Source organism: Schistocerca americana, chromosome 2 (genome assembly GCF_021461395.2).
Source record: "Schistocerca americana isolate TAMUIC-IGC-003095 chromosome 2, iqSchAmer2.1, whole genome shotgun sequence".
NCBI lineage: Eukaryota > Metazoa > Arthropoda > Insecta > Orthoptera > Acrididae > Schistocerca > Schistocerca americana.
In genome coordinates this window covers 372,247,494-372,382,546 of record NC_060120.1, presented here as the reverse complement: position 1 = coordinate 372,382,546, position 135,053 = coordinate 372,247,494, and the positions used below count along the sequence as shown (strand labels likewise).

General features: G+C 43.1%; 1 long non-coding RNA gene across 1 annotated transcript; it reads left to right on the top strand.

The window, feature by feature from the left end:
* Window positions 1-15,000: 15,000 nt before the first annotated feature.
* On the top strand, window positions 15,001-95,055 carry LOC124596502. The gene is made up of 2 exons (XR_006978314.1): window positions 15,001-15,212; window positions 94,802-95,055. It is a non-coding gene; the product is annotated as an uncharacterized LOC124596502 (long non-coding RNA).
* Window positions 95,056-135,053: the final 39,998 nt, after the last annotated feature.

Here is a 135,053-nt window from a genome sequence, read left to right as displayed (position 1 = left end):
GACCCCTTTTCCTCTTGAACAAGTTGATGTATGAAATTAAAGTTTTTCTCACAGAATAAGGTCTATGTTCGCTTGGCGGTGTAAAGATTTTAAGTTCCTAACTTAACGCAATCAGTAGATAAGGGGGCAATTTATGTCTCACATTTTGCTACTCGAAAACTCACTCATCAAAACCTGTATGGTGCTTCCAATTGACCCAGAATCATGAAATTTGACAAGAAGTAAGGTTTCACAGTACAAGTAAAGGAAAAAATCTGCAACTATATCACACGAAAAATATCTCTTTGCCACTGGAACACACATTGCATTCATCATAAGAGACGAACATCACTGCATGCAAACATAAAATGTAATTTATAGTCACTTTTTAGTAGGCAAAAAAAAAATTTTATTAAGTCTTCTATACCTACGTCTGTAAACTGATGTTTCCTGCTCGCTTCTTTTTGTATGTCCGGGCTATTCGGCGGAACTAATGTAGAGATTCCGATACGGTCCTGGACTCCTGGGACCTATATCTTGTTGATATTTATATCGTAAACAGGCAAACATCGTTGAGATTTTAGATTCACTGGGTGTATGAACTATATTTACATACATGATTAAGTTTGCACGGAGCCTTCAGCGTGCGAGTCCTACCCGCGGTTGGGAAATTTTTGGTATTAACGCTATGTACTGCCACAAAGAAGCCTCTTGGACTCTTATTTAACACTGAAGGTTCCACAGATATTTTGAATCAGATTAGACACAAACTGCAAAGTAGACACCCTTGGCAAAGACAGAAAATGGCGTTTTCAGGATTTGACAACGCTTCCGGGACTTAATGAATGTTATTTACAATATAAGAGTGTCAATCCGAAATAGCAACGATATCTAGTCTAGACGGCAGAACAAAATCTAGCGATGTCTGCAAAACTTGCAACATCCTCAACTGCAATTTCATGTCAGGTTGTTATCGGTAGCTCACAGTCGTTGCCCGCATCTCGTGGTCGTGCGGTAGCGTTCTCGCTTCCCACGCCCGGGTTCCCGGGTTCGATTCCCGGCGGGGTCAGGGATTTTCTCTGCCTCGTGATGGCTGGGTGTTGTGTGCTGTCCTTAGGTTAGTTAGGTTTAAGTAGTTCTAAGTTCTAGGGGACTGATGACCATAGATGTTAAGTCCCATAGTGCTCAGAGCAATTTGAACCATTTTGAACTCACAGTCGTTGGCCTGTGCATCAGACGGTTGCCATCGCAGTACAGAAACGTGTCAATTTGTTACGAAGTTAGCAACACCCAAATCGGATCGTGAGCGAGTTCACACAGGATTCTCGCTTCGAAATGCAAAATTATTCGGTCGTATATTCATTTGGAGGTAAATTTGCAGCCGGTACAATTGTAAAAACATCGAGAAAACCAACTAATGTGGTAATGGTAAAAAAAGTAGCATGTTTGTTGTTGGGCTACAGAGTCCATAGCTTTGAGATTGACTATACCCGGCATATTCATTACGATAGACAGCAACTGCATTGATATTTTTAAAAAATTCCATTTATTCTTCAGTCTCAGTTACACATTTTTAAAATATATGACATGCATTGAACTCTCGGAATCACTTTCAAATCTACAATGAAGTAAAATTGCACTGAACTGTTTGTTTTTTACAATAAGTAGAAAAGAATTGTACATCAATGTACAATTTACCTATCAATCTCCTCCTCCACTCCCTTAACCCTCCCTCTACCCCTAGCTCCCAATACCCCCTCTGTTTCCATCAGATACCAATATAAACATGACGACCGCAGTTGCAAAGCACAATGCTCTGATATGAGATATATCACATTCTGACACAAACACGACGAGTTGTCGACGCAACTATATAGGTAACTACTACAGTTATGTACAATTCTTTTCTAGTTCTTATAAAATAGTAGAAAGTACATACTTACCTTTACTTTATTTTAAATCTGATTATGGTCTAGAGACATCGAAATGTGTCACGTATTTACAAAATGTGCAACTGGGACTGAAAGAAAAGGAGAGTTGCTTTGATATTCAACGTAGCAATACTGTTGTTTCCCAGAGATGCACAGATGGACACGGGAACCATATGTGCGACTTGTCATTTTTCTCTTCATAGACGATAGAGGATATGTACATCGAACTCTTTGATTGGATTAATTGCTCGCTCGTGTAGATGTGCACTGTACTGGCCTGCGGAGCTTCAAAGATGTGTTTTCGTAACGAAGATGTTCTGCTCATGGTGTAGTTGTTAGGTACTATATAGAGCATACGTATGTTTTTTTTTCTAAATTAGTTGTAACGAGCCAGTTTACAGGCGAAATATTGTTGTAAGACTTGTAAGCGAAATGCAGGTACTAATAGTAAGGAAATGGAAGAAATTGAAACTGATGAATCAGGGAAAATTTACGTACATATCATCAATACGACAATCACAGGGCTGATTTGATTGGGTCTAGACACAGCTCGGTAAATGGACATGTAGGTAGTGGTCATCAACTTAATCTTACCACACGACGGAATTGATGACACGTGTAGACGTGGGCAGCTGGTGTGACGTTGGCACGATGCGTTGATCTCGCTGTGAGCCTCTGGCCGTTGGTTGACAGCCGGCAGCCTTTGTCTCCATGTATTATGGCTTTGGGATGATGCTCAGAGTGGCTTAACCCATTCACTATCCCACACTTCCTCCCTAATCGCTTCCCAGGTAAAGCCTCTATCCCAGCAGCCGACGCAGTTCCATTGTACTGTTCAGAGTTATCACTTTCCATCTCGCAGCACACATGCGACGTCTATTATCTGCAATAACTATACCACAGAGATGATATCACTGTTATATTTGCAAGCTGAACTCATATGACGGGAACGCAGTCAGCTGCTTGGAGATTAAAACATTGGACAACAAGAAAAACCATCCAACTTGGAACGGACAGTGAGGTGTCGTAGACTTTGAAATGAATCCAGGGATCAGATTCGGTGTCTGAAAACTGAATAGAAATTTTCTATTCAATGATGCACGAAAATATTCTTAATGATTTCACTGTGTAACTTTCGAATCACCGCGGAATGAACACCCAAAGGTCTTAGCAAGCTCTTTTGAATCATCGTAGATTCTGAATGATCTCCGTTTGACTTCCGAAAAGAGGGCTTGGACTCGAATGTTGACTCACATTGATCCCTAGGTTACTCCTGGTTTTCTGTTTTGTTCTTTTCCCCGTAGTCTGTCTTTCAGGGAGCTGAATTTTCCGTCGTCTCACCATTGATGGGCTCCGTTTGCATTGGCACTCAGTGAGCGATCGACGCTAGGTAACCGCCATTGTTAATCTCCATTGCAGGATGCCAGCCTTTCTGACACTGCTTTTGAAACGTCACTGGGCGACGGACAGTTGTGCATCACGAGAGTTGGGAACTAGATTTCTAGCGGCTTACATGCCACATTTTCTTGAGAAAACCGCTCAAAATCCTTCAAGTGTTTTTTGCCATTTCTGAGTCCGCACGTTTAACAACTGGCCCGTCTGTTCCTAACGGGAAGGCCTATAAGCCCCTGCTCAAGTACCTCAGTTCCTCAGAAATCGGCAGAATCCCTCCGCTGTCAGTCAGCCTGAACGAAGCACAACACCGCACTTAAACAGCGCCTGTCCGTCTTCAGTGGCTTTCATGAGTCTCTCGCATTATCCAAACGTGGCCAACTAAAAATTTTTTGTCCAGAGCAGAGGGCTGCAAAGTACTATAGTACATTTGTTGAGAATTCCTACATGCTGGCCTTCTGTGGAGTACTAAACAGCACACGGCCTTAAATTTAGTAATAATGAACATATTACTGTATTTGCACCAAACTTGTCGCAAATATTTAATGATTACTTGTTGTCAATAGTCAGCAACCTGAAGAAAAATTTTATTGGTTTAGGACTCTTGAATGCCGGTGTTCTGAGACATCTAAATCACATGCAGCCAGAAGAGTAAAGATAAAATTAAATCAGTTGTTACATCATTTAAGAGTAAACACTCGCACCATACATTAGTTCTGTACCCACTCACCTGTGCACTGTGTCTTTCAGATGTAGTCAGTTTCCTACCAGAATTAACTATTCGTTAGTGAAACTACTTTATAAAAAAGATGAAAGAGAGAATGTAGACAGTTACTGGTGAGTTTCTTTATCTGTGTTTTCACTAGATTTTCAGAAAGAAATATATATGACATATTACGACATTTAATTTGGTATCAGAGTCAGTTTCGTTTCAGTGAAGGGGTTTCCACATAAAATGCCATTTATTCTTTTCTGTGTGAGCTTGTATATGGGCTAAACCATAGGCTGATGAAGTATGTATTTTCTTTGATTTAAGAAAAGCATTTGGTTGTGTGGACTACTGTATAAGTTGTGAAACTATGGCTTTAGGTCTCACGGAACCCGACAAACAAATAAATTAGTCTGTAATGGTACTCATGTTGCAATAGGTTCTTTTTAGCTACCCAAATTATAAGTCTTTCTCATTCGTCCATGGAATTGAAGGAAATGTCTAAAATGATATAGCAGCAGACTTAAAATTATCTTTGCCACCCGTTAGCTGTTTTAAGTTCTTGAGCAACTGATCAAAGATTTTTCTTGCTGTATATTAAAGTCCTGTCTAGGTCACTGACAGTATTAGTAACCAACCATACAGGTAAGTTTTATTCTAGTGTTACATCTGTGGACATGACCATCGTCCTAAAATTGTGACTGATTATTAATGACGAATTTCATTTACAAACACGCATATTGTGAATGAGTTTTAAAGTGTGTAACATCTGGAAGATGTGTCTACCGATGATCGTGGGTAAACAGCACACGTTATTCTCACCACTAGCCTTAGTACGCTCAATACTTTCCTTCGAAATGATAAGTTATACTAGAAGATTATGCTATAAAACATTAATTAGGGGCAATATGACGTGATGCGTGTCATTATTACAAACCTAGGTGGACAAACGATAACGACAATGGTCCCGATTCCTCGTTTTCTCATTCTCCTTGCGATGGGATACCAAGCAATGTTATGAGCGTTACATGACGAATTTAGAGGCCTACGACATAAGGATGTAGACAGTTTGGACATATGGAAGTTTGGTCGGGCCATGGAGGGTTGGGTTGGGTTGTTTGAGGGAAGAGACCAAACAGCGAGATCGGATTGGGGAAGGACGGGAAAGGAAGTCGGCCGTGTCCTTTCGAAGGAACCATCCCCGCATTTACCTGGAGCGATTTAGGGAAACCACGGAAAACCTAAATCAGGATGGCCGGACGCGGGATCGAACCGTCGTCCTCCCGAATGCGAGTCCAGTGTGTTAACCACTGTGCCACCTCACTCGGTCGGTCTATGGAGCGTGAACGGATACCACAGTGGTTACGGTGACCGTTTACGTTAAATGGGAAATTCGGGTTCGAGTCCCGGTGTGGTACAAATTTTCGTAATTCAGTATTGGGTACTAGATACGTACCTAATGCAGCTAATGCCAAGGAATTCGCAGTCAGCACATTAATTTCTAACCCAGAACTTTGGAGCTTTCTACCCTATTTACTGACGATGTCATTTAAAGTAGGCCTGTATGAGATCCAGCACTGATTCTCGTTCACGGCGAGAATTGAAAATTTGTTCCAGACAGCAACTATTTCCCGGATTTCCTACTTTACGCGAACAGTCACCTTAACGATTACACTGTTTCAGCATGCCTGCATCAAACCTCATGATAACTGATGTTTCGACCTATGATTTGCGAGAACTACTACGATAATGTCTCACACAGGGCATGTGGCAATAGTATCACTGGTGAAACGGGGTCAGTGGGCGACGGTGGCTTTAGTTGTCACACTAGATATACATGGAGTGAATTAATGCAGTCAAATGAAAGGAATGGATCAATATTCGTGAATAACATGTGGATGCATCAGCGAGAATGAAATTTTGGATCTGGTCAGGATGCGTGTTTAGACAGCCACATGGTTGAAATGAGTGATTGCGATAAACAGCTGGAACGATCCTCTTCTCCTACCTGGGAAATTTTGTGGCACAGCGCACAGTCACACCCATGCCAGACGAATCACGTGACGTGCCGCTCCTCACATTTGAGCCGAATTTTCCTAGGAGCAGGAATTTTGCGCTCTTAGCAGCAAATAATCCAGAGCTAATGACGCGTATCAAAAAGGAAACAGGTATTAGTGAACACAATATTGTCGTAGCGGGACTCAATTCCGAACTCACAAATCCTCCAAAGATAAGCGAAAAATATACCTATTCGAAAAAGCAGATAAAAATTCGCTTGACGCCTTCCAGAGAGACAATCTCCACTGCTTCCAAATTAACAATATAAGTGTAGACCAGATGTGACTTCAATTCAAAGAAAGAGTATCGACAGCAATTGAGATATTTATACAAATAAATTAATAAACGACGGAGCTGATCCCCCTTTGTACACAGAACGGGTCAGACCAATGTTGCAGGAACAGCGAAAAAAAGCTAGCTGTATTCAAACGAACAGAAAATCCCCAAGATTGGCGATCTTTTACAGCATCTCGAATTACAGAGCTAACTTCTATGCGAGGTTCTTATAGCAGTTTTCAAAACGAAACTTTGTCTCGAAACCTGGCAGAAAATCAAAAGAAATTCTGGTCGTATGTAAAGTATGCTGGCAGCAAGACACTATCGATGCCTTCTCATGTTATAGGCGACAGTGCGACTAAAGCAGAGTTACTAAACACAGTCTTCCGAAATTCCTTCACCAAAGAAGATGAAGTAAATATTCCGGAATTCACATCAAGAACACCTGTCAACATGAGTACGGTGACTTAGAATTACATATCCTCGGAGTACTGCAGCAACTTAAATCACTCATTAAAAGTAAGTCTTCCGGTTCGGCCTGTATTCCAACTACGTTCTTTTCAGAGTATTGTGATGGAGTAGCTCCATACTTAACCATCATATTCAACCGCTCACTCGACGAAAGATCCGTACCCAAAGACAGGAAAACTGCACAAGTCACAGCGATATTTAAGATAGGTAATAGGAGAAATCCTCTAAAATACAGGCCCGTATCCTTAACCTCGATATGCAGCAGGATTTTGAAACACATACTTTGTTAGAACATTATAAATTAGCTCGAAGAGAGCGGTCTATTGACACGCAGTCAATACGGATTCAGAAAACATTGCTCTTGTGAAACACATGTAGCTCTTTACTCACACGGTGTTGAGTGCTATCGACAAGGGATTTCGAACTGATCCTGTATTTCTAGATTTCCAGAAGAGTTTTCACGCTGTACCTCACAAGCGGCTTGTGATAAAATTGCGTGCTTGTGATACATTGTCTGAGTTATGCAACTGGATTCGTGAATTCCTGTCAGAGAAGTTACAGCTCATAGTAACTGATGGAAATTCGTCGAGTAAAACAGAACTGATTTCTGGCGTCCCCCAAGGTAGTGTACCTTATCTATATAAACGATTTAGGAGACAATCTGAGCAGCAGTCTTAGAAAAGATGGCTGCATGGTGCGAAAATTGGCAATTGGCCTCAAATAAAGAAAAGTGAGAGTTCATCCACGTGAGTGTTAAAAGTAATCCGTTAAAATTTGGTTACACGGTAAGTCAGTCAAATATGAAGACGTAAATTCAATTAAATACCTGGGAATTTCAATAATGAACAACTTAAATTGTAAAGAATACATAGAAAATGTTTTCGGGAAGGCGAATCAAATACTATTGGCAGAATACTTAGATGGTGAAACGGATCTACCAAAGAGACTGCCTACACTGCGCTTGACCGCCTCTTTGGGAGTACTGATCAGCTGTGTTGGATCCAAAGCAGATAGCACTAACGGAGTACATGGAGAAAGTTCAAAGAAGAGCAGCTCGTTTTGTTCTATTAACAAATAGGATAGAGAGTTTCACTAACATGATACAGGATTTGCGATGGACATCATCAAAACAAAGGCGTTTCTTGTTGCGGCGGGATCTTCTCACGAAATGTCAATCTCAACTTTCACCTCCTGATGCGAAAATATTTTGTTGATGTCAACCTACATTGGGTGAAACAATCATCATAATAAGATAAGAGAAATCAGAGTTCACACGCCAAGATATAGGTGTTCACTTTTTCTGCGCTCTGTTCGACAGGTAATTAATAGAGAATTATTGTGTAGGTTATTCGATGAACCTTCTGCCAGGCTCTTAAGTGTGATTTGCAGAGTATCCATGTAAATAGAGACTTAGCTGTAGTACGTAATGCACCCGGCGCAGCGCATCGGCTCCTCGATAATAACAAAATAGTGGTATTTTTTACAAACAGAGCGCAATTCGTAGTGCGCGTCAGGTGTGAGACCAACAAGATAAATGGGCCCTGGAAGGAACTTGTGACGTCACAATAGTCGACTTATCCGCCAAACTTCGCGAACGCTCGGTTTCGTACGGGACCTACCGGAAATCAGTATGTAAATGAAAAGGTACCCACAAAAGGTTTTAAATTAGTCGTGTGATATCCCGAGCTTGCATGCAATTCAACGCGAAGCCGAGAATTACTAAACTCGTATGAAAATAGTAACTGACTACCCGCCGGTGGCAGCTGTTGGCATTCTCAAGACCTGAAGTGTCACATGCTGTGACATACGCGCCATGGCTCGTCTTTCTCATGGGCCTCGCTCAGGCGTTACAGACCAACTGCTTCTGGTCGAGTCTAATGCGCTGTACGCTGCGGCCAGGTAAAGTTCGTTTGCCAATTAGCTACAAAGAGTAGTAAAAAGCTGCAGTTCCGTTTCAATACCGAAGAAGAGAAACTTCAATTGACGCAGTGTCGAATACATATCACTCTTTGTTTTTCTGCGCTTCACGTAACTCTAGAGCAAATAATCCTCTTCTTGAATGAAATTTTCTCTCCGCCGCAGAGTGTGCGCTGATTTGAAATTTCCGGGCAGATTAAAACTGTGCCGCGCGGGATTAGCCGAGCGGTCTGAGGCGCTGAAGTCATGGACTGTGCGGCTGGTCCCGGCGGAGGTTCGAGTCCTCCCTCGGGCATAGGTGTGTGTGTGTGTTTGTCCTTAGGATAATTTAGGTTAAGTAGTGTGTAAGCTTAGGGACTGATAACCTTAGCAGTTAAGTCCCATAAGATTTCACACACATTTGAACATTTTTTTACTGCATCTGTGTGTTGTGTTATACACCTTGTTTTCTCATTTTAAATTTACCGCCTTCCTTCATATTTTACTTCGTCAAAATTTTAGGATAAGTTAAGCACAGGTGTTGCCGCTAGTAATTCAAATGGTTCAAATGGCTCTGAGCATTATGGGACTTAACTTCTGAGTTCATCAGTCACCTAGAACTTAGAACTACTTAAACCTAACTAACCTAAGGACATCACACACATCCAAGCCCGAGGCAGGATTCGAACCTGCGACCGTAGCGGTCGCGCGGTTCCAGACTGTAGTGCCTAGAACCGCTCGGCCACTCCGGCCGGCCCCTAGTGATTCCATCTTATCAATGATTTATGTGCTTTACATTTATAAAGTTTTAGTATGTATGTATATCCAGTTTACGATTTCTCATTTTTAATCACTGCTGCGTCGCAGCACCACCTCTTGAGGTGATTCTGCATTAGGCTTCAGTACCGGCACACGACGCTGTGGCGCATTATGCTTACTACCTGAGCCCCCATCTTACTGTTACTCGGTCCTGTGAACGGGAACGCGTTATGCAGATCTTGGTGCCTCTCACGTCCACCTAGAAAAGGTAATGATTTTACTATTTTATATTTCTAGTTTTTACTGATTTGGACGAAGGCGAGTTGGCCTGATATATTCTACGATGCCCTTTGGCTACATTGACTAAAGGATTCTTAAGAAATACCAAATTAAGGACACTGTACTCGCATTCGGGAGGACGACGGTTCAATCCCGCGTCCGGTCATCCTGATTTAGGTTTTCCGTGATTTCCAGAAATCGCTCCAGGCAAATACCGGGATGGTTCCTTTGAAAGGGGACGGCCGTCTTCCTGACCCGTCCTTCCTTAATCCGATGAGACCGATGACCTCGCTGTCTGGTCTCCTCCCCCAAACTATCCAATCAAAATTAAGGTATTTGCTCTTTCAATAGGTGATCTGTTTATATTTTCAATAGCTGATCTGTTTATACATGCTTATAGGTTATCCAAGTCTGCACAACGCAATCGCGATTCTTAAATAGCTGTATTTGTTCTCTGTTTTCTATTTAGATAACCTGAAGATGCCTAAATAAAGCGAAACGCGTAGTTGAAAAATAAAAAACCTAAAATTGCAACCAAGACTGTTTTTAACCAATACTGATATAAAATCGCCCTTCCTATCGAGCACTTGCATGCTCACTAAACTGTAAAATTCCCTAAGAAAACCGGAAAATAATTAAACAGAATGCCACATGTGCACACGAACAGGCAGTTCAGACTCTTTTAGTCCTCCGTCTCCCCAACTTCGCCGCCTCCAAGGTGTTCCGTGAAACTCCTTAACATCAAGCTCTTTCAGCCAATCAGAACGCAGAGCTGAATGTAGGCATCTCCAATGGCTATGTTTTCATAAGAGTAACATCGCGCCTGTAACGTGCCGGGGTTTCCAGAATTTTTTCCAACAGGTGACGGAAATCAAGGGCCTTCGAGCGAAATTTTCTTCCCCTGGAGTCTACCTAGTATGCTCAGACCACTACTCGTTGAAGAGAATTAGGGACAGGCCAGACTATCATTTTGAAAATTATAACCAATGCTGATACATCTTTACTAACGGTCACAAGTCGTTAGTTAAACTTCTTTATTGTATCATGCACTTAGGGCGTAGCCTATCGTCAAATGATCTGCCAACACATTATTATACAATCATAAACACAAAGGTAATCCAGACCTCACCAAAATACAAAGTTGATGAAGAAATTTTAGAAGCAAAAGATGTCACATCTAATAATTCACAATGCTAAAATAGTAGTACTAAATGATAAACACCATCGTCAGTACAACACTAAAGGAAGTGGTGCTTCCGAAAGTAAGATTAAAATTGCACTCACCACACGGCGTGCAAGCTATTGCCCATGAAAAAAATTATTACATTCCATTGCTGCAAATACGCCGTAACTTTGAGCAAAGAAATGAAAGGTACTTACATGCAAAGGATCAGTTGTATAAAACAGATAAATAAGACAGGTATCACAATAACGGTTAAAGCGCTGTTTTATAGGCCACCCCCAGATGGCGGAGAAACCTATTTTTAAAACATAAAATATGAACATATTTTGTATAGAAAGCAATACAGAGTAATGAAGTGAAGAAAACAACATGAATTCCCGACAATGTAAAAGAACGTAGCCAAGTACTGTTTTCGCATATGGACAGGAATGCGCTTGAGCCTACTAACTGACGTAGCACACGCACTCAAATTTAATCAAAATGCCGTTAGGGACTAAGTGAAATAAAAACGACAGTATGTACAATAAAAATGCCAAATAAGAGAAGGAGTAGGCTGAACATTATATCAAAAATCTTACAATATTACAGAAAATATTGCAATAAAAAGAGAAAGTAGATGAATCTGCATTAATTACGACACAAGTAAGGGAGAGATGAAAGAGAGACTAAGGAATTAGTAAATCGTCAAAAATATTAAAAAACCAGTGCCTACCATTTGCTACTTGATCATCGATGACAACATCCGGATCAGACCGCCGATGCATATAAATTTCCAACTCCTCAAGAATGTCGAGGTCCCTATGCTTAGTTTCAACATGGAAGATATCTAAATCATGGTTAATGGAGGGCAACAGATGATCAATTTCTTTCAAATGACATCCAAGTGCAATACTATTTTTATAAGTGTGCTCCCTAAATTTTATTACAGAATCTCTCCCCGTCTAGCCAACATAGATGCCGACCATTGTTAGCCTGGGAAGAGCCTCTGTCCACCATGTACTGGAATCGGATCCTGACACCTACAACAGCGAACACAACGAGCACACAGGCGTCGCCAGGAAATGATATGCTGGGCATTCTGCGGAGGGAAACGGCAGGCGAGTCCTAGCCTGGCACAAAATTTCAGTTGTTTTGAAGTTTGTATCAATGCAGTTTCAGAATACCTGCTCGGTTCGCAGATATACCTTTTCACATCATTGTAGAAGGGGCGTTCAGCAAATAATGCAACACTTCTTTATGAAAGCAGCTTCATTTTGTTCAGGATTCAATACACCTTATTATTCCCCACTATTTTGATTACAAAACCATATTTTTCAATATAACCTTCGTTCACCGTAACGATCTTACCACTCACCTGGTCGATGTCGGGGCCAACGTCTTGTTCCATCAGTAACCTCTGCATCGTCCTCTTACTGCTTCAAGCGGAGTTGGTTGGTTAGTTAGGCCAAACTGATGGAAATCGAAAGCTGCGGGATCCGGGCTGTAGGTTGGGTGAGGACGAACAGTTTTGTGAGCCTCTCTCGGCTGTGCGGCTGTGAGGCCAGTTAAGCAGCGAGCTGTTTGATTGTGGTCCGTCGATCATCTAGAATGAGAGTGTCCGCACGTTCAAACATTGCACAAGTATCAGACGTGGGCGACCCGCCGGTACGGGGAAGATCGGACAGGTTTGTGCGATCCTATTGCGATGATGACAAACGCCTCACCAAATGATTCACCGTTCTTTTACTCGCAGCCAGGCTCGAACTCAACACCCTTCCAGACGCTATTTTGAATGCCACGTATGAGGCGGTCTGTGAATTCGAAAGTAGAGTTCTATGCACTGAATTGGCAGAAAATCCTAAGAAATTTTCGTCTTATGTCAAAGCGGTAGGTGGATCAAAACAGAATGAAGAGACACTCTGTGACCAAAATGGTACTGAAACAGAGGATGACAGACTAACGGCCGAAATACTAAATGTCTTTTTCCGAAGATGTTTGACAGAGGAAGACTGCACTGTAGTTTCTTCTGTAGACTGTCGCACAGATGACAAAATGGTAGATATCGAAATAGACGTCAGAGGGATAGAAAAACAATTAAAATCGTTCAAAAGAGGAAAGGCCGCTGGACCTGATGGGATACCAGATCGATTTTACACAGAGTACGCGAAGGAACTTGCCCCCCTTCTTGCAGCGGAGTACTATAGGTCTCTAGAAGAGCGTAGCGTACCAAAGGATTGGAAAAGGGCACAGGTCATCCCCGTTTCAAAGAAGGGACGTCGATCAGATGTGCAGAACTGTAGACCTATATCTCTAACGTCGATCTGTTGTAGAATTTTGAAATACGTATTATGTTCGAGCATAATGACTTTTCACGAGACTAGAAATCTTCTCTGTAGGAATCAGCATGGGCTTCGAAAAAGACGATCGTATGAAACCCAGCTCGCGCTATTCGTCCACAAGACTCAGAAGGCCACAGACACGTGTTGCCAGGTAGATGCCGTGCTTCTTGACTTCCGCAAGGCGTTTGATACAGTTTCCCACAGTTGTTTAATGAACAAAGTAAGAGCATATGGACTATCAGACCAATTGTGTGATTGGATTGAAGAGTTCCTAGATAAGAGAACGCAGCAAAGGGGAGAAGTCTTCCGAAGTAAGAGTGATTCCAGGTGCGCCGTAGGGGAGTGTCGTAGGATCGTTGCTATTAACAATATACATAAATGACCTTGTGGATAACATCGGAAGTTCACTGAGGCTTTTTGCGGATGATGCTGTAGTATATCGAGAGGTTGTAACAATGGAAAATTGTACTGAAATGCAGGAGGATCTGCAACGAATTGACGAAAGGTGCAGGGAATGGCAATTGAATCTCAATGTAGGCAAGTGTAATGTGCTGCGAAAAAACAGAAAGAAAGATCCTTTATCATTTAGCTACAGTATAGAATGTCAGCAACTGGAAGCAGTTAATTCCATGAATTATCTGGGAGTAGGCATTAGGAGTGATTTAAGTTGAATGACCATATAAAATTAATCGTCGGTAAAGCAGGTGCCAGATTGAGATTCACTGGAAGAATCCTAGGGAAATGCAGTCACAAAACAAAGGAGGTAGGTTACAGTACACTTGTTCGCCCACTGCTTGAATACTGCTCAGCAGTGTGGGATCCGTACCAGATAGGGTTGATAGAAGAGATAGAGAAGATCCAACGGAGAGCAGCGCGCTTCGTTACAGGATCATTTAGTAATAGCGAAAGCGGTACGGAAATGATAGATAAACTCCACTGGAAGACTCTACAAGAGAGACGCTCAGTAGCTCGGTACGGGCTTTTGTTGAAGTTTCAAGAACATACCTTCACCGAGGAGTCAAACAATATATTGGTCCCTGCTACGTATGTCTCACAAAGAGACCATGAGGATAAAATCAGAGAGATTAGAGCCCACACAGAGGCATACCGACAATCTTTCTTTCCACGAACAATACGAGACTGGAATAGAAGGGACAACCGATAGATGCACTCAAAGTAGCCTCCGCCATACACCGTGAGGTGGCTTGCGGAGTATGGATGTAGATGTAGATGTAGACGCCTGTCGGTATTTCATACGGCATAAAAGGTTAAAGCGAGATCGTCGATACGTTGCTGCGTAGTTGGTACGAGGAAGGCGAGGCGCAGGTCATCAGGATAGTTTCGGATGTGCTCCCAATTGAGTTAATCCTATATCAGTCTATGTATCTTAGCAATTCTGTGTATGTATCACTACGCTATTATTGTGGAGATCAACCCCTGGAACGTATATTTGGACGATAGGGATACTGTTGCGTAACCGATTACTCGACCTGATTGTCAGGAATGCGTGTAGCACTTTACACATCATCCATACCTACTTTAACTCCACGGAATGATGTGTTTTTTCAACCGAAATTGGCCGAAAAAAATGTGTTGCATTACTTATTGAACGCCCCTCGTATTTTTATTTATTTCACCCTGATTGATCCATTAAGTTTCAGAGGATTTCTGCTCACTGGATACTTGGTCGCCCGTAAGTCAGCTGGAGAGCAGAGTGTAGAGTGAGGCGCGCCGTGTGCGTGTTGCAGAGCCGTGCGAGCGCCAGCAGTGCCCGTGGGGCGCGGAGTGCGTGACGGTGGGCGGGCGCGCCGCCTGCCGCTGCCCCGAGCTGTGCCCGCGCGCCCACGAGGCCGGCCCCGTCTGCGGCACCGACGGCCGCACCTACCCCACCGAGTGCGACCTGCGCGCCGCCGCCTGCAGCCTGCGCGACGGCACCCGCCTCAGCCACCACGGGCCGTGCGGTCAGTCTGCACGCTCTCTCTGCACGCTCCTCATCCACTAATCACACTGCACCCTCTCGTAGACACCGCAGCCACTTTCGCGATACGTTCCACAGTCACCTACCGAAAATGACTTACTGATTGGAGTGTTCTGTGCACCACGACCAGATAATGGATATAATTGGAAGGAGAAACAGCATTGGTCGTATTCTTTTGTTTTATTAACCGCAAAATCAATTTTCGGTCGCTTAGTGACCATCCTCAGTGCTAGAAGTTAAAAATTCCACATAACGATCGGAGAGTATAAAACAGAAAATCACAAATACACCTGCGTATGAACATAACAGTTGGTAGGAACATACCCGTGGTATACAATTAAAATTGGTAGGCACTGGTATCAACAAGCTTAGAGCGATCACATAAACTGAGGCCGCTGTTTACATGCACATGTTCAGCAGACCTCGATGTGACAGGGCTTGGAACGCCCTCTATGTGACATGTGTCACGTGAAGACTTAATATTACTGGTTTTGCAAGATACTAACACAAAATGTACAAGAGTTATTTTGTGTTAATATCTTGCAAAACCAGTAATATTAAGTCTTCACGTGACACATTTCATATAGAGGGCATTCCAAGTCCTGTCACATCAAGGTCTGCTGAACATGTGCATGTAAACAGCGGCCTCAGTTTATGTGATCGCTCTAAGCTTGTTGATACCAGTGCCTACCAATTTTAACTGTATACCACAGGTATGTTCCTACCAACTGTTCATACGCAGGTGTATTTGTGATTTTCTGTTTTATACTCTCCGATCGTTATGAGGAATTTTTAACTTCTAGCACTGAGGATGGTCACAAAGCGACCGAAAATCGATTTTGCGGTTAATAAAACAAAAGAATACGACCAATGCTGTTTCTCCTTCCAATTATATCCGAAAATGACTTACGTATACCACTTCTCCTTATTTTGTGTTAATATCTTGCAAAACCAGTAATATTAAGTCTTCACGTGACACATGTCACACAGAGGGCGTTCCAAGCCCTGTCACATCGAGGTCTGCTGAACAGGTGCATGTAAACAGCGGCCTCAGTTTATGTGATCGCTCTAAGCTTGTTGATACCAGTGCCTACCAATTTTAATTGTATACCACAGGTATGTTCCTACCAACTGTTATGTTCATATGCAGGTGTATTTGTGATTTTCTGTTTTATACTCTTCGATCGTTATGTGAAATTTTTAACTTCTAGCACTGAGGATGGTCACTAAGCGACCGAAAATCGATTTTGCGGTTAATAAAACAAAATAACACGACCAATGCTGTTTCTCCTTCCAATTACATCCGAAAATGACTTACGTATACCACTTCTCCTGCTACGCCATTTTTTTTCTTTATTGAGTTTCGATTCCCCCCCCCGAAAGGGGCGGGCTGGCAGCAGCTTAGTATGCCGCTCTTCAGCCTACAGAATTTGTTTTAAAAAGATGAAGATAATAATAATAAAAACAGGCGATAAAATCGGAGACTTAAATGGGAACGTGGCGGAAAAATCGTGGAAACTTAAAATATAGAACATAGGGATGTTGATGCTAATAAAATATATATGAATCAGACAGGTAAAATAATAGACAGACAATTAAATAAACACGGCGACAGTCTGGTTTCTGTTCGCAAGAGACATAAAATTCACACCTGGCGACAGCATCACTTCTGTTCACAACACTTTGGAAAGACAAACAACACCGAACATTCACTTGAACACTGCACTAAAAAGTTGGAAAATATGACATACTACAGCCGAGGGCACATGGGGGGACCAGGACAGATGATGGGAAAATATAAAGGGTGGAAGGAGAGGAAAAACGAAAGGGGGAGGGGGGGAAGGAGCTGATGGAGGTTGAGGACTCATAAGAGGGGGGTGGGTTGCTGGGCAGGCGCGACAGGGAGTGGGGAAGGCAGAGGAGGGGAGTACAAAAGGACTCAGGGGGGGATAAGGGAGGTAGGGAGAAGTTAGGCGGGGAAAAAACAGGGTGGAAGGGGGGGGGGCAGAGGGAGCCCAGGGAAAGTACAGAGGAAAGGACGGGGGTGAGGATCAGAGTTGATAGGAGGGATAAATGGAGGGAGAGAGGGCATCATCTGGGAAGGGGAGTTGATGGAAGCCACCTTGGGAAAGGAGATGAAGGGTGTAGAGATGGAGGGTAGGGGGGACACAACAGTGAAGGTGTGGCAGGGAGCGGGGATGGGAGAGGAGAGGAGCAACCAGGGGGTGAGGGGGATCAAGGCAGCAGGAGGTGTAGAGGATGCGGATATGTTCGAGGAATAGGAGCAGATGGGGGAAAGGAATGATGTCTCATAGACGATCCACGTGGGGGATGGGAGGCGTATACAGAAGGTGAGGCGGAGTGCATGATGCTCGAGGAATTTGAGGGGGGGGGGGGTTTCCAGGCGGGACTGGCATAACAGAGGATGGGGCGGATTAAGGATTTGTAGGTGTGGAGGATGGTAGAGGGGTGCAACCCCATGTCCGGCCAGAGAGGAGTCTGAGGAGTCGGAGGCGGTTGTGGGCTTTGGATTGGATGGAGCAGAGACGAGGGATCCAGGTGAGGTGACGGTCAAAGGTGAGGCCAAGGTAGGTGAGGGTGGGGGAGAGGCGGTCACGACGGGCACAGACGGTAAGGGAGAAATCCAGGAGCCGGAAGGAGCCATTGGTATGACCTACGATGATTGCCTGGGTCTTGGAAGGATTGATTTTCAGGAGCCACTGGTTACACCATGCGGCAAAAAGGTCAAGGTGATTGTGGACTGCCACGCCATATGTTCGACTATCTTAAAAGTGTACGACGTTCTATCTGCTTACACAAGAGGACAATTTGCACAAGCTTGGACTTTGCCTGATCCGGTTAAATAAGGCCTGGGCAACCTTAAGCCGCCGGCATGCGGGCCTTGCTTTCGAACGCTATTGTTGAACTTGCCGTGTTCGCCGAGTTCAACGCTCAGAAATTATGCAAACAGTACGTGGGTTTCAACACCGTATATGAAATGCAGCGCGCTCCAGCGGCAGTTGTCGGCCGTAACTGGCTCGCAAACCACACTGTTTACGAAATGGACTGGCTTACAATTCCTACATTATCCCTATTAAATTGCACATTTCCAGCATTGTCCATATGCTAGTCGTTCTGTCTGTAGTATGCATAAATAAAAACTTCAGTAGCCAATAACATGTTACGTGGCAAAAGAGAAAGTAACAAGTTCTGCTAATAAGGACATCCACTTATAAAAGTTCCATTACAAATACAATGTTACAAATTTATAACAGTTCGCCACACAAGATAAAAGCTATTTCATCGGTCTCGCTCTTTAGGGAGACCCCAAGCGCGTTCTTATTTGATCACTGTTCCTATTCATTAGTTGAAGCTTTAGTACATGTGAAATACATTACCGTAAGTAGTGCAAACTGTCTTGCAATTAACGCCAATCGAACAATCTCACTCCTCAGACAGAGCGTACTTATATTTACGTAAAATCGAATATTATAGAATATGCTTCTATTAAACTAATAAGAAAGTATTAGTACCTATTAGAAAACGGAAAGGCGACTAAAAAAACATTTGGATCCAGTGAAACGCAAACCAACAGCGTATCATCCATTACCTTACAACCCTGCGTCTCTACTTATTACGCTACAATTATCGCGAATGACTTACGACCATATACTGCATATCAGCATTAATTGTAAATATCTTACTAACTGACGTATAATTATAAAAAAAATTTATCAAGAACATTGCGTTTTTGATGAATCCTCAATCTTATGTTGCGTTGAATCGACATACGTTCATGATACGCACTTACTATAATTCTTTAACCACCAATACGACGTTTCCAATCATTTTATTACAACAAATAGTACAACTAACAACGGGTTTTCGAGATACCTTAGTTCGCACGTCCTTACGGATGACATGTATATACAGGGTGGTCCATTGATCGTGACCGGGCCAAACACCTCACGAAATAAGCGTCAAAAGAAAAAACTACAAAGAACGAAAGTTGTCTAGCTTGAAGGGGGAAACGAGATGGCGCTATGGTTGGTCCGCTAGATGGCGCTGCCATAGGTCAAACGGATTTCAACTGCGTTGTTTAAAACAGGAACCCCCGTTTTTTATTACATATTCGTGTAGTATGTAAAGAAATATGGATGTCTTAGTTGGACCACGTTTTCGCTTTGTGATAGATGGCGCTGTAATAGTCACAAACATACGGCTCACAATTTTAGACGAGACGTTGGTAACAGGTAGGTTTTTTAAATTAAAATACAGAACGTAGGTACGTTTGAACATTTTATTTCGGTTGGTCCAATGTGATACATGTAGCCTACCTTTGTGAACTTATCATTTGTGAGAACGCATGCTGTTACCTGTAAATACCACATTAATGCAATAAATACTCAAAATTATCTCCGTCAGCCTCAATGCATTTGGCAATACGTGTAACGACATTCCTCTCAACAGCGAGTAGTTCGCCTTCCGTAATGTTCGCACATGCATTGACAATGCGTTGACGCATGTTGTCAGGAGTTGTCGGTGGATCACGATAGCAAATATCCTTCAACTTTCCCACAGAAAGAAATCCAGTATGACAGATCCGGTGAACGTGCGGGCCATGATGGTGCTTCGACGACCAATCCACCTGTCATGAAATATGCTTTTCAATACCGCTTCAACCGCACGCGAGCTATGTGCCGGACATCCATCATGTTGGAAGTACATCGCCATTCTGTCATGCAGTGAAACATCCTGTAGTAACATTGGTAGAACATTACGTAGGAAATCAGCATACTTTGCACAATTTAGATTGCCATCGAGAAAATTGGGGCCAATTATCCTTCCTCGTATAATGCCGCACCACACATTAACCCTCCAAGGTCGCTGATGTTCCACTTGTCGCAGCCATCGTGGATTTTCCGTTGCCCAATAGTGCATATATGCCGGTTCACGTTACCGCTGTTGGTGAATGACGCTTCGTCGCTAAATAGAACGCGTGCAAAAAATCTGTCATCGTTCCGCAATTTTTCTTTGCCCTGTGGCTGAACTGTACACGACGTTCAAAGTCGTCGTCATGCAATTTCTGGTGCATGGAAATATGGTACGGGTGCAATCGATGTTGATGTAGCATTCTCAACACCGACGTTTTTGAGATTCCCGATTCTCGCGCAGTTTGTCTGCTACTGGTGTGCGGATTAGCAGCGACAGCAGCTAAAACACCTACTTAGGCATCATCATTTGTTGCAGGTCGTGCTTGGCGTTTCACAATTGGCTGAACACTTCCTGTTTCCTTAAATAACGTAACTATCCGGCGAACGGTCCGGACACTTGGATGATGTAGTCCAGGATACCAAGCAGCAAACATAGCACACGCCCGTTGGGCATTTTATCACAAGAGCCATACATCAACACGATATCGACCTTTTCCGCAATTGGTAAACGGTCCATTTTAACACTGGTAATGTATCACGAAGCAAATACCGTCCGCACTGGCGGAATGTTACGTGATACCACGTACTTATACGTTTGTGACTATTACAGCGCCATCTATCACAAAGCGAAAAAAGTGGTCCAACTAAAACATTCATATTTCTTTACGTACTTCACGAATGTGTAATAAAAAATGGTGCTTCCTATTTTAAAAAATGCAGTTGATATCCGTTTGACCTACGGCAGCGCCATCTAGCGAGCCAACCATAGCGCCATCTGGTTTCCCCCTTCCAGCTAGACGAGTTTCGTTCTTTGTAGTTTTTTCGTTTGATGCTTATTTCGTGAGATATTTGGCCTGGTCACTAACAATGGACCACCCTGTGTATAAAATCTATCAAGTATGGGCTTCAACTGAAAGCCAACAAAGCCGATTCCGTCACAAAGGAGAGATGCCGTCATGTGATGTAGCTGGCGTTCTTCCATTTCATTGATCAACGTTCAGACGCACTTTCGCCGTACCTGAAATGCTAGATATTGTTCTTCATCTCCTGAAAGACTCATCAACGTGTGTATTCCACGCTATGACGACAGAAACTCGCCACGCTCAACAATGACATTTGGATGCCTTTAGAGAGCGTTCAATAAGTCAAAGAGTTTCTTTGATACTTACAGGTTTATTCCTTTAAGAAAAACGAGGGCTTGCTTAAAAGTAATGCCTCCGATTTTTTAATTCTGTTTTCAACATCGGTTGAGATATCACATGTTATGTATTTATTCGGCCTACTTTCCCAATTCAATGATGCAAGTTGCAACCCTCTGCCGCCAGAGGGACGCGAACTCTAGCGTGTAACATGGCGCTGTGTAACGTAACTAAACCGGTGCGTGAGAAACTCTAAAAAAACTGAAAACACTAATTCGTCCACACATAGAGCACCCCCTCCTTCAGCAATACAATGGCAGACCACACACGAATTCTGCGACATCTGCAGTAATCCGACGCCTTGGGTTCGCCATCATTCGTCATCCTCTGTACAGTCCGAACTTGATCCCATCCGATTTTCATCGGGTCCAAAATTTAATGAACACCTTCCAGGACTTCACTTTGATAGTGATGAAGCCTTGCAAACAGTGATGAGGTTGTGGCTCCGTCAACAAAGTCAAACGTTTTACAGCGACAGTATCAACAAACTGGTCTCTCGATGTGGGAAATGTGTTCGTCGCCAGGGTGACTAAGTTGAGAAATAAACATGTTGACATGAAGAACAAAGATGTAGATTCTTAATAAAGCTTTTTTTATTTAGAAATCGTCAAGAGTTTTCATATAAAAAATTCGGAGGCATTAATTTTCAGCGTGCCTCGTACAATTAGGTACTCGACATGGAACCAAAGTTATCGCTACTTTACTCAAAAGCAGTATCGTAAGAAAATTATAGTTCTCATAAAAGAATCGAATGATAAGTATCGATACCTTGAGCAATCTCTGACAAAAAGAGTAGAGTAGATAGTACAAAACTATTGAGGTTTTCGTGGTCACTTGCTACCGTATTGCCTATTGGCTTCTGTCTCACATTCTTCGGCCGACGATTGTTTGACGATTTTTCTGACGTTTCTTCAGAGTGAATGGCGGTCATTGCTTCACCCTGAATTGCCGGTGGCGGACTTTCTGTCTCTAGCAATGGCAGGTGAAGCTTCGACAGTGCCAGTCACTCAAGTTGGCTAAACGTTAAAAAAAATAATCGTCGAACAAGTGTCTGACGAAGAACCCGAGACAGAAACCAACAGTCAGTATGTCATTAGAGTAGATAATTTCTGTCGCCTCCAATCGCTTCACCTCCGTTTTCAAAAACTGTAATATAGAGATGATTTTCAGAATAGTTAACAAATGTTGAAACAAGCAACATTTCTGTTTTCAGTACGGATAACAATATAAAAAACTGGAACATTAAATCTGAAATTATAGAATAGATTATCAGGAAAACATGTGAATGGTACCCAAAAGCAAATAAATTAAGTCATACATAAACTGCCAACTCTTTCTCCGTACAGTCGCTCTAAATCTCTGTTTTATTCACTTGTTTCACTAATAATCGGTTACATGACTATGAGAACGTGCTGTCTTCCTTTGAAAATAAACTCTTCGCTGACGTCACAGCGGTTGTAGGGTACTAGTTGGTTAGTCTATACCACTGTAGTCGCTTGAGGCTGCTGAAATCCCGCATAGCGTTAGTACGGGTCTCGTTAACCCACTGATTCAATGTGTGAGTAACAGCTGTGAGATGCAGACCAATACAAGCAGCAGTGTTGTAGAGAGACAAACCTCTGACTCGATAGGCCACCATACTATTACTGTCAAATTCTGACATGTGCTGGGACTTCTCTGCTTCTCACGTGAGGGATTACACAGTTTTTTTTACAAACAAAAACATTCAAATGCTATTTTTCAGCGACTAATTCGCTGCGCAATTCTGAAAAGCTTGTGAGGTGAGGGCGTTGCAGGGTAGGTTGTGCTGAGAAGTAATCGATGAGAAAAAAATTCGACACGTTGCACCGTTTACGATTTAACTAACACTGAATTAGCCAATCAGGTCGTTGTGCGCGCAAATACAAGCAGCTTACCAAAGGCGGTGTTGCCAAACGTGTTTTGGTTTGGTTAGCTGAAACTGAAATAAAAAGAGAAAGTATCAGTCTCTTCTTTAGTCTGAGGGAACCAAATGAAGAACACGTTTGGCAACATCGTTTCTGGCAGGCTGCATGAATTTTCGCATGCAAAGATGTGACTGGCTCACTTCATTGCAAATTAAAGTGGAAACGGTGCAACGTATCGTACTTTTTAACAGTTATTTCTCAGCACAACCAATCCTTTAACACCCTTACAAGCTTTTCAGACTATTTGTTACCACCTTGTATAATCAAAATTTTGGTGTTCCTCATACCTCCGTTGTGGTAGTCACTTGCAAATCGAAATGCAAATATGGCGATTGTTGCACGCCGAATTCATGGTACGGTAATTTTAATCATCAACACAGTGTACATTAGTCTTTCCACCAGACGTAGAGTTGCAAGGGTTTCACCTGTGGTTACATGGTACGCGTGTCCTGCAGACAAAGTTCTGCTGCGGTACAGATAACAGGTGCATCGCGGCGTGGCAAAGAAATGGCGCGGCTATTGGAAATATACCACAAAGCCATGTAAGACACTACGATTCTTGGAGGTAAAAAGTTTGAATTTATACATATTCACCTTAACGTTCTGGCAGTATAGGCCCACGGACCAAATGCTATGACGCTTCCGGGTGTAATGAAATGGTGCCCAGTATTCGACCAAAACTACACAGTTTTTGGTGTCTTGACCCGCCACATAGTTCAGATCTTGCCCCATGTGATTTCTACCTTGTCTCCAAGCTGAAGTAACATCTGGGGGGGGGGGGGGGTGGAGGAATAAGAGATTTTCCAGTGATGGGTACGCTCAAACAGCGACATCGGTTCTCAAAAAGCTCCGACACTAATGAACGGATTTCTATGATCGAGAGGTTGAATCATTTGTATACCGTTCCGATCGTTCTTTACAGCGGCTCCATGACGAAGTTGAAAAATAGTCTCACGTATCTGTGTCTCTTTGAAGTGTAATGGAGCATTCATTAACGTTACTTGTCCTACCATAATAAAGCGTAAATTTGTTTTTGAAGTACCGTCGTAAATGTAAGTGGCAGAGATTGCGGTATCAGGTACGAACTTTGATGACATGACGGCGATGCTACAAAAATTTATACCAAATATGAACAATTAGGTATCTTTTAAAGTTAAGTTCCATGTAATCCAACACACTTCCTTCCACTGCTCAAGACATTTCGACGATTAATTTTCCGTGAGTCTACGAAGGACATCCGCCATTTATATCTTCCGGTAGATAGCAAGGATATGCCTGAAGTATGCAGCTCGTTTACCGACACTGATTTGATCGATTTTCACCAATTTTATAGCAGGCTACATATAGAGTTGAAGGTGGAACAGCAGTCGTGCATTGATCAAACTCGACAAATAGTTCTTTTGTAGCGCAAGGGGTTTCATTTCTTTCGTCCAGAAGCAGAAAACCGCATCATATTGAGCCGGTTTTCTACCCAAGACTCTTTGCTACTAAACTCGGGAAAGATCACTTTGGATGGCCAGACAGTTATTTTAACTATGCTTTTCCCAAATACGCAATCGATGTAGATCTAGCTCGAGAACTATTGGCTAGCCTTCCGTTCCACTACTACAAAAACTGTTCAGTCCATCGACGATGTGGTCTTCCATAACCCTCCTTTCTTTGGGTTGATGTTGGAGCGCCTAACATGTCATCCAGCAGCATGCTGGTATCATCTAAAGTGGTTCCACTTCATACCTCTACTTGTCGGCAAGACCCAATTCTTTCTTAATGTGACGTAATGAAATGTCGTGGAATGCGTTTGACGTTCAGCTATAAACAATTTATACAGTAATGCGATAACCTAATTATCCGTGTTGCGAGAAACTTGGCGAAAGGGTCATCTATTGTAGGGGCAACTATGAAAACACACCAGCGGAAAAAATACCAACACCAAGAACGAGTTGTGCGACATAAACGAAAGTTGGTAGGCGTGTTCCTACATCCGAAAGATTATGCCTATTCCAAGTTTCCAAGTTCGCCCAATGGCAAACGTGTTGCGCTAGTAGCGTCACTGTGAGGATGTAAAGCAGGTTTGCTTTAAATAAACGCTGTAACGTTCGTGAGCGTTGGTTACTTTTGACAATGGATGTGTTAAGTTGACGTCAGTCAAGAATCCCTTTAAGGCGACAATGACGCCTTTATCAACACCGTACTGAGTTTGAATAAGGTCGTGTAATAGGGCTACGATAAGCTGGATGTTCCTTCTGTAATACTACAGAAAGATGTGGCAGGAATGTAGACGCTCTCGTACATGATTGCCATCAGTGGTGGTCACGATAATGTACGGTCACAAGAAGACTGGGCTCCGGACGGCCACTTGGTACAACCGGGAGGGAAGACCATCGTATTCGGTGTGTGGCTCTGGCGCATCGTACTGTATCTGCAGCAATAATTTCAACAGCAATTGGTACCACAGTGACACAGCGAAGCGTTACCAAAAAAAAAAAAAAAAAAAAAAATGGTTCAAAAGGCTCTGAGCACTATGCGACTTAACTTCTGAGGTCATCAGTCGCCTAGAACTTAGAACTACTTAAACCTAACTAACCTAAGGACATCACACACATCCATGCCCGAGGCAGGATTCGAACCTGCGACCGTAGCGGCCACTCCGGCCGGCCTCCAGCCCGCAACCTGACATGCGACAGCTGTACATCACAAAGCATGCGGATTTGCATGCTTGCGTTCACCGTTATGGCGGTTACACCGGTTATTAATGTACCAGCACTTCACATTTGCAGTGACTTATCTCGCTCTTACATTAACCAGTGACCTTCATGTTCACTCATTCACTGGTCACACCGGACTTGAGAGTCCATTACCGCAGCAACGTATGTTCGCCATCTGTCCCTGTCTTGGGCTATTTCCTTCCATTCACCTTCAATACCTAGGCTCCTCAAATCAGCCTTCACATTGTCCTCCCTTCTACGCCTCGGTCTCCCCACAGGATGTTTTCCGTCTAAGAGTCCTACCAGTACTCTGTGCGCTGCCCTGCCCTCATCCTTTCGAGCTACGTGCCCCGCCCATCGCAGCCTACGTGATTTAATAATACTGATTATGTAAGGGCTTGAATAGAGTTCGTGAACCTCTTCGTTATGCAGTATTCGCCACTCTCTGCTAATGTCATCCCATTTTGCTCCGAAAATTTTCCTCAAAATTTTGTTTTCAAATACTCGAAACGGCTTTTCATTTTGCTCAGTGAGAGACCAAGTCTCACACCCATACAGCATAACTGGTGGAATAATAGTTTTGTATATTCTAATCTTTAAATTCCTAGACACTATCCGTGATGAAAGTAATCTATTCAGTGAGAAGTAGCACGCATTTCCCGCCCGTAATCTCTTCTTCAGTTCGGATTCAATATCATTTCTCGAAGTGATGTCCACGCCTAGATACTTAAATGTTTTCACTTTTTCAAACTGCATGTCTCCAACTCTTAACATTTCCTGATCTACTGCTGTTGGCATTCTAGTAGTAACCAGGTATTTAGTTTTGTCTTCACTTATTCTTAGACCTACATCTTCACTAGCCTTGATTAACGCATTCGCATTTGCTGTTACAGATTCTTTCCTATCGCTAATGATGTTTAGATCATCTGCATACCCTAATATTTCCATTTAACTCCACACCCTCTGAATTATCTGCTGCCATTCGTACAATATATTCTAGGGCTAAATTAAAAAGTAGCGGAGACAGGTCATCTCTCTGCTTAAGTCCGTTCTTTATTACAAATTCTTCTAACTCCAATTTCCCCACGCATACTCTACCTTTTGTGTTTCTAAAACTCGCTTCTATAAGTCTAACATACTTCTTTGGTATTCCAAGTTCCAAAATAATTCTGTATAATTTTGATTGCAATAATGAATCATTTGCTTTTGTAAAATCTATGAAAAGATTATGAACTGGTTTATTGTATTCCCATTTCTTTTCCAATATTTGACGAAGGGTGAATATTTGGTCTACAGTTTATCTGTTCCTCCGAAAGCCAGCTTGATAATCCCCCACAATTTCATCTGCATATGGTGTAAGCCTGCTTAGCAGAATATTCAAGAAAATTTTGGAACATGCTGGTAATAACGATATCCCTCTATAATTACTACAATCAATTTTGTCGCCCTTCTTAAAAATTGGGATCAGAATCGACTCCTGCCACTCTTCAGGTATCATCTGTGAGTTCCATACTTTGGTTATCACTTTGTGAACTACTTCCACCAATTTCTGTCCCACATTTTTAACTAATTCTGCAGTTATGTCATCTGATCCTGGTGCTTTACGGTTTTTCAATTTGTTGATTGCATCTCTTACTTTCTTTAACGTCGCCTCAGGTATCTGGGATTCTGCTGTATGTATTTCGTACGCCTGCTCATTTCCTGCTTCCTGGTGTACATTTAATAGGTGCTCCAAATACGCCCTCCATTTACTTAATATAGCACTGGGGTCTGTCAGTATTCCCCCGGCATCCCCTCGAAGTGCATTTGTCCTAGCCTTGAACCCCTTCCTGTACCCATTTACGTCTAGGTAAAGTTTCCTTCATGTTACCTAGGCAGATTTATTCCCCAATATTCATTACTCTACATTAATTAATTTTTGGTATTGTCATTTTTTTCCATTACTGAGTGTTAGTAGTCAGCATGCACCACTGGACTGACCCGCCTGAGAAGCTAAGGGCCTATCCTCAGTGCCGTGACGACGCTCAGCGCAAGTAGAGCCCCCTGCAGGTAGCAGCGCGGCTTTTCACGTTTGAAGTTTTCGCGGGCCAGCCTCGAGGTCTCTGACACACGTGACACAGGGCAGGCACAGGCTGGGGATGAGCTTTGTGGTAGCGCAGTGGACTGCCGGCGCACTTCAAAGCGCTTTGTCGCGCCCGGCCCTGCACAGCGCGGACAGGCCAGTCGCCGCCGGCTGCTTCAGACCACAGTTTAGCTCTGTAATGTAAACACGTGTGATAGTGCGGGCCCACGAAGAAAAACACGTTGTTTCAGCTGTGCCCAACAGCCATTGTTTTTTGACGTCTCTCCGTTTGTTCATGTGCGGCACCTGTCAGTAACAGAACAGTGGTTACAAAGGAAGCATGAAACACAATCCAGCCCACACTAACAACCACTTTTTTCCCATCACATGTTATTTATTGTTTTCATAAAATGTCATCTCCGTTGGAGCATAAGAGTTCAGAAGGAAACTTCTCTGTTACAGAAATAAACGAATGCATTCCTACCATGCAAACGTTTGTCACTGCTACTTTACAGATCATCCAACCATCGTATGATCTCCACTAACGCTCATGTAACCTCTGGCAACCGGTTCGACCATAACTGAAGTTTAACATTACTGCACAAATACTGAACAGGTCACATACTAAAACGACTTCAACTACGCGTTTTCAGGATAAGCCACATCAGGTATATGTGAAACAGAGGCTACATAATCATGTCATAAGAGCAACAGCAGTGACATGGCGCGTAGCAGAAGTTAGGAGTAAAAGACATATACCAGGTATAAATCACGCGTGTCCTTTGGAAGTCAGATCTGGAAGCTGGAGATATTGAATAAGAGTCCCTAACTGTTCTTTCCACCAAGCTGTCGTCTTCTAAAGTTGTGTCCCTAGCGCAGAAGACAGCTCGTCGGTCGACGGAGGCTGCTATGCCGTCATCTGGAACCTGTGATTGTGCTTTTTATGGGATGCCACTTGCCCAGATTAGTCTCCGTATGTACAGAGGGCAAGATCTGTAGTACTGGCAATGATAATAGGCGACACTTCTCATTACTGTATCCTGTTTCATTACATTTAAATAATCACACTTTCTACACCGTCTTTCACAACACTCTACATCACTTACTTAATTGTACGTTAACTTTTCTATCCACTTCCGATATGGAATACAACATGACCGTTCCTCCTGGACGACCGAAACATGAAACTTCCTGTCAGATTAAAACTGTGTGCCGGACCGAGACTCGAACTCGGGACCTTTGCCTTTCGCGGGCAAGTGCTCTACCATTCTGGACCGAAACATAGTTACACGTCCATCCCTCTACAACGACCGAAACAGACTGACCAGCGCAGCCGAAGTACTTCGTCTCCCACGCGCACCATAGCGATCCGAAGGTGTCCAAAGCATTTCAGTTGTAATATCGTTATACTTATGTTTCTCAAAAGTAGTGAAATTTAATAAACAAAAACGATAGACTCGTAAGGTAACCACAAGAGATATACTGAAAACTGAGTTAAATACAATGAAAAATATATCAATAATTAATAAGAGAATTTAGGCGTTTAGGCGAATGTGCAAACCAGTCAGAAGCAAGTTCAGTACAAATGGCGGGCTCTCCCACGGGAATGGTACATACTGTACCATCTGTCGCTTGTACCTCACTCCACTTCACTTGTATCAAGCTGCGTCGAGGCGAGCTTCTAGCAAAATAATATATGGTGGCCACAGCCAGGAATATCACACAGGCACATCAAGTTGTACAGATTAAATGAACTTATATGTTACATTTGTAACTATCAGAGGCAGACTGACGGTTCCACAGTGATAACAGCAAAGCGAAACAAAATTCTACCGGTAGGCGCCGGTAGTGTACACATAGTGGCTTTCCACAGCCTCAAGTGACAAACGAATCCTTATGTATTATAATTTTTAAAACACGTCAAGTCATATAACCAGAAAAATACAACAACAGTATAAAATATATACGCGCCAGTTTAAAAGCGCCAATACAGGAGACATAAAGATGTTGAGGTTATTTTACAAGAGCAAACTAAATCATATTTTTTTAAAAACACTGTAGAGGCATTTACTATGTTGGCGTTCCACTATGACGGAAGTTATGACTAATGATCCAGACTGCAACACAAGAAAATAAATATAAAATTACTGTTGGCTTATGAGCACCAATGTAGCAGACATGAAACCGGAGATGATTTTATTTTATATAAGTAAAATGATTTTTAAGTGTACAGATACGTATAGAATAATCATTTACATATGGCATTATAAAAAAGTGGGGCATGAACACTTAAAAAGTACATTTTAATGATTACATCTCTTCTGGTGCCCTAATACATGTACCGTATAGAGGTTAGCGAACGTAATATATAAAAATATCTAAAATGAAGTTGTACACCAGACACCCGAAAGAACATGAAATCATGGAATATGCAGAGTCATTCAAATTTAAAATACATTTGAACAAGAAGAAAACATAGGTAGCTGGATAGGGGCTGTGATGTACTAAAAGTTACGTAGTCATCAAGTCGTTAACAATATCAAAAAACCGTTGACAATTAGATTGCAACTGTTCATTCAGTATTGTAAGCGTGTTACATGATCCATGCATATACATATCAGTCTCTTCCAGAACACCCAGTTCCCGCCCTTTAGATCATATATGGAGGATATTTATTTCTCTGTCAATCTCAAGCATGGATTGCCGTTCTTTTTGTTGTGTAGCGCCACTAAGTGTACACTATCGCCGCCCAAAAGCAGAATTTTGTTTCGTGTTGCTGTTACCATTGTGGAACCGTCAGTCTGCGTCTGACACTTATGAATATAACATATAACTTCACTTCATGTGTACAGTGCTGTGTTTTCTTATTACGTGACTATTTATCCTCTGTTTCATAGATATCTGATGATGGGTTATATTAATGCATAATATTAAAGTCATTCAGTCACCAGTTGAAGAAGTTCTACCACGTGACCTGTTGAGCATTTGTGCAGTACTGTTCTGTTCCAACTAATAAGGTAGTCCCATGCTTCCTGTACGACTTCTTGCCCGCATTTCCACATAACTGAAGTGTCAGCGTTCCCACTTTTCCGATACTGATTTCAGGCTTCTTTTGAGGCGGGGGTGGGGAGGCAGCTCTATCGCATTCCGTTAGAAAACTGCTATCGCAGATTAAAGTTATAAATATTTTTGGCCTATTAACATAAAGGTTTTAAACTTACAAGCCGCAGCTTGCGTAAAATACCTGTCATTAAGTGGATAAAACCTACGTTTCAGCCACATTTGCTGTGGTCCTGCCCTAGATCTACTAATAGAGGAGCAGATTGCTGTGTTGGCAAAGACTCACTTATAATTATTAGTTATCTACTGGGCATAGGATTACTCACAATATTAAAAACTGTGTATCTCATTAGTTTCCTTGGATGGAAGGAGTAGGAAACTTAATGTGATTGTTTTCATGTCGTGGAAATGGTGATGGGTCTCACATTACCTGTTGCCCCACCCGATATGAGCGATGATTAGCAGTCATAGGTAAATAGCATGTTGATCACTGTAAACGCTATTTCCCTGATTCGGGATATTATGCGCACAACGACACTTTCTTCTCGGTAATATTGTCAGTATGATCTGCTGAATTTTGCCGGATAGTGTGGCAGAGCGGTTCTAGGCTCTTCAGTCTGGAAATCGCAAAAGCTCCCAGGAGCGTCTCGTGGAGTGGAGGAACGTCACTTTGTTAACGGGGACCTGTCCGTCGGTTAGGGACTTTTAAGGTTTTCTCCACTTGGGCCATTTAGAGAGGTGTCTACGGGTTATAATCGGTCTCTCTCTCTGTCTCTCTCTCTCTCTCTCTTTCTTTCTCTCTCCCGTATCTGCTTTACCTCTCACGTTTCTTTCTTTCTTTGTTCCCACCGCCCCTCTGTCTTTTATCCTTCTCTCTCTGTCTCACTCCCACCCTCCTCTCTGCCTCTTACAACTCACAGTTGCACTCCCAAACTTACACGTAAATAAGGTACAGTCTTTTCCTCATTGCTTTGTACCGCTTTTCTGTGTCTACATTTCGTTACATAAATAGAAGCAGCTTCGCAGATTTTCACAACGCATACAGTCGACAATAGTACACCACACGAACGGCGGGAAAGAGAGAGACTGTGTCCAATGAGATCTGAAGCAAACTTTGTAAGTTAAACATTTAACACGTTGACTGGCGAAAGCCGGCCGGGGTGGCCGAGCGGTTCTAGGCGCTACAGTCTGGAACCGCGCGGCCGCTACGGTCGCAGGTACGAATCCTGCGTCGAGCATAAATGTGTGTGATGTCCTCAGGTTAGTTAGGTTTAAGTAGTGCTAAGATCTAGGGGACTGATGACCTCAGATGTTAAGTCCCATAGTGCTCAGAGCCATTTGAACCATTTCCGCTGAATTTTGGTGACTGCCAACCAGGATAGGGCAAATCTATATATTTGTTTCCAACCATGTACTTATCGGACTTTATTTTCTCATTTGGATCAACCATGCCTAGCGTCAAAATTTTGGCATCTGGTTTTAAACACTCTTCATGTTTTTTGCCACGTGTGGAGTTTCCCATTGCTTCAGACTTCACACCACACACGATGGAAAAGTAGCTGGGATTCAAAAAATTCCGCGATTGACTCCTACAGTAATCGAATCCACAGCGATTCCATAAAATTATTGAGTCACTGGTTTTTTATCCAGTTCACACAATGGTTAATGGCTGATTGGCTTTTGGATTAAAACCAAGCATTACCCTCGCTTCCACTAATTACACGCTATGCCCTTCACCGCCTCCCAAACGGACTTCTCGCTGCAATTATTTATATCCTGCTGTTGTTCAAACGTGTGTGAAATGTTATGGGACGTAACTGCTAAGGTCATCAGTTCCTAAGCTTACACACTCATCATCATCAGTTATCTGCTATATTAGCAGGTCCTTTGCCTCTCCATTTTCTGCGATCCATTGCTTCTTTCTTAAGGCTGCTGTATGTTGTACCGTCCATCATGTCATCCAGTATCTGGAATCTCTTCCTTCCTCGCTTCCTTTTCCCTTCTACATAACCTTCTAAAACTGTTTTTATCAGTCCGTCATTCTTTCTTAATATATGCCCAATCCAATTTCTTTTTCTTCTCTTTATTACACACTACTTAACCTAAATTATCCTAAGGACAAACACACACACCCATGCCCGAGGGAGGACTCGAACCTCCGCCTGGACCATGCTGTTGTTGTTATATTCACTCCTAGGACTGGTTTGATGCAGCCACCGACGTTAGACTATACTGTACATGCCTCATTATCTCTACAATTTTAACCCTGCCACTTCCCTTCATTAGCGAACGAAAGATTCCTTGATGTCTCAAGGTGTGTCTGTCAACCGAACCCTTCTTTTAGTCAAATTTGGGGATAAAAATATGTTTACCCTAATTCGACTCAATATGTACTCATTAGTTATTCGATCTACCCATCTACTCCTCCGCAGTCTTCAGCAGCACCACATTTGGAAAGCTTCTGTTTTCTTATTATCTGTACTATTCTTCCTCAACGTTTCACTTTCGGACAAGACTACACTCCAAAAAATACTTTCAGAAACGATACGTTAACATTAAATCTCTGTTCTATGTTAGCTGATTTTCTTTTTTCCCCCAGAAATTCTTTCCTTGCTGTTGCCAGTTTCAATATAATATCCTTTCTACGTGGGCCATCATCAGCTATTTTGCTGCCAAAGATCGAAATACTTCTACTACTTTTAATGTCTCGTTTCCTAATCTAGTTCTATTTGCATCATTTGATTTAATTCGACAGCAATTCCATTACCCTTGATTTACTTTTTTATATTCATCCTGTAATCTTTTGCCATCCACTTCAAATTCTTTGTTGTTTCTAATATAATTACAATGTCATCGACAAACTTCCCTCTGAACTTTAACTCCCTTTCCAAAATTCTTATTAGTTTTCTGTGGTGCTTATGCAAACATACAGATTTAATTTTGGTCTCAAAAACTAGAAATGTTACACCTGAAGTTCTGGAAAATAACAGTCTACGTCAGCCCAGAAACTCCTGAAAGAAAACTCTAAAAATCACTGGGAATCTTCTCAAAGCCAACGCTATATAAGGTGAAATGCTTATCACAGCCAATTGACTCTAAATAATGAAAAGTGTTAAGTCATCCACACGAGTACTAAAAAGAATCCCTGTTCTGCGCTCATAGGTAGCACACCGCGCTTGGTTCACGCGGCGCTCGGGGACCACACCACAGTTACGACACCTGAAGATGGGCTTACAACAGTCCGAAACCGGTTGTGTGAAAATAAAGAAATTTACAACGTAAGCGGTATTTTCAACCTCTGTTAAAAAGAATCTGTCAAATTTTGATTACACAATAAATCACACAAATCTAAAGGCTGTAAATTCAACTAAATACTTAGGGATTACAGTTACGAATAACTTAAATTGTATTGATGAAATAGAAACAGTTGTGTGGAAAGTAAAACAGAAGGCTGCGATTTATTGGCAGAACACTTAGAAAATCCAACAGGTCTACTAAAGAGACTGCCTACACTACGCATGTCCGCCCTCTTGTGAAGTATTGCTGTGCAGTGTGGGATCCGAATCAGATAGGATTGTCGCAGGACAATATAAAAAGTACAAAGAAGGGCATCTCGTTTTATCGCGAGATAGGGGAGAGAGTGTCATGGATGTGATACACGGTTTGGGGTGGCAGTCTGTATCTACATATACGTCATTACTCTGCAATTTACAATTAAGTCCTTGACAGAGGGTTCACAGGACCATTTCAAGGTATTTCTCTACCGTTCCACTCTCGAACACGGCGCAGGAATAGCGAACACTTATATCTTTCCGTGCGAGGTCTGATTCTCTTATTTTATTATAATGATCTCTCCTCCCCAATACAGATGGGCGCCAACAAAATATTGTCACACTCTGAGAAGAAAGTTGGTGATTGAAATTTCATGAAAAAGTCTTGCCGCAGCGAAAAGTGCCTTTGTTTTCATGACTGACACCCCAATTCGTGTATCGTATCCGTGGAACTCTCTCCCTTATTCCGCGATAATACATAACGACTTGCTTATCTTTAAACTTTTTCGATGTGCTTCGTCAGTCCTATCGATGTGGGTTCCACCGCGCACAGCAATACTCCGGACGGAAGGCAGACAAGCGTAATGTAAACAGGGTCTGCATTTTGTATATATTCTGCCAGTAAATCACAGTCTTTGATTTGCTTTGTCCACAACAATATCTATGTGATAGTTTCAATTTAAGTTATTCGTCATTGTAATCCTTAGGTGTTTAGTTGAGTTTACAGGCTTTCAGTTTGTATAATTTATCGTGTAACCGAAATTTAGCGGGCTCCGTATAGTACTATTTGGGTGACTTCACACTTTTCGTTATGGAGAGTCATTACAACAATGGCGTTTTTCGTCGCGGACGGTCGCTCTCACTAAATTTCAATCACCAGCTTTCTCCTCGAAGTATGAAAATATTTTTTTTGGCTCCCACCTATATAGGGAGAACTGATGTTCATAATAAAATGAGATAAAGCAGAACTCGCACGGAAAGATGTAACTGTTTGTTTTTCCTGCGTGCTGGTCGTAAGTGGAACGGTAGAAAAGTAGCTTGAAAGTGGTTCGGTGAATCCTCTGCCAGGCACATAATTATGATCTCGCTCGGACGGAAATTCGCCGAACGCTTCCCTCGCTCTAGAGGTCAAATGTAACGTCTCAACTGCGATGGACTTCCGCAAAACAGTTTAAGTGCCTCAAAGCATTCCTCGAATCAAAATTTTAATCAGTTACGAGTAGCTCCTTAAATGCTCGGAAATGACCCGTTGAAGTTAGAGGGGGCTAAAGCAAAGTCTTTCAGTGTCTATTCGCAAACAAAACTAGCTGCTAGCGGCTCGCGGAAACGTTAACGAAAAAAAAGATACAACATTGTTTTGTGGCAGGAGAGGAAGTGGTGCAGCAGCGTTTTGTTGTAATAAATTGATAGCGATGGCATCCGAGAATATACGTACACGTAACCAATTCCACATTCGTTTCCGACGGGCATTATTTTTTTGTGCGAGGAATCGTGAAAAATAAACTGTCAGCCGATCCCTGAATATTCATTACCCATAACGGGCGGATTGGGGGGAAACAATTGTCTGCGGCCTCACTTGAGCTGACGGCGCGGTTTGTCGCAATTTATCGCCAGAGGTGGCCGCCAGCCACTGGCCGCTGGTGCTGCGCCCTGGTGGGCCTCTCGTAATGAAATGCTGCGGCACTTTATTAGCGGGCTCGCGGCTCCATTATCCCGCCGGCACAACGAGAGAGGACGCGCGAGCGCAATTGCATTCGGATTCTTTCTCTCTCTCTCTACTCTCTGTGTACTTCCGTGTGTTTGCAGAGCGCGATGTTTGCTTTATTGTCCAACAAATGTTTTTTGCTTGTTCCGAGTCGTAAACAAACTTTTTTTGAGAGCAATGAAATTCGGGAACTGCGTACTCTGCCTCCTCTCTCTCCGCGTTGGTCAGGTGCTTTGTGCACGCCTGTTTTAGCAGGGTATACATGGTGTTTCCTCACTACAATACTGCGGAACAAGATGTTTGCAATGGTGTTGGTACACGCGCCGTATTTGCCTATTGTCTGCAACTCGGCGTGTATAACGAAACCAAAGACGTAGAGTACATTTCGAGCGGTATATATTTTTAATAGCAGGCTGGTACCCACGTAGTTTGCTACATGCAGTGCTCTTGCATTGCCATGAAGACATTCCTTGTAAATAAATTCGTCTCTAGTAAGATACTTTGATCCGAAAGTACCTATCAGTAATGAATTTCTTTATTCTGTTCGTTGCCTAAGTTCAACCCTAAAACAAACAAACGACCGCTCAGCAGGACTCAGTGATTAGTCGTCGGACGCAGTGCAACAGCACAACGTTTTGTCACGCCACTTATGTAGCGATTACGCATTTCGTTCACATGCATGTCCAGATGTACAGACACCAATGATCATTGAAAACCGTCCGAAATCAGTTCGAAATAAATTCACGGATATCTTGGTACCATCTTTGTTATGCATAGATATACTACAAGTTGGTGAGACGTGAAAATTTGTTTACGTTGAATCCCGATCCAGCACAAATTTTCCTATGTCAGTAACAGTTCAAAAATGATTCAAATGGCTCTGAGGACTATGGGATTTAACATCTGTTCAAAAAAAATGGCTCTGAGCACTATGGGACTTAACATCTATGGTCATCAGTCCCCTAGAACTTAGAACTACTTAAACCTAACTAACCTAAGGACATCACACACATCCATGCCCGAGGCAGGATTCGAACCTGCGACCGTAGCGGTCGCGCGGCTCCGGACTGAGCGCCTAGAACCGCTAGACCACCGCGGCCGGCTTTAACATCTGTGGTCATCAGTCCCATAGAACTTAGAACTACTTAAACCTAACTAACCTAAGGACATCAAACACATCCATGCCCGAGGCAGAATTCGAACCTGCGGCCGTAGCGGTCGCGCGGTTCGAGACTGAAGCGCCTAGAACCGCTCGGCCACAAGGGCCGGCAATTACAGTTATTATACGGTATCTACACCTAATACATCTGATGACAAGATATTCGCAGCCCTCGAATTTATTTCTGACTATTTAGTTGTTGTTTTACCGTGAGTGTCACAGTGAGGTACACTAAAGCACTGAAATTCTTCACTGTTTTCGCCAGTCACCTTGTTAAATATTTAACTCACAAAATTTTGTTTCAGATCTCATTGGACACAGTCTCTCTCTCTCTTTCCCGCCATTCGTGTCGTGTACTATTGCCGACTGTAAGGGTTGTGAACATCTGTCAAATTGCTTCGATTTCTGTAGCGAAACGTACACACAGGAAAGAGGTAAAAAGCAGTGAGGAAAAGACTGTACCTTATTTACGTGGAAGTAAAAGCCCGTAGACACCTCTATAAATGCACCAAGTGGAGACAAGCTTAAACCGAGTCCACTTCACCTTCACCCGCCTCAACACCCTAGTTTAAGTCTCTTCCCTTCCCTCTCTTCCCCCCCCCCCCTCCTTCCCGTCATGGCGCGGCACGAGTCTCGCATCCTCTTCCAGAACATTCGCTCCTTCCGCTCCAACAAATACCTCCTCATGCACACCCTCTCCCACCACCAGGTCGACACCTTCCTCTTGAACGAAACCTTTCTCCAGCCCCACCATTCTATCCGCACCTCCCCCTATATCCTCCACCGCACTGACTCTCCTGGTCCTCGTGCGCAGGGTGGAGCCGCGATTGGCCACCTTAAGCATATCCCCGTCTGGCCACAACCTTTCCTCAATGACCCCACTGCACACCTTATCCTTAGTGTCTTCTTCCCCTCCCTCACCATTACCTGTGCTACCATCTATGTCCGCTCCACTGCTCCTCTTCCTTATGACTTCATCTCACACATTGACCACACCTTCTCCACCTATGTGATTGCTGCCGACCTCAACATCCATAGCCGCACTCCTGCTGCCCTTCGGCGGTGGCATCAGTTCCCCTCCACAATCCAAGGTGACCTTGCTCCCCTTCCCCAGCACACCCGACCCGAAAGTGACACCACCCCCGATGTTGTCATTGCCTCCGCCAACCTCCTTGGCCGTGTCGCTGTCGCCGTCCTTGACCCCACAGGTAGCGATCACCTCCCTGTCCTTCTCACCATAACGTCTGCTCACCGCCCCCCTCCGGCTCCGCACCCTGCACCCCCTCCCAAGGTGGTCCATGACTATAGCCGTGCCAACTGGGATGCCTACCGGGATTCCATCTCCACCCAGGTCGAAAGCCACCCTCTAACCTATCGCCATCCTGACGACATCCTCCACGCCTCGTCCTTCCTTCAGAAGGTAATTACTGACGCCGTGGAGGCCCATGTTCCTACTAAAACCATCCAACCACACCGTCCCACTCTCCCTCCTCGGGCTGTCCTCCTCCTCCGTGAATCCCGCCGCCTCTATCGCTCCTTCCTGCGCACTCGTGACAGGGATACACTCCAACGCCACTGGAAATTACAGCGACACGTACGGAACCTTATTACAGCAACGAAACGCTGCGACTGGCGCCAGACCTGCACGCATCTCAACGCCACCCTCCCTATCAACTCCTCCAAGTACTGGTCCGCCTTCCATCATCTTACTGGTTCCCTTTCCGCTCCCCACTACCCCCTTCTCCATAACGATCGCCCCCTTCCTGACAACAAGGCCAACCACTTCGCTTCCCACCTTTCCGAGGTCTTCTCCATCCCCGATGATCCCCACTTTGATTATTCTCTTTTCCCCACAGTCATGGAATGTGCCAATACCTCGGTCGCTCCACTTGCTCCTAGTCTCCAGTACTTGGGGCAGTTGCCCCCCTCCGACGTCAACACTCCCATCACAGCACAAGACATTAAACTTATTCTCCGGTCCAAACGCACCACGGCTCCTGGTCACGACTGTGTCACCTACCGTCACCTTCGCGAAAGCCCTTATTCCTTCCTGACTGTCCTCGCCCATCTCTATAATGTCGTCCTCTCTACTGGCTTCTACCCTGACCTGTGGAAGACCTCCTGCGTCCTCTTATTCCTCAAACCCAACAAACCCCCTTATGCCGCCTCTTCCTATCGTCCCATCTGCCTCACCTCTGTCTTCAATAAGGTCTTTGAATCCATCCTCTCCCACCGTATCCATTAGCACTTTGCTCAATACCACCTCCTCCCCCTTACCTAGTGTGGCTTCCGACCCTCCTTCTCTGCTGACGACCAACTCCTCAACCTTGTTCACCTTCTGTCCCTCCAGCTCAACTCCCGTCGCTCCGCCATTTTTGTTTCCCTTGACCTCCAAAATGCCTATGACCATGTATGGCATCCCGGTCTCCTCTTTAAACTCCAAACCTACGCCCTGCCTATCAATTTTGTCTGTCTGGTTGCTTCCTTCCTCTCGCACCGTCCTTCCTATGTCACCCTCCACAACACCAACTCCCGTATCTTTTATCCCACGGCTGGCGTCCCCCAGGGTTCTGTCCTCTCCCCTCTCCTTTATCTCTTGTATACAGCTGATATGCCCAAGCCACCCCCACCAGTCCACCTTCTCCAATATGCTGATGACACCGCCTTCCTGGCTCTCTATTCTACCCCTCAATGGTCTCAAAGTACCCACCAAACCCACCTTAACCAGTTCACCACTTGGTGTAACCAGTGGTTCCTCCGTCTCAACCCCTCCAAAACCCAGGCAATCATCATAGGCCGCACCACTCGCTCCTTTCGCCTCCATGATTTCTACCTCACCCATTATGGTTGTCCTATCCAACTCACCCCCACCCTGAAATACCTTGGCCTCACCCTTGACCGACACCTCACCTGGACCCCTCATCTCCTGACCATCCAGCAGAAAGCCCATTCCCGCCTCCGCCTGCTGAAACTCCTGTCTGGCTGGACATGGGGATTGCATCCTGCTACCATCCTCCACACCTACAAATCCCTCATCCATCCTATGTTATGCCAGCGTCGCCTGGATCTCCGTCCCCACCTGCTTTTACAAGGCCCTCCAAATCCTTGAACGCCATGCGCTCTGCCTTGCCTTCCGTATCCGCCTTCCTTCCCCCACACGGCTCCTTTATGAACTGATCCCCTTCCTCCACCTCCTCTTGTTCCTCCAACATCTCCGCATCCTTTACATTGTTTTCAGGCTTGATCCCCCCCACCCTCTGGTTTCCTCCTTCCTCTCCACCCCCCGCCCGTTGCCGCGCCTCTATCGCTGTATCCCTCCCTCTCTCCACCTCCACACCCTCCATCTCCTTCATCAGGGCAATTTCCAACACCTCCCCCTCCCGGATGACGAACTTCGCCATGACATCCACCCTTCCTTCCAACTATAACCTGGCCTTGTTCACCCCCCCCCCCCCTCCCCAGGGCCTCCTTTTCCTCTTTCCTCCTTCTCCCAGAGCGGATTTTCCTCCGTCCCCCCCTCCCCTGAGACCCTGCACCCCATACTTGCCTCTCTCCTTCCCACATCCCTCCCTACCTGGCCCTCTTCCGCGCGCCCCCCGCTCACCTCCCACATCTCTTCCCCTCCCTCCCTTCTTCAGGTCTCCCTCATCTCCTAGCGTCTGGCAGATCCTCTGTATTGATCATCATCAGTGTGCCACATCAGTGTTGTGTTTAGTGCTGTTTCTCCTGTGCGTCTAGAGGTGTGATTTTAATTGTGTACTGCCTTGAGGTTCGCCGTCAGTGTTACGTTATGTGCTATGCCATCCGTCGCTACCTTTATGCTCTTGTCGCACTGTGCCTTGTGTTCTTTTAACTGTCACAGTGTGTGGCTTTTTGTGTGTGCTACTTTTAAACAGTTTTTTATCTCCATTTTACAGTCACCTCGTTTTTTGTCTGTTGCCTTCCATGATGTTCCCCCTTTTATATATCTATGTTCGCCTTATTCTCTCCTTTGCTGTTTTTAAATGTCTTCTATTGTTTTGTTCTATGTCTTTCGGCTGAAGAGCAGAGCCTATGCTACTGCCAGCCCGCCCCGATGGGGAATTGAAATACAATAAAGAAAAAAAAAAAAAAAGCTTAAAAGTCCCTATCCGACGAACAGGTCGCCTTCAGTCCACGAGACGCTCCTGGCGATTTGATCCGCAATGTTGGCGCATCGTCTGATAATGAGAATAATACGTACTAAAGTTCCTCCTCTCGCCGTCCAACACTGGAGATGGGACGTTTTGTCCCTTCAGACTTGATGGTTATCGAGCGGCCATATTTGGCAACCACCGCCATGTAGGTGTATCCTAGAATATTTTACATACGTTTGGTATTTTCTCTTTAACTGGTGTTAAGCTATGGGTGATTTTATTTTATTTTAATCATTCTTGTAGGAAGTTAAATATTTAACCCTCGCTACAAACAGCACTACAATCTGTAACTAAAACAGAATGTGCAACACCCCTAACTCTTGACAATTTCAAGCCATTTTCGCAACCTGTTGCAGCTTTCTAAGAAACGTCCGTGATTTTCTTTGTTAGCTATTATAACATTTGATTTGCGCCCACTGTTTTCACTTCTGTAGTTTTCATTAATTTTTTTTCTCACATACGGCTTCCAGACATTCTTCTTCAGCTATTTTTGCTTACTAGTTTCATTGTCTATCGTATTCTGATTCACTTTCCCCTTTGCATTTTCTTCTTTCAATGCTGTTACGCATTTCGTGGTTTCCTGAGTTAGTTTTGTGAGAGACTAGATGTGTACTTTGTTGCCACTTTAACTACATTTTTTTTTGAATTTTTCATTAGTGGTTTGTTGATTCATTTACACTGTTTTCGAGCTGTACGTTCACCGATTTGTTTTTCTCTCGTACTCAATGTTTTTAATTTATACGAGGGTGAGTCAAATGAAAAGCTTAAATGTTTTTTTAAATATTATTTTTTGTGCAGAAGTGGTACAAAGCTGTATCACTTTTCAAATTAATCTCCCCCACGCTCAGTGCAAGTCCTCCAGCGCTTACAAAGTGCATAAATTCCTTTAGAAAAAAATTCTTTTGGTAGCCCGCGCAACCACTCATGTACCGCGTGGCGTACCTTTTCATCAGAACGGAACTTCTTTCCTCCCATTGCATCTTTCAGTGGTCCAAACATATGGAAATCACTTGGGGCAAGGTCTGGTGAGTATGGTGGATGAGGAAGACACTCAAAATGCAGGTCTGTGATTGTTGCGACTGTTGTACGGGCAGTGTGAGACCTTGCATTGTCATGTTGCAAAAGGACACCTGCTGACAGCAATACACGTCGCTTTGATTTGATTGCAGACCGCAAATGATGTTTAGGAGACCTGTGTACGATGCACTGGTGAGAGTGGTCCCTCTAGGCATGTAATGCTCCAAAATGACGCCTTTTTCGTCCCAAAAGAGAGTCAGCATAACCTTCCCTGTAGCCCACTTCTGAGGTTTTACTTTGAAGTTTCAATTTCTTTTCGATCGTAGTTTTTACTGCATTGCAAGTTATAGTAGCTGCATATAACAGCTCCTGGATGAAAAAATACTTTGTTTCATTTGCTTTCTTTGTTTTTTCTGAACATAATGTAATCAATCTGATAATGCCCTGTACACCCTAGTTTTATAAATGTATAACGTCACTGGTAAAACGTTACTGGTTACCACGCACCTTGAAACTTCCTTCAGCTGTTCCTCGCTTTGAATCACGCACTCTTTCAAATACATCTGGCTCCATGCCAGTTCGTAGGCTTTCCTGGCGTAAGACATCGTGAAAGTCTCCTCGAGTTTGCTACCGGATTGTAAAATGAACTTGATTCAATATTCCGGCGATCCAACTGTCCACTGTCTCTTCTTCTATGTAGAAGTCGCAGAAGTCTTTGTCCTCTCTCATTTCTAGTTCCTAAGCCTTACTTACCACCACCTTCTTACGTCTCCCACCACAGTATTCCAGATACCCGTAAGATTCTGTCTTCCACAGGTTACAGAACGTCCTCAAAATGTTCCTTTACTCCTTTTTGATTATCACTACGTTCAGATGTTGGAATATACATATTGTTAAACAGAAAAGTGGATGTATTGGTCAAAATTAGAAGAAAGGTTCCTATAATTTCCTAATCGGAAGAAAGCACACACCCTAATTAGAAGAAAGGTTGCTATAATTTTATGTTCAAAAAGCAATACTGTTGAAATATGGGCCAAGCTCCCCTTTCATTCTCACCGCTCTGTTACATAGAACAATGCTGCATCTGGTTACCACGCACCTTGAAACATCATTCGGCTGTTCCTCGCTTTGAATCACGCACTCTTTCAAATACATCTAGCTCCATGTCATTACGTAGGCTTTCCTGGCGTAAGATGTCGTGAAAGCCTCCTCGGGTTTGCTACCGGATTGTAAAATCAACTTGATTCAATATTTCGGCGATCCACCTGTCCACTGTCTTCAGGACAACGCTCCTGAATCCTGCTGAAAATTGATGCCAAGGCTGCAAATCGCCTTCCTATATAGGCCCCCGTACTGTACAAAGAGCATGCGTAGCGCGGCACAGTTGCTGCCCCTCAAGACTGAGCCCTTAGTAGAACACCGGCGGCAACGATACAACGCGCTCAAAGACTATTTTCAAACACTCGAAATGGCCGCAATGAAGAACGTTCTTTTTTGATGCGCGATGGTACAGGGTTCCACGTGTTGCTTAGAGGAAAGCCACTGTCTCAATTAAACTTATTGTCTGCCAACCTAATTTCAATTGCCTCTTTCTAAACATTATTTTAAAAAAAAAAAAAAAAAAAAAAAAAAGCAGAAGTGTTGGGAAGGACGAGAGTCACGTCAAATTTCATCCCACATCCCTCATTTAAGCAATGTTCCGGGTGTTGTAGCTTCGTATGACGGCGAGGTAAGACGCACCTGTCCTGTGAACTGTGCGAATCGAACGGCCGATGAAAGCCTTCCCACATTGACATGGAATTCGGTATATGTCAGACTTCCTAACACCAAATCATCTTTTGCAGAGCCGAGTAGTGCCCTACCTTGGAAGGTGGACGGAACACACTCTTAGTGTTAGAACTTATATACTTAAACGATAAGCATCAGGGATAAAGGCCACATATCTGTGCGCCCTCCTGAAGACGGTGGGCAGCTGCGTCGCCGAAATATTAAATTAAGTTGATTTTAGAATCCGGCAACAAACCCGAGGAGACTTTCCTACCTGGCTCCAGTCAGGTTGTGTCACATGTTTTTGTCGTACGCTCCTGGAATGTCTCCACATTGTGAATTGGTTAGGGATACATTAATGCCTTTAATCGTTTTAAATCCAACGGATTCAGGCCCGGTGAACGTGGAGGCTATGCTGCCGGACGTCCTAGATCGATCTATCTCGCACGAAACGTTATGGTGTAGTAATGTCACACGATCTGTGTATAATGGGGTGATGTCCCATCGCGCATAAACGACACCCGTTTTCTTTCTTCGAGGCGAATAATACCGGCAATTCGGCGTGCAATGATCCATATCAGTAGGACGGCCTATTTTACCGAGTGCTACACATGCCTCGTCACAAATAAAGTGGTCCATATCGCAACAGGTGTTGGTTTCATATGATTATAGGAAATTTTCCTCTAGTTTTGACCAATGCTGCCTCGCGTCGGAATATGTGACATTTTCTAACACGCTGTATACACGGATGACTGGTAAATCTACAAGTCCGGCTTCCAATTAATTAACTTTATCCTGTCACTTTACAGGAAATAACTTTTGATTCTTTATCCTTAGTCATATTTTGTTTGATGCTCGATCACATGGAAATTTTCGCTCCAGTAATCTCTTCCATTTTCCCCTTTAATTTCTCTCATTTATAATACATATTTTTGCAGCCTTGTCATCTCCCATTTTATATTATTTAATTTACCACAAACTACCAATGATCTAACATTCCATGATGCCACTTTTTTAAGCAGTTTCTTTGCTTTAATTTTATTCTTGCCTCGGTTACTGTTATTAAGCCCGGAGATCCGAATGGGGGACAATTTTACCTCTGGAAAATGTGGTCCCAGAATGATACATCATAGATACAAACGGTTTTTTTACTGTGGGATGATTTAGGAGGAAGCTTCTGCTTGCTTTCGACACCGCAATGAGATAGCCAGGACGATAGATGCCATTCTCACCTGTCTTGAATTTCCTCTGTATTGCTGTACCGACTTTGCTTCTACCTGGAGTCAATACCACAAGTGCTACAGCCCACTTGTAGACTAGTTTATTTAAGGTCCGCCCCGGGTACTATATAGGGTGTTCGGCAATTATCATTAAAAAATTTGTAGAACTTGTAAAAGCGTGCGAGTACATAATATTTTAGATTGGAACCCACGTCCAATAATTACCATTTCGGTGCCACAACCATCTGAAACCATTATGGTGCCTCGCGACGTAGCCGCGCGGTCTCAGGCGCATTGTCACGGATCGCGCCGCTCCACCCCGTCTGAGGTTCGAGTCCTCCCTCGGACATGGGTGTGTGTGTTGTACTTAGCGTAAGTTAGTTTAAGTTGGATTAAGTAGTGTGTAAGCTTAGGGACCGATGACCTCAGCAATTTGCTTCCATAAGATTTTACCACAAATTTCCAGATTCCATGTTGGTAACGCGACCACTTCTACAAGTAATTGATTAGGCGTGAACGAGTACATCACTTGTTTTCCAGTTCCATTCTTTATTAGCCAAAGAAATAGCTCATGAACTCGCTTGGGTTCTCTTCAACGTGATGCAGTTCGGCCTCTTCCAATTCCCGTGTGTGGCGGCTCCTTGGAGCACCACAATCACATCTGCTGACTTTGAAGATACCCTTTCTCGAAACTGTTGCGTAATTGTGGCGAAAAGGATATGCGATAAATCGGATGTTGCGGAGAACGATCTCGATAGAGGTGACGAGCAGCTCTTGCATTACTTTGAGCGTCACCATTCACAAGTATCATGTCAGTGTATCCTGCGAACGTATACTCAACCATGTTGCTCTAACACTCACAAACGTATAAGTACGTGGTATCAAGTAACATTCCGCCAGTGCGGACGGTATTTGCTTCGTGATGCATTACCCGTGTTAAAATGGACCGTTTACCAATTGCGGAAAAGGTCGATATCGTGTTGATGTATGACTATTGTGATCAAAATGCCCAACGGGCGTGTGCTATGTATGCTGCTCGGTATCCTGGACATCAGCCAAGTGTCCGGACCGTTCGCCGGATTTATTTGAGGTAACAGGAAGTGTTCAGCCACATGTGAAACGTAACCCACGACCTGCAACAAATGATGATGGCCAAGTAGGTGTTTTAGCTGCTGTAGCGGCTAATCCCTACATCAGTATCAGACAAACTGCGCGAGAATCGGGAATCTCAAAAACGTCGGTATTGAGAATGCTACATCGATTGCAAAAAAATGGTTCAAATGGCTCTGAGCACTATGGGAGTTAACTTCTGAGGTCATCAGTCCCCTAGAACGTAGAACTAATTAAACCTAACTAACCTAAGGACATCACACACATCCATGCCCGAGGCAGGATTCGAACCTGCGACCGTAGCGGTCGCGTGGTTCCAGACTGTAGCGCCTAGAACCGCTCGGCCACTCCGGCCGGCACATCGATTGCACCCGTAACATATTTCCATGCACCAGAAATTGCATGACGACGACTTTGAACGTCGTGTACAGGTCTGTCACTGGGCAAAAGAGAAATTACGGAACAATGACAGATTTTTTGCACGCGTTCTATTTAGCGAAGAAGCGTCATTCACCAACAGCAGTAACGTAAACCGGCATAATATGGACTATTGGACAACGGAAAATCCACGATGGCTGCGACAAGTGGAACATCAGTGACCTTGGCGTGTTAATGTATGGTGCGGCATTATGGGCGGAAGGATAATTGGCCCCCATTTTATCGATGGCAGTCAAAATGTGCAATGTATGCTGATTTCCTACGTAATGTTCTACCGATGTTACTACAAGATGTTTCACGTTCACCGGATCTGACGTCCCAGGATTTCTTTCTGTGGGGAAAGTTGAAGGATATTTGCTGTCGTGATCCACCGACAACGCCTGACAACATGCGTCAGCGCATTGTCAAGGCATGTGCGAACATTACGGAAGGCGAACTACTGGCTATTGAGAGGAATGTCGTTACACGTATTGCCAAAAGCATTGAGGTTGACAGACATCATTTTGAGCATTTATTGCATTAATGGGTATTTACCGGTAATCATGCTGTAACAGCATGCGTTCTCAGAAATGATAAGTTCACAAAGGTACATGCATCACACTGGAACAACCGAAATAAAATGTTCAAGCATACCTACGTTATGTATTTTAATTTAAAAAACCTACCTGTTACCAACTGTACCTCTAAAGTTGTGAGCCATATGTTTTTGACTATTACAGCGCCATCTATCACAAAGCGAAAAAAATGGTCCAAGTAAAACATTCATATTTCTTTACGTACTACACGAATATGCAATAAAAATGGGGTTCCTATTTTTAAAAAACGCAGTTGATATCCGTTTGACCTATGGCAGCGTCATCTAGCGGGCCAACCATGGCGCCAACTGGTTTCCCCCTTCAAGCTAGACGAGTTACGTTCTTTGTAGTTTTTTCGTTTGATGCTTATTTCTGAGATATTTGGCCCGGTCACTAACAAAAGGACCACCCTGGTTACAGTATACTCACTTCACTCTACGAGTCCTACAAGATTGTAACGGTACTTTTCGAACACCTTGTATTTTCTCGGTACCACTAACTCGCATCTAGGAGGCATTTTGTTATAGGACACCTGGTGGAATTTGAAGGTGGGGGGGGGGGGTTAGAGGAAAATAATAGTAAAATCCCACGCAGAAGCCACTATTGGGCCCTCAATTTATATCCTCTGATCCTTGTCTGGTGTAAATCTTCTTTATAAAGAAGTGTCGGCGTTGTTCCAGAGGGCTGTTTTACGTTCCTCACCCTGTGCACCTCAGGTATATGCTTGAAGATACTTTCAAAACTGAGTCAGCTGCTGACGTATTTCCTCGCTGGCGCACTAGACGTGTATGTATCGTGTACATAGTGTGTTCCCGCACCTCTAGGCGAGCTATTGAGTTAAGCAGTCCTCTGGAGGGCAAACTTGTGTGAGGCGACGGCAGAGACTTGGGCTAAGCCCGCGGTAACCTCCGCTGGGAGCGCCAGCGCCAACTCCGTAGCACCCGCCATCACCTGCGAGCGCTCCGGCTGTGTGCTTACCGCCGCGGCCGTCTCACAGACGAGAAAACTTCCCGTCTCAACTTCGGGCCTCTGCGGGTCCCACAGTGCACTTCCCTAAAGCTCCTCGGATACTTCAGTTACCTTCATATGATGACCACAAAACTCTCAAAGCAGACAGTTATTCTTTCGAGCTGATTGTTAACAGACCAAAGTACCCCCTCCCGCCGCTCAAACCTAGGACAGTAATGTACAACGTCACCCGCAAAAAAAGGCAAAACTACTCAATTCGTTTTTTATCACTGATTTCCACAATAATTGTTGTCTTCTTTGAGTAATACATTAGTGGCATAAGGCATTGTTGTTTGTTTGTTTCCTTTCTTCCATTTTTTGCTACAAACTTACATTCTAGGATATCGACTATATACGTATACACTTCCTCAGATTTTTCTAATCATCATTAGCCCAAGAAACGTTATACAGTGAGTGTCCACACATAACCACTTTACCAGCTGGTGAAAATGCAGAGATAACAAATAAGTATTTCTCAGAATATAATAAGTATTTCTCAGCGTATATACAAATGAGAATTACGCTACAACGGAGAAGTACATAATAAAAGGAGTGTAAATCAAGCACTGCTCGGATGTGAAAATCTGAGGTTTATTGCCCTCATTTCCAATTTCTATTGGTTCAAATGGCTCTGAGCACTATGGGACTCAACTGCTGTGGTTATCAGTCCCCTAGAACTTAGAACTACTTAAACGTAACTAACCTAAGGACATCACACACATCCATGCCCGAGGGAGGATTCGAACCTGCGACCGTAGCAGTCGCACGGTTCCGGACTGCGCGCCTAGAACCGCGAGACCACCGCGGCAATTTCTATTGGTGTCCTCTGGAGAAACGAACTGACAAAATAGTGCGTTACTTTCTACACAGGGTGCAAGAGTCGTCTAAAAGGTTTTCTTTATCCTGTCTAGTGTTCATTTTGACAACGTATCTTTGTTACCAAAGTATTAACCCCATTTATAAGTTTCGGATCGCCGTCTCCAAACTTCTGAACGACTGTAAGGAGGTGTACAGTGTAGTGTTCTAGCGCTTAGAAACTTTATTAAGTGGAAACGTCATACAAGACATCGACGGAATTGAGAAACGTGTTGCTGGGATCGTAGAAGCAGAGTATACAACAGAATAAAGTATACCAGATCTAAAGTTTTGTTGTTATTTCGAAACCCTGACACGAAGTTTAGACAACCGGTATTCCAGGAAGTCTATGTAACCCTTTACTGTATACACAGTGTACCTTATTTAGAGATGAGAACGCCAAAATAAGAAAGATTATGGTGCGTATTAATGCATACATATAGCAGTTTTTGTCTCTTTCCACAAGCGAATAGAACAGCACAGAACATAATAATGATATGAATTGTCCTCCACCATTTTCTGTACATTTGCCTGCAGGGTATATATGTAGATGTAAATACTGTAGCAAAATTACTTAATTTGCAACTTTATATTTCCAAATCAGTATATCCTACAGGTATGTCCGTTCTCAACTCCTGTTGATAGTACGGTAGCCTTATCACTTGTGATTTCCGTGCTTCTAAATGATGATCACCGTAATTAAATATAAAGTTATTAATGACTTCGAGAACTCGCAAGCTCAGATATTTAAACATAATTTTAAACATAACAATACCAGCTTCGCTCTTGGTACAAAACCTAATTCTTCTGAAGAGCACATCTTTTCCTTTGCCTCCTTTTGCGCACGAATTCAACAAAGGTTTTATAACAAATGCCCACTCTGAGATGGAGCCTAATGCCTTACCTACATCATACTTGCAGTAACGCTGAGTGGTAAGTGCGAGAGTAGATTCCTGTAAAAGGCAACGGAAGAGTACGTTGCAAATTAAAAATTTGCAAAAATCACATTGAGAGGAAATCACTGTAATAAATCTTCTATCGTATCTGCATATGCGCCGATACTCCAGTCGAAATATTTTCGTGGTCCTATTTTACGTCATGTCTTCGCCACCAAAACTATAGTTGTCAACAAACGAGGATTTCTATTCTGTCAAATGACATCACAGTCGTTACGGCCAGTATCTCCAGTCAGCGGTCGAGAGGTGTGTGGATAGTGCAAAGGGAAGTGCAAGTAAATCATCGGTTACATTCGGGTGAAGACTCTGGAACGAATGTGTGTTGCTGACGCTCGGTGCTGTCACGATACAAGCCACCAGTGCTATCTACAATGTCAGTTGTTGTTCTGTCGAGCTACTGCACGCAGTGCTTTTTGGATGACATGCAAACGAAGCGCTTGTAGGTGTCAGCCGTAGAGTAGCTCTCTCTCCGCAAGGAAACAAGACCACACTGTTACGTTCCGTGTCCAGATTTTCCTGCAATTGCTACTCCCGTCAATAAATGCCAGTCCTAAGAATCCCAAAATTGACACCGTGGTACACTCAGTTCCATAAAGTGCAATTTTTTCAGGTTATTGTCAACAGCATCGATATACTTGGATAAATGCATGATACACAATGCACTGTCTTATAACACATTTACTCACTACCGGTTTCGATCAGGAATCATCTTCACAGTGGAAATATTTCTATTGTGACAATTTCACATGTACTGTAAGACAGCACAGCGTTTATCATAAGCTTCTCCAGGTCCATAAAGTGCCTTTCTACCATTTTATGGCACGCAACACTTATGGGGCTCTCCTCGAATGACCAGCAGTGCTGCCAATGCTGCTGTTTCAGAATACATAAGGAATGTATTTTGCATTGTTGATGTTATGTATCACACAGAATTTACTGTTTTACTACGAAGGGTTGAGCTAAATAGAGTAGTCTGGAATATCTTACATAAAATTGTTGTACACGTGTTTCGCAGCCGATACGATATATTCTGTAGCCACTAATAAGAAATGTCCCTTAACTATAAATTGAAGGATAGTAAGGACAGACTGTGAAGTCCTTTAGATGTCGAGATCATAGCACTGTAGCAAGAGAACAGGACCTGGGGCGGGATGTGTCAGACGGCCGTTAGCTGGTGGAAGATATCACTATGGCATTTGCCTTCAGTGCTTTATGCGGACAACGGAAAATGTAAAAAAAAAAGTGGGGATTTGAAAACAGCCTTTTCCCTAATGCGTGTCCAACGTTGCTTTGTACAAGTAAGGATGAAAAAGGCTTCAAAACTAATCACAAGACCACTGAACACTATGCACAGTAAGATGGCGAGAGTTAAGGCCGTGCGGTATCGATTGATCTTCAGTCGTAAAGAATCCAAGCAACTCGCCGGGGCGAGCGAGAACAGTTCCATTAGCACGCGCGTTCGCGATAGGATCCATTGGAAGACCGTTCATCAGTATCGGCCATGGAACGCGATGTGGTGCAGGTTGCGCAGCATGAAGTTTCGTCACAGAAAGGATTCTTGCTGCTGTCTGCTCTCTTCACGAAATTGTAGAAACAAGATCATTGACTTCTCCTGGCCAGAATCCTGCACAATAATTTTTATTCCTTTTATGTATATTGTATTCTTTATGGTAAAATGTTTGAGCGGAGTGAAAACAACATTCCCTATAAATTTCAAAATGGATTTTTGTCCGAGTTCTCACAGCCAAACGAAGAGTGTGACATTAACAAATTGGCAGTGTGTCAAGTTAAAAAAAAAATGCTTGAAAGCGATCAGGGTACTTAAGAAAAAACGTTACTAGTCATCTGAGAGAAAATTGAAATATTTCAAGAACAGTTACTGTTAGCAACGTAAATGAAGTGCCAAAAAGCTTATCTCTTCAAGGCGTAGCTCTTTCGCAACTAAAAAATTACATTGCTGTGATAATTAAGTGTCAAAGCGGCTTCCTTCGAATCAAATACTAAATTTAGGACAATTCGAGAACAGAAGGCGCTATAGAGACCAATGCGGGGCCAAAACGTTAATCTCTTCAAGGCGTAGCTGCTACGGCAAAAATGTTGTTGAATTCGTGCGATATTTCATTTCTAAAATGGCTTCCTTCGAATCGAGTAATAAACTTGAGACTTTTCTAAAAGAGAAGATGCTAAGAAAGTAAATGATATGTCAATAACTCGTTTTTTGAACAAAAATATAAAAAAATGGAGAGAATATTTTATGAAATGTGTTGTCTAAAAAAAGTGAAACAGATTACAAACGTTTAACGCGCGTTTTAATGATGCTCGAAATGTTGCGCAATAAGTGAGGTGGGTCAAATGCTTTCTGTAATCTATGTTATTTCTTAGTTTTGGATAAAACTGTTCACACAAAATTTCATATATTCTTTTTTCGAACATTTTCTTGTCAACAAAGGGTATAACGTCACACAATACGTCTTAACACGTTTAGAACGCTTTTAAACGAAAAATTAGGATAATAAAACTTTGAAATATTTCCAGACTGAAAACAAAATGAGACTAATTATAATAATACATACTTACTGAGTTATACGCCGCAAGAATTTACTTCATTTTAGTAATGTTACCAACGAACAAGGAAAGTGTGGTGTTAGTCCTGTTAGTAGAAACAAGCTATGATGCGGGAATAACAACCATAGGCCCAAATAACGCACAATTTCAGCACCTCACGTGTACTTCAGCTCAATCCTCTCTTCTGGTACGATTTAGTGTGTACTTGACTAACTTCATAATGTAGCTGCTACGCCTCCTCTTCGAGTAAAGATTTAGTGACTCTCCGTAAGTGAACACTGCCACAGCCGTTTAAAAACAAAGCATTTGAAACGGTCGTTACAACAGTTTCAGTGTAATTACAACCAATGTACTTACCCGTTCTCCCGAACCCCTTTATCATCTCATTCATAAAAAAACAGCAACGGGGTCTCACATTTGTAAAATTGAGAGCGAACGCTGTAGTGCAAGAGCCACATGGATTTACTATTTCAAATGGCTTTCTATCTCCGACCATACATTTACAATAATGCAAAGCGCGTCGTTGAAATATAGCACTCAGCTGTGCCTGCACATAATTATTTCAGCAGTAGAAGCTACGCACAGATTTCGGCACCTCATTACGCAGCGATGCATGACATACACCGTGCTGAATCTGTATCGATATTGTGCTGCTTAATTAATTAATTGCTCATCGGGCCTTACGCCCCCTCACATCAGTTATTTATATGCCATTAACAGCCATTCCCTGCTGGGCCTAAATGAAACGGTGCGACCGGATTTCATTGCACCTCTTCGTGGCTGCAGGTTATATCACTGCCTTCTCGTACTAACTTAGGAATAGTATACGGACTTCTTCCAATCCTGGTGGACATCGAAACGGACAGTTAGCTGATTACCTGTTAAGAATAGACAGTTTGGTCTTAATAGGAAATGTGTTGCGTCTAGCTCGAAAACACACGCCGTCCTTCTTTTCATTCGCATTGGCACTATCATCAATAATTAATATTCAGTTTTAATTCCTAGTCTTTCTTTCACTGTTGTTTGAAATATGGGTTTCCATGGTAATTTATGAATCGGTTATATGGTTTCAGCCACTGTCAAAAACTTTTAATTACTTGCTCAGTGAGGCATGAGATATATATCACCGAATTGGTAATAATTCAGTGATTTCCTGCTGTTCGAAATTTATTCACCAAGTATGAAAATTCTGAAGAGAAATTTGAATATGTTATTCAGAGATAATGTTGGAGCATTGCAGTACAATGAATACAAACATCAAGTCACATTTCATCATTGTTAACATAAAAGAAATCACTTGTTTGGACACTGCATATATTCTCATATAATTCGTTCAAATGATACAGATACGTACTTGACGGGCAAGTTGAAGAAACAGGACAGACCCTGCCATAGTGTCACGGAATGTGCCACAAATATCTATGAAAATGAGGCAGGTTCTAAGTAACGACTAGTTAATTAGATATGAGGCTGCTGCACAACCCACATGTAGAAGCAGTTCACGGAAGCATGTCCGTAATATGAATAGTAACCGCAGATGGTTTTACAGATGATACAATTATGTGTAATGAGATTTTGAAGTGGTATAAACATTTAAAAGAAATTAACAGAAATGTATAACTGTACATAGCACAAAACGAGAAAATGTTGCACCCTATGACGACACCATTGATAATTGGAATGATACAAATACCTAGGGATAACAATTTTTGGGGCAAGAAAATGGGTCGTAACATCGACTTACTCGTAGATAAGGCACTTGATACACATTGGTCCATTGGTAAGATACTGGGAAAATGAAATATGTGTACACAATGGATAGCTTATACAGGGTGTCCTAGGAGAAATGGTTCATATTCAGGGATGTGACAGGAATGATCATCTGAAGCAAAATTTCTAGTAACACTTCAAGTTTTTTGCTTTCCTTATTTTGGGAGTAGTTGGTATGGACAAAACAAGAAAAAAATGCGTAGGAAAAATGGGCTCAAAAATGCATGCCTTAAGAGCTATGAGTACAGTAGTGAAAACGATCAAATTGAAAATTTTGTATAGACTTTCAGTTGGTAATTGGAAAACATTGTGTCTAGCTAAACCTCTCTCTAACACTCTAAAGGAAATGTTCTAAAATTCCGATTATAGATTCAGACCTAGAATAGGCTTTGCTACCATACTTTTGCACATGAACAGATCTTGCAAATTACTTTCTTTGTTGTGTGATTTTAATTAATCTTACTGTGTGTAAATTAGGTTGTATATGAAGAAGGGTTCACAAGAACGCAAGACTACATTGGACTTGTGGTATGATTTGAAGGGCTGCAGGCGACTATGAGTTTACACCCTGACAGCAGTCACTTTAATAATTAAGTCTTGCACTTGACTACCTGGCCCATGCATCTGCTGAACTGATTTTATCCTTTGACTGTGGTTGTTGTTGTTAACCTGCATTACAGGTTATCAAATTTATCATGATCTAAATTAACTTAAATGCTGACATAATATTAATGAAATGGTGGCCCTGTCATAATTCTGCAGATGATGCTGTCATTTACCGTCTTTTAAAGTCGTCAGATGACCAAAACGAATTGCAACACGATTTATATAAGATACCTGTATGGTGCGAAAAGTGGCAGTTGACCCTGAATAAACAAAGTGTGAAGTTATTCACATGAGTACTGAAAGAAATCCGCTAAATTTCGATTACGCGATAAGTCACACCAGTCTTAAGGCAGTATATTCAACTAAATACTGAGGGATTACAACTGCAAATAACTTAAATTGGAACGATCACATAGATAATGTCGTGGGTAGAGCAAACAAAAGACTGCGATTCTTTGGCTTAACACTTAGAAGGTGCAACAGGTCTACTAAAGAGACTGCTTACACCACGCTTGTCCGACCCATTCTGGAGTACTGCTGTGCGGTGTGGGATCCGTATCAGGTGGGACTGACGGATGACATCGAAAAGTTCAAAGAAGGGCAGCTCATTTTGATTTATCGTGAAATAAGGGAAATAGTGCCACAGACATGATATGTGAATTGGAGTGGCAATAATTACGACAAAGGCGTTTCTCGCTGCGACGGGATCTTCTCAAGAAATTTCAATCACATTTTCCTCCTCCGATTGTGGAAACATTCTGTTGGCACCCACAACATAGGGAGAAATGATCATCTCGATAACATAAGAGAAATCAGGGCTCACATAGAAAAATTTAAGTGCTCGTTTTTCTCGCGAGCCGTTCGAGAGTGGAACAGTAGAGACACAGCTTGAAGGTGTTTCATTGAACCCTGTGTCAGGCACTTTATTGTGAATAGCAGAGTAATCACGTAGATGTAGATGTAGTCTACGGTTGATGGGTGATTAATTTATTAACATGGAATTGATCTTTCATAAATGTTATGGCACAAGTTTATTGATTATAATAGGACAAACAATACATGCTGAGCGTGGTGACATAAATCATGAACTGTTGGCACCACAGACAGATGCAACAAAAAGTTAACACTCCACTGAGTGGCGATTGGATGGCAAAGACTAACGTTTGATTAAACTACACTACTCGACATTAAAATTGCTACACCACGAAGATGACGTGCTACAGACGCGAAATTTAACCGACAGGAAGAAGATGCTGTGATATGCAACTGATTAGCTTTTCAGAGCATTCAAACAAGGTTGGCGACGTTGGTGACACCTAAAACGTGCTGACAAGAGGAAAGTTTCCAACCGATTTCTCATACACAAACAGCAGTTGACCGGCGTTGCCTGGTGAAACGTTGTTGTGATGCCTCATGTTAGGAGGAGAAATGCGTATCATCACGTTTCCGACTTGTAGCCTATCGCGATTGCGGTTTATCGTAGTCGAGGTGACAGGCATCTTATCCGCATGGCTGTAACGGATCGTGCAGCCACGGCTCGATCCCAGAGTGAACAGATGGGGACGTTTGCAAGACAACAACCATCTGCACGAACATTTCGACGACGTTTGCACCAGCATGGACTATCAGCTCGGAGACCATGACTGCGGTTACCGTTGGCGCTGTATCACAGACAGGAGCGCCTGCGATGGTGTACTCAACGACGAATCTGGGTGCACGAATGGCAAATCGTCATTTTTTCGGATTAATCCAGGTTCTGATTACAGCATCATGATGGTCGCATCCGTGTTTGGTGACATCGCTGTGAACGCACATTGGAAGCGTGTATTCGTCATCGCCATACTGGCGTATCACCTGGCGTGATGGTATGGGGTGCCGTTGGTTACACATCTCGGTCACCTCTTGTTCGCATTGACGGCACATTGAACATTGTACGTTACATTTCAGATGTGTTACGACCCGTGGCTCTAACCTTCATTCGATCCCTGCGGAACCCTACATTTCAGCAGGATAATGCACGACCGCATGTTGCAGGCCCTGTACGGGCCTTTCTGGATACAGAAAATGTTCGACTGTTGTCCTGGCCAGCCATTCTCCAGATCTCTCACCAATTAAAAACGTCTGGTGAATGGTGGCCGAGCAACTGGCTCGTCACAATACGCCAGTCACTACTCTTGATGAACTGTGGTATCGTGTTGAAGCTGCACACGCCATCCAAGCTCTGTTTGATTCAATTCCCAGGCGTAACAAGGCCGTTATTACGGCCAGAGGTGGTTGTTCTGGGTACTGATTTCTCAGGATCTATGCACCAAAATTGCGTGGAAATGTAATCACATGTCAGTTCTAGTATAATATATTTGTCCAATGAATATCCGTTTATCATCTGCATTTCTTCTTGGTGTAGCAATTGTAAAGGCCTGGCTCAAAACATGGATAGTGGAGTTTGACATTATTCAACGCTGAGTACATATTAATGGATTTACTCTACACAGAATTTATAAAACTTTGGTGCAACTGAGAACAAGCGGCCGTGGTTCAAGCATCTGTAGAGCAGCGATGTGCGGTGCCTGTAATTCATTGTCTCGAGCACAACAAAAGATGCAAAGTCGCGGCTGGCGATCAGTTAGACGTATCACAATTGCTCTCTAATGGAGCCCTGAAGGTAGATTCCAGCGTTTGGCACTCCCGTCCACCAGTCGCACCATGGACCAATTTGACTTACCTAGCAGTGCGCACAAGGAAGTCAAACATCAAGGTGGAAGACCTGATGCAAATAAGATTGCCCTTATCAGAGCGAGTTGTCCTAGATGACTGATATCTGAACTGTCAGTACAACTAAGTCCTCAGCACAGGATCCCCAGTCAGGACCAATGCTAGTGTGAAGTTACACCCACGACGAATGTCCCGAGTGCATCCCACTCATAAGAAGAGTCAGAACCAGAATCTTCTCCTGAATGCTGTCTGAATCAGAAGCCCAAGTTTCTCCTCGCCTCATTTTTCATCACTACTCCACCGAATCAGTATGCAACCACCCCCCACAAGGGTTTCGTGCCAATCACAAGACTCCACAAGCTGCCTCTTTCCCCTCTAACTCGTCGGCTCTACGTATCAGCCAATTCTAATCAAAGTTAACAATATTCTTCTCTTTTCTGGAGGAGCAGCCAGTCCCTGACACACAAATTCCCGCGCAGAGAGGAGAAGGCAATGTATTCCTGACTTTCATTCTCCCGCGTCCACTTTAGGCAGCGCGATTAGAGTTTCTGTTTAGACCTAAAGTGAACAACACATTTATTACAGAGATCATTATTTTGACAGCCCAAATGTTACAGCACGTCTGGCCACGGGCCTCGGGTGCACTAAGAGAAGTGATTTTGTGTCCGAACATAGATCATTTCAGAGCCGCCCTAAATGTTGCATTCCATCCTAAACATGTTTCGAAGGTCTCTGGCTTCCAAAAAACTTTGCAGACAAGGTGTCAGCACAACCTGATGGCTCCCTTGATAGCGTCCGATCCACAGAGAACACGGAAACTCACGAATTTTTATGGCTGCCACCCTTGCTCACAAAGAGCATTTATCACTCTGTCAAAACGCTTTGGCTGGGTAACTAATTTTCTCTCGTGCACCTTTCCTTGGCGTGGCTAGAGGCGCCTAACAGATAGGTCTAGACAGACAGTGTTTCTGTCTCATCAACCGAAAGCATTGTCTGCACACTGGTGTGACCCAATCTTGGGACCAGCATTCTGTCCCTGGTAAGTGCTTTGAAATGTTCCTTTCCCCGAAGAGATGCACGTGGTTTCCAAGCCCCAAACTTCCACAGCAAGATTTGCTGTTAAATGATAAAACTACCTGCTTGTTCTCAATTCCAGAAAATACTATTCGAAGGAGAGCCTCCCATTAATGCTTGCCCAGGTTGATAACTTTCTGTTTCTCTCACAAAAATGATGCCTTGGGTGTAAAATCAACATTACAGGTAGCTTTGAATATGACAGATAGTGAGAGAGTGACCGAACGGTTCTAGGCCCTTCAGTCCGGAACCACGTGGCTGCTACGGTCACAGGTTCGAATCCTGCCTTGGGCGAGGATGTGTGTGATGTCCTTAGGTTAGTTAGGTTTAAGTAGTTCTAAGTCTAGGGGACTGATGACCTCAGATGTTAAGTCCCATAGTGCTTAGAGCCACTTTTTTGATTCATTCTCTCTCAAATGGCTGTATCATGACACAATGAATCAGGGTGACTAACTATTACTTAATGAAAACTGTGCCCTGTTAGAAAACGCATCTACTGAATTTATATGAAATTTTGTAAGTGAAAACTTCTCTGTTTTCTCTCTCAAAATATTTATTTATGCACTTTGGTTGTTTCTCACCTTGCACTGGATAACTTAGCTCTGCTCAGTCTACGCTACAAAATGATGAACTGAAAGAAACCACTGCGCAGAACTCTTCCTTCTTATTTTATTTTAATCTTTTTTCATAAATTAAACTTCTGTTCCTCTTTTTTTTCTTAAGTATAGTCTCTGTCCAGACAGTAGCGCAAGGCTTGACAGTGCACGTTTTGTCAGATCTACCTTACCCGTGGCGATAAGCTTCACGAAATATTTATAAATGAATAACAAAACATTTTGCAATTATACTGAATCCTTTTAATGAGGCAGAAAAGAAACTCAACTGACAAGAACTATAACTTCTTTCTTCTTGTCATACACCGTCAAGAATACGTTTCACACACACATACTTTCCAAATTACATCAATTTTACACTTTCATTTCCTCATCAAATATGTTGTAAGTTAATCTTGGTGAACACATGTCAGATACTCCTCCCTGAATACGAACACATGGATATTGTAAAACACACTGAAAACTTTACATCACAATTTTATTTTTGTTTTCCTAATGAAATATTTTGAACATACATTAGAGGGAGTGAGATAATTAGAAAACTAATCACATGTCTGATACTTCTCCCTGGATAGAACACGTAGGTATTATTAAACACAGTGAAATCTACACGTTACAATAACTACTAAACTTGGACTTGCAGCAAAATACTCAATGCAGTTACCTTTTTTCCAAATGAGCTGTCTCCCTGTAAAATTCTTTCTAGAAAATTATCCTTTATCCTTAGTCCTCAATTACATCTCAGATAACAAATTCTTCCTTTGTGCAGCACATCTGCCATCAAGATTCCTCACTCTGAGAGGACACAACAGTATCTATCTTTCTCCCTTTCTCCCTCCCTCCCTCCCTCCCTCTCTCTCTCTCTCTCTCTCTCTCTCTCTCTCTCTCTCTATCTCTCTCTGGCCAACAACTGCACATAACTGCAACTGCTTCGCTAGCCAGAGCTCTGCTCAATTGTATTGCGTCAGGTAGCCATCGAACACGTGTGACTCATGTATACAGGCATACAAAGATGCTCGTAATGAAAAACATTCCGAACAACTGTGATTTGCTCAGATATTTTCATTTTTTATGATTATTTCTTATAAAGTGAATACCTTGCAAAGTGTTCATGGCTCTTAATGTATGATCTAAGGCTCACGATTAATGGATATTTGTTTCTTGTTTTGGTCCATACTATCACCTCTCAAAACATATAAAATAAAGAGCTTTCAGCAGAAGAGATTTGCTCCACAGTATCGAGTATGAAGACGCGCTCATAGCCCGTAACGCATGCATTTCAGAGCCCACTTTTACTAGAACTTTTTGCTTCGAATGATCGTTCCTGTCGTATCGCAGAATGTATGCAGTCCCTCCTGGAACTGACTGTATATGACTCATACGGTCCTAACTATAATATTCCTCAAGTGTTTGGGACCAGCTCGAAGAAAGACGAAAAGGGAATGTTAAACGTTTACAAAGAAGGGCTGTACTAATGATTACAAGTTTTGTGAGTCACCAAAGAGCGTCACGGACGCCGGAAGACAAACATCAAGCCAGCCTGTGTGGTCGAGCGGTTCTAGGCGCTTCAGTCTGGAACCGCGCGACCGCTACGGTCGCAGGTTCGAATCCTGCCTCGGGCATGGATGTGTGTGATGTCGTTAGGTTAGTTAGGTTTAAGTAGTTCTAAGTCTAGGGGACTGATGACCTCAGCTGTTAAGTCCCATAGTGCTCAGAGCCATTTGACAAACATCAAGTATCCCGCGAAAACCCACTTACAAAGATTCAAGAACCATTATAGCTCGAGGAGTCTAAGTATATATCGCAACCACGTACTACTGGTTCGCATAGGCACTAAGAGGACAAGATTAGACAAACGAGGAGAACATAGCAAGTGCCATAACCCGATTTCCCGGAAACTTCTCTCAGTGAAAGAGGGGTCAAAATAAGCGAACATGTGTCTCGGCTTGTCCGTAAATTTTCGACCATTTTTGAGAAAACAAAGGCCAAAGTTTCCGAGTTAATCTGTGTGCCTTCCAGGGAGTAAGTAGTTCAGCCGAAGCGGTGCCACTGTGGTCAGCGTCGTGGAATCACATTCCTTACGCACTGTGTTTTAAACGCGACCGTCTTTTTTTTCGTTTGTCTTCCCATGTCCGTAGAAGTTTATTACACGAATCTTTTCCAGTGTATATTGAAATAACATTGTCGCTATTCATCAACAAACTGTACGGTGAATGAAATTAAAAAGAAACAGTATATCAATGGAAAAATTATTTGGAATTGTTTTCTGTGAAATTTCTGTTGTTTACCTTGATTCATAGTCAACTGCATGCGACACTTTTCGGAAAAGTGATACGCTCTCCGTCGTTTGCCATGAAGCTGTTGCCAACGCGTGAAATCTTCAGCAATTTTCTTTTCCGAGCGAATTCATACGACGAACTGTTGCTGTGGCAAACCTGCTTTCGCGCAGTGCTCGTATTGTTCGTAACTTCTACGTTTCTAATGTTTTTACGATCGGTATCATCCAAGGGTATGCATCAGATCTTCCTGAAGAATGAACATATGAATACTGTAAGAATTAAGAACTGATATGAGAATGAAATGTAAGAATATGAAAGCTTAAAATATGTAATCTCTGAAAACACCATAGTACATGTAACAAGTGTATGACGCTTACTTATCAACCTAGTTGTAATTTTACAATTGATATAACGCCATGATGTATCCTAACATGAGAAGAAACATTCGTGTGGTAATCTTGTAAGGACCTAGGTACACAAATGAAAAAATAAAATAAAATAAACAAAAACAATAAACGGGTTTGGAGCGCGTAAGGCTGAACTGAAATGTCGCCACTGTGCCACCAGTTGAACCGTGCTCATTAAGCACCAAAAACCATCAAAGTTACAGCAAAAACTTTGACTGTCGGTTTCTCAGAAACACAAGTATCTATAGATAAGCCGACTCACGTGTTCGCTTATTTTGACCCCCCTTCCACTGATCGAAGTTTTTGGGAAATCGTGGTATGGCACTTACCGTGTTCTCCTTGTACGTAGGACGCACACGGAGACATTTAAACTGTCATTCTTGACGGTCTCCTTACGTCAATGCAGTCTGAAAAACAATCTAATATGTGAAGCATTGAGCAATTCTGCACTCCTTACGTGAATGTAATCTGAAAAAAAAATCTAGTATGTGAAGCATTGAGCAATAACCCTCTGCCAGGGGCGGTTTTTAAAGAGAATGAACCTAGAAGTAGATGCAGATATATACGCACATGAAGATGCAGGTGTGTATGGTCATCGTTCATCTCGGAAATGTACGAGACGTGCACGAAGCCGACACTTCTCACCAACCGCTAATTGTATTCATACTGACCGATAGGAAGGAGCAATAGTTGCGAGAGACATATGGAACGCAGTAGTGTGTGTGTGCGTGTGTGTGTGTGTGTGTGTGTGTGTGTGTGTTGCGAGTGTGCGTGTCAAATTATGAAGTTCATGAGGATGATGCTAAACTCTGCCTGAGCAGTTTGTCTCACCTAAGAGGGCGTGCTGCAAAGTAATGCCTCTGATTTTTTATGTGAAAACTCTTAAAACTTTTTAAATAAAAAACGTTATTACCATCCACACCTTTATTCTTCATGTCTACATATTTATTTCTTAGCACAGCCACCCTGGCGACGTACATGTTTCTCCAACAGAGACACATTTCGTGATACCGTCACTGTAGAAGGTTTGACTATGTTGATAGATCCAAAAGCTCACCTCTGCTTGCACCGCTTCATCATTATCAGTGTGATGTCGTCAAAGGTGTTCTTTGACTTTCGGAAACAGATGAAAATCGTATGAGGTTAAGTCGGGAATGCATACAGGACGATCGATGACAGCGAAACCAATACGCCAGTTGGTTGCGGTTGTCGCAGCGCTCGCGTGTGGCCTAGTAACGTCACGCTGAAGGAGAGGGTGCTCCATGCGGCATCGAAGTCTTAGAATTCTAAACTCGATTACAGCACGCTATTTCTCTTTCACCGACATCGTTCCGTTACACACCACCACGTTACACACCACAATGCGGAACCTTGTAGCGGTGGAATTCAGCATATATTGAAAGCATCAAAGATAAAATTGTTCCAAATTAGTTATTCAACAAATCTGCGTATGACTGCATCTGCGAACTTGTTTCGTGCCCTCCTCCATTTTGCCAGTAATGAAAGATGTACTCGACTCAGCAATCAAGATTAAGAGAATAATTCCGTTTGTGCAATGGCATTAAGATGGTACTGACAAATTAACTTTTGGCCCCGATGTTTACTTAATGAAATTATATCTTGACTTGAATAATGCGAGTTGTGCAATGGCATCAAATTAGTTGTTTGAAATAACTTTGCTCTGATAACTTTAGTTATACCAAAATCGATTTCAAACCATGAACCGCACATATTGCATAGAGGCCTCATTTTCTTTGCGTTCTTTCATTTGTGGGTAACTTTACTTTCCTACTCATTGTCATATTCAATACAAGCAAAGGACGTGGATTATGATTCAGGCTGTTAGATTTAAACACAATGTTGTTCTCAATATATATATTGTTAAAATTTTAAGTCATACACAAAAACTACCATTTTCAACATTTTTTTAGCATGAATCACTCTTACAAAAAAATTTTACAAAACGCTTACTGCGTCAAACCTTGGACGTACAAATCCTAACTGTGAACATTATCTAACAAAATACATTTTGAAATCATTATATAGCTTCTCCCATTAACGTGCTAAAGTTTGCTCAGTGTAAACTGCACAGCGCGAATCCTACCTTAAAGCTGTCACCACACGTCTGCTTCCTCCAGGCACCTAGCTGCGACTCTTCTGTTTTTTACTGTGCGCGCCCGGCTCTCTTAACCATCAAAGATCCTCCTACTCGAAGATATTATACTCATTCCACCTTGTGGTTGGCAACTATCGACTTTATTTTCTGGATCTACCCTGATCAGACCTCAGCACATACATTTCAATATGTAGAAATGAAGAAAAATGGTGAAAATATTAATAACGTTTTACTTAAAACGCCTTAAGAGACTTCACACAAAAAATTCGGAGGAATTGCTTTTTAGCACGCCCTCATAACATAAAAGTTAGATTTTTCGTTTGAGAACAGTGAGTATTACTGATCTGTTCGACGAGAAACTAAATGCGCTGAAGTCTCCAAGAAAAAGCAGCATTTAGATTCCATCAGCGTACTGGTTACACAGAATTTCCGGTGTGTCGGGGGCGGCGGGTGAAGACGCACGGGCTGCCAGTGGAACGGGAGCAGGCAGCGCAAGGAGCCGTTTCCACGTGAGCTGGCGCCGCCAATTCCGTATTAGCAGAGCGTTGGCGGCGGTGGGGGCGGGCGGCGGAGTCGCGAATTATTCGTGACATGCGCTGCCTCAGGCTCGCTGAGACAGCCGCCGCCCCCACCTCCCCCCACCCCGCCTGCTGCCGCCAGCTAATCCCATAAGCGGCACGGCAAAACGGCCGTCGTTACACCAGGAGGCGAAGCGCCGCCTTATCTGCGCGTACCGCGGAATACCGTCTGCATTTTCCACTACAGCGCATCCCTTCACTCGTGGAAGGTATTCTGCTAGGTCTTACGCAGCCTGTGGGAAACACTCTTGCAATTCGCAACCGTAACCGAAGATCGTTATCTTAACTTCGTGAAAGGAAAATAAACAATTTAAAATTTGAAAAATATATAAATACGCCAACGGAAAAAAAATCACGACACTAAAAATTTGTTAACGTAGAGTAATAAAATTTCGCCAATATATTTGTCTAGGTAACATATTTACGTGACTAACATTGCAAAAGCACCGGACAACGGGAAATAACCACTGCAAATTTGAAATGCTAGTACATTAATAACCAGTGTGACATCCAGAATGTTGAATGACATCATCCAGACGTGCATGCATTATGTTGTACAGGTGCCGGATGTCAGTTCCATGCACCTCTAGAAATAAAAAAAATGCTAAAACTAATCTTTGAAGAAATCTGGAGAGCAAGAAAACCACAGGAGAGTGGAAGGTACCTTCGATACACCCACTATATAAGAAAGACAATATACAAGACGTAAACAGCCACAGAGGAATTTCTTTGCAACCAGTTGCATATAAAATATTCTCCAAGGTACTACTAAACAGAATACAAACAGCACTGGACAATCATTTATGTGAATATCAAGATGGTTTTAGGAAGGCAAATCATGTTCTGAGCAAATATTTAATCGGAAGTCAATCATTCGCCGTAGATTACTGAAGTCAAGAGATGTTCCTGTAATGTTTGTTAATTTCAGAAACGCCTTAGGTACTGTTAACCAAGAAACTGCGTAATTAATAATCTGAGAATTTGGTGTTAAGTCTAAATTAACAAATATAATTCGTGTAACACTTACACAGATAAAATCTGAAGTGAAAATCATGGAAGAAATTTCTCAGTCCTCTGAAATAAACTCAGGTGTATTGTAAGGCGAAGATTTATCCTACGTTGTTTTTTATTTGTGGTCTAGGGAACAGTAAGAATTTTCAATTAAAACCTGAATGAATAAGAGGCTTCACCAATAAGGTTGGGAAGAGAAAACAAAAAAATGGAATAAATTATCCTGCATTTACAGATGACGTTGCTATACTCTAAGAAAATGTGACATCTGCTGTAATACAAATTGATATTTTAAAAGAAATAGCCAACACGACCGGATTAAAATTCATTGAAATTTCTGAAAACAGTTATTGGCCAAAAAGAGAAGGTTAAAAAAATTAAATATCTTGGAGAGGTAATCCAAGGAATTCGTATACAAAAAGAAGCTCTAGTCGAAAGGATACAGGAAATTGGAGGACATATATATAAATAAAGACATTTACACTAAAAACGCCTGTCTAAAAGTGCAAAAATAAGCCACTATAGTACATTATTGAGGTCAGAATGTGTGTATGCAAGCGAAAGTTTTGCATTAAAATCGATAAATCGCAAATAATAGAAAGGCGAATCATCAGGATAATATTAAGCCCACGAATAACTAAGGGAGATTGAAAATGAAAAAGTAACGTGAAATTTGTTGAAGCATAGAAAACATATCGGAAGTAATGAGATGAAGAAAACTGGCATCTTTTGGACATTTATATCAAATTCTAGAGAGTAGATTTAGCAAAAATATCTTCGAACATTTGTGGGGTAAAAAGTCAACAAGAAGCTGATACCACGAAATAAAGAAGGAAGTAGCAAAAAATAATACAAACGCTGAAGAAGCAACTGACACAGATATACCGAGTGAAGAAGTATTTAATATGGACGGATTCCAAGACAGAAACGTGAAAGAAACTGGTCAGAACACAAAAGTAAAAATATAGTGAACAGATGAAATAAAATTAAAGAACAACGAATAAGGAACTGAATCTTGCGCGTGGTGCCTAGTTGGCTCATTTGCTAAGAATAAGAAGAAGAAAAAAATCAACATCAAACCAATACAGAAATTCATCTGCAGGCAGCCCCTGCCATTCCGTAGACGAATTTCTGGATGTGTTATACAATGCGCTCTCTCTCTCTCTCTCTCTCTCTCTCTCTGTGTGTGTGTGTGTGTGTGTGTGTGTGTGTGTGTGTAACTCCAGACGTAAAGATCGATTCCGGCCTCTTATTAAGGAATATGCCCTCCTCGGGCACTAATGCCCTTTTACACCTTGAGAAGTTCATAGGGGATATTGTCCCCCTCCCCTCTCACGGAGGTTTTCAATTCTTGCTCGGTTCGGGGAGGTGCTGTTGGTTGAGAAACACGGCTGCCATGAGCATCTCAGGCATGGGCTGTTGGATTTAGGCCCGGGGCGTACGCAGTCCATTCCATACTTTCAATATCTTCATTTTCCAATGTGTCCGACATCTCAGCGGTCGTTCATAAACAGAAATTCTGAAGCAACCGTACTCCTAAACAGACGGACATGATCCAGCATAATCTTCCTACAATATCGCTGTGCTACAACGGTACCCCAGGGCAAAGATATGCAACGCTGTTGGGCCATCATGCGTAATGCCTTCCGCACCACAAATCCTAGGCCATAACGATGACGTTCATGAACATTCTGTGATGTGTAATGTGTTCCCCTCCCTCATCACACCGACTGGTGCCAAGAATCACTTGCCACAGGGAAGCGGGATTTGTCGGAGAACATCACTGGGAACAACTGCTGATGACTCCAATCATCGTGCTCTCTACACCACCAACGAACTCTTTCTCTATGACGGCGTGACCGAAGTCGGATGCTTTCAGCAGGTTTCCGAGCGTACAAACCAGCCTGATATAATCGCCGTGAGATATTTCTGGTAGAGACACAAGTACCAATGACGTTTACAAGTTTTGTAGCCATCTGCCAAGGAGCGAAATGTCTGTTCCTTTTCGCACTAGGGCTAGTATCGTCCTCTTACGGTGTTGTGCTCCATCTACGAACACCGGCATGCTTTCGCATAGCATTCCCACTTTCAGCGGCCTTTTTTCCCAGCGAGATGACACTTTTTGGACACACGCATTACTGTGGTCGCAGTAGTGACACTTTGAGCGGCTTCCAGACGTCCAACTGCTCGTCCACGATCGTCGTACTAAACGGTTTCACAACGACCTTCGTCAAGCACCATTCTGCATGAACTATCGAATGCATACAGGACGATCGTGCACAGGCTTTGCTGCAGTTAATAAGTCCTATCATCTACATTTCCTTTTACTATCCTTGGTATGGTGTTCCGTATCAATTGTCAGTTGTTCCGCAGCAGTTGGCAATTGTTCCATAGCACTTGTCAAGCGATGTACACAGCCCTTACGGCCAAATTGAAACAGGTGATAGGGGATAACCGTTTATATTGACATAGGAAACCAATGGCCGGAAATGCATATTTGTTGTGTTATGGACGTACACAGCGTACACCACGTAACAACAACGTAGCTCACAGTAGTTGTCCAAAGTGACGACCGTTAGTCTCTCAATGCATACATGGCAATGGCACATGTAGTTCTGCCGACTCCTCACAAGATCCCGTGTGTCTGTTGTACGCTGGAACAGACAGAGAGTGATAAATAGCGTACACCCCGGACCACCAAACAGACGTGCTGTACACAACGTAGCTCATAGCACGTGTGTCAAGTGACGACCGCAAGCGTCGCCCCGGTGCCTTAAACTGTGCCATATGCGTACCACTGTCATTGCATCAGACAGCTTGTGAGGCGTCCATGGGGAGGTGCGTTGCTGAGTACAGAGCATGACACGTCGTCGAACATGGAACTTACTCGTCACGACAGTTGGCAGACACACATTTAAAGTACGGTGCGGCAGGACGTAGTGCGCCTAAAGCAGCATCAATTTACAATGAATGATTTCCCAACAGGCGACATCCTACTAGGTAGGAGCTTATCTCCACGAACACCAACCTACGAGAGACGGGGTCATTCACGCCAGACAGACTTGGCCAAGGATCTCACCAAAGACATGCCCCAATACCAGACTTTGAGGAGGCGGTGTTGCATCGAGTGGCCGACAATCCAACTTGCCCGTGAAACGCACACTTCGAAGAATACAGTGTTTAGGGCACTGGTCAAACGGTTATACAGCCCTATCATAAAGAACGTGAGGAAGCACTGGGAATAACAGAATTTGAGTCACGCTTTGACTTCTGTCAATGGATTGTCCACCGCAGTGTAGTGCCGAACTTCGTAAAGTTTGCACTATTCATGGTTGAGGTCTCATTTATCCGTGATGGTGTTTTCAACAACAGAAACAGCCATGTCTAGAATGAGGACAATCCCCACGCCACCAACATTTGTGGCCAACAGCAACGATTATCCACCAACGTATCGGCAGACATTATCCAAGATCTCCTAATAGGATAGGTTTTCCTGTGAGATATGCTGTCATAATCTGTACCCTTTTCTGTCATACAAAGGATGTGGTTTCAACTCTATGGTGCTACAGCCGACTTCGGTTATTACTGTCCACGAGCACCTGAACAACACGCACCGTCATCGTTGGTTTGGAAGAAGAGGTTCTGACCGATGACTAGCGTGATCGCCTGATCTCCCGTAGAATCGGATGATGACTCGCTTTCTAGATTCCAAGCTGCCTTTCTCCTGGTACAGTAGACACCAGGTATCTTTGAGAGCTGGCGTCGTTGCCATGCATGCATTGAGACTGGCAGTCGTCACTTTGGACAATTACTATGAGCTACAGTGTGTTTATGTGATGTCGCTGTGTATGTCTATAACGCAATAAATGTTGGTTCCCGACTCAGTGTTACCGGTTGAGTACTCGCTATCACCTGTTTCGATTTGACACAGAAGCTTTGAAATACCCTGTATTGTTCCATAACGTAGCATGTAAATTTGCATATATAAACTTTCGGGTTACTCTCGTAGCCGATGTCATGACAAGCGGCTAAAACACCATCATGTCTTTAAAAAATTGCTTTGAAAATGCGTTTGAGCATCCTGTTCCACGCCTGAGCTACACATTTGAAGAACTACACTCTTTTTACAACGTGAGGAGACTGGCTCGGACGTGGTCCCCAGACAGCGCTGCAGCCGGAGACGGCGGCAGGTGGCTCCCCTGTTCAGCTCACGTCGCCGTATAAACAGCGCCTGCGGCTGGCGCCTGCGTGCTTTACGGCGGAACACGCGCGTGGAACGACGCCAGCGGCGCCGCCTCAGAGCCGTGTGGGCCCCGCAAAAAGCGCCGCCTGCCGTTCGCCACGTGTCCACCCACCGTGCTTACGGCAACGCGTCTCTGTCCAGGGACTCTGGCAGGTTTACTGCCGATATAGCTCGCTGTTTCCCAGTGATGTGTGATTGTCTTATGCTTCCTTCCCCTAAAGTTGCTACTCTCTACAGCTTCAACAAGTACTTGGGGAATAAACTTTTTTTATGTCCCCGTCTATGATCAGAAAATGCACAAATACACAAACACAAATACAACTATTGGCTTGTCTACATCTTACAACAATAAAATAGGCCATAATGAAAAGTATTACTGGCATACATTTGGAAAACATGCGTCTAAAATATGACGAGGCATACCTCTTTTAAAACATATCCTAATATACTGAAATCGAGGTGGCATCGTCTATGGATAAACACAAAATCAGCTTAACATTATGGCATATACAGGGTGCTTCAAAAATGACCGGTATATCTGAAACGGCAATAAAAACTAAACGAGCAGCGATAGAAAATATACCGTTTGTTGCAATATGCTTGGGACAACAGTACATTTTCAGGCGGACAAACTTTCGAAATTACAGTAGTTACAATTTTCAACAACAGATGGCGCTGCAGTTTGGGAAACTCTATAGTACGATATTTTTCACATGTCCACCATGCGTAGCAATAATATGACGTAGTCTCTGAATGAAATTACCCGAAACCTTTGACAACGTGTCTGGCGGAATGGCTTCACATGCAGATGAGATGTACTGCTTCAGCTGTTCAATTGTTTCTGGATTCTGGCGGTACACCTGGTCTTTCAAGTGTCCCCACAGAAAGAAGTCACAGGGGTTCGTGTCTGTCTGGCGAATAGGGAGGCCAATCCACGCCGCCTCCTGTATGTTTCAGATAGCCCAAAGCAATCACACGATCATCGAAATATTCATTCAGGAAATTAAAGACGTCGGCCGTGCGATGTGGCCGGGCACCATCTTGCATAAACCACGAGTTGTTCGCAGTGTCGTCTAAGGCAGTTTGTACCGCCAAAAATTCACGAAGAATGTCCAGATAGCGTGATGCAGTAATCGTTTCGGATCTGAAAAATGGGCCAATGATTCCTTTGGAAGAAATGGCGGCCCAGACCAGTACTTTTTGAGGATGCAGGGACGATGGGACTGCAACATGGGGCTTTTCGGTTCCCCATACGCGCCAGTTCTGTTTATTGACGAAGCCGTCCAGGTAAAAATAAGCTTCGTCAGTAAACCAAATGCTGCCCACATGCATATCGCCGTCATCAATCCTGTGCACTATATCGTTAGCGAATGTCTCTCGTGCAGCAATGGTAGCGGCGCTGAGGGGTTGCCGCGTTTGAATTTTGTATAGATAGAGGTGTAAACTCTGGCGCATGAGACGATACGTGGACGTTGGCGTCATTTGGACCGCAGCTGCAACACGGCGAACGGAAACCCGAGGGCGCTGTTGGATCACCTGCTGCACTAGCTGCGCGTTGCCCTCTGTGGTTGCCGTACGCGGTCGCCCTACCTTTCCAGCACGTTCATCCGTCACGTTCCCAGTCCGTTGAAATTTTTCAAACAGATCCTTTATTGTATCGCTTTTCGGTCCTTTGGTTACATTAAACCTCCGTTGAAAACTTCGTCTTGTTGCAACAACACTGTGTTCTAGGCGGTGGAATTCCAACACCAGAAAAATCCTCTGTTCTAAGGAATAAACCATGTTGTCTACAGCACACTTGCACGTTGTGAACAGCACACGCTTACAGCAGAAAGATGACGTACAGAATGGCGCACCCACAGACTGCGTTGTCTTCTATATCTTTCACATCACATGCAGCGCCATCTGTTGTTGAAAATTATAACTACTGTAATTTCGAAAGTTTGTCCGCCTGAAAATGTACTGTTGTCCCAAGCATATTGCAACAAACGGTGTATTTCTATTGCTGCTCGTTTAGTTTTTATTGCCGTTTCAAATATACCGGTCATTTTTGAAACACCCTGTATTTAAAATATGGTATATACACTGAAGCGTCGATGAAACTGGTACAGGCATGCGAATTCAAATACAGAGATATGTAAACAGATAGAATACGGCGCTGCGGCCGGCAAAGCCTATATAACATACCACGTGTTTGGCACATATTTAGATCGGTTATTGCTGCTACATTGGCAGGTTCTCAAGATCTGAGTGAGTTTGAACGTCGTGTTATAGTCGACGCACGAGTGATGGGACACAGCATCTCCGAGGTAGTGATGAAGTGGGGATTTTCGCATACGAACATTTCACGAGTGTACCGTGAATATCAGGAATCCGGTAAAACACCAAATCTCCGACATCCGGCTGCGGCCGGAAAAAATATTCTGCAGGAACGGGACCAACGACGACTGAAGAGAATCGTTGAACGTGACAGAAATGCAACCCTTCCGCAGATTGCTGCAGATTTCAGTGCTGGGATATCAACAAGTGTCAGCGTGCGAACCATTCAACGAAACATCATCGATATGGGCTTTCGAAGCCGAACGCCCACTCCTGTACTCTTGATGAATGCACGACACAAAGCTTTACGCCTCGCCTCGTCCCGTAAACACCGACTTCAAACACTTGATGACTGGAAACATGTTGCCTGGTCGGACGAGTCTCGTTTCAAATTGTATCGAGCGGATGGACGTGTAGGGGTGTGGGAACAACCTTATTAATCCATGGACCGTGCACGTCAGCAGGGGACAGTTCAAGTGGTGGAGGCACTGCAATTGCTGTGCGACGTCTGCAAATATCCAAATGGCTCTGAGCAGTATGGGACTTAACATGTGAGGTCACCAGTCACCTAGACATAGAACTACTTCAACATAACTAACCTAAGTACAGCACACTCATCAATGCCCGAGGCAGGACTAGAACCTGCGACGGTAGCAGCAGCGCGGTTCCGGACTGAAGCGCCTAGAACCGCTCGGCCACAACGGCCGGCGGACGTTTGCAGTTGGAGTGATACGGGTTCCCTGACACGTCTAGGTACGACTGCAACGGGTGACACACACGTAAGCTTCCTGTCTGATCACCTGCATCCATTCACGGCCATTGTGCACTCCGACGGACAACTCCAGCAGTACAATCAGGCACCTCACACGTCCAGAATGGCTACAGTGTGCTCCTGAAAACTCTTCTGAGTTTAAACACTTCCCCAGCATGAACATTATTGATCATATGCCGGATGCCTTGCAACGTGCTGTTCAGAACAGTTCTCCAACCCCCCCCCCCCCCCCCCCAGTACTCTTATGGATTTATGGACAGCCCTGCTGCAGGAATTCCTTCGAGCACCACTTCAGATATTAATCGAGTCCGTGCCACGTCATCTTGCGGCACTTCTGCGTGGTCGCGGGGTCGCTGCACGATATTAGGCAAGTGTACCAGTTTCTTTGGCTCTTCAGTGTACTACGCCACAGTGTGGCCGGGGTCATTTTGTTAATAGCATCACTGTTCATACAAACCACTGTATGGTAGCCACAAACTGTCTGTAGCCACAAACTGTTTGTGTCGTAAGTTCGTTAGATGCTGCTGCTGAAATCCTACACATATTCGACAATTACATATTTGAACGATATGGAATAAAAAGAATAATGTAGTAGGGAAAGTCTGTAGTAGGCCTACCAGGAATATAAGGTGTCACAGTAATAAAATGTAATAAATTAAACACACAACTAAACTTAAATTTAGCTTACTAAAAAGGAAATGATTATGTGACAATAATTCTAATACGCTATTGTTCTAAGATGTAAATAATGCACTGGTTATATTTGTGTTTTCTCCCATGTTTTGCTGCAGATATGAAGATGGTCTTCGCTGACCCAAACGAGTAGTCTAAGGACCTAGTAATTTCGTGATCATAGGCGGGTATATAAACGATATTTACTATACACTTTATGGATATTTGTTCTATTCGGGACGATGCCTTTGCTGGTGACAGTGTTATTGGAGCTATTTCTTAATCTCTTATCACATGCTCCATCATCCCGTCAATTCTTTTTGTCAATGTTGCGAACTTGCTTCTCTCCTCACAGATTTTTCGTAGAAGGGCTACATTTTGTATATTGTCTGCTGCTGGTAGCATAGGATCTTAAGTTGACTATATCGAGATAACAGTACAATTTTATTACGTAAACAACTATTCAGAGTGTCGATCGGCAGTCTCAGAGGATGCATTACAATGTGGCAATGACTCTTGTCGCACTCAGTCAAATATCCGTGGCGTGTGTTGTACTCCAACTAATTCATGTAAGCACCAGCCTCCATAGCCGAGCCCCCTAACGCATACCTGTACCGTAGCGCTCTATGTGGAGGAAAGCCTTTCGAAACCTTATTCAGCGCCAATATTTGGTTGGCAAGAGAGTGAGCCACCGGGGCCGAATGTTCAAGATCGCTGGACTTGGCGCAGATGTCCTGGGTTTAGTTACAAACTCTTCTTAGTGTCTCAGCAAGTGAGGCTATGTGAGATGTTGATGGTGATTCAACAGCGGGACGGGGTCGTTAAGCTCGGCAGTCCAATTAGTGCTATTAGAAAGGAACAGGTTCTATACCGGCAGCTAGATTCACCCTTTTCCTTCTCTCATCATCACACAACACATACATGACATCACAGAATTGTTATGCTCACCTACACTCAACAAACAGGCATAGAGCACAATGCTCAAATACCAAATGGGCCAAGGCCCATAGTGTGCAGTGGGAGAAAACGCATTCCGATTTGCCGGCTGAACCTACCTCTTCGGTTTTCCCAGCAAACATTGCGTTGCAACTCATTCTTTCTTTCCAGGTAACTACACATATAACAGTATCGAGGACTGTCACACAGAGAACGTTACTCGCCATACATAATAAAGCCCGTGAAATACTAGAATTTAGAAATATTTCGTAATTTTGAAATAGAAAGCGCATTCATCCACTCATAGGAAGATATTAACTACGCAGGCATTCACTGTAAATAACCTCTGCCTCTGCTGGTACAGTTCATCGGTCTCAGCAAGAGAAACAAAACTGTGGGCAAACTGTACAATGTACAGGGCGACCCAAAAGTACGATAATATTTGAAAATGACCTAATTCACGGGGTAATGTATGTAGCGTGGTAAAACTTGACACACATGCCTTAAATAACATGAGGTTTTATTAAAACAAAAATCAGTGCACACACCGGCCAGCAATAAGTCAGTGACGGCGCCTGAAAATTGCGTATAAAATGAGCTGCAGCGAGAGAGCGAATCAGATGCACCAGCAATTGCAGCATTTTGACTTTAGAAGAGGCACTGTTTGTGAAGCTTTATTATCGGAATGGAGAATTCACTATTGCAGTTTTACGATCATATCGCCAGAAGAAGGGTATTCGAACGGGTAAATGTTCTGTGGCAAACATCGTAGTGAACAAAATCATCACGAAGTTCGAAGCCAGTGGTTGTTTTGACAATAGGCCCCATAGTGAGTAACCAGACACATGTGCTACTGCTGCTCTGACAGTTGTGACAAACGTCGTAGTGAACAAAATCATCACGAAGTTCGAAGCCAGTGGTTGTTTTGACAATAGGCCCCATAGTGAGCAACCAGACACATGTGTTACTGCTGCTCTGACAGTTCAGGAAGAAATGAACACTTCAGCGGGTTGATATCCTCTTGGTGAAGGCTTCGCTCGTGAAGTCGCACGTCGCACTGGCATACCACGTGTTACTGGTTGGAGAGCACTAAGGCGTACCCTTCAATGCTATCCGTACAAAAAAAGCCAACATGAACCGTTAGCCACCCATTTTGTGACGTGGAGAATATTTGCTGTGGGGGCACTTCAAAACATGAGGGAAGATGACGATTGGTTGTGTAACGTGTAGTGGACTGACGAAGCCCATTTCACACTCCGAGGGTCTGTCAACACCCAAAACTGCAGAACTTAAGCAACCGAAAATTCTAGGCAGTCGTCGATACATAAGTGCATAACGAGAAAGTCACGGTGTGCTGTGGCTTTACCATATCAATTGTGATCAGATCCTTTTTCTTCGAGGAAATACTGGGATGATGCTTTTCAATTGGTCAGCGTGAAGGGTGCGAGGTACACCAATATGCTAAAGAATCGCATCTTCCATATCCTGGCTGGTGAACGCTTGCTGGGAGATACGACTTTTAAGCAGGATGGCGCTACATCCCATATTGCTCCACACGTGAAAGATCTCTTGCGCACATCGTTTGATGAGGATCGCGTGTTGAGTCGCCATTTTGCCACGCTTGGCCTCCCAGTTCCCCAAACCCCAATACGTGTGATTACTGATTGTGACGTTACCTGAAGTCCCAAGTCTACTGCTATCGTCTTACCTCATTAAGGATGCTATAAGGTAACATCCGACGGCATTTTATCACCATACATGCCGATACGCTGTGCAACTGTCTCTCGATTATAGGTATTGTTGATGAATGACTGCCGGCAGGCTGATCATTTGTTATAAAGAAGATCGTCTTTGCTAACAATCAGTTGTCATGTGAAGTATTGCTTTTGTATCATATGAAGCGCCTTGTGTCGGTCATTTTGTGTCGTTTTTTGCTTTCAATAAAATCTCATACCATTTCAAATATATGTGTCAATATTGAGATCACTTGATGATGGCAACGAGGTATATTACCCAAATATTGTGCGAAGGAAAACTACAACAAATCAGTGAACCATCGCAGATGAAATTAGGCATCATTAATTGCGGTAAAATATGAGGTGACACTTGCTGACAGATGAAAACTGTCTTTCCTGCGCAGTGCTCTGTCCATGCAAAGGCAAGCTTCTGGGATAGATTTTCGATCTGGTAAAAATTTGTTATCTGTCAGCATGTATTATAATGTCCACTCAGCTGCTGGCTCATAAACGCAATTCCCAAACATTAAATCATAAATTTTTCAGCTTTATGTTCTGCAAGCTATCAGTTCCTGACGCGATAGTGGATTATAAAAACTTTATAGCTTCCGCATTTTCTCCTCTCATTTACTTAATGACACCAGATTCGATAACATCAATCATATTTACAACAATTTTTCTCAAGAACCGTGTAATTTCTTATGTGTTGTAGCTTAGCCCGAACGCGTAACGTTAAATTTTTAAAGTGAATCTTCAGTACAAACAAGAAAGTCTACTTTCCAGCTGCACCAGATATTTACATCTCATATGTTGATAGGTTTTGCTGTTCTGGCTCGTCGTTTATGCGACCACGAACATCGAAGACGTGGTCGGCGTAACAGACTAACAACCTACAACATTTGTGAAACGTAAGTAAACTTAAAATGAAAAAAATCGTAGCGGGTAGAATCCTGTTGTACATATTTCTTCTTCTTAAACCCCGGCTTTCACCAGGGTGCTCTTGCATTTACAGCCTCTTCTATGAGTCTAACGCTCGTCTTCTCCACTGCCACTCACTCGCAGCAGCTTGCAGAGTACAGAACATCACATTTTGTTTTTTGCGGTCATTGATGTGTACAAGAACTTCCTCTCGGAATGTTTTCTCCAACTGATGCCTTCCGTTCATTAATTTACACACTAATCCGTAAAAAGACTAGTATCATCACTTCACTTCTTTGTGGCAAGCTACTTTTCTTTATTTTGTTGCGCTACGCGTCCATAATAACGTGCTCCGAAAATTTGTTCATTTGGAAGTTAGGTGTTGCGAAGATACTGAGTATTTGCTACTAGAAAGATTACGTGGAGAAAGTGATGAGATTATTTTGCCTGATATTCTCAGAGAATCTGCAGTAATATACTGTAGAAACATTACAATTAAGACTCAGCTTTGTCATTGAGATTGTAATCACTCATTTTTGGGAATGCCTTTAACTTACCGTAGTTGTTGACGTGTGCAGTAGTCGGACTCGTGAGATAACACATGTACTTAACACCCGGGAATAGGTGAACAGCAGTCACCTGAGACGTCAGTCCGACAGACAATGCAGAAAGCTGCTAACTGCTTTGTTTAGAAACACTGCCTTATTGGCATGAATATAACGTGATGCGTTATTTTATACTTGTTAATCGTCGTAACATAGTGAATTTCATATGGTTTTTTCAGAGTACTTTAGTTTTAACGAATGTGTGTCTACCACACAACTTATTAATGGTGCGATAATGAAGCTTTTGTGAAAAAATTCCATTGTCACTGTGAGCAGAAACTACTACAACCCAAAAAATATGAGGGCGCGTATACACATCTCTGAAAGAAATATTCACAGAGACAAATGTTGACACGAGAAATCAGTTAGGCCTATACCGAAGAAAAGGTGAATATTTTCAGAATGTTGGTTAAGGCTTTACTACCTCATCAGTGGTGAGATGATTATGGATGGAACACAAGCTCGAACTGGGGAACGATCGGGTAGGAAACCTGCGGCGTTCTTTCCAAAGAAGTCACTCTGGGAATAGACTACTAAAAGCGCCGGTAAGCTAAATCTGGATGGACAGACGAAGATTTGAAACATTATTCCCAAATACGAGTTCACTTCTTAACAGTGCCACATGACTGTGAGCATGTTAACTGCAAAACTCGTGCATATTTTTCGCTCAGTCGTATTACGTGATAGAGAAAATTGTAAATATCAGTGATTTTGTATATACTGTACAGCAAGCCTCCATAGCTGAGAGATCACCGCTTTTCACTGCCACGCAGAGGATCTGGGTTCAATTTGCAGTAATACCAGGGATTTTCCGTTGGCAACAGTAATGTTAAGATGTCCACTCAGCTTCTTGATGCAAAGTGCGGAGCTGCTTGAAAGAGAAGTAGCAGCTCCAAATTCTGGAAAGCCGACAGTGAGCGAGAGAGCAGTTAGCTGCCCCATGACCCTCAATACCTTACCCAAACGACGCCATATAGGAGAGAATAACATGACAGCCATTCGAAATCATGCGATTCTCTGCGTCTGATCACAGGGTTTAGTTTACTTTAATATCTATATTTATACCTATAAAGTGGATTCTAAGCATATATCTATGTATGTATGTGGTCTCCTACCAAACCCCTGGCTTGATTTGAACCAAATTTTGAGCACAATCAGCAAAGTTCACGAGTATCATCTCTTTGGAGACCATAATATAGCCCCAACAGAAGCGAAGATATGGGTAAAAACTTTTTTTTCTCTCATGATATACAGGCTGCCCTGCGTGACATGAGTGTGGTGTGGGAATAATATCAGCCTGCCTTATCAACCTGCTTTGCAGAAAAGTTTATGCAACAGGGGAAAGAAACGGTTTCCAGGTCCCAACATCTGGGCTACCCTGTGGGACGAGTGTTGTGTTGGAGTAATATTCGAATGAATTATCGACCTGTTGTGCAGAGGCATAAAGTATATGGGTGCAAAGTTGAGCGAAAGGTGAGATGCATGAAGGAGGGGATGGACAGGAAAATGGGGCTAGGGGTGTCGATAAGGAGAGTGGGGGGGGGGGGGGTCAGAAGGTAATTAATAGGGGGAGAAGGCAGCAGGAGGGAACGGAGAGAGAGGGGAGCAGATGGAACAGACAGAGAAAGGGACTACAGAAAAGGGAAAGAAGGAGATGGACAGGCAGGGGCAGGAGAAGGAGATCAATAGCTTGAGGTTCGCAGAAGGAGATGGATGAGTTGGCAGGAGATGGGCAGAGTGACAGGGCAGGGGGAAGTGGACAAAAAGTGATGGGGAGAAGGTCATAGACAGGTAGAGGAGGGGACAACATGGATGGAGAGAAGAGGTGGAAAGGAGATGGACAAAAAAGAATGGAGGAGGAGTAGGAGGAGTAAATAGACAAATAACTGTGGAAAAGGAGATGGGCAGAGAGAGAGGAAGAAGGAGAGGGCACAGAGGGGGTGAGGAGGAAATGAACAGCGGGGCAGTAGGGTATGGACGGAAAGATGGGTGATAGACGTGATGGTGAGAGAGGGGGAGAAAGAAAGGGACAGAGGGAGAGGCAGAGATGCAGAAGAGAGTGGGAGGAGAAGATGTGTGTAATATGTGTGTCAACAAACACAACTGCAGACGAAGCTGCAGGAAAAGGCTTATAATATTCGCCGAATACGACGTAGTCATCTAACGTGTATATACAGAGTGCCGAAAGTATGACAGTAGCTGAAAAGTTTGTGGGTGCTTTTTACTAGGTGGGGTCGTGTCAGAGATACGAAGGTCAACTTTGTTTTTTCAATGGGATGCTATAGTTTGGTACTTATTTTCTGACAGCGGCTATCAGACGAATCCAATGATGTGTAACCGAAAGGTCAACGAAGGTCAGTAAAGGTCAAAAAGGTGGCATGAACGTCCATTTACAGAAGGTGTTCGAAGTGATGACCATTGGTATCAATTTAGAGCTGCAATCTTGTTGTCATGGATTGTGTGGTATTAATTATCACTTCAGCACTTATCTAAGTACACGCTCTGATAATTCTCTCTCGTATTTAGTGCAAATTGTAGATATTCGCCAAATACGGCGTATCAATCTAACGTACCATTGACATGTAAACACCAGTCAACGGTTTCGCAATGCAACACTAATAGGAACGGCAAGACTAGTATCTTCGAATCAAGCGAATGTGCATACTGTATTCCTCATTTACGGAGAATGCCAACGAAATTCAGTGAGAGCTAGAAACTTAAACGATGAAACATATCCTCAGCGTATGCACCCTGCACGACGTATATTTATGTATTTGTATGATAAATTGAGAACAACTGGATCTTTAGCGCATCGGAAACATATCCTGCAAAGGAAACTTACCCTCGAGAAAACGGAAATTGGTACTCTTGCCACTGTGGTTCGAGATCCTCGTGTTAGTTCGCGTCAGATCGCAAGGGAATCTGGCCTGAACCAGAGCAGTGTTGTTCATGTTCTGCATCTCCCTAAATATCATCTTTACCGTATCAGTCTCCACCAAGAATTAACTGGTACAGATTGTATGCGTGGCATTGAATTCTGCCAATGGGCTCAACTTCAGATTCAGAGGGATGAACATTTATTAATTTGGTTTTATTTGCTGATGAGGCTACATTCACGAACCATGGAAATGTTAATTTGTGCAACATGCATTATTGGGTAACTGAAAATCCATGTTGGCTGCAGAAAGTTGCACACCAATAACCTTGGTCGTTGAATGTATGCTGTGGGATTCCGGAGGACAGAATTATAGGCCCCTATTTCTTCTAAGTAAATCTTAATAGCAGGAAGTACACCATATTCCAGCAAGAAACATTAGGTCTGTTATTGGAAGAAATACCTTTAGGAACAAGGAACAGAATGTGGCATCAACATAACGGGTGTCCGGAACATTTTTCGCTGATGGCTAGAAATGAGTTGCAGAGACAATTCCCAGACTTGACGCCACTGGATTTTTTGTAGTGGGTTTCGTAAAAGATATTGTTCATAAAGCGTTCCGACTACACCTCAAGATATGCGAGAGAGAATTGTCAGAGCATGTGTTTCGATAATTGCCGATGTGGTAAAGAATATCACTCAACCCATGATAAGAAGATTGCAGCATTGCATTGCTTCCAATAGTCATCACTTCGAACACCTTCTGTAAACGGACGTTCGTGCTACATTTGAGACCTTCGTCGACCTTGAAAGACCTTACTGTTACACATTATTGGATTCACTTCGATAGCCTCTATCAGAAAATAAGCACAAAACTGTAGCATCCCATTTAAAAACACGAGGTTGGCCTTCATATCTCTGACACGACTTCACCTAGTAACAAAAAACCGTCATATTATGGCCCCCGTTGTCCCATGCAACTTTTGTCCCACAAACGTTTCAGCTCCTATCATACTTTCGGAGTTATTCTTGGTGGCAGTTGCTAGTGACACACAAACAGTACACCTCACAGGTATCATCGCTATGATGTTTACAACCCGCTATCTGTCATAGGAGAAGAGATACATGGATAAAACGGTTCTCATGCCTCTGACATGTAGGCTGGCCTGCACAGCACACATACACTCCAAGAGTGGTGTCAGCCTTCCATATCACACTGTTTTGTTTTACAGGGCAGCCTATACATCAGAGGCTAAAGATTATTATCAAACCCATGACATGTTGGCTAACTGGCATGACAGGTGTATTGCGAGTAGTATCAATCTGTTTTGTCAACCCATTTTACAGGGGCTAAAAGTGTGATGGTCATAGCTGGGTGAAGGTTGAATGTTGTGACGGACACAGGAGCAGGAAGGAATGGATATGGAGAGACGATGGGGTGGAGAACTCTTCTGAACAGCACGTTGCAAGGCTTCCCAGATATGTTCAATAATGTTCATGTCTGGGGAGTTTGGTGTCCCGCAGAAGTGTTTAAAATCAGAGGAGTGGGCCTGGAACAATTCTGTAGCAATTTCGGACGTGTGAGGTGTCGCATTACTCTGCTGGAATTGCCACGGAGTGCACAATGGACGTGAATGGATGCACGTGATCAGACAGGATGCATACGTATGTGTCATCTTCAGAGTCGTATCTAGGCTTATCAAGGGTCCAATATAACATGCACATGCCCCATACCATTACAGAGCCTCCACCAGCTTGAACAGTCCCCCGCTGACATGTAGGTTCCATAGATTCATAAGGTTGTCTCCATATCCGTACCGGTACACGTCCATCCACTCGATACAATTTCAGACGAGACTCGTCCGACCAGACAACGTGTTTCCAGTCATCAACACTCCACTTACGGTGTTGACGGGCCCAGGAGAGGCGTAAAATTGAATCAGTATCAACTAGTCTACTTCAAAATAGTCCTCCAGCGCAAACATACAGTGTTGCCAATCATGGGCAAGGCTTTGAATAGCACTGACATTTCCCTCAAAGTATGCCATCCGCCACCGAAATACCATGAGGGCATTCATCCTGTTTGCAAAGAGGCTCTGACCTAGTCGTTTCCCTTAGTCGTGAAACAAAGTCAAAGTAGCATGGACTGAGGTCTGGTGAGTAGGGTGCGTGAGAGAGGATTCATCTTGTAGCATGGTCAACGCCATGCTGAATGTTTCAGGCAGTGGTACCGAGCCATCCTCGCATGCGGTCAGAATCAGTCAGTTGATTTCGGTAATATGTGCCACGAGGTTACGAATATATTTACTGCAAATATGGTAATAACACACGTTCGCATGATATACTATAGTCGCCATGACTTACCACCCTCGTATGTTACTGTCATACGTGTGGTGTCCGTCCTGTCGGAAATGTCAGGAAGCATAGACACCCCAAGAAAAGACACCGCACATATAACAGTAATATCTAAATGCTTGAGTATGGTGGAGAGGAAGCGCGAGAAATTAGACACCACAAGTTGGAAATTTGGATTGCTTGTAAAGTGTGCTCGGACAGCAGAAGCAGTTAAGGCGACCACTCGTGTAAAATGTGAAATTTTCACTTGCCGCCATTGAATTATTTGAGTGTCCTTGTGCCTCTGAATCGGTATTTCTCTTTCTTCAGACTGAAGTATACAGCGACCCAATGTTTAAGAACTTGTAGAATCCAAAGCAGAAACTGATCGCATGATTTTTCTTTTTTTTTATAATCGGTTTGGATTTGTTAGATAGTCATCAGAAGCGTCCGTATTTTAATTAGCTATAGGCGTACGCTCTTGGACCGTTAGTAGCAAATCACAGTGTAATACACGACGTCTACTCTTGTAGCGTTTGCGATTGGAAATGGATGAACATCTCCTTGACACTGTGCGCTTACTAAAGGAACTCATGACGAAAAACAAAGCTCCTATTTTTGAATATCCCCAATATCCTGTATCAGTCCTACCTGATAAAGGTTTCTTTCCCTTACAGTTTTTACCCTTTAGAGCCCCTCTAGTACCGTGGAAGCTGTCTTAAGAGATGCCCTGTCATCCTGTCCCCTCTTTTTGTCAGTTTTTTTCCATATATGTCATTATAACCGATTCAGCGGAGCACCTCCTCGTTCCTTACTTTACTAGACCATCTAATTTTCAACATTATTCTGTAGCATCATATCTCAAATGCTTATATTCTCTTCTGTTCTGGTTTTTCCACAGTCCATGTCTCACTACCATAAAGCGCTGTGCTCCAACTTTGGGTTCCCAGAAATTTCTTACTCAGATTAAGACCTATGTTTAATACTAGTAGACTTCTCTTGGCCAGGTATGCCCTTTTTGCCAGTGCTAGTCTGCTTTTTATCCTCCTTTCTCTGCCCGTGATGGGCTATTTTACTGCTTAGCTAGAGTTATTTATTAACTTCATCTACTTCGTGATCACCAGTTAAGTTTCTCGGTGTTCTCATTTCTCCTACTTCTCATTACTTTCGTCTTTCTTCTATTTATTTTCAATACATATCATGCGTACATTGGACCGTTCATGCCATTCAACAGGTCCTGTAATTCCTCTCCACTTTTGCTGTGGATAGTTATGGCATCAGCATATCTTACCATTGATATCTTCTCGCCCTGAATTTTAATCCGACTCTTGAACCATTTTTTTTTATTTTCGTCATTGCTTCTTCGATGTACAGATTGAACAGTAGGGGAAAAAGACTACATCCCTGTCTAACATCCTTTTTAATTCATGCATTTCGTTCTTGCTCTTCCACTCCTATTGTTCGCATTTGGTTTTTGTACATATTGTATATTATCCGTATTTCCATATAGCTTACCCCTATTTCTCCGGATTTCGAACATCTTGCACCATTTGACATTTCCGAACGCTTTTTCCATGTCGACAAATCTTATGAACGTGTCTCTATTTTTCTTCAGTCTTGCTTCCAGTATCAACCGCAACGTCAGAACTGCCTCTCTGGCGTCTTTATTTTTTTCTCAAGCCAAGCTGATCGTCACCTAACGGATCCTCACTTTTCTTTTCCATTCATTTGTATATTATTCTTGACAACAGCTTGGATGCATGAGCTGTTACGCTCACAATTATCGTACTTTTCGACTCTTGCAATCTTCAGAATAGTGTGGCTAATGCTTTTTTTCGGAAAGTCTGATGGTATTTCGCCAATCTTATACAAGTATGATACTTCTTCAAAAAGTGTACGTTCGTGGATCGGAATCATATGGCACACTTGCAGGAGTATTGCGCCCAGCGCCACAGCCACTACGGTAAATGAATTGGGGGCTGGTGTGGAAAGTGGGTGATAAAGTGGCTGGTTGAGAGCTTGTCACCGGGTCGCGGCTGGATTGTAGCAGCGACAGGTTCCGGGACAGGCGGGTCGCCGCGGAAACCAATAAGCAGGGTGTGGCCGCCTCCACCCCCGCCGCCCCCGCCGCCCCTGCCCCTCCGCACGCCTTGGCGTATCGGCGTCGTATATGTGGTGGGGCCGGCGCGACCTGCAGGCGTCCGCGACGCTACGTGCCCAGAGTCGGCAAGCGCGGGGCGCAAGCGCCGGCCTAATCTACACGGCTGGCCGCCGCCTCGTCCCCCGGCCCAGACGGACCGCCGCGGCCCAACTGCGCCTCCGGAAACCTACAGCTGCCCCACTACTGCCGGGACATCGACATTGTCGTATAAAATTTTACACCGCCCCCATTCGTTTTATTTTGCTGTATTTCTTTTCATTCCGCTTCGTTTCCCGTCAGACAAGCCGTGCAGTACCGTGAATTTTATATCTCGAATTACAGCTCTTGATGTAAGTTATGAAAGTGAAGCACTCATTGTGAAATTCAATCTGAACTCCACGCTGCTTCAGTAAGTGTGTTTCTCCCTCAAGGCTTCGAAGTACACTATCTGGTCGGAAGTATCCCGACACCTGCTACTGCACATTAATACGGGGCTTGTCCAATCTTCGCCTTCACGACGTCTTCGACTCTGCGGGGATCACTTTCAGTGAGGTGTTTGAATGTCTGTGGAGAAATGCCTGACCTTTCGTTTTCAAGAGATGATATTGATGTCGGATGCTGGAGCAAATTTGACCTTCTGACGCATCCCAAAGGCGTCCCATTGGGTTCAGGTCGGGCCTCCGTGTACGCCATTCCATTTCAGCAATGCTATTGACCACAAACCACAGCCGACACATGCTTTATGATAGGATGCACAGTCAGGCTGATACAAACAGTTATCGTCTCCGAGCAGTTGTATTACCATATGCAGTACGCACTTCCGTGAAAGGTGTTCATATACTTCTGAATTTAGCGTTCCTTTAACTACAATAATGGGACGACAACCCAACCAAGAAAAATACCCTCCATACCGCAACACCATCCCTTCCATACTTCACTGTTGTCGCTACACACGAGTGCAGCTAACGTTCTACAGGCATTCGCTATTACACCGGCTTAGGCATCGCTTAGCACTGCTACAGAAATGCGTAGCTTATGAGAAACTGCTGACCACCGCAGTGCATTCATTTTAAGTCGCTGCGCACTCTCACTGTGCTACCTGCACTGCTCAAACTGACGAGTGATTCCTTCCGCTGACGTCATGTGACTTTTTTACAACCCATGTCAGCAATATTTGCGGTCCCTATGCCTCAGCACACGATGTCCACCTCGTCTTGCTTTTACAGTGATCGTTCGTTCGCTTTTGCGTTTCAGAATCAAATCGCCAACATTCTATTTGGACAGTTTAAGAAGGTTTGAAATGCACCTGTTGGAATTGTTTCTCAAGTGACTTCCGATGGCTATTACACGTTCGAAGTCACTCAGCTCTCAGGACCCACCCATTCTGCTGTTACTGCTTCCCTACTGACAACACAGGACACCTCCTTTCATACTTACGGGTCTGTCTCTGGTGGTCAATTCCTCATTACAAGGGAATGTCTCGATAATTTTGATTAGGCAGAATTGGTGACTCCCAGAAGACATCACGCTAATACCGCGTAACACCGCCTCTAGCATTGAAAATGCCTCCATTCGACCAGAGACAGCATCACAGACCAATGGAAAATAAGTTTCTCCAAGTATGCTATATCGATCTGAATCAAATCATTGATCGTTGCAGCCGCTAAAGCTACCAAATTGGGAAGCATCTATTCCAAATACACTCAAAACCGACGCACAACGAACAAGTTTGACGGAAATCGGTATATGTGATGTACAAGCACACAAACAAATTATCGCAATTTCAGAAAAGTCTATGATTTATTCAAGAGAATGACCTTCACAAATAAAGCGAGTCAATAAAGCTTTGGTCCACCTCTGGTTCTAACGGAAGCAGTTATTCAGCTGATAATTGACTGATACAGTTGTTGGATGCCTTCCTAAGTGATATTGTGCCAAATTATGTGCAATTGGCGCATTAGATTCTCAATATCTCAAGCTGGTTGGAGGGCTCTGCTCATGATGCTCCAAAAGTTCAAATATGGGGAGAGATCTGGCGACCTGGCCCAGGTAGGGTTTGGTAAGCACGAAGACAAACAGTGGAAAGTCTCGGCATCTCCAGGCGGGCTTTATCTTGGTGAAAAGTAAGCCCAGGATGGCTTGCCACGAAGGGCAAAAAACGGGAGCAGAATATCATCGACGTACCGCTGTGCTGTAAGGGTGCCGCGGATGACAACCAAAGTGGTCCTGCTATGAAATCAAATGTCATCCCAGACCATCACTCCTAGCTGCCGGTCCGTATGGAGAGTGGCCGTTGGGATGGTATCACACCACTGACCAGGGCGTCTCGAGGCATGTCTACGGCCTGGAATCTCATTCACTGGAGTAGAATTGTCTTCAGTGATGAGACCCGATTCGAAGTGAGCCCCAATTTGTGTGTGTGTGTGTGTGTTTGTGTGTGTGCATAATTCCAGACATTTTCTACAGGTTTAAGATCGGATGATTCAGCGGAACAGGGGAGCTCACACTCAATCAGAAAGAAATAGAAGAAAGGGAAACACCTGATGACGGAGAATGCTGAAATAATTGTCCTGCTTGAGTTTACCAAGTGAAGGTACGGATAAAACTCCGTTCTGAACCACGCCCTTCACACACTACGTCTTAAACACTGCATTGGGACGTCGGTGCGTTCGACGCTTTACATAATTTGAAAAGATGCAAAATCGAGACTCGACAGACAACACTATATGCTTCCAGTTAACGACTCTCCCCGGTTGTGTGGTATTTGGTCCATTTATGTGCCGCTTTAGCAATGCGCATTTTAAAGAAACACTACTCCAAACGTCCGTAGCGTGCAGTCCATTTCCCAGTATTCGCTCCGACGCTATTCGAGATGGACCTTCATTAAATACCAGCAACCGATCGTCACTGACAAGACGTTACACTCGTCTCCGGTACCAGTAGGCTAGTTTCGTTATACGACGATTATTCCTTCGAAGTGTTACTTGGCTGTGAGGGGTACATCTTTCCACATAGACACGTTGAATAGCCGCCGTTAATACGCCAGAAAATCTGACAACTTCATTCACGGTGTGGACAAGGGCACGTCCAGGCACGATAGCTCCTTTCTGCAGTCTGTCGTGTCACCACGTCGACCCATCTTACTCCGCTGTCGGCATCTACATATGCGTGATAACTCTGCTATTCACATTAATTGCCTGTCGGAAGGTTTATGGAACCAACTAATTCGTGTAATTAACTGAACCCACTGGCTCAAGTATCTCACTTCACTGCCATTGCCTACACTAGCGGTAGATGGTCACATAACCTTTTCTATTTACCGTGATCACACACCTTGGTCAGAAAGGTATTTAAAGCGAAACGATCATATCAAACGAATGACAGATAAGGCAAGTGCCAGACTGATATTGTCTTCAAGAAGCCTCAGGAAATGTAGCCACCCAAAAAGGAAGTGCACTACTGGCCATTAAAATTGCTACACCACGAAGATGACGTGCTCCAGACACGAAATTTAACCGACACGAAGAAGATGCTGTGATATGCAAATGATTGGCTTTTCAGACCATTCACACAAGGCTGGCGCCGGTGGCGACACCTACAACGTGCTGACATGAGGAAAGTTTCCAACCAATTTCTCATATACAAACAGCAGTTGACCGGCGTTGCCTGGTGAAACGTTGTTGTGATGCCTCGTGTAAGGAGGAGAAATGCGTACCATCACGTTTCAGACTTTGATAAAGGTCGAATTGTTGCCCATCGCGATTGCAGTTTATCGTATCGCGACATTGCTGCTCGCGTTGGTCGAGATCCAACGACTGTTAGCAGAATATGAAATCGATGGTTTCAGGAGGGTAATACGGAACGCCGTGCTGGATGCCAACGGCCTCGTAGCACTAGCAGTCGACAGGCATCTTATCCGCATGACTGTAACGGATCGTGCAGCCACGTCTCGATCCCTGAGTCAACAGATGGATACGTTTGCAAGACAACAGCCATCTGCACGAACAGTCCGACGACGTTTGCAGCGGCATGGACTATCAGCTCGGAGACCGTAGCTGCGGTTACCTTTGACGCTGCATCACAGACAGGAGCGCCTGCGATGGTGTACTCAACGACGAACCTGGGTGCACGAATGGTAAAACGTCAATTTTTTCGGATGAATCCCGGTTCTGTTTACAGCATCATGATGGTCGCATCCGTGTTTAGCCACATCGCGGTGAACGCACATTGGAAGCTTGTATTCGTCTTCGCCATACTGGCGTATCACCCGGCGTGATGGTATGGGGTGCCACTGGTTACACGTCTCGGTCACCTCTTGTACGCATTGACGTTACTTTGAACAGTGGACGTTACATTTGAGATGTGTTACGACCCGTGGCTCTACCCTTCATTGGAGGTCTTCTATGGGCCTTTCTGGATACAGAAAATGTTCGACTGCTGCCCTGGCCAGCACATTCTCCAGATCTCTCACCAAATGAAAACGTCTGGTCAATGGTGGCCGAGCAATTGGCTCGTCATAATACGCCAGTCACTATTCTTGATGAACTGTGGTATCGTGTTGAAGCTGCATAGGCAGATGTACCTGTATGCGCCATCCAAGCTCTGACTCAATGCCCAGGCGTATCAAGGCCGTTATTACGGCCAGGGGTGATTGTTCAGGGTACTGATTTCTCAGGATGTATGCACCCAAATTGCGTGAAAATGTTCTAGTGTAATATATTTGTCCAATGAATATCCTTTTATTATCTGCATTTCTTCATGGTGTAGCAATTTTAATGGCCACTAGAGTATAATCATATACAATGTACAACCTATACAATATTTCGTTCAGACAACTGTCATTTATCTTGAGTATGTTTTCATTGTTCTGAAATAGGCCATCTTGTGGAAGATAAGTTGTGACGTCAAGTTCCTGCCGTCTTACTGAACACATACATACAGTATTAATTTCCAAAGTGTATCACAGCTTTTTCCACACGCTGTCGGTGGGTACCCGCATTTCAGATGGATACATTAAGCACGGCAGACTACTTTTCAGAGTAGTGTTTCGCCATCTTGCTTTCTTCTTCCGTATCATCATGAGCCACACAAGCAAATCACTACACATTACTTACAATCATAATAGTAATAGGCGCGAAACATTTACACTGAAATACAATACTTACTCTTCATAAATAAACCATGTGGCCGAAATACTGATAACCTAACCCTTTAGCTGATTAAATATCTGGAGTAATTTCAAGCCAGAAATTCTATATAACATTTACATTTTATGTTACAACATGTAGGTATTTTTCTGTGGACTCAGAGTCTTTCACGTCTGTATGCCTGAACAAAACCCTCGCAATTTTGAAGCTGTGTCATTTGGAATGAATCCTCATGCTTTCGACGTCTGTATCCATCATCGCCATTAGAAAAACTAGTGACTGGTCATTTAGGCCGTTCTGTGGAAGACTCCAGATGCTGCTGCCTCTCCTATACAGGTTGTAACAGTGATAAGTGCAGACATTTCTATTGGTGAGTGAGGGCTGTGTGCTTAGTAACATCTCATCAGCATTTACATCATCTGCAGGCTAATAATTATAGGTATTAGCAGTAGTATGTTTTTAGGTTGGTTAGTCCCTCAAAGTACATGTGGCAAGAGCAAGTCATTAATGTCTATTTTGCCCTGCGCGGCGGACAGGTGTTGAAATGTTGGTGTGTGAACGCCAAACGGTTAGTCTATACTCACAGGCACTTACAGATTGCAGTTGTGTCCATGCACAAAAGATCAGGTGATAAAGTTTGTGGTGTGTTTGTGGGAATAGTGTGTGACAAAGAGAAAAACTATCAACTTACTGATGTGTGTACGTCACGTGTAAAACTATCTGCACTTATACAGGGTTATTACAAATGATTGAAGCGATTTCACAGCTCTACAATAACTTTATTAATTGAGATATTTTCACAATGCTTTGCACACACATACAAAAACTCAAAAAGTTTTTTTAGGCATTCACAAATGTTCGATATGTGCTCCTTTAGTGATTCGGCAGACATCAAGCCGATAATCAAGTTCCTCCCACACTCGGCGCAGCATGTCCCCATCAATGAGTTCGAAAGCATTGTTGGTGCGAGCTCGCAGTTCTGGCACTTTTCTTGGTAGAGGTGGTTTAAACACTGAATCTTTCACATCACTATGCGTGAAACTTGCCCGCACGTGTTCATCCGTTTCTTCGCTCACTGCAGGCCGACCAGTTGATTTCCCCTTACAGAGGCATCCAGAAGCTTTAAACTGCGCATACCATCGCCGAATGGAGTTAGCAGTTGGTGGATCTTTGTTGAACTTCGTCCTGAAGTGTCGTTGCACTGTTATGACAGACTGATGTGAGTGCATTTCAAGCACGACATACACTTTCTCGGCTCCCGTCGCCATTTTGTCTCACTGCGCTCTCGAGCGCTCTGGCGGCAGAAACCTGAAGTGCGGCTTCAGCGGAACAAAACTTTATGAGTTTTTCTACGTATCTGTAGTGTGTCGTGACCATATGTCAATGAATGGAGCTACAGTGAATTTATGAAATCGCTTCAATCATTTGTAATAGCCCTGTATTTGTTACTGTAGAAGCGAAACACTATATCAGCACTGCCAGTCCAGTTTTACTCGAAATGACAAGATTTGAAAGATAAGAAAATATTGTTCAGACGTTATTCTAATAGTTGAACAATACAGATAACATGATGCACTAAATTTTAAGTCCAGCTCGCTTTTTAGGACTGTATACTGGACTGGGACTCAACTCTGGAGTGTAACATTTTGTGGAAATCGCTCTAGACATAAGTCATCCCAGCCCCTCATTCCAGCTGCTGTCACTATCTCTCCCCAGCCCTACTCCATTTGTAATGAACCAAATGTCGACAATAAATCGAATAAATAATAAATTCTTATTTTTTCCCACATTTCAGGGGTATAAATCAGGTTTCAAAACTCAATTCGGCACACAGTTTAGGCCTGTTTTGGATGATTACTCCAGACTAAACTTCTTTACAAAGCACAAGTTTGACTCCAGCACATAAAAATTATATAAAATAACAAACTCAAATACGAAACCTCATTTCAGATACTCAGAGCCCGTTAAAAAACATCGCCAAAGATTCATTACCTACATGATGCGTTGTTCTAATGCTGCTTCAAGTCGATGGATTTCATCTTTAGCTTTATTTTTCCCCTTAGTGTTCTCACCTATGCATTGGCTCATCATAGCTCCACATAAACCTTTCGTCACCTAAAATAGGTGTGAAATATTTCCTGATCACCTGTTAGAATTCTTTTCCTAGTTTTCATGCCACAGCTACATTGTGAGGAGGTGATAGTGTGAAACCCCGTTTTGGTATAATTTAAAGTAAATCACATTTATTTCCATGCCCATATTACTATCAAAAAAAGTTTTAATGTTACCTTGTTTATGTAAGTACGTCTGTACTCGCAAGGTCTTTCATAAAATTCAAGGCTAATAATAGAATGATACCACTATCGGTAGAATTCCGTTCCTTTCGAGAATGAGTTGGCTTCATTTATGGTGACTGGATCAATTGTAATAACGTACACGATTTGTGTTACTCCTAGATTAAAAGTTTTTAATTTCACACAGTAGCTGACTAATTGTTCATTGTCTTGTTTCTTTTCTGTTTTTGAATGTGCTCCTTACGTTCTTCTATTGACGTCATGTTATAACCTTGCGGCTACTCTTTACTTCAGAATTGCTACGAGTCAGGAGGAAAGGTACGTGCTTTAAGGGGTGACAGTGCTAGTGATTCTGAACAAAAAACTTCATATGGACGTATGACCTATTCCGAATGGTTTCCGAGACAGAACACGTTTAATATCACTTTTGTACGTTTTCCTTGAATAACTCGAAAACCGCACCCTCCAGCGAAAACGTGTCGCAGTACAAAATTAAATTGTATTAAATTTTCTACACAAAAGGTCCTATTCATTTTTTTCTCTATAACTAATGGTTTGTGCGAAGAGAGCGAGAGAATATTGAAAAACTCCCTCGACGCGCATTCGCTGTAGCTTATGTAGTTTTTTTAGGCCCAAATTAAGGTTTACAATATACTACAGTAGTGTAGAGCAAGTCGAGACGAACAGTCTCATACGGGACACTTATGGTCTATCAAATCGAGCAACTACCTCAAAACGTAAGCTACAGCGCATGTGCGTCGAGCAAGTTTTTCAACATTCTCGCGCTCTCTTCGCACAAACCATAAGTTCTAGAGTAAAACTGAATAGCATCTTTTTTGTAGGAAATTTAATATAGTTTAATTTTGTACTGTGACACGTTTTCGCTGAAGGGTGCAGTTTTCGAGTTATTCAAGGAAAACTTACAAAAGTGATATTAAATGTGTTCTATCTCGGAAACCATTAGGAATAGGTCATACGTCCATATGAAGTTTTTTGTTCAGAATCATTAATACTATCATCCCTCAAAGCATGTACCTTCCCTCCTGACTCACCCTGTATATTCTCGCGTTGAAAAATTCCATCAATTCTGTTATGTAGAGTTTCATGGCAGAAGCAAACATTTATCTTATAAATTTAATATAAGCGAAACAGGTCTACTTCTATTCCAAAAGACCAGATTTTTGGAAATATATAATGTAGATTCAAGCAAACTACAGTGCAGCTTTCTGAATAAACGATTCATATTTGTGCTTGTTTTGTTAGAGCTATACAATTTTTTTTCCATTAAACGTTTACAGATCTTTCTTGGTTTCGATTTGCTTAATTTTGTTGTGTTAATTTTACATTCTTTTTGTTTATGTAATTTGCTTCAGATTTTTATGTTCTTTTGTTTTATTCTACCCACAGATGAGACAGAAGCATTTGCAGACGAAGCAGCAGATACTACTGTTGGCTAAGCAGCTGGTTTAGTTTATGAGAGTAGCAGGAAAGTAGCATTACATCTAGACGCGTGCCGCGGCGATGGTTCGGGAAAAGAACGACTTCGCAGCTGGCAGCCGGTTGACAGCCTGTTCTCTGGCGATAGCTTTCACTCTCTTCACAGAGTCTGTTATCTGTAGCTTAACATGTACAAGTAGTAAACAATATAATACAAGCAACAATGGCCTTGATTGCTTTTTCAGATTTCACCACACAACCATTACAGCTTAACTCGGTTTTTTCCGGAATAGCAAAATACTGAATATAGAGAATTTAATTTCCTTGTGACAGATACGCTACTAACAGAATTCTTGTTTTTCTTTTTTATTTACAGCTGCACCGTGCCAGAATTATTGTTTTTCTCTTTTATTTATAGCTACTCTGTTTACCTTAGCTGGTGTGCTGTAAAAACAAGTAAATGAAGTACCATCAAGTACAGTAAGTTCATTATATTCAACATCAGATCTCACTTTGAGTCTGGACTTAGAAGGCAATCAGACGTTTTTGCCAAAAATTACAACACTGAAGCCGTTATATCAATGTACTCTGCATATGGAGGCAGTGCAATACATATATATTTGAAGCAATATGTAAGTCTGCGGGCTTTCACGGCTGTTGTCAGTGAAGGTGAAAATCTAGATTGTTAGGCAGCATCACGTTCAATTTCTTCTTCACAGTCACCGGTTCGACCACTCTGCTGGAATCTTCGTCAGGATCTTCTGGCGTTCGTGGTTAGCTGAACACTCTCAAAGACCAGTTTCGAATTCTCTTACAAAGGAGAGTTTTCCTGCACTTAATTCTAAAGATGTGGAGTTATTGATGAAAGCCTTTCATTGACTGCTGATAGGCCACCATGAGTAGAGAGAAGGTGAAAGAGTGGTGGACTGTTCATCAGAATGCTATTGTGCTACCTTAGGCGTCAAGAAACCATGTGTGAAAGAAAATGCAACTGCATAACTTTGAAAGCATAGGTCTTTTCTCCTCATGAAGATGGAATATCGTCGACTGCTACACAGTTCACAGTTTGTGTGTGTGTGCGTGTGTGTGTGTGTGTGTGTGTGTGTGCGTTTGTGTATGTATGTGTGTGTGTGTCAGAAAGAGAGAGAGAGAGAGAGAGAGAGAGAGAGAGACGTTCTGTGCATTCCAGTGGTTTGCGCATGCTTCACGATCGAACGATTTTTAACAGCTTAATGACATGTGATGGGGGTATCACGACAGTGTTTCTTATGCAATCGTAATAAATAAAAGAGATCGATTTCATTACTTCTTACAAGACCTGCACCTTCCCAAACAGCAGAGAATGATGAGCAAGGGAAACCCAACCCCTGCAGACTGAATTTTGTATAAATAAAAAATATATCCTCTGCAGTGTAATTGAATTTCCTGTCATGAAATCCTTCGTCTCCAGCACAGGGCCATCAATTTTCAGGTAGGGAAAGGGGAGAGGAGGTTTGGGGGTTTACCAGAGGGGGAGAGGTTAATTAATTGATCAATTTAATGAAGTAGTCAATGAAACTGATAGAGTGGGAGGTGGCTATTCGAATGACTCAGGCCTGAAAGTGTATCTGTATCAATGAGGGGAAGGGGGGTTGGAGGTTTCCTGAGGTGTTGGAAGGAGGAGGGGGGGAGAAGTGGGGGGCAATAGATTAAGGACCTGTCAATCACAAGTAAGTATTATCCCCAGGGGGATGTCAATCAAAAGAGAACAACAGGTTTGTGTCCGAAAGTCACACTTGCTTCTGATGTAGGCAACCTGCACTAAAAAGGCTCATGCCCACATTGCCCTACTACTGGTATTTACATGAAATGGTGGAGATGTCGCACTTGGTGTACCCTGCTCAGAATTCATTACTGCGAGATATTTTGTTCACAATCAATATATTTCAAAAATAGTGTGGGTTGGCATGTGAGGATTGATGATGCAAAAATTTTAGACAGCAGAAAATAAGTATGACATGAAATAGCTTCCAATTAATATAGAATTGACTCTTCAAGCTTTCCCAGTGGATATGTTGTAAATAGTCTTCACGGGTTTACTGCCAGAAGACATTGTGACAATTCCACAATATTTCCTTGGAGCAACTGTCCGTCATCCTCAGGTGGTTGAACGTTGCAGGTGGCTACGTACAACTGGCAGTATCCGTAAGTCGACGCCCTGTATATAGAACACACGCACAAAGAAAATGCAGGCCCGGAAATCACGCATGTGCAATTCTTTGCAGATAGATGCCGCATAGTCAAACGCCCTCTGCCGAAAATCGCAGAACGGCCTCCTGCGAGTGCCCTGTATGCTGTGTTTACTCACAGTGCAGTCGGATTTTATTCACTAAATGAACTGGACCAATATTTATGAAGGGTCTGTTATCGAAAAATCTTGATTTTCTCGTCATGATTTAATTGCTGCCAATGCAGAGTTCCAGGTTGTGCTTAGTTGAAATCCCACATCCCTATTGATGAGATAATCAGCTGTATGAATATGTATTGCTTCCTTAATGACGAAATCCCAGAAACATGATGCCAGGGATAAAACTTCCATCTTTTCATAAATCATGCGATATTCTGTATTCAGACAGTGTTCTGGAATTGCCGATTTCTCCAGATGATGTAGACGTGTATGATGCTGATATTCAGAGTGACGTTCTTCTACTGCGCAACATGTCTGGCCTTACATGCCGCCCCACATTGACAAGGAATCTTACATACACCACGTTTCCTCAGGCCAAGATCATCCTTAACCTAACCCAACAGGTTCGTCAGCTTTGCAGGTGGTCAAAAGAGGCAGTTAATGTCATATCTTCCGAGGACGCTTCCCCTTCTTGACGACATGGCATTAAAATACGGCAAGAAGGCCAAAGTACTGGATGTCTACGCAGCTTCGTTCTGCTCAATGGTCTGAACCCGTTTGTGCCTGAATGCATTGCGCATCTGTCTCTCAGAATAACCTTTTTCTCTAAACACTGCCTTCAAATGTTGTATCTCCCCCGAGAGCCTTTCAGGATATCCTACCACATGCACTCAATGAACAAAAGTATTGAATGAGGGCCGCTCTATAATGTTCGGCGGAAGGCGTTTGAGTATGGCACCATCTATCTGCAAATCTTTGCGAATGCGTGATTTACACACCTGTGCATTCTTTGCGCGTGTGTTCTACATACAGGGCGTCGACGTGCAGATACTCTCAGTCGTACCTAAGCACCAACAAGGTTCAACCACCTGAAGATGTCGGACAGTTGCTACGAGGAAGTATTGTGGAATTTGCACAACCTCATCTGGCGGCAAACCCGTGAAGACTATTTACAATATAGAACTGTAAACACAAAAATAATAATACATAATTTTTTCAGCTTACATTTAAGTGTGCATAAATGTTTATGTTGGTTGTGGTGGCAACACTATCTATTATCTGAAATACAGAGTGTTTTAAACCTCAGGATGGATATTGGGGTAGGATATTTAATAACCGCTCTGTAACAAAGGGCAAGGTACAAGGTACCGTACCTGATTCTGGGGATTTCATGGTAACACTAAGGAAGGTGATAGAGGTTATACCCGATTCATTATATTGAATGTAACCTAATGAGACAGAGACCATCCTGCAACCAGATATTACCAGTGACATGTGGAATTTGTAATCAGTTTGGCTACCTAGAGAAGACTGCCAGAAATGTGTGTGGTTAGGCTGGTGTCACAAGAAGTAAATGAGTCTGCTGGATGTGAAGAGTGTGGATGCATAAGGGCTATGTTTTTCTCAGTGAGCCAGACACACTATGGATAGTGGTAAGGATAAAGGGGAGGTAAATATCTAGGAGGCTCTTCCTCACTTGGAAATGATTGTATGATCAAGACCATGATTGAGTTGAAATGGTATTAGAGCACCCCTGCATCTATTTCTAAGTAATTTTGTAATACCGAATCAAAATTTCCAATTTGCAATCGAAGTATATGTGATACTAATCATGAGCTACTACTATTTGTGCATTGCTGAGGAGGGTATTGGAAAGAACAGTGGGGCACAACAGACAATATGTATGATTTAGGGGACTGCAGGGCGGTGGAAGTCAGTAAAAAATCAAGGGTCGCGCAACGACTCCTGGGAGTCGTATCAGCTTTTATACAAGAACTTCTGGCAGGCATGAAAGCTGGAGAGGCAGTTGAAACGAATGGTTTTGATTCAGATTCAGGAAAGGATGGAGGCATGGAGAGGTGCACCAACGAAAGAAAAGAGGCTGAATTGAGTGGTACAAATGTGGCAACCACTAAGACAGATGAGAATAATGAACCGAACGTGCGTGAATTCATGGATTTTATGATTGGAAAAATAGAAAATACGTCTAAGGAACAGCAGTGCAGCAGAAGAGAAAAGAAGAAAAGTGGAAAGAACAAATAAGGAAATAGCTGAACTGGTGAAGAAAAGAGAGGAAGAAATTGTCGAATGAGAGAAGTGAAGAAAGGTAGAGGGGAAAACAAGGGTGTGGAAGCAGTAAGAACAGATAGGATAAATATTGACAAATCTACCAGTAATCAATCAAAAAGTAAATACAATCGAGGAGAAACGGGAGTTACAAGAGAAAAAGATGGATAAAGCGAAAAGGCAAGTAGGTACAGCAGAAGGCAAGATAGTCCAAGTTGCACAACAGATAGCAGTTGTGTAAAGCTACAGATGATTTATGTATTGAAAACCAACTGATGAATCAAGAAGAAAAACGGAATAAGTGTACAGCATCAATGAGCACTACTCCAGTTCCAGTCTGCAAAATGAAAGAGGTACAATTGACAATTGCTTTTACCATGTAAAGAGAAGCAGAAAGGCACTAACGAGAAGCAAAGGGAAAAAGTAGAAGAGTTGGCAGAATGATGCGACGGTATGGAAAGATGAGAGACAGATGCCACAAGAACGAGCAGTAGTGTGGAACTATTAACAGTACAGTCTAACCGTTTTGCATACATGTGTCCCACTTCAACACCTGATCTGCTACCCAGGGGAAAATAATTATTAATGGCTTGCTCTTGTCACACGTAGTTGGAGGTGCTAACGAAACTGAAAACATATGACTTTTTTATAGTTATTTAAATTTGATAACTGACTTTTATGTACTGTTCAGCGCTGATTTCAAAAATGCAACCCATTTTTTTCTATCGCATCAGGTTTTCTCACAAAGAAGGGAGTATTTTTGGGTTTAATAAGAAAATTTAAGCAATTCATCACATTTTCTCCAGTGTTATAAAATTTTATTTTAATTATAATAATTATATAATTACATTTCCAGTACACTTCCATTTCTCTTTAAGCTCATAAGTCCTTATAATGACGCCTTCGCTTTCTGTCGAAGCTTCTTTTATTGCTTTTCTGGCTGTGGACTCATTGAGGATCATCTCTTTTTATCATCCAGCAGTAGTCCGCTATCACGTTGACATTCCATTTTCCTTGATATCTTCTTTCCAATTCTTTGATGTTTTGGTGGAATCTTTCGCCGTGCTCTTCACTTACATTACCAAGGTTTGCAGGGATGTAGTCAAGATGTGAGTGGAGAAAATGAACTTTAATGCTAGTATTACAGCGCAGCTTCTTAAAGTTGTCGAGCATGGCTGCGACGATTGTTTTGTAGTTTGGATCTCTTTGTTTCCTACGAAACCGGTAACAACTAATTTAAAAGACGTCCATGCCGCCTTTTCTTTTGTTTCCATTTTGTCCACAAAGTTGGGATCTGTCACTAGTTTTCTAATGTCTGGTCTGACAAGGATTCCTGCCTGTAGCTTTGCCTCGGATAAACCACGAAACTGTCCACAAAGATATCTGAAATACTCCCCTCCATTTGGCAATGCCTTAACCAATTGTTTCATCAGCTCCAACTTAATGTGAAGTGATGGGATCCACAAGGCTTTTCCACTCAACATTTTTAATCCCTACCTGTAAAGTTTTTCTCAAGGGCCAAGTTTTTTTTTATGTAGTGTTGCTTTCTGTCTCTACTGTCTCATTCACAGAGAAAGCAAGGGAACTTTGTATAACCACTTTGTTGACCAAGCAGCATTGAAATCACTTTTAAATCACCACATAGTGTCCACTTGTGGTCTGAATAGCAGAGTTTGCTTAAAACCAGTTCAAGGTTTTACGTACATTCTTTTAAGTGAACCAAGTGTCCAACTGGTATAGAAGCATATTTTTAGCCATTGTGTAGAAGTAGTGCTTTAAGGCTTCATTTTGAAGAATCAATAAAAAGTCTCCACTCATCAGTAGCATATTCAATTTTGGAGCATGCCATGAGTCGAGGAACATCACTGCAAAACACCAGGTCACCTTCCTGAGAGAAGAAAGATACAAACTCCTTTTCCCTCGATCGATACCAAAAAAAAAAATATGTATCCGGAGCCAACATTTGTTTATCTTTCAATCGAGATCCTAAAACCTCTGCCAATTCTTTAGAAAGGCCTAGGTCGCTAACTATATCATTCAGTTAAGATTGTGAGAATGGAATGGGATCGGTTGTGCCAGGATCGTAGCACCGTCTGTCTTCTTCAATATCGCCTTGCTGAGTCAATGGCTCGTGATCATCTATATCATCCAAAGAATCTGGAGGAGAGGGTATTGGTACTTCAGTTCCATGAGGAACAGGGCGAATGGCTGACTGAATGTTAGGGTAAGAAATATCCTTTTTGTTTTTCAAATTGAAACCTCGTACATTGCAAGAACAAAAATAGCAATCATCACTATGATTTTTGGGCTCCCTCCAAACCATTAGTATTCCAAAACGTAAGAACTGCGTTTTACATTGAAACCATTGCCTCAGTTCTTCAACACACATTGAACAAACTCTGTATGGGCCCCAAGGCTAGTCTTGATCGCCTAACTTTATGCCAAAATAGGCGAAATATACTTTTTCAACAAAATCAGAAACGTTTCTTTGTTGCTTTTTAACGGTATAGTTACCAAAAATGTAGCAGAAGCAATCTGGTGAGTTTATACATCCTCTGGTAGCCATTGTCCATTTTCCATAAAACAACTTCACAACACAAGAAAATAGTCACTATTTTAAAACACTAGTAACAACAAGATGTGAATATCACAGAGTGAAGAGGTACTGTGAACTGAAGGACAATAGCATAAGCCCACTGATTGGTGATGGCAGGGGAAGGGGCAGCGTGATAGACACGCACTGACATAAAAAAACTGCTGGTTTCTCCTAATTACTCTTTATTTTACGTATATCTAGTATAAAAACGGCAAAATAACAGTTTATAGAGATCCTGAAAACCAAAATTCAAACTCACTAGAGTGCTGAAATATCGAAAAAAGCTAAAACTAGACAAGCAGTTTGCGAAATAACTGTACCTGATGGAATTTTTTCACTATTTTTCCTAAAATCAGCGTTGAAAACATTGTAAAAATCACTTAACAAAATTTAAAACAATTTTTACATCGCAGACCTGTGTTATATAAAATCATTTTGAGACCTTGAGGATCTATTTCTCTCTCTCTCTCTCTCTCTCTCTCTCTCTCTCGTCTCATGCAGAGTCCACAACTGTGCTTTCTGTGAAGTGAGAACGATATGCTTCACGTGTCGTGGTGACAAATAGCAAAGCGGTAGTTAATTATTCCAGTGGGAATTTGTATGGGCAAAGAAATTGTGCACGTCGCTCCAACCCATAGTGAGTATGCAATAGCCATTATTTCGACTAGGGAAAGATTAACGTTCTACAGAATGGAGGAAAGTTGCGACTGAGTGAATTCAGTCAAGGCCAGAGTAGGGAATTAGCGTTTCAGACCCAGCACAGAGACAATGCTGTGGCAGATGCCACTTGATAAAGTACCAGGCCACAGTAAATGTTCAGTCTAGATTTTGCTCACTCTAACTTGTGTATGCTTTGACCATTGAATGTCAAAAGCTAGGATACTAACCTACCCTCACATTGAGTACATGAGAGTTTTTCATTGGTCCAAAAAGTAAATTCATTCTTCACCAACTCAGTGCATCGACCAGCTACAACAATGTAGATTTAAATGAGCTGATGAGGATTTTTAATAATCGTTCTTCCCTGTGATAAAAAAAATTTCATCTGTAGAGATAAAGATTTTAAAAATCGTCATTTCAATATGTCCAGGAATTAAATTTTTCGTTATCGAGTGCCAAATGTAATTGAACATAACTGTTGTTTATCACAGTTGAGAAATTATATGTAGAATAAAAACGGGAATAGCTGTGTAGTCTTTCTAGAATAGACCTCAAACTTTCACTTTTATTAATTTATGCATTCTAGGTACGTGACATTTGTATTTCCAATGATTTTTGTTACGATCCGCATCTGATATTAGCTTCCTTACAGGGCCAGGGTCATATTTATTTAGAATGTCTGTTTGACACCTTCAGATGTTTTGTCCACTTGCACGCTAAGTGGTGAGCTAAGCTTGTACACATTAGTGGACTCGCTGTGCGGATACAAAGGTGGGACGTGCGACAACTGTGAAGTGGATATGCAGAGGAGCAATTACAGCTAAACCAAGATGTGGTGGGCCTCATGCAGTGGCGCACATCGACTGTCGACTATTGTAAAAACCCCATGAAATCAGTGGAGGGGCCACTAGTGAGTTGCAAAGTGCTACCAGGAGTCCTGCTATCACAGTGGCTCTGCGTAGGGAGTAAAATCTGGTGAAAAACGGTGGAGCAGCTCCTCAAGAGCCACACATATCTTCAGTCAGTGCTGAGCGACGTCTGAGTTGGAGCTATGATGTGCAACTGATTAACATTTCAAAGTAACATCACAAAGCTGGAAGGAGGGACGCCAATCACATTCTGGGCATACACGGTGGTCACAAACAGTCTCTGTAGAATGTAATGGTGTAACAGGGTAGAATGTGCTGAGAAATAATTGTTAAGAAAAAATTCTGTACGTGTGCCATTCCGATTTAATTAGCATTGAAGTTAGCCAATCACGGCATGGTGCGCGATAATTCAAGCGGCCTACAACATACAATTGTATCAGCAGTTCTCATAGCGTAGGTGACAGCGCTCGAGACTGCTCAGACTTTGGCTCGGATTCGATCCCTACTACCATCCCATGTCCAATTTTTATAATGCCCTCTGGTTTTTGGGAGGATAAGAAGGAGAAACCTGTATATACGTATAGGAATCCGATAGCGGCAGGATCGCGGCCTATCGACCCTCCGGTTTATCGTTTGCTTTATTGTTTCTCGCGTTGTTCGATATCCCATGATGTCACAAAAGGACGTCATGTTAGGCAACTTTTTGCACGTCACTGAGGAGGATCATCACAGAGGATCCGAAAATAATATAGTTGATTATAATTTATCTGAAATCTATAACACTACATGATTTATAATCTTAAATCATTATGTTATATCGTTTTTCATAAACTTTTGCCACGCCCAGAAATTTCAGTCTGTGAGGTAATGGGCCAGTTGTGGCGCCCTGAAAATATTCTAAGTTCGGAGTTGGGGTGGCCGCATAGGGCCGCTCGGCGGGCGTCGGCCGCTCGGCAGGCTGACCACGTGGTGCCAGACGTTGGCCGAAGCAAGAGGGGTCCAGCGGTCATGTGGTTGGGAATTCCATGCTGATGCTGTGTCATTGAAAGAGACTTGTACGTAATGGCAGACATTTCACTGTTCATATAGAAATTAATAGTAGCCAGATGAATCATCCGTCTCTAATGACCTCGTTGTCGACGGGACGTTAAACACTAACCACCACCACATGCCCGGGGGAGGACTCGAACCTCCGCCGGGATCAGCCGCACAGTCCATGGCTGCAGCGCTACCTCAAAAAGGAACATGTATATTACCATTATGTGCGCGACGATTCTGCTGGTGTAATCAGATTTTCAATATGTTTATTAGTTTAAAGTTTAATATCTGACGATAAAATTTACAAGTAACATCCACCAACGAATTTCCAAACTCTAAGCGATTCGTCCAATTTCGTCGATCTAAGCTATTAGAATCAACCTAAATTTTTATCAATTACAGGCATGTAACTTAAATAGTACATGAGTTATTGGAGGTCGAAGTGGCCGATTACTATCGATCGCATCAGGCCATAAGTACTCCACAGTTACACGAGAAAAGGGTAGCCGCATGCTTATAAATATATTTATTCATCTACGTCTTTGTTTATATCCGATATATACTATTCATGAAGAAATTGATTAAATATTTACTGTGTTTTAGAAAGCACAGAGACATTAGGCTACTGGCCTACCTTTTGTTGCTATTCCTTTGATATATGTTTATTTAATTTGTTTATGTATTTAATAATGTGCGTTAGAGCATGTTTACGGTCCAGCCATATTAATATTTATTTAATTTCAAGTTATTTAAATGTAAATCCAGTATTTCGTATGTGTTTCAATATGTTTGTGAGTGCACGTTGGCTTGGAGACATGGAGGGAGCGCTCTAGCCAATCACAGCGCTCGTTACTAAGAGAGACGTATGGAGGTTGGGGAGGAGATCGTTTCCAGAGAGGACACGAGGTTTTTCGAAGGGAGAGAGTTCTGGGCAGTGCGGCGCGAGGGAGAGTCGCACAGGACATGGGGAGGGACGGTCGCACAGGACACGGGAATTGCTGGCCGCTACGGCGCGACGGACGCAAAGTGGCGGGAAAGACTTCGAGTGGAGCAGTTTGCGCGAGGGCGAAGGAGATAGAAACAGTTCGCACTGCCGACTTGTGTACTTGTGAGATTTCCGTGGCTTCTGCAGTGAAGACGTAGTAAGCATGTGGAAGTGATATCTCACGAGCTATGTTGTTGTTCATTACTGATTACTTGAAGTAGGAATCTATTGTTTCCCTGTTATTCAACTTGTATTTTATTTAATTGCTGAACCATCGACACCAATAAGTGTTTTGCATAAATTTATCGCGTTATCAAAAGTACATCAACTGTCGTAATCATCATTTAAAGTCGCTAAGAAAGTACCTGCAGATTTTATTTAATTGCAATCTTTCATTTACAAACGTCTTGGTTAGTTCTAAATTCGCCACTGCCGAGTGATAGGAATCTTCGACCATTCGATTCATGTGTCTGTTCATATTGAACACTGTAGACACAGCAGTATTTGGCTTGTAATGCGGCAACTACGTAACCCAGCCCCTACACAACGAAACCAGCCAAAACTTTTAATATTTCAACTCTGAGTCAGAGGGTACGTAGTTGAGGGCCATACCTCATCATTTCATTGATTGCATTTTATTAGAAAGACCGCAAATCCTTGATACACAGAAAATACAATTCATGCAAAACTGTATTTACTGATATTACCCACTGTAACATTATACATTATTACGGAAAAGTTTTCGTTTGAGTATTACACGCCTTCAGATGTATTGCTACAAGCTTACTGTTTTAGGAATAGTAACCAACATGTAAGACTGCCAGCCGTTCAACTTTTATGTTTATGTCTGTCCGCAACCTCGTATCCTCAGTAAGCCTCAATGCCTTTCACGTTCCTGCCGTGCGTCCATCTGCGCTCTGTAGTGGAAAGCAGGCATTTGTAACAAATGTTCGATGACATGTAGGTATGTCGGCAATATCAGTTTTTCTGCATAGGTTTCGGAATTTTAATTATTCTTGTCAGAACAGCAGATTGACATGGTGGGAGGTTTGGCGAATGTCTGGGGAATATCACCTGCCATCATGTGTAATGCCAACAGTGATTTACAGGTGTGTTATCGCAAAACGCTAAATGCAAGAGGATATGGACACATTTTAAAGTATAGTGAACTGCGTACTGTAGAGGAACAGTACAGAAAAGACGATTGTTTGTATGAGCACGGTAATGCAGTCTGTCACGAAGAAGTATCTGTGTGGCAATGGTTTGTGGAGAATAACGTTACTGAAATGGACGGGCCTGCCTGAGTCCCTGCCGGAACGCAATGGAACGCACTTTGGATGAGGTGAAACGCCACTTCACACACCAGCGTCGAATACCACTACCTCCTCTGGTTTCCGCCCTAGAGCAAGAATGGGCTGCCATTCCTCCACTGACATTAAGAATTATCTTTCAAAGTGTTCCCAGCAGCGTTCAAGTCTATATAAAGGTGAAGAGTGGACATGCCCCGTTTTAGAGTCTAGTATCATTGAAAGATTATCGTCAAACCTCCGTGCCAGATGAAAGTTGATGTCGTCAAGCCCTGAATAAAAATTGCGCAACGGATAACTGGGGAGGAGAGCTTGAGAGCGCTACCCAGAGAGCGTGCCCTTTCTGTACGATACTACAAGGGGCTGGAGGGCTCACACGCTGATCTTTTATTCTAAATGAATTCCTTTAACTTGACTCCTTTGTCATTTTTAGGGCATGTTAAAGATTGATAACAATTGATTGCCTATTTATTTTAAACATTATCACTCGACTTTACAACGATTGCAGCAATTGTTCCAGTTTACAGATGTTACAATTTTACAACTTATAGCTAGGATATATTATATACTAACCTGCACGCACATTTCTACAGGCAAGACGGAGTTGCGTTGGCCAAATGTATACCACCAAAGTCTCCCAATATTTTACATGGGACATTCACTATGTGAGGAGGATAACGGGCAAACTGGGGACCAGATACATTAGCACAGAGCGGTCAAATTTCCGAAATTGAACGAGAACATTCATTTCCTTACACAATCCGAAGGCGGAAATAAAAGAATTAGTGCAATTATTCAAATACCTTTCTTCCACGCGTGAACATCGAGACAGACGCACCGAGGGTACGTCTGCTCACTTGCCCGTCTTCCGTAACACTCCCAGAATATCGCAGGCACCCAGAGGTCTTCCTGGGCCCCGGTGGAGGGGATGGTCGAACCACTTGGCCGTGACCAACCTCTCCACCCCGAATCATGTGACAATGGAACGTCTTTGACTTTTACCTGCCTGTGCTGTCTCTGTGACAGTAAGATTGGTACTACCATACTACAGAACTACTTCCCAACTAAGATTTGGCCACGCTTTATGGAAAGGTGTGAGGAGGATTAGGAAAGTTCATGTGCAGATTCACATTCACGTACAAGAAATGCATAATACAGGACACATACAAATATGTATTATGAAGCCTGACACATTTCTTTCCACCCGTCCACACGGGTTCTGTTGCACCCACGGCCGGCCGCGTCGTGCAATAAAATTGACGGCGGAGCCGCCTCCGTTTGTACTTCCCGGTGCGAGCGAGCAGCGAAACCTGCTGCTTATGGAGCGGAAGCTACTGTACTGTTTCAACATGTGTCCAAATATTTTTGATTAGACAGTGTATGTCGTCAGATGTGAGCACACATTCTCTTATCAGTGAGTGTGTGTGTATGTGTGTGTGTGTGTGAGAGAGAGAGAGGGAGAGAGAGAGAGAGAGAGAGAGAATAGCAAAGACAAATCTCTGAAAAGAAAAAAAAAGGTAGGCGTGCACGGAGCAAGGTATTGAGGATTCTGGATGTGGCAGTAACGAAGAGATGAAGAAAGCGGGAAGGAGAGGCAAGAGGGGAGCAGCGGCCGTCTGCGAGACGTCTGGGTTCGCGCGGCGCTCTGACGCGGCCGGCAATCTCGGGGTGGGCGGCGCTTTTACGGCCTGGTGGAGAGACGAGAGGCGCCGGCCGTATAACGCGGGCCGCACCCAGCAGCGAGCAGCCGGTAGCCGGCCATTACCGCGGCCCCCATATTGAAAAGTTTTTAACAGGCGGCGCCCGGCACGCGGGGCCAGCTGCGGCCGCCGTTTAACCTCCCGTCAATACCCGCTCGTTACGGCCGCCGCCGCAGCATCCACGCTCCACGACTGCCTAGTCTCGCAAAACTGCCCGCACTTTTACTGCGGCCGTATTAAAAGTTCTTGGGGTGCATACTGAGGACTGAATACCTTACAGAAAAAGGTATTAAAAAAAGCACTTATTATCTGTATTTAGTAGCGTAACACTGATCAGTCTGCTAGTAAGCGTCGTCTCCACTGAGCTTAATATCTCCACAGAGCTCAATGCAATTGATTCAGCGACACTACTTTTCCCTCAAAACACAATATTATTTCCGTTTCTACAAAGCGATCGTCACCGCGCGGGGTACCCGCGTTGTCTAGGGCGTGTTGCCACGCTCCGTGTGGCTACCCCCATCGGAGATTCGAGTCGTCCCTCGGGCATGGGTGTGTGTGTCGTCCTTAGCGTAAGTTACTTTAAGTTAAATTAAATAGTGTGTAAGCTTAGGGACGGATGATCTCTACAGTTTGGTCCCATAAGACCTTACCACGAATTTCCAAAGCAATCGTCTACTATTTATCTTCTTCGGGCCCGCTGCGTAGCGTACACTGAGGTGACAAAATACATGGGATAGCGATATGCACACACACACATATATATATATATGGGGCCAAATATCTCAGAAACAGGCATCAAACGAAAAAACTACAAAGAACGTAACTCGGTTACCTTGAAGGGGGAAACCAGATGGCGCTATGGTTGGTCCGCTAGATGGCACTACCATAGGTTCAAAATGGTTCAAATGGCTCTGAGCACTATGGGACTCAACTTCTGAGGCCATCAGTCGCCGAGAACTTAGAACTACTTAAACCTAACTAACCTAAGGACATCACACACATCCATGCCCGAGGCAGGATTCGAACCTGCGACCGTAGCGATCGCGCGGTTCCAGACTGTAGCGCCTAGAACCGTTCGGCCACTTCGGCTGGCGCTGCCATAGGTCAAACGGATATCAACTGCGTTTTTCTAAATAGGAAACCCCCATTTTTATTACATATTCGTGTAGTACTTAAACAAATATGAATGTTTTAGTTGGACCACTTTTTTCCTTCGTGATAGATGCCGCTGTAATAGTCACAAACGTATAAGTACGTGGTGTCACGTAACATTCCGCCAGTGCGGACGGTATTTGCTTCGTGATACATTACCCGTGTTAAAATGGACCGTTTACCAATTGCGGAAAAGGTCGATATCGTGTTGATATATGGCTATTGTGATCAAAATGCCCAACGATCGTGTACTATGTATGCTGCTTGGCATCCTGGACGACATCATCCAATTGTTCGGACCGTTCGCCGGATAGTTACGTTATTTAAGGAAACAGGAAGTCGCTACGATCGCAGGTTCGAATCCTGCCTCGGGCATGGATGTGTGTGACGTCCTTAGGTTAGTTAGGTTTAAGTAGTTCTAAGTTCTAGGGGACTGATGACCTCAGCAGTTAAGTCCCATAGTGCTCAGAGCCATTTGAACCATTTGAAACAGGAAGTGTTCAGCCACACCTGAAACGTCAACCACGACCTGCAACAAATGATCATACCCAAGTAGGAGTTTTAGCTGCTGTCGCGGCTAATCCGCACATCAGTAGCACACAAATTGCGCGAGAATCGGGAATCTCAAAAGCGCCGGTGTTGAGAATGCTACATCAACATCGATTGCACCCGTACCATATTTCTATGCACCAGAAATTGCATGGCGACGACTTTGAACGTCGTGTACAGTTCCGACACTGGGCACAAGAGAAATTACGGTATGATGACAGATTTTTTGCACGCGTTCTATATAGCGACCAAGCGTCATTCACCAACAGCGGTAATGTAAACAGGCATAATATGCACTATTGAGCAACGTAAAATCCACGATGGCTGTGACAAGTGGAACATCAGCGACCTTGGCGGGTTAATGTGTGGTGCGGCATTATGCGAGGAAGGATGATTGGCCCCAATTTTATCGATGGAATCTAAATGGTGCATGTATGGTGATTTCCTACGTAACGTTTGTCCGATGTTACTACGGGATGTTTCACTGCATGACAGAATGGCGACGTTCTTCCAACATGATGGATGTCCGGCACATCGCTCGCGTGCGTTTGAAGCTGTATTGAATAGCATATTTCAAGACAGGGGGATTGGTCGTCGAAGCACCATACCATTTCCCGCACGTTCACCGGATCTGACGTCCCCGGATTTCTTTCTGTGGGGAAAGTTGAAGGATATTTGATATCGTGATCCACCGACAACGCCTGACAGCATGCGTCAGCCCATTGTCAATGCACGTGCGAACATTACGGAAGGCAAACTACTCGCTGTTGAGAGAAATGTCGTTACACGAATTGCCAAATGCATTGAGGGTGACGGACATCATTTTGAGCATTTATTGCATTAATGTGGTATTTACAGGTAACCACGCTGTAACAGCATGCGTTCTCAGAAATGATAAGTTCACAAAGATACATGTATCACATTGGAACAACCGAAATAAAATGTTCAAACGTTCTGTATTTTAATTTTAAAAACCTACATGTTAGCAACTGTTGGTCTAAAGTTGTGAGCCATATGTTTGTGACTATTACAGCGCCATCTATCACAAATCGAAAAAAGTGGTCCAACTAATTTATATTTCTTTACATACTACACGAATATGTAATAAAAAATGGGGGTTCCTATTTTTAAAAAAACGCAGTTGATATCCGTTTGACCTATGGCAGCGCCATCTAGTGGGCCAACCATAGCACCATCTGGTTTCCCTCCTTCAAGCTACACAAGTTTTTTCATTTGACGCTTATTTCGTGAGATGTTTGTCCTGGTTACGATCAATGGCGGTAGTATCGCATGCACAAGGTGTAAAAGAGCAGTGCATTGGCTGTCGTCTGTACTTAGGAGAGTCATCTGAAAAGGTTTCCAACGGTATTATGGCCGCACGACAGCAATTAACTAACTTTGAACGCGGAATGGTAGTGGGAGTTAGACGCGTGGGACATTCCCATTTCGGAAATCGTTAAAGAATTCAATTTTCCGAGATCCACAGAGTCAACAGTATGCCGAGAATACAAATTTTCAGGCATTACCTCTCACCACGGACAACGCAGTGGCCGACAGCCTTCGATTAACGACGAAGAGCAACGCTATTTGCGTAGAGTTGTCAGTGTCAACAGACAAGCAAAACTGAGTGAAATAACCGCAGAAACCAATGTGGGACGTACGTCGAACGTATCCGTTAGGTCAGTGCAGCGAAATTTGAATTTAATGATCTATGACGGCAGACGCGAGTACCTTTACTAACAGCAAGATGTCGCCTGCATCTCATGGGGTCATGACCACATCGGTTTGGCGCTTGACGACTGGTAAACTGTGACCTGGTCAAATGAGTCCCGATTTCAGCTGGTAAGGGCTGTTGGTTTGGTTCGAGTGTGGCGCATACCCCACGAAGCCATAGACCCAAGCTATCAACAAGGCACTGTGCGAGATGGTGTTGGCTCCATAATGTGGGCTGTGTTTACATGGAATGGACTGAGTCCTCTGGCCCAACTCAACCGATCATTGACCGTAAATGGTTACGTTCGGCTGCTTGGAGACGATTTGCAGCCATTCATGGATTCCATGTTCCCAAACAACGATAGAATTTTTATGGATGAGAGTTCACCGTGTCACAGGTTCACTATTGCTGGCTTTTGGTTTGAAAAACATTCTCAACAAATTGAGGAATGATTTAGCCACCGAGATCGCCCAGCATTTATGGCACATTTATCCTGTACGAGCAGCACTTTCGCAGTTATGGACGGCCATAAATGCACCATGGTTCAGTATTTCTGCAGCAAATTTCCAACGACTTGTTGAGTCCTCCCCACTTCCAGTTGCTTCACTAGTCCGGTTCAAATTATTCAAATGGCTCTCAGCACATTGGGACTTAACATCTGAGGTCATCAGTCCCCTAGAACTTAGAACTACTTAAACCTAACTAACCTAAGGACATCACACACGTCCATGCCCGAGGCAGGATTCGAACCTGCGACCGTAGCAGTAGCGTGGTTCCGGACAGAAGCGCCTATAATCGCTCGGCCACAGCAGTCGGCCACTAGTCCGGGCAGAAGGAGGTCCATCACGATATTATAAGGTATTCCATGAGTCTATGTCTTTTAAGGACATTGAATAATTGTTATTACAAGTGTGCTGCTAAGTTTGACTGTTTTTATTTTTACAATAGGCCTATTTCGGCTCATTTGCCACCATCTTGTTATTTGTAAGTAAACAGTAAACAATTTTGGTACATTATTTAAAATGTTATAGGTAATCATTAAACGTATTTCATTATTATACATTTTACGTTAATCTGATGGTTTTGACATCCATGTGATATCGGTGGTTCTCTCACTATCTACTTGCTTGTTAATTGCGATCATTTGGTGCAAGAGTAATAATCGCTGGTTATCTTTTTATCTGACTTATTACTTTATGTAGCGGTCAGATTACACTCTTTATATCAGTATTTTTGTGACAGCATCTTTGACAGATAAGCCAGCGATATTATGTAGTTGCAGTAAGTTTTGTTCTTCATCTCTGTTATGTACACATTGATCATTGCTAGTCTTATAGTACCAAAATTTTTCCATAATACTAAAAATTAAAATATACGCACAGTTATAAGAAAGAAAACATATACATGTAGACGTAACCCACAGAAAAATAAATAGCAACACATTAGTTGATGATGGCAGTTCAGCAGATATAGGCCTACTGTAAAAATAAAAGTAATTAAACTTAGCAGTGTACGTGGCATTACCATTGTGCTGCACAACCGTTTACTTACAGTGACGTAGAGCTTCATCTTCGGTGCCCCATCTCATTCACTTTTAGGGTTTCGTGCCTCAGTCGGTAAAAGCGGAACCCCTATAGGATCGCTTTGTTGTCTGTCTGTCCCTTTTCCTCAGGAAGAGGTAGACGTATAAATTTGAAATTTATACCACATACTTAGGCTTATGTTCCCTTGGTGGTGTAAAAAACTGAAGCGTCTAAGTCAATGCAACCAAAAGATACGGCAATTTGAGTCACATATTTTAATACTCGCAAATTCACTCATCTAAACCTAAAGGGTACTTCTCCTTGGCCTAGAATCAAGCAAAATTTGGCAAAAACGAAGGTTTCACAGTAAAATCTGTGGGATCCTGCCCACTCGTCTCTTATAGGGTGCCTAAAGGATGCTATTTTCTGAGATAGCTAAACAACAATTCAATCAAATCACATTAACATTAGTGGTTTTTATTACAATAAAGTAGATGGACAATACTTAACTTTGGTTTACAAGAACGTGTCGCAAGCGACCGGCGACATGGGAACAGTCAGTGTCCTTCTCTATATACACTCCTTGAAATGGAAAAAAGAACACATTGACACCGGTGTGTCAGACCCACCATACTTGCTCCGGACACTGCGAGAGGGCTGTACAAGCAATGATCACACGCACGGCACAGCGGACACACCAGGAACCGCGGTGTTGGCCGTCGAATGGCGCTAGCTGCGCAGCATTTGTGCACCGCCGCCGTCAGTGTCAGCCAGTTTGCCGTGGCATACGGAGCTCCATCGCAGTCTTTAACACTGGTAGCATGCCGCGACAGCGTGGACGTGAACCGTATGTGCAGTTGACGGACTTTGAGCGAGGGCGTATAGTGGGCATGCGTGAGGCCGGGTGGACGTACCGCCGAATTGCTCAACACGTGGGGCGTGAGGTCTCCACAGTACATCGATGTTGTCGCCAGTGGTCGGCGGAAGGTGCACGTGCCCGTCGACCTGGGACCGGACCGCAGCAACGCACGGATGCACGCCAAGACCGTAGGATCCTACGCAGTGCCGTAGGGGACCGCACCGCCACTTCCCAGCAAATTAGGGACACTGTTGCTGCTGGGGTATCGGCGAGGACCATTCGCAACCGTCTCCATGAAGCTGGGCTACGGTCCCGCACAATGTTAGGCCGTCTTCCGCTCACGCCCCAACATCGTGCAGCCCGCCTCGAGTGGTGTCGCGACAGGCGTGAATGGAGGGACGAATGGAGACGTGTCGTCTTCAGCGATGAGAGTCGCTTCTGCCTTGGTGCCAATGATGGTCGTATGCGTGTTTGGCGCCGTGCAGGCGAGCGCCACAATCAGGACTGCATACGACCGAGGCACACAGGCCCAACACCCGGCATCATGGTGTGGGGAGCGATCTCCTACACTGGCCGTACACCACTGGTGATCGTCGAGGGGACACTGAATAGTGCACGGTACATCCAAACCGTCATCGAACCCATCGTTCTACCATTCCTAGACCGGCAAGGGAACTTGCTGTTCCAACAGGACAATGCACGTCCGCATGTATCCCGTGCCACCCAACGTGCTCTAGAAGGTGTAAGTCAACTACCCTGGCCAGCAAGATCTCCGGATCTGTCCCCCATTGAGCATGTTTGGGACTGGATGAAGCGTCGTCTCACGCGGTCTGCACGTCCAGCACGAACGCTGGTCCAACTGAGGCGCCAGGTGGAAATGGCATGGCAAGCCGTTCCACAGGACTACAGCCAGCATCTCTACGATCGTCTCCATGGGAGAATAGCAGCCAGCAATGCTGCGATAGGTGGATATACACTGTACTAGTGCCGACATTGTGCATGCTCTGTTGCCTGTGTCTATGTGCCTGTGGTTCTGTCAGTGTGATCATGTGATGTATCTGACCCCAGGAATGTGTCAATAAAGTTTCCCCTTCCTGGGACAATGAATTCACGGTGTTCGTATTTCAATTTCCAGGAGTGTACAATGTCCATACAAGCAATTAATATAAGACACAAGTCTCAGTATAACAGTTAGGATGACGGCTGTCCTAGTGTGCGTCTACTACTGTCCTGCGCTGTTAGTGCCCGTCGACTGCTGTGCAGCCGAGGCTGTCAGGAGCGGAACTTACATTGTCTTTTTCTAGAGGCCGCTCCTGTCCTGCTGACGTCTTGGTCAGCGTGCTGTTGGCTGACGTCATGTCACAGCCTTCTCTGCTCTTGCGTTCTCTATCTACGTGCCGTCACTCGTTGTTTCGCCGGAACACAACCAAAGGAAAAAAAAATTCGAGAACTGTAAATTTATAATTATATCACAGGAAAAAAACATTTCCTTTGTCTTTTCGTATCCGACGCCACACTTGCAAGTAAAACAATCAGTAGTTCGGCATTCAGGCTGAGTGTGTCGCAATGGTAAATGTCAGACATCCGGCAAGAATGAATTTATTGCTCATACGACTCTTTTCAGGATTTATCCATCGTCACATGTTCAGAAGTAATTAGCGCACGTAGATGTGGTGTTTCACATACAACTTCAGACGCCATATCTACACTGAAGCGCCAAAGAAACTGGTGGTACACCTGCCTAATGTCGTGTAGGGCCCCCGCGAGCACGTAAAAGTGCCGCAACACGACGTGTCACGGACGCGACTGATTTCTGAAGTAGTGTTGGAGGGAATTGACACAGTGAATGGTGCAGGGCTGTCCATAAATCCGGAACAGTATGAGGGGGTGGAGATCTCTTCTGAATAGCACGTTGCAAGGCATCCCAGATATGCTCAATAATGTTCATGTCTGGGGAGTTTGGTGACCAGTGGAAGTGTTTAAACTCAGAAGAATGTTCCTGCAGCCTCTCTGTAGCAGTTCTGGACGTGTGAGGTGTCACATTGTTCTGCTGGAATTGCCCAAGTCCGTCGGAATGCACAATGGACATGAATGGATGCAGGTGATCAGACAGGATGCTTATGTACGTGTCACCCTTCAGAGTCGCACTTAGACGAAGCAGGTGTCCAACTGCACACGCCCCACACCATTAAGCCTAGTTTACAGTACGACACTAGGTTGCACGCAACTGCGCTACCGGCCACTGCGCATGCGTGCCGCGCGTCTTGCAACTCGTCGGTGAAACTAAACACTTTTGGCGTGTTCCAACTTTGGCGACATTAGTTGCATGAGTTTTGAGGTTATGTGTGTTCGTAGAGTGAAGACAAACTGAAATATGCAGTGAGGAACGGAGAATAATGTTCGATTTTTGGATATCTATGCTTTGCATCGGTGTTTGTGGGATTTCAGTGATGCTGATTACAAAAATAAGCAATATATTGCTGCTCCTGAGACCTTCACGTGCGATCAGAACACATAAAGTTTGACAATATCTGAGGGGCAGGGCAAAATTTATTGAATTAGAAACAGATATACAACTGAATTAAGAAAAATACAAGCAAATGTTATTCTAGCTGTGAAAATGCTCTCGTCTACAAGACAAAAAACCCCTCGTTCGAGTTGGCCGACTGTTTTTCTTAATGCTGAGCAACCGAGCTGACGTCTTCTCTTCATCCAGTCACAAAATGAAACACGTTTCTTATTTTTTTCTTATGCAGCGATTCCACGCAACAAGCTTTAACTTCATCACAACACCTGCGACGTGCAGCTGCCAAAACTTTCATTTCAGACACGACACAGGAACCCACAAAATGACGAAACTGAACTGTATACTGGTTTCGCCGTGTAGACAGTCAAATATGAAACCATTTGCGTGCAACTCATTGCACTCAACGAGTGCTGCAACCCAATGACGTCGTGTAAACTAGTCTTTACAGAGCCTGCACAAGCTTGGACAGTTCCCTGTTGACATGCAGCATCCATGGATTCATGAGGCTGTCTCATACTCGCTCACGCCCACCCACTCGATACAATTTGAAATGAGACTCCCCTGACCAGGCAACATGTTTCCAGTTATCAACAGTCCAATGTCGATGTTGACGGTCCGAGGCGAAGTGGGAAGCTTCGTGTCGTGTAATCATCAAGGGAACATGAGTAGGCCTTCGGCTCCGAAAGCCCGTATCGATGATGTTTCGTTGAATGGTTCGCACGCTGACACTTGTTGATGGCCCAGCATTGAAATCTGAAGCAATTTGCAGACAGGTTGCACTTCTGTCACGTTGAACTATTCTATTCAGTTGTTCTTTGAGTCGTTCTTGCAGTATGTTTTTCCGGGTGAAACGATATCGGAGATTTGATGTTTTTTTCCGGATCCCTGATATTCACGGTACACTCGTGAAATTGTCGTACGGGAAAATCCCCACTTTATCGCTACCTCGGATATGCTCTGTCCCATCGCTCGTGGGCCGACTATAACACCAAATTCAAACCAACTTAAATCTTTATAACCTGCCATTGCAGTAGCAGTAACCGACCTAACAACTGTTCCAGACATTATCTTTATAGGCGCTGCCGACCGCAGCGTCGTATACTGCCTGTCTACATATCTTTTTATTTGAATACGCATGCTTTTAGCAGTTTCTTTGGTGCTTCAGTGTACATGCAGTAATGGATGCGATAGTTTGTTTCGTATGCAATTTGAAACGTCATGTCCAAGTGTAGTAATCGCTCAAGAATATTTGATGATGAATAAATTCCGAAACGAATCCTGTGAGCAATAAACTCATTCATTGCCTGATGTTTGACTTTTACCATTGCGACCCAGTCACACAGAATGCGTGACTTCTGGTTATTGTAATAATGATCGTCTGGCCCCTCCATGAATCTAAGTGACATTTATATTATTAAATTAAAACATCTAAAAATCTGGAAATCTCTGTGACCGATATTTCGTCATTCATCATTATGAATGTCGATAACAGGCAAAACTGGTCGATTCCCAGAATCGATGAACTGTCTATATACACTGTTAAGTGTGTATAGAAGTCTTCAGTGTGTTATTCCCACTCGCAGGTGACCTTTTTTTTTTTTTTTCAAGTCAACGACTGATGCCTCAGAAGTTACAGAAATTCTTAATCACTGGTTGTTGCCGTACAAACTAAATGGATGAGCACGTGAGCTGAGCTCTCAAGCAATTAATCTCTTAATAATACTGAATAAATCTACTTGGATGAAAACTTCTGAGTTAATTACAAGACCGAGCAAAGCTCACGGTTATCCGTACCTGCGGGTGAGAAGGGGCGCTGAAGAACGAACACAAAACGAACCCATGTGTTATGAACTGGTGTGGATTTAAAGATAATCACAAATAAATTGAAATCGAAAACTGTACAATGAGCCATTCTGTTGAACACCATTTGTCAGTCCACTGTCTTCGAGCTATGTGCTCACACATTACGTGTGTGAAGCACCACGTGGCGCGACCCCTGCAATATTTCACAACAAATGCTGTAACCACCGCCCTGTTCAGTTCTTTTTGCTCCTGTACTGGATGGAAGTCCTGTGACGTCACGTGTCACGAGTAAAACCATTTGCCAGCCACCTCATATACTACTAGCTTTGCTGAGATATCGACGCATACCGCGATAGTCGATATCGGCATGCGAAGGAATGACAAAGATATATTCACAAGTGCAGCAGTACAGCAAACAATTATCTGCCGAACGCCAATAGAGATCAATGGTTTCAGAGTTTATTGCCACCTTTTACACTAGTACCAGTTCGAAAGGTACACAACCGGTTAAAAGTTTTCGATCACCCATGATCTTCATGTACAATGTACAAACAAATCGTACTAACTAAATAAATCAACAAATGTCTTACCTCTCTATCATTAAGTACAGTGCAAGATGGTTTAGGTTTCATCCTCTTCAAAGTATCCAGCCTTTGACTCAGAACAGGTCCACAAACTTCTGGCACTCTGGAGATAACATTTTTGTAGCGTTTTCTGAAGACAATGCAGCACAACACGTCCGTAAATTATTTCATAGATCTTCACATAATGACTTCGGTTTTATGATCTCTTTGTCAAGTTCATCCCATAGGGGTTCAACGAGATTTAAGCCAGGTGACCGCCTTGATCAAATCACATTCTTCAGTTCCTCACATTTCTTTTTGCTATTGACATACCATCTGCACAATTTGGAATTTTGTTTGGGATCACTGTCCTGCTGGAGAACAACCCACGTCCAGTAAGTCTCTTGCCAGACGGAACTTTATTGCTGATCAGTGTCCTGTGATATCCTTCCTTCTTCACTGTTCCATTAATTCTCAGTAGGTCACTGGCTTTATCACACACGAAACATCCCCACACCATGACCGACTGTCCACGATGCGTCACCACTGGTGTCACATTAGATTAGATTAGATTAGTTTTTCGTTCCATAGATCCGTGCTGAGGAGATCCTCGTGGTTGTCGAACATGTCAATTATTTTTTTTTACTAATAGTATGAATATATACAATACATCATTTGTTTCTATTAAGAAATTCGTCAATGGAGTAGAAGGAGTTGGCCACTAGTAAGTCTTTCAGGCTCCTTTTAAACTGATCTTTATTTGTAACTAATTTTTTTATATTTGCTGGCAAATTATTGAAGATGAGTGTTCCTGAGTAGTGGACCTCTTTTTGAACTAAAGTAAGTGCTTTTAAGTCCTTGTGCAGATCCTTTTTGTTCCTGGTGTTGTATGTATGAACTGAGCAGTTTGTTGGAAAAAGAGATATATTATTAAGGACAAATTGCATTAAGGAGTAAATATACTGAGAGGCAGTAGTTAGTATACCCTGTTCTTTGAAGAGGTTTCTACAGGACGTCCGTGAATTTACTCCACAAATAATACGTATTACACACTTTTGGACTGTGAAAACTTTTGTTTGACTTGAATAGTTACCCCAAAATATTATACCATATGACATTATGGAATAAAAGTAGGCAAAGTATGCAAGCTTTTTCATTTTTCTGTCGCCTATGTCAGGTAACACTTGAATTGCAAATACAGATTTGGTAAGGCGTTTCTGCAGTTCTGTGGTGTGTTCCTCCCAACTGAATTTATTATCAAGTTGTAATCCCAGGAATTTAAGACTGTCAACCTCTTCTATCTGCTCTTCTTCATACTTTATGAATATGCTGGGTGGAAACCTCTTACAGGTTCTGAATTGCATGTAGGGAGTCTTTCTGTAGTTTAATGTCGGTGAGTTGGCTTTAAACCATTTATCAATATCCATGAAAATATCATTAGCAGATCTTTCTACAACTACACTCGACTTACTATTTATGGCAATACTTGTGTCATCTGCAGACAAAACGAACTCTGCTTCTGGCAGTGTAACTGATGAGAGATCATTAATGTACACAAGAAAAGGCAGTGGCCCTAAGATGGATCCTTGTGGGACACCACATGTAATTTCTTCCCATTCTGATGATGCCTGATGACTTAATTCACTAGTCCCTTCCACTGACACCCTTTGTTTCCTGTTAGCGAGGTATGACTTGAACCATTTTGCAGCACTGCCTGTGACACCACAGAATTCTAATTTATTTAAAAGGATGTTGTGATTCACACAATCAAATGCCTTTGACAAATGACAGAAAATACCCGCTGCTTTTAATTTGTTATTTAATGAATTAAGTACATTTTCACTGTAGGTGTAAATAGCCTTCTTGATATCAGAACCCTTCAGAAACCCAAACTGTGTTCTTGATAATATGTTATTTACGGCCAGATGGTTGAGAAGCTGCCTGTACATTACTTTTTCTAAAATTTTTGAGAATGCTGGCAAAAGCGAAATCGGTCTGTAGTTTGATGGTATCTCTTTATCCCCTTTCTTGAATAGATGCTTGACATCTGCATATTTTAGCCAATCAGAAAATGTCCTAGTTATAAGTGACTGGTTACACAAGTCACTTAGAATTGTACTAAACTCACAAGAAAATGCTTTAATTAATTTTGTTGATGTTTCATCATAACTACTAGAATGCTTTGTTTTTAAAGATTTTATTATGGAAGTTATTTCTTTTGGTGAAGTGAGTGACATATTCATGTACGTGAAGCTATTTGTAAAGGCTAGTTTCAGATATTCAAGGGCATTATTTACTGATCCTGACAATCCCATTCTATCAGTAACAGATATAAAGTACTTGTTAAATATAATTGCCACACTATGCCCATCAGTTACTAATGTGTCATCTACCCTTAATGCTATTTGCTCCTGTTCCTTTCTAGTTCCACCAGTCTCCTCTTCCACTACATCCCATATTGTTTTTATTTGGTTCCCTGAAATTGCTGTCTTTTTCTCGTAGTGCGTTTGTTTAGATGTCTGAATTACTTTTTTTAATATTTTACAGTATTTCTTGTATTTAGCTAAATCATCAGCGTGGGAGCTATTCTTGGTCGACAGATACATAATCCTTTTTGTCTTAGAGGAAATCTTTATTCCTTGTGTAATCCATGGTTTTATTAAAGACTGAAACGTCCCCTTTGAACAATTTTACACGACTGTGCTTAAACTGACATACAATATTTTTAGCGCAACGCAATCTGACTTTCAAAATTCCCTACAAAAGAATGGCCCTGACTAACATTAAACTATACCTTTCACAAATCACTTACCTCACAAAAATCTTTGCTGCTCAAGCTACTGCAATACAGCGAGCGCCACTACTGCCAGCTAAATAAAAGATTCAAACTATGGAAGGCACTAACTACTGATAGGGATAGTTAGCAAATGAAAGATATTAATAGAGAACGAACAATGTATTTACCTTGATATCATCACAAGTCATAATATATATATCAGTTCATGACACATTACAAATCTCCGCCATCTCTCTCCCCACATCCACCACTGCTGGCGGCTCACCTCCAACTGCGCAACGCTACGCGCTGTTCACAGCCAGCTGCCGCTGCCCAACACTACAATGGCAGACAACAATGCAAACTAGCCACAGACTGCACACAGCACAGCCAGTGATTTTCATATTGAGCGCTACGTAACGTTGCCAATAAGAAAACATAAACAGCCTACTTACATAGCCCCCATGCTCCCCACAAAAATTTTTACAAATGGTGTTGGGCACTGGCCAATACAGATTTGACAAAAATTTTTCACAATTACAGTAACAAAGATATAAAATGCGCACACTTATTGATACATTGTTGGTCAAAAGCTAAAAATTTCTCACAGTCCATAAAGACAGTCCACATTGTTCATCACAGTGAAACTACCGTTTCTTTTCTCAAAGTCTGAGCAGTAAAAGACAATGCACACAGAAGTAGTGGACTTCCATGCAGTCTTGAAGAAGTAGTGTTGTCCTTCCAATGGAAAGACAGTGCTGACTCTTGACATGCTGACAGGTAATGGGCCACAATGGAGCAAACCCACAGCAGAGTCATTCGAAGTTTTGAAGAATATTGGTAGGTAGGTCATCACAGAGCAGACCCACTGGAGTCCTGGTAGAGATTGTGGTATTGGTGGGCCACCAGAGGTGCAGACCCACTGTAGTCCTTGTAGAGATTACGGTATTGGTGGGCCATCAAAGATGCAGACCCACTGTAGTCCTTGTAGAGATGGCCAGCAGCCATCTGTTGTGACTGTGCAGGTGCACAATCACCATTGAAGAGTCTTGCGGATAATATAGCAAGTCCATAAACCACCACTTGTGCACTCACAAAGTTTTTGAAATTGTCCTTAGAACCAGCAATGCTGTTATCCAGTCCCTTGCTGAGTTATTAACACACGTGCAAAGACTAACAGTCCCTACTTCTCACATATTGTCCACATACTATGACCAACAGAAACGTGTGCAGTGAAATGTAACTAACAAGTTAATAATGTCATGAACTGGTGACAATTACAATTTTATAACATAAGAATACAATTACAAAGGTACAAAATACATAAGGGGACGTTTCAAGACTTCTGTTCAATTTCAGTAACTTTTAGAGGAAAACAGTTTTCAAACATGGTACTGACATTGTACATGAATGTGTTATATTTTTCATTCATGTCATGAGCGCTATAGACATCTTTCCAGTTCATATCTTTGAGCAGTTTTCTAAAACACTCAATTTTTGGTTGATTGAGTACTCTCCTGTACTCAGATTTAGCAGTGTTGATAATCTGCTTAGAAGTTACGTCTAAGACAAGGAGCTGAATGTCATGATCAGATAGTCTATTTATTACGGGTTTTATGATATGATTTTGTTCCTTCGATTTGTCTATAAAAATGTTATCAATGGCTGGCCTTGAGGATTTAGTCATCCTAGTTGGAAAGTTTACAGTGTGAGTTAGATTGAAAGACAACATTACTAACTGCAGTAAATGTTTACTGGAAGTTTGCATTAGAAAATCTGTATTAAAGTCACCAGCAATCAAAATTTCTTTGTTTGTTCCTGTTAAATAACCCAAAAGAGCTTCTAGATGATTTATGAATAGATTATAATTTCCTGCAGGTGCTCAGTAAATAGCTACTATTGTATAGGATCTGTTATGGACCTCTACTTCTGTTGCACATGCTTCTAGATGTTTCTCTAAACAGAATCTATTAATGTCAATGTTCTTGAATTTGTGGCAGTTTTTAATAAATATGGCAACTCCTCCTCCATCCATATCTACTCTGCAGAAGTAGGAAGCTAGCTTAAATCCTGAAACGTCTAACATATCTATACCACTTGATACCGACTCTTGATACATTCTGCACGAAGTCAACAAACGAACATTCAAGGATAGCTTCCAAAAAGTTCAAACTTTCATTCGTATGCGAATAACAACTAGGACCAATGCTGCACGCTCCAGTTTATATGTTGCTACACTCATTGCCATTTTTTCACCTTATTTTTATAAAAATCTTTTGGCTGCAAGGCAATACTCTACACCTACTTCACAGAGTCGCGCTGTTGAGACAGAGATTGGAGCTGCTGGCACACTATTTGCTTCGTCACGAATTTCAGAGGGTACGAGTCCTCTGACTTTTACTCTATGCACTTATGAACTGATCTTCCCCGTGTGATTTCACTCGGGGTCTTCCAGATCGCGAAACACATGCATTGGCACGAGTTTCCTCGAACCGCTGCAATATATACACAACTGTAGAGCGGGACATGCCAGCTTTTCTGGTATTGTCCCACTAGAACAGTTTTAGTGATGCAGAAGTACCATTGCCGCACGTTTTTCGATTCCAGTCTCCTGCTTCCTTTCGATTAGGTGCTAACATTGTACACAGGTACACAGGTGCACTGCTAGATGCACGCAACTTACTGTAAACTAATGTGAACTGATTACTAGACAGACGGCTGAAGGAATGAGGTCTATTCGAATCGAGCCGTCTCAGGTAAAGGCAATGTCAGTGTTGCAGTGGATACTCATCAGCGCCCCTCTTTGTGAACAAATACTGAAATAGACAACAGAGGCTCTTAGTCTTTACATATTTGTATTTTTCTTATGGTCAGAATGGGTATGTGATAGAATATTCCAAATGAAATTCCTGTTTTAACCACAAATTCAGTGTATATAAATATGCACTCCGCAAGCCCCATTACAGAGAGTGGCGGAGGGTACTTCGCGTATCAGTGGCACTTCCCCATTTTCCTGTTCCAGTCGGGACTCGTTCGTGGGAAGAACGATTACAGATAACCCGCTGTGTGAGCTCGAATCTCTCTTATTTAACCTCCCTATTCTTTTTGCGAGATGTTCACAGAGGAAACAAACATATTGCCTGACTCTTCTAAGAACGTACCCTATCGAAACTTTAACGGTAAACCACATCACTCCTATAAAACGTCTGCTACAGGAGCTGCCTGAGCATCTCCATGATGCTTCCGCCCTTGCTGCATGAACCTATAACGAAATGTGCCGATCTTCTTTCGGTGGAGAAACATGTGATCATACACAAGTTTAATGTGAGGTGCTGTAGCTACGCTGAAGAATGGTGTGAGTGCTGCTGCAGAAGTGGGAGTTAGCTGTCAGGAAGGCACATGACGAAAAAAAGATTTGGAGATCGAAAATAGCTCTCTGATCGTGTTCTGGCGGAATGTGGCCCAGAGGGAGGCGGGCGACGTGCTGCCACCAGGTAAAACCGTTGATTGCCCTGGCCTCGGAGTCAACGGTGCAGCTGGCGTTGCGCGCCTAAAAATACCACATTCCACCAAAAACTGAGCCAACGGATCGCAGATTTGTATTTAACTTGTGTACGTACTGCTTAATATGAAAACAGCCTTCTAAATTCAAGACAAATAGCGCAGAAAGTCGGCGTCCCACCAAGGCATCGAGAAAAATAATTACTTCTTCAAAGCGGCGCTGTTAATACAAGAGTACATTAAAAGCTAATGTAGCGTGAAGGGAGGTACAGGCCCCTGGTTGGCTGTCGGAAACGTTCGTCGTGTGAGGTGGTCGAAAAGCGATACCACCGTACAAGTACAATCATGCTCATAAATTAAGGATAATGCTGATACATGGCGAAATCTACATCTACATCTACATCTATACTCCGCGAGCCACCTTACGGTGTGTGGCGGAGGGTACTTATTGTACCACTATCTGATCCCCCCTTCCCTGTTCCATTCACGAATTGTACGTGGGAAGAACGACTGCTTGTAAGTCTCCGTATTTGCTCTAATTTCTCGGATCTTTTCGTTGTGATCATTACGCGAGATATATGTGGGCGGTAGTAATATGTTGCCCATCTCTTCCCGGAATGTGCTCTCTCGTAATTTCGATAATAAACCTCTCCGTATTGCGTAACGCCTTTCTTGAAGTGTCCGCCACTGGAGCTTGTCCAGCATCTCCGTAACGCTCTCGCGCTGACTAAATGTCCCCATGACGAATCGCGCTGCTTTTCGCTGGATCATGTCTATCTCTTCTATTAATCCAACCTGGTAAGGGTCCCATACTGATGAGCAATACTCAAGAATCGGACGAACAAGCGTTTTGTAAGCTACTTCTTTCGTCGATGAGTCACATTTTCTTAGAATTCTTCCTATGAATCTCAACCTGGCGCCTGCTTTTCCCACTATTTATTTTATGTGATCATTCCACTTCAGATCGCTCCGGATAGTAACTCCTAAGTATTTTACGGTCGTTACCGCTTCCAATGATTTACCACCTATGGCATAATCGTACTGGAATGGATTTCTGCCCCTATGTATGCGCATTATATTACATTTATCTACGTTTAGGGAAAGCTGCCAGCTGTCGCACCATGCATTAATGCTCTGGTGGGCGGTTTGCGGGGTTAAATCACCTCGGGGTATGACCATCTGGTGCATTTGACCTGCAGTCGTCGCTCAGTGGCGCTGGCAGCAGTCCACTTACGCAGAGGTGTGTTGGTGCATGTCAGGGTACGGTGCAGCGAGTAAGTGTGCAAACGTTTTCAGACGTGCTAATGGTGACTGTGTGTTGAAAATGGCTCAAAGAACACATACTGATGACGTTATGAGGGATAGATTACTAGGGCGACAGGAGGTTGGTCAAACACAGCAGGTCGTAGCATGGATCCTCCGTGTGCCACAAAGTGTGATCTCAAGATTATGGCAACGATTCCAGCAGACAGGAAATGTGTCCAGGCGCTACAGTACGGGACGTCCACAGTGTACAACACCACAAGAAGATCGATATCTCATCATCAGTGCCCGCAGACGGCCACGGAGTACTGCAGGTAGCCTTGCTCCGGACCTGAGCGCAGCCACTGGAACAGTTGTCTCCAGACACATAGTCTACAGACGACTGAACAGATATGGTTTATTCGCCTGGGGACCTGCAAGGTGAATTCCATTGACCCCTGGTGATAGGAGAGCCCGTAAAGCTTGGTGTCAAGAACACAGTACATAGTCATCGAAACAGTGGTCCCAGGTTATGTTCACGGACGAGTCCAGGTATAGTCTGAACAGTGATTCTCGCCGGGTTTTCATCTGGCGTGAACCAGGAACCAGATTCCAACCCCTTAATGTCCTTGAAAGCGATCTGTATGGAGGCCGTGGTTTGATGGTGTGGGGTGGGATTATGATTGGTGCGCGTACACCCCTGCATGTCTTTGACAGAGAAACTGTAACAGGTCAGGTGTAGCGGGACGTCATTTTGCAGCAGTATGTCCGCCTTTTCAGGGGTGCAGTGGGTCCCACCTTCCTCCTGATGGATGATAACGCACGGCCCCACTGAGCTGCCATCGTGGAGGAGTACCTTGAAACAGAAGATATCAGGCGAATGGAGTGGGCTGCCTGTTCTCTAGACCTAAACCCCATCGAGCACGTCTGGGATGCTCTCGGACGACGTATCGCTGTACGTCTTCAAACAGCTAGGACACTTTAGGAGGTCCGACAGGCACTGGGGCAGGAATGAGAGGCTATACCCCAGAAGCTGCACGACCACCTGATCCAGAGTATGCCAACCCGTTGTGCGGCCTGTGTACGTGTGTATGGTGATCATATCCCATATTGACGTCGGGCCGGCCTCGGTGGTCGTGCGGTTCTAGGCGCTGCATTCCGGAACCGCGGGACTGCTACGGTCGCAGGTTCGAATCCTGCCTCGGGCATGGATGTTTGTGATGTTCTTAGGTTAGTTAGGTTTAAGTAGTTGTAAGTTCTAGGGGACTGATGACCTAAGATGTTAAGTCCCATAGTGCTCAGAGCCATTTTTTTGATGTCGGGGTACACGCATGTGTTTCGGAACGGTTTTCTCAACTTATCGCCAATACTGTGGACTTACAGATCTGTGTCGTGTGTGTTCCCTATGTGCCTATGCTATTAGCGCCAGCTTCGTGTAGTGCCACGTTGTATGGCATCACATTCTGCAATTATCCTTAATTTATGAGCATGAGTGTACATCATCCTGGCCACTCCAGCGTGGCAAACGCATAATTTTTCCTCGGCACTCACTAGCTGGCGGATAGCTTTGACTGTAGTATTTCACAGCATTGATGGCACGTTTGTGCAGCAGTCACCTTGTTCTATTAGCGTTGGTTTTCCCTATCGCATAACAATTCGTGGCCTAGCCGTGTTACTGCAAGTAATGGTAGCCTATGATATGAACAGTGCTTCCGCAAAGTTAATCAGAATGTACAGAAAGGTTTGATAACAGCACTGAATGCAGCACATCCTCAAGTTTCATTTGCAAATGTTCAGTGTAGCTATCATTTTTAACACGACAAATTGTCCCACGTGTAATCCGTTTCCTGCCAAATTCTATGAAACAAGTCTTGGTATATGATGGCAACTGCTTGTGTTTACCGTTCAAATAATATGAAATGATCGTAGGGCACTCACGGATAGGATTTCCCACCTGGAAAGTCTCGACTGGTCGTCGATAATCAGGAAATGATGATGAGGACTACACAAAATCAGTCCCTGAACGGAGCAAATCTCCTACACCACCGGGAATCGAACCCGGACCCGGTACATGGATGTTAGACGCGCTGACCACTCAGCTAATGAGGCGTTCTGCGTTATCTGCTGTTGTGGCTCGTCGACTTTTCCCGGAAGAGGAGGAACACACATTCTGTCTTTTAATGTAACCCCATACACAGAAGTCCAGTGGGTTAAATCAGGTCATCGCGGTAGGTAGTCCCATCGATATTCTATTACGTGACGCGGTTTTGCTGACTCAATATCCGAACATTATTCTGATTAGGAAAACAACATCGCTTGGTTGGAGGAAAGTGTACAACAGACTCTTCTGAAAGAAGAATCTATTCTAAACTTACGCTAAATAGTGACGATAATTCTGAAATTTGTGGAATAAAGTGCAATCACTCACGAGCCGCAAGGGGAAAAAGGGGACCATGTAACATTTACTATAAAAATCACTGAGAGTACAAATAAAACATTGATTAGCTAAAAATGGGGATAATTAAACGGTCGCCAGCCCGCTAGGGCAATGAATTTCCAGAATCTTAAGAAAGGTAATAGCAAACAAATTCAAGTAAATATTGTCACGCTTTCCCATGGCACAACCGTTCACAGGAAAATAAATGAATCAGAAAGCACTGAGTTTGCAGTTACTTATTCTGAAATACTAAATTTTGGAAGTAAAATCGAATGAAGTTACTGGTAAAATAAATGACTGGCTTAACTTAAACTTTGTGACGAAAAAAATGACTTTCAGTAACCTCAGTGTAACGTAATGCAAAATTTAGAAAAAGGCAAGCAATTTCCTTTTAATTATAGAAAGATTGAATTGAATTTACTTTAAGAAAATAAGCAACTGGTCTTACTTTTAATAGAACAACAATAAAATACAGACAAAGCCAGAAGAAGTCACTCGCTCAGCTAAATATAGAATAAATGAAAATGCGCGCTCTTAATTTGTGCTGTTTCCTTAGTTATTAGTTTTGTCAGTGAAATCTTACGTTACTTTATGTATTGTATTGTATTGTATGTTAACCGGGGTCTAGAACCGACGGAGAGGCTCTGTCCCCGCCGCAGCCGCAGTGGTCCACAACCCCACGACGACTACCGCAGTCCACTTCACCCCTCCGCCGCCCCACAACGAACCACTGTTTCAGGTTTTTTTTTGCGGTTCGGGCCCCGGTGGACCCCCGCCCCCAGGGAACGTCTCACACCAGACGAGTGTAATCCCTATGTTTTCGTGGTAGAGTAATGGTGGTGTACGCGTACGTGGAGAACTTGTTTGGGCAGCAATCGCCGCCATAGTGTAGCTGAGGCGGAATAAGGGGAACCAGTCCGCATTCGCCGAGGCAGATGGAGAATCGCCTAAAAACCATCCACATACTGGCCGGGCGGATTCGTGCCGGGGCACCAGGCGCTCCTTCCCTCTCCGGAAAGCCGTGCATTAGACCGCCGTCTAACCGTGTGGGCCTACTTTAAGTATATGAAGTTAAGACTAAATTTTTTTAATTAGTTTAGCCTCTGTTACGCAATACAAGTATGAACACTACTGAGCCAGAAAATCTAGACTGACGCTCGTCATTAGCAAACTCACAAAACTGGCAATAATTTACCACACCCGGTGATCGCATGGAAAGGAAAAGGGATCCTGTCTGGTAACAATGTCTGAGGACAATTACAACACAGGCGCCCTACAAGTTTCAACTATTGCAAGTTATTATTCAAGTTAGTCATACTTTATGAAAGAAATGTAACTAGGTAAAGCCTCTGAATTCCTATATCTGTCAGTTAACAGTCTTACGATGTTGTAGCTGTGCGGACGACGAAGAATGTAGCCGAGGACAATGCTGAGCTGCCGTTGTTTCTGCTGTTGGTGTTTGAGAATCCTGAGTCGTCTCCAGAGCCACGGTAATTACTGAACAGGCAATAGTTAGAACTGCAGCTTCATCCGCCTGTCCAATCCTACCGTGCTCTCAATACTCGCGGCTTAACGGTTGAGACGCTCCTACATTGGCGCGCGCATAGCTACACACCGCGACTGCGGGAGCGCCCAACAAACACATCCGCACTCCTTCATCACTCAGACTACTCTGCTTCCTCTCTGCTCGCAACGCAACAGAGGCTCTCCATACGCAAGGACAACCAACGGCACAGCTACTGCCATTTCGTCATTGCTATCAATACATTAAATAAAGTTCCCTTGACTATTACCCAGCAATTTACAATATTTTCATTGTAATTACAACCAGTTGTATACAGTCAGAAATAAATACACTAATACATCGATTACGTTGGTCAACGGTGATTTTGTTGCCAATTAATTGACAGTGACTTTAGGATAACTTTATGGCTCTGAATTTGAATATGTTACTCGTTTTGCTAGATTGGCTGTATTTATTGTGGTGATGTACAATATGTAGATAAACAAACAAAAATTCATAATATTAGTTGAGATACTTTGTGTACACAGTCAAATGAAAATGAGAAAATCATATGAAAACCATCATAAAAATGTAGTTTCATTGTTGATTCAGCGTGTAATACAAGAAGAAATGAAAAAAGACAGTCTTTTAAAAACATTACAATTAGCATATGGAAAAACTCCACCTGTATGATTTGTTCTTGTGTTGATCGTCAGGACAGGCACGCTGAAGATTCCGGCGGTAGTCTGCCATCATGTGCTTGTCCCATCTACCTTGATATCGTTCTTCCATCACCTGAAAATCTTGATGGAATCCTTCACCTTGTTCCTCGCTCTAGTCATCGAGATTGTCCGGAAATCTATCAAGATGGCTATGGAGGTAGTGAATCATAATGCTCATTTTAGCCCCCAACCTTTTCAAGTTTCTGAGCATGTTTTGTACCAGTTCCTCATAATTATGTGTTTTGTGTTTACCCAAGAAATTCTTGACAACACAGACAAAACTGCTCCAAGCAGATGCTTCAATGCAATTCATAACTTTAATGAATTCCAAATCATGTATAAGCTTCTGAATTTGGGGACTACCAAATATACCAGCTTTTAATTTTTCGTTACTGAGTCCACGGAATGTTTTGCATATATATTTGAATCAGCCACTATATTTGTCTATTGCTTTCACAAGTTGCTTCATTAGACCAAGCTCGATATGAAGTGGTGGAAGAATGATTTTGACCCTGTCAACTAATGCTTCTTTTAGGATATTAGATGCTCCTACAGTAAAGCTATCTCTTGATGGCCATGAAACTTTTTCCCAGTACTCATGCTTTGCTCTTCATGCAAATAAAGCAAGGGAATTTTGTGTATCCACTTTGCTGTCCAAGCAAAAAGTTAACAATTTTTAAATTAACACAGACAGGCCATTGGTGTTGACTATAACGAAGCTTCTGGAGAATTCATCATGAAGTTTCGTCGAGTGGCCAATTGGAATGGATGCATATCAGTTACCATCATGCAGCAACACAGATTTTAAGCTTCTGGTTGAGCAATCGATAAAAAGCCTCCAGTCCTCAGGTTGATATTTTATTAGTCCCACTTTTAGTAGTAAACCAGGGATGTCACTGCAGTAAACAAGTGGACCATCTTGACTGAAGTGTGGAAGTAGATCATCTTCTCTTGTCCAGTAAGCTGTAATTTTAGTTCCTGGTTGTAGACAATTCTTCTTATTTAGTCTAAATGCAAAGAGTTCAGAAGAATGTTTAGAAAGACCGATGTCTCTTATCAAATCGTTAAGCTCTTCCTGACTGAAGAGCTGATGTCTTGTGGAACTTCCTCCATATTCATATTCACTACAATCTTGCAAATCATCATCATCTGAAGGAAGTAGTTTTGGCAGAGTGGTGAACACTGGTACTGGTACAAAAATAACAATCATTATGGTGGTACTGTGGCTCTCGCCACACCATTGGCACTCCAAAATTCAAATCCCTTCGTTTACCATTAGTCCACAGTCATAAAGACTCGACACAAATATTGCAAACTTGATGAGGAGCCCAATGTTTATCTTGGTCTCCCAGTTTCAGCCCAAAATACGCAAAATAGGACTGTTTCAAATGGTTCAAATGGCTCTGAGTACTATGGGACTTAACTTCTGAGGTCATCAGTCCTCTAGAACTTAGAACTACTTAAACCTAACTAACCTAAGGACATCACACACATCCATGCCCGAGGCAGAATTCGAGCCTGCGACCGTGGCGGTCGCGCGGTTCCAGACTGTAGCGCATAGAACCGCTCGGCCACTCTGGCCGGCAGGCCTGTTTCACAAAGTCAGTGATGTTCGTCCGTTGTTCTTGCAGAGTGTATTCTCCACAAATATAGCAGAACACTTCAGCAGGGTTGAAACAAACTCCATTTGAAGAACCCATGTTTATCTACGAAAGGAATAAAATAAAATAAAAATTATATTTGAAAAAATATGTTATTATTATTATTATTATTATAAGGTGAAATTAATAATACAATATATATTAAAATATGACCTATAACTTACATTTAACCAACAATAACGTAATAACTAGTCGTGACAAATCATTTTCTTCATACAATGAATGAAAAATTCTTTACTAACAAAAACTTTTAACAGCCATTACACAAATCGCGTCCTCTCACATGCTCGTTACTCGCTCGACCGCCGCTCTGAGCACAAACAAAGGGGTGGGGGAAACTGGCTTTCAATGTAGCAGTGTGACCAACTGACTCTAATTGAAACTGTGAGACACAAGAGGGTGTCTCAAATTACTATCAAGTCCCATAATCTCACCTTCTCCTCTATAACGTGTAACATATAAGATATTACGTATGTACTTACGCAGTCACAAAATATAGAGTGAATAGGCATACAGAATTATGGAATTCACAACCGATTTACCAATAGTTTAACGAGTAAAGGCTACACGTCAGAAATAGTCTCTATCTAAAGAACTAGAGCCAAATGGGAAACCTGTTTTCAGATTGAGATTCAGCATACTAAACATACCCAGTATCCGTTCAAATATCCCTGGAAACAATTTTTTTTTTGTAGTCTTGTGTTACTTATTAAATATAGTTTCTGTAATACAGCTTACAGCTTCAGAATCAGAAGTACAGCACAAGTTATCAACGAACATTAAACGGCGAAAATTTTGAATGGTGCAGAAGATATTTTATCTGCATTTTCAATGTTACAAGTGCCTACCCGCGAGGGTGCTGCTGGAGACAAATCGGCCGCCACCCTTCAATTCAAAAAATGTATACATACGAATCAGCGACCTTATCGCTGATGTTGAACGAAAAGTTAAGAAGCAAAAAAAAAAAAAATATTTTTGTTTACCAAGTGTGATAGGAAAATGATTACAAACTACCTGAGACGTCAGCAGCAAAAATACAATCCTGGGGAGGAGGATGTGGAGCATCTCTGGCAGAAATTGAGACTTATGTCAGATGTGAGCCACGTCGTCGGTTAGTGGGAACCAAAGTAGGTAATGAGGGACAGTAAGGACCCATCATGGTACACTACCCACATTATTTACTACAAAATCAGACATTACTACAAACTTGGTTCAAAATGGTTCAAATGGCTCTGAGCACTATGGGACTTAACTTCTGAGGTCATCAGTCCCCTATAACTCAGAATTACTTAAACCTAACTAACCTAAGGACATCACACACATCCATGCCCGAGGCAGGATTCGAACCTGCGACTGTAGCGGTCGCGCGGTTCCAGACTGTAGCGCCTAGAACCGCTCGGCCACCCTGGCTGGCAACTTGGTTCAAATGAAGTGAATGCCTAGCTGACAAATAAATTCTGAACGGAGCCAGGATGAAGGTAAAGACAGCTATGTGATAAGCGTTCAACGAATTCAAAAACATACGTTTTGAATTGCCAAAACCACTAAAACGTTGTAGTTCTACGAAAAAGTTGTCACTGGAATAAAGACGTCGGTTCAGTTGTTTTGACATGAAACTAAAGATGATAAAATGAAAGCCTAAACACTGAATTCAGTCTTCCGAATTTGTTTTCCAGACGAAAATTCATGGCGAAAACGACAGATATGAGAGTAAGTGAGCACGAAATTGAAAAACAGCTCCAGACTACAGATGTCTGTCGAGGTGCCTGTTGGATTCTACACTGAATATTCGGAGAAAGTGGCCTCCATTCCAGCAACAGTTTTCCGTAGATAGCTGGCACAACAGAAGCACGCAACACGACTGCAGTAAGTCGTACGGCGTACACGTCATATGATGGATAACTAGACTGTTGCGCTGATCTACAGAGATAAATAACTGGCGTCAGTTTGTTTCAAAATTATGGGCTAACTCATACTGGAGTATGTATACAATTACTGCTTGCAGTGTACGTGTGAAACCCAGATTGCTCTTTTCGATCATGATATCCAGATCGCTGTTGATAGTGGAAGTCATGTTCACG